This window comes from Embiotoca jacksoni, unplaced genomic scaffold, assembly GCF_022577435.1.
Source record: "Embiotoca jacksoni isolate LCO1_2020_lvr unplaced genomic scaffold, fEmbJac1.0.p SCAF_63, whole genome shotgun sequence".
Classification (NCBI taxonomy): domain Eukaryota; kingdom Metazoa; phylum Chordata; class Actinopteri; family Embiotocidae; genus Embiotoca; species Embiotoca jacksoni.
In genome coordinates, this window is record NW_027185418.1 from 1201455 (window position 1) to 1313434 (window position 111980).

Below are 111980 nucleotides of genomic sequence, written 5' to 3' on the forward strand. Positions count from 1 at the left end.
GAGTTGAAAACTTTTAGCGCATACAGTTTTTTTTTTTTTGGAGATCAAATGTCTAGAAATCCAAAACGAACACGATTAGAATCCCTCTTTTTTTTTCTGAGCTAAAAAATAAGAAATATCTTTTAACGCGTGTCGATCGAGCAGTCGAAAGTTGACCGATACATCCCGGGTCATTTGCATATTACAAACCAAAAGCTTACGCGCGTTGAATAATAATCAGTTGCGCAATAATAGTCAGTAGAAACGCATGTAATCTCATTGTGTCAGTCTTTTTTTCATCCCTGCAACGTCGTCGCGACGCACGTGAAGTTATAAAATATCAGCCTGGCGATATTTAGATTTTGTCGAACGGTCGCTGCGACGTAAATGATCGATAATGTCTTTCATTTTTGAGTGCGTGATTGATTCATTTTGGGTTTTTTTTTTTTGTAACGGAGGAATGTCGGTCCTTAAATCCGTCGTTCATGAAACCGCTTGAATACGTTGTTTTTAAGTAGCCGACGCGTTCGAGCAAATGGCTTTTTGGATTTATTGGGGGTGAAAAAAAAAATGCTTAAAAAGTGTTACAGCTGTCCCTGGTTTCCCTCCCCTCTCCCCCTCCCCCTCCCCCTCCCCGCGCAGTCGGCCTGCACCTCCTGTGCGCCACCTAGCTGCCCGCCGGGCTGTTGGTATGATTCACAGCGTATTAATTTCACTGTGACCGGTGGCACCATATGGCCCCGCGTAGCCCGGTGATTGAGTCATCCGGCCGGCTCAATGAAGCTGTTGTGACAGGTCCGTTCGTGGGCGATCTGTTTGTTTACCTCCGCTGAGCTCGCTCTCTCGCTCTCATCTTTCTCTCGCTCTCCCCCCCCCCCCCCCCCCGATTGCCGATCGGCGGCTCGTTTAACGGGACCTAAAAAAAAGAAGAAAAAAAAAAGAAACGTCCAAGATTAAAAGAAGAGGTATTAACAGGCTCACTGCAGCGTCACTTTTGATCGCCTCTCCCACTGGGTTCGCAATTATGATTTATGACTTTTTAATGTGGTCATAAGTCGAGGCAATCATAGGAATAAATGGCAAGAAAAATTGAGGGTTTCTAATTGGAAGCTCTATTCAAAGCATTATTTCCAGAAAAGATCGGAGTATCTCTCGGTTGGAAGAAAAAAAAAAAAAAAAAAAAAAAAAAATGGAAGCAGAGGGCCCCTATAAAAAAAAAACCACAAATGCGGTGATCCGTTTGGCGATGAGATAATAAGCCTCGACACACCCGCTGGAACGTCTTACCTGTAAGATAACGACGGGCGAGAAAGAACTGAACGTGACCTCCGATAATGAAGAAAACTGATGGCCAGAAACTGTGTACATACGGATCCATAATGAGGCTTGATTATAATTTGACCGTATCCTCCGCCATAATAAGTTCCTGTCAAATTAAAGCTTTAATCGTGACAGGAGGCAAATTACTTGTCTGGTCCGCATCGTTGCGGTGCGTTCGGGGAAAATTAGCTTGGATTTCGAGCAGATTTGACAGATTTTTTTTTTTTTTTGCTAGTCTCTGCTCACGTTATCTGTCTGTAACATCCCCTAATATATTCCCTGTAATCGTGCGCGCCCGGTCAAGAAAAAAAAACAAAAAACCTTTCTGGCTCTTTTAACGCACCTTTAATAATGTTCACCCGGGCCTCGCGGAGTTCACGCGGGAGGTTTTGTTTACAGCCTCCGTCCCGCCGAAAAGAAATCCTTTTTGGAGATATCGGCGTCAAAACCTCTGTGATTTTCTCGGGTGGACGTGGAGTCGCGTTTGTGAACCCGCCCGGCCCGGGTAGGACCGAGCGAGGGGCCATATTACGCGCGCATTCACTCCGTGGTTACTTTTTTTAGGATTAACTGGCCCGGCTGGTAGAAGGACTCCTTATGGGTATTTTATTTTATTTATTTTTTTTCAATAATCGTTAACTTACTTTTTTTTTTTTTTTCTGGCAAATTAATGAAATCAGGATATACATTGTAGTTCTCACTGCAGCGTCAAAAACAATTGTACCCTGATGAATGCGATTCGTATGGCCAACGTCATTCGGAGATGAATTCCTACGCGGGAGCAATCTGTAACGAAAGACTCTTCGTCACGTCGAGTCCGGGTCACTTCATTTAAAGCTAATTAATTCGAATGCCGACCTAATTATCCAACCGATCTCCCTCGCACTCGCCCACCAATCATCATCATCATCATCATCCTCATCATCGTCGTGCCCGATATGTCGCAAACTGTCATCGAGCTCGATTTAGACGCCGCCGTTTTCCATTCTCATTCCTCAAACTGAGCTTTCATTCGCTTGTTTTATTTGTATTTTTCTTCTACCCCCGAAACACCTGCATTTCTCCTCTTCCACGGTCCGTCCTCCGGCGTCCCCCCCCCCCCCCTCTCACTGCCCCTCTCTCCGCAGACTAATCAGTTTCACAGAAACCGTCATTAAGGGCGGAGAGAAGGGTCCGACGCCACAGATGGCGGCAGCCTCTCGGAAACGAGCTCCGATTACGAGAGGTGGCGGGTTTCGCTCCTCTTATCACCGCTGCCTTTCACGCCATTAGGCGGACGCAGTACCGGGGTCGCAACACCTAAAGGGCATTTCCATGGTAGATTTACCTCGGCTGGGGTAACCTTGTGTTTTTGCGGTGCGCCTCTTGCACTGAATGTCCCCTTCGGCTTCATTTTTTTTTTTTTGGACGGATTTTGACAACCTCATTTGAGTCAGCGTTGGCAAAGGAGATATTGGATAGACCTGTTATTTTTGGCTCGTTCATCATACCAGGTGCACTCGCCCCTGATCCTCGCGCTGGAAAGCAAAGTCTGTGAAAATGACATCAGGTTCCCGCTGCTGTGTTCCCATCAATATTTAAACCCTCTAACTCATTTCTGAGTTGATTTCTCACTGACTGGGGAGCGCTTGGCCTCTGCCAGTCTCGGGGGGTGTTGGGGGGGAAAGTCCAGGTCCTAGAAAGAAAGGTTGTATTGATCTATTAATGGTGGAGGGAAAGGAAGCCAAGAGCTTAGTTCAAACACTTCTGCCATGCTGTTCCCCACATAGTGAAGCCCCTGTAAACACAACCTGTCTGTCCCAGCTGCTGCTTGACCTATATTAGCTCTTGAAAATGTTTTTTTTTTTTTCTTCTTCTTCTTCTGGCTCAGTCAGATAGGCTCTAACTGAAGTCTCCTTTTCTCAATCTTTTTTTTTTTTCTTTCTGTTTTCAAGGTGTGAGGCGACCTCCAGAGTTGGACAAAACCAATCACAGCGTCCATTACACTCTTCTGATCGCTTGTGTTTTGGTGGCCTTCGTCCTCGGCGCCTTCCTCTCTGGGTTCCTGGTCTCGTGCTACTGTAACCACACGGGACACAAGACCAAGAAGCTGTCGAAAGATCCCGAAGCCCCCATCCCGCACGCCCTGTCGCTCCGCAGCCTGGCCAAGCTCAACGGCCTCCTGGACAGCCAGAGTAAGGACGACAAGCTGGAGGTGTCCTCTCCAAAGATCTACAACTCTTTCTTCGCCAACAGCAAGGAGCATCACGTGCCGAGGAGGAACGGCCATCACGGCATGACAATGGGAGACCTGGTCCACCCGCACCACCTCCACCTCCACCACTCCTCGGAGCTGTCTGGTCTGCCTACGCCAGACTCGACCCCAGAGCTGCCCATTAAGAGCATGAAAGCCTTCAAGAACCAGTGGGAGAAGAACCAGAACTGCAACAATGCCAAGGAACCAAAGTCCCATAACATTGGCTCCCGGCCCAGTTCGGCCCTGCTTCACCAGCAGGTCTTCCCCTACTCCCACGGCCTGTCTAATGGGCAGCCAGTAGTCGGCCACCTCCATCTGGAGGAACGCAAAATCCACAATGTTGAACGTGTGCTCTCCCAACAGCCTTACCCCGGTTACTCCCAGAAGGTGATGGAGGTTACCTCGCTGGATGAGCTCCTGAAGCACATCCACGAGGCGAGCAGCAGCAAGAACTCCCAGCTAATGAGTCCGTCGGGTCTGATGGCCAGCGGAGGTGGCGGCCAGCTGGCCTTCGCCAACCGCATCCAGCCTCACATCCCCGAGACGGAATCGGCACCCTACTACAGCTCGTCCACTTTACCTCGGGACAGCCTCACCCGCCGCATGGATGTTCCTCCGGACATCCCCGCGCACCACCAGTCCACCCTGGAGAGGAGACACTCCTCCCAGAGGCACTCGCTGATCGCTGCAGCCGCCAAAATGCCCAACGGAGGCGGCGGAGCGGGCGGGGGAGGAGGAGGAATGATCCCTCGCCAGCACAGCTTCAGCCAACGAAACGGCGGGCCCCACCAGCCGCCTCCCCTTTTGGCCCGGATGAACTCGACGGGCAGCGCCTGCGAGGTTCACTACCCCCCTCATCCCCAACGGGTACCTGGCACGCCAACACAGCTACAGCGCAGAGCAGCAGGATCTCCCGCACAGGGGCGCCATCGTCCGCCGGGCCTCCTCCCTCAAACCCGACGTCCCGCCCAAGCCCCTGTTCATACCTGCCACGTCCCCCGTCAGCGAACAGGGAAAGTTCAACTACTGAGGAGGTGCGCTCCTGGACTAGAGAGGGGAGTCTCCCTCGGTGTGTCATCTTCAAGGAACTTCCTGTTGAAGAAATGCAGTGGGTTTCGAGGTTGCGGACCTTCTCCAGAAAAAAACACAACCAATTGCGTGGCAGCCAGTGTCACTGTGGACAAAAGCCTCAAACCAAACTTGTTTTCTCCGCTTCTTTTTTGTCCAAACGAATATCTTTGTACCATATTGGTATTGCTCAGCTACTCGCTTATTATAGAACCGCTGACTCGGGTGACGTGACGCCACCTCCTTATACTAGGCTGCCAATGTCCTCAATGTGGATTTACAATGCAACTCAGTTTTTGGACACGTCGGTGTCGGGGGGGGGAGGGGAGGGGGACTTGAGACATCAGTCATCTTGAAGACTTAATAACCGGAGACTCCTGCGATGCTTAGATTCATGCTTTTGCTTAACCTTTTTCTGACGTAGTGTTGGTATCCAGTCCCCGCCCGCCCCACCCCTCGAATGTGTTTATATTATGCATGTGTGTGTATATATATGTGTGTTTATATCCACACCGTATATGTATACATATACATATGCAGTATGTGTAACCTGTGGTGAAAAGTCAGCAGAATTCCCCCCGAAAGTAGTTATGTCTTTGCCTTACTATACTCTTTCATCTTTGGGCATATCAAACGATCCCCCCTCTACTTCCTGAGAAATATCTTAGGGACATCAAAATCACGCACTTCATCAACACGATTTTGTCAGTTGGTTTAAGAACACCGAACCAAATTTGTTTGTGACGACAAGATAAAGGAAATATTTCAACAAAGCAGCTATACTCGCCTTTTTCTTTTCTTTTCTTTTCTTTTCTTTTTTCTTTTTTTTTTTTTTTCTCGTCTCAGCCGATGTCAGGTCAGAAACGACTAATTCGGGTCCATTTGAGTTCCTCGCGAATGTTTCTATAAGATTGGTGCTCCACATACCCGGTGGGTCTAACATCCTCCGAAATGGAAATAAAACAATGTGGTGTTCTCCGGAACATTTTTTTGGACCCCAAAGAGGACGAGACAAACCATGCCGAGCCATTCTGGCGTCATGAGAATGAACATAAAACATAGGACGGACTGCAGTTATTATAATTATTAACTTTGTGGCTATTGGTTGTAAATAAAGGAATAATAACTAGCCAAATTTTAACTGTATGTGTAAATGTGTGCCTTATTTAATAATAGTGTGTGACATGGGGGTAGGGGTTAATGCAAGGGGCTCAGATGGCTACTATGCTACAGTATATTGTAGGTGTCTCATTTTCTATGGTCGTCAGTATGTGTCATACGGTATCTAATGTATAATTGAAGAGTTTCATTCCAGAATGAGATATTTGTCAGTTAAAAAAAAAAAAAAAAAAAAAAAATGGTCTGATTATCTAATAACTGCAAGTATGATTGTAACACTCACTAATGAAGCATATGTTATGTTACATTTTGAGTATACGGAGTTCTTTTCTCTTTTTTGGGGGTTATTTTGAGTAATATTAAACCGCATAAATATATATATATTTTTAAAGATCGATACAGTATTTTGGAATGAAACCCTTCATTTCTGTGTTTTTGTTTTTTTGTTTTTTTTCCTTTCTTTTCATCCCAAAAGTGTGAGCCTGCAGATTTTTATTTTTTTTTGTTGTTTCAGAGTAGCGCTGGGCGAAGCGAGTACACAGTTTGAGACTGCAGACATTTCAGGTTCGACTGTCTCTGTATTATGTCACTTTCTACTGGGTGTCACTTTTCCCTGTCGGTGCCATTGATATTTTTTTCTTGTAGCGTTATCATCGTTTTGATTTTGTTTTTTTGTTTTTTTGTTTGAAAGGAGCAGTTTCACAGTTCCTCTTAAGTTATCAGACCGGTGGCCGTTGTAGAAGTCGCATTTCACCGAGGCATATAGCAAATACGAGCCATTTTCGTTCAAATTATGAATATCAGGATTAATTTTTTTTTTTTTTTTTTTTTTTTCAGTGCTACTCCAGAAACAATTGTGTTACACAATACTGTTTCTGTTTTAAATAAACATGGGAAAAAAAAATAGATGCATGAAATTGGGCTTCTACAATGGTTACTGTGGTAGATTTTTTTTTTTGACCTCCCCCGGGCGTCAACTTCAAAACACGGAGAAGAAACGTGGACGCGTGCAATGAACTCCGATCCGACAGGCTTTGATTGTCTCCTGGATCGATGCTTCGGGAAGCGATCGTGAAACCGGTTCGCCGGTGGCCGTGCTGCCGAACATCTCCCCGAGGATTTCCCTCAGGAGGTGGCGAACGCCGGTCAGAAACATCGCCCCTTCAAAATCTCCCCGCTGTTGCACTTTTTTTTCCAGAAGAGTCACTGTGGCCGCGGTTGACCGGTAGCGTGATCAATTCTGTGAAAACAGCCGTACACAATATTTACTGCGCCCGAAAGTGGTGTTTATTGATTTAAATTTCCCAGAGCTCATTTGACCACCGTGTAAAGTTGACCATTTCAACTCCAGTAAGTGAAGGGGAAAAAATGGCCGGCCACGTTTGTTGCGAAGGGCGGGGGGGGGGAAGTTGATCTGGATATTAACGGGCAGCAGAGCATTAAATAGCCTCCCGGACAACAAACACAAAACATCCACCTTGATTTAATGTTGAGGCGGTAACGTTGAATAAGAGGAATTGTGGCAGCTACAGAGTTCGAGTGGAAGTGTTTCCTTTTGCTTTTGCTTTGCTTTTTCTTTTTTTTTTAATCTGCCGGTCACAGATTGTACGGGAGAGGGGACGGTCTCGCCTCTTAAAAGCTCTTATCAGTATTTGATTTGGTGTAAATACATTCTATGGGGGCGGGGTCTCACTGATTCAGTATTATGTTGGTTTTTTTTGTTTCTCTTGTTTGATTTCCAGGCTACGCCTCTTGACTTACTATGAATTTGGTCTCACAGAATACCATTGTATGTCTCTTATACTAGGAATAAAAATGAAAATATGATGCAAGTGTCTCGCTGGTGAATGCGTGTCGAAATAATCCACGATGGGGTGAACACAAACACAGTGATTGTTTTAATTGAAGTTGCAGTTTAATGAGATAGTCCCATACTACCTTTTTTTTTTATTTTTTTTATGTAGATCGTTAAAACTATTGTCAGTTGTCGATTTAACCTCGAGAGCGGGTGAAGGTGGATTAAAACAGTTCTGAGACTGCAGCCGCGACGTGCACGGAGCAGCGGGAAGCAATAACCCGCGCGAGTGACTGTTCCAAGTTTCGTCACTCGATCAACATCAGCAGCTGAGTTACACACGTTTTTTTTTGTAGTTCCTGTTCGTGTTGCGTTGTATCGCATTTCCTCCACGAAGGACTGCAGGACATCTTCAGTATTCGGCCAAAACGCGAGCGATTTATGTTTTTTCGGTGTTGTTGTTTTTTTGTTTTTTTTTAGGATTTTTTTCAAAGGGATCTTTGCACTGCAGCGTTTTAGGGAAATACCGCTGCTTCCTTGTCTCACCGGGGGCTTGCATAAAAAGATTGAGTATCTATTTAATTTGTGTATTTCGTAACGATGAAGTCTTAAGAAGTGATCACATCGCGACCGCACTCTCCAGTAAGTGCCAATAAACTCATTGTTGTAATACGCAGGGGGGCATCGACGAGCCCGTTGCAGCTTGGGCACAGCAGCAGGAGGGAAGACGCACTTCAAACGCGCTCGGATAAACCGCAAAAAGGTGAGTTTTGTACTTTATGAAATTGTTTCTCGTCTGAAAGCTTTGAGTGAGATCAGCAAACTGCATTTTGGCGAGTTCCTGTGACAAAAGATCGGGACGAAAAACCACCACGGGAGACTGCCAGAGTAAATATCCAGGACTGGCTCCCATGCAGTGTGCGAGTCAATCCCGTTCTTACTCCAATGAAGAGGGCAAACTATCGACTGTATATAAATAACGGACGTAGACTCCCGTGACGTCGCCCGTAGATTTCCAGAAGAGATGATGGCCCGCCTCGACTCCCTGTAATTGTTTTTCGAAAGTCCGAACCGTCCAAAAACTGTTTTCACGCTTCAAAATAACCGAAACATAGTTCAATTTGATCCGGGCCGAAACCGCCTCTTTTGTTTGACTGAATTTTAAGTCCTCTAAGGTACCAAAGAAAAATCCAAAACTTCAACATATAAGAAAGTTCAGTGTAGGGTTTGGAACTTGTCTGTCTTAACTAGTCTTATCAGGAAAGTTACAAGGAAATAATTAGGCAATCCCATTAATTAACCCTTTGCTGGATTGTTGTATTTCTAGGACTATACTGCAGAGGTGTTTCTTTTTTATTTTGTCCACCCTCCTTTTACAACCCGCAGCGCCTTGTGTGGGACAGACTCACAATCCAGTATTTACCTTACGCGTTATGTTCCTCCAGCACTGCTCAGTTCATGGTTATAATAATGCCCTTGGGATCATTAGGTTTGGAACATTTGGCAGCATAAATAGTTCGTATTAATGAACAGATCAGAATTTCTTCAAATTACTGTAACTGTGTGCTTTAAAATCGCTTTTTCATGATACCGTATAACGAATGCATGAGAACGAGCGTTTAAATACCTCATTTGGTTAACTGATTTTGTGCATCGTGAAGTGCTGCTTCAGTCTCACCCTTTTTTTTTTTTTTTTTCAAATCACTTAGTAAATGTGTTAATGCACAGAAGGAGCTCGCTCAATTTACGCTGGGAGGATCGTGTAGTTTTACTTCGATACGTGCTGCGTTCTTTGAGGTTCTGCTCTCGTTCCTCCGGCAGCGTGTCGTCCAAAACAGGGAACTCGATAATAAATAACCTCGCGGGTCTTCACCGTTTTTGAACAAAACACGGGGCTCCGCGTTAAAACCGCGCGGACCCAAAACCAGCCCGGTCGTTAGCGGGTCCATTTTTCCCAACGTGTCGCGCGACGCCGGGGGAGCGAATGGCGTCGCTCTCACCAAGTCTGAACAAACAGAGCTCTGGAGTGTTTACAGGAGTGAATCTGAATCTAACGGCTGACTCACATCGACTAACAGCGTCCCCGCCGCCTATTACGCAAGATAATAAACAATCATGGTGTGGTAAGCACCCCTGTGGTGAGTAAACAGCCGGGAGGTTCAGGGTCGTGTCGAGAGACATTTCTGCTCAGTTTATCATGTCGATGAAAAGCACTGCGCATGTGACATTTTATTTAATATTTTTTTTTTGGTTCATTATAAGCATGAAAACACTTTAAACAGGCACTTACTTCCAAATTCTGTTTAACCCATACAGTGTATAAAAAAAAACCAAAAAACGTATGACTTGGTAACATAATACTTGTGTTTTGCTGTCATTGGGATGAACAAACCCGAATTTGAATATACTCATTTCAAGGAAACATTGAAAGAAAACATTTTTATTTTATTTATTTATTTTTAATCATGCTTGCGTTTTGTTTGCAGCTGAACTCTGCACAGTTTCCTGCACTGCGACGGCTGCAGGGTTTTGTGCAGGATGATTACAAATGTAAAGGACTTCCTGCAGCAACAAAGGAGCCATTACGGCAGCTTTAGTGCCTTTTCAAGGAAGCCTGCGAGCCCAACTTTACAGTAATGTCCCTCAGTTTGATGTGCCGCCCTTCTATGTAAATGCATTACAGCCGAGGTCTTCTTGGATAAACCGATTTTGGCATTCAAGCAAAAGGATGTCTCCCTCATAACATATACAGTGAAAGGACTCTTGATGGGTGGTGAGGTTGACCTTTTAGCCGAAGCAGTTCTCCTAATGAGGTGGTATCGATTAGTTTATGCAATTATCCCTCCCCCGCAGTCTATTAGATAATCATGTCTGTGTTTGTGAGTTCTCCCCCGGCTGCGCGTCACGGTGAGAAGAGGTGACTGAGCGATGTAGGTGTTTGTGGCAGTTGGATATTGAACCCGGGCCGGATAATGGACGGCGATTAGCCTCGGCATAATTATTAGATTCCAGCAAAATGCCCGTCGATGGCCCGCAGTCGCGGAGAGGTCGGGCTTTTTCCTCGAGATTCTTAACACGCTTTCCACTCGGATGGCTGCCGATGATGAATGGGAGCTGATGAAAATGAGCCTCCGCCGAAGCCCCTAATTTGACCCTTGTCAATAACCACGATGACGACACAAAAAAATGTAGTTTCACTACATAATTACCAGCTGGAAATGTGCGTTGAGGCGCGATGATGCTTTTTCGAGCTGCCGTACGGTTAGAGGGAGGGGGGAGGGGGACGGGGGGGGCAGGGGGGGGTCATTCCCACTTTTTTTTTTTTTTTTTTTTTTTTTTTTTTTTTTTTTTTTTCAAAAACGTGAAGTATAATCTTATAATCAAACCGAGTTATACAGCATGATGGGCGGACAAAAAGTTTCGAAACTGCTCCTGCACATGAAGCGTCACAGGAGAACTCGGTGTTGACAGTCTGACCCTTGGGGGGGGGGGGGGGGGGGGGGAATGTGAAAAGGTCGGGCTGACGCACTTTTTCCGGTTGCAACGACGCTCCATCCCTCCCGAGATGCCAACGCCGCTCGAAAAAACAACAGGAGCCGTCACTGGATGTTTTGATTCGACTCGTATATATACGGCGTTTTGATGAGCCCTCACTGAAACTACTACGACTGCATAAATACCCAACAGGATTTTTTTTTTTTTTTTTTTTTTTTTTTTTTTGCAGTGTAGCGATGGACTCTTGATGAAAAGGAAAAACATTTGTGTATTTGTCTTCAATAATTTTTTTACGGGAACTAAGTTTGTTTGGCCATCGGGACGAGTTGTCATCTTTCATTTCGTTCAGATTGTTTCTTTTCTCGGGAGCTTCCCACATCGTTGGCTGAAGCCTAAAAACGGGCCTCTTTGTAGCCTCCAGCCACGTCCAGATTTCTTCATTTCTCTCAAGATTGTACAACTTTTAAGTAAGTCTGACATTTTTTATTTTCTTTGTTTCTATGTTTTGTTTTGTGTAGTGGAAATGAATATGGCCTAATTCCCCCCCAAGACGCTCTCCTGCAAAATATTTTGATCTCTAATCCAATTATTGGCTTTGACCTTGTCTGCGCTTTAGATGTCAAAAATATGAAAAATAAAAAAAAACCCAGAGAAAAGAAAACACAGTGGTGTGATTGACAGAGAAAAAAACATTTTCCAATTACAGTACACGGTCCCCTACCTCCCTTAATCTGTCTAACCGGTGACTCCATGGATTTTTAAATGGGTTTTTGTGTTGTCAGCCATTTCAGCGTCACCTCTCGCACCTTCCCCGCAACTCTCTGGCCCTCCAAAAAAAAAAAAAAAAAGAAAGAAAATACAGTGGGATCATGGTATTCACCAATAATGACTTTCTATTCCCCACGTCTGCGGCCCCGGCAGCGGAGCGTTGACAGCTGGCATCACAATTCATTATGTCTGTGCAGGGAAAAAAAGGCTTCGAAGAGGGCCAGGGAGAAGCTCTCACCATATTTCACTCTCGAGACCTGTCAGTGAAATAATCACCGACACTGACAAGTTGCCGGTGAGGTTTTCTTTTCTTTTTTTTTCTTCCTTTCCTGTTCTGTGAAACAGGCAGATGTTTGAAAAACACTGATCCTGGTTTCAGGACACGTGTAACTGCTCCTTGTCCCCGACTCCAAGTCGCACGCTCCTGACCTGCCTCAGCGTTTCGTGGATTTTTTTTTTTCCAAGGCCCCTCTTTATGTTCTCCCATTCATCACTGTCACCGGCTTCCCAAGTAAAAAAAAAAAAAAAAAATCCTCCAGTCCCCTTCGCCACGCGGCAAAATGTGGCGAGCTGTGCTGAAGCGTGTTCCTTTTAGTGTACCGCGTAATGTAAATTGTTTTTACTTCATTATCCATTTTTGGCTCTCAGTGGAATTTTTTTTTTTTTTTAATCTTTTTAACTAAGAAATGAGAGATAGTTTGTATAGTTTTCTGGTTTGCATTAAACAATAGAAACCCTTGATTTAATGACATTACAACTTCCCTGAGTTGAGCAGTTAATGCTGCTTATGCTCCACGATTCCACTGTGTGAATATATGGGTCTGTATACACTCCGTAGAGAATCGTTTGCTGTCCAGTGAAGAGAGGGGGGGGGGGGGGGGGGGAACGAAGGTCCCTGATTGGTCCCCGCCTTCAGAGTGGCTGCAGAAAACACTAAAACAAGCTGAGTTCGCAGCTAATAGCAAGGTGTCGCCAGACCCGAATTCGTTTTGTAAATATGTGGGTCTGGGTACGCTCGTTTGCAGTCGTTTCATCCTGCTGGGCGTAGAGTTCATTTTCAAACGATTGGAGCAGGTTTAACCAATCGGTTTGTGCCGAGATTGCTGTAACTACAACTTTAAAAAAAAAAGAAAAGGCTTGACTTCAATGTCATCGTACTGGCGCACCGACACTGGTCCCCGATTGGCCCGCCCGAGCAAACCTTAACGCGACCAGGATTTCCAGACTATAACCACAGCGAAGAAAACTGAAGCTGTGAGCAGAAGTCTGGCGGATCCAGTCTGGGAACTTCGGTCAAGCTTCAGTCGTATTCTGTCCTGAAGCGAAGCGCTGGAAACGTTTAAAATCAGACCTGTTGGTATCTGTAGACTAGAAGTCAGATGAACTCCAGATTCCTCCTCTGGGCTTCATCAATGTCTGAACAAAATTTCAGCGTAAACCATCTACAACTTTAACAAAGTCACTCTGGATCAAACCGTAAAACTGAGATGCATCTCTGAGCTTTGCCATTTTCATCCAACGTGTCATCTTGGATCAGAGGATCATTTCTGCATTTTACATTTTTTTTTTCCCCTTTTTAAGTGAGGGACTGCAGTGTTTGGTGGGCTGCACATCGTGGATCACACGCGGAGGCTTGCATTTCTGCTCCGCTCGCCCTCAAGACTCGATTGAAAGGATCTGAGAAAACGGCTCATCAAAGCGGGCATTAAAATGAGCTTGTTTAACACCCCGGCATGACTTTCATCTCATTTTGTGACAGAAACATTCTGCTGAATTTGGCAGTCCAGGAAGTTTCCGGTTAAAAGTCGGCAGCTGGATCTATTCCCTGTCGGGATGGATTGTGAGAGCAGGGTGACGGAGCCAGGCAGAACTTTTCTGAAGTCCTCTTTTCTAATTAACTTTTTCAGGCTTTGAAGGCACCGCGTGTTCCAATGCGTGTGTCCGCATTGGAAGAGGAGAAGGGAGGGGTATTAAAAAAAAAAAAATGTCTGCAGCCGGGACGGATGACATCGGGGTGTCTTTTTTTCCAAGGTTGGATGTCCTGAGGTCATTATGGATTTTTATCAGCGATGAAATGACAGTTTTTCCACTTCATACTTTTGCCTGACTACCCGGCGTCCTCCCACAGGTCCGAAGACATGCATGCTCGGTTGATTGGTGATTCGAGGGGTAGTTGCTTGAACGTGAGTGTGAATAGTTGTCTGCCTTTCTGTGCCGGCTCTGTGACGGACTGGTGACCTTTTACCCACCTTCAGACCCCCCACCCCACCCCCACCCCCCCACCCCCGGTGACCCGGTTCAGGATAAAAACAGCTATAGATAATGCATTGGAGGACATTTCTATCGGACAAATATATGTCCTAGATCATTTACAAATAAAGATTTCACATATAGCTTATAAAAAATAAGATGCATAATACGCAGCCATGTGTCAAATAGCTCAAATTAGCTCCGTTTTAATGAAACCCGAATTTTACTAACAGTCATGATCTAATAATACGTAACAGTATCAACCGATAGCTGCCACGTATGTTGAAGAAGAGCATGCAGACGATTTGGATGAAGATTAACATGAACGTTGCTTCAGTTTTGAGTAAGCAAAATATTAAGATAGGAATGTCTTGGAATTCGCACTGAACACGGAAGACCTGCAGGAGTTTGAAGAAAAATGAGCAGAAAGAAGGAAGAACTGTCGAAGGGCCAGTTTATCTGCAAATAACAAGAAACACCGACATGTTTTTCTTATTTTTAGCCTATTTGTCAATCCAGACAGCCGTGAGTTTTTCCTCAGATATCTTCCTCTCAATATGATGATGAAGATGGATGGAGAATTTTTATTTTGTGATGTTTACAAAAAGAAAATCTTCTCGGAGTCCATCGGAGAAAAAAAAAAAACTCTTACCCCCAGGCAGTAAAAGCGCATGCAGTGTTTAACAGTTATCCTTCAAAGTGCTCCTGTTTAAAATGCAGCCCCTGAACTCTCTTACTGCAGACTGTCCAGTATTTACATCATGGTCTGCGCTGTCATGACACTGAAATCCGTCCAGTCGGGCCGGTTTCCAGGGTTTGAAGTGAAAAGCGTCCATTCAGCAGATTCACTTCTTTCAATTAGAGAAGCTGCTGCTGTCGGGGTCGAGGCGTGACGCCTTTTCTCCTTTCAAATTCAGCCAAGATATACTTTTTCAAATCAAACTGAACTGAATTTTACTTGAACTTAAGAAAAAGAAAAAAAAAAAAAAAAGTACATTTGAAAACAAAGTCTTTTAACTTTACTTAAACACCACAGACCGTTTTAAAGGTCCAAGCAAAGTCATGTTGTCAGAAAAAGTCCTGCTCAAACAGGAAAGATGTACCATATGGCGGTTATGTAACTTTTCCCAAAGTAAAGACACTTTGTCAAACTATTCAATTTGGCAAACTACATATCTGAAGGAAGATTTTCTACGTTGATTTCCATGATATATGCTAATACGTATTAAAGTAAACCACAAGAAGCCTGCAGATTAAGTTGTTATATCTCTCTGCAGTTGCTGTTTTGGGCCTATTTATGCCTGATTGGACATAATACTATAGCAATGTCCCACGTAATTTATGAGCACAAATGAATTAAAAACATATAGGACAGTGAGTACACAATTTTATATCACATTTTTTTCTTTTTAGTTTTGTTATTCTCAGTAAACCCACCAAAAATGAACTCTAGAGCTTTTTAAATTTACTTATAAACTTCTACTTTCACGTATCTGCATTAGCTACCAGTAACTTGTTTCACATTTTGTCTTTAAAGGGCAAAATCAAAGATTCTGCCATCTTGCTTCCAGTTCTTCTGTAAATCCACACGGACTTGGCAAAAGTTGAGTCTAATAATGATTATCTAGGTAAAAGTGATAACATACCCGTATATATAGATGAGCTTTGATGACACACTCCTGACTGAGCGCTCCTCCGGAAAACCGGAGCTGCGCGAGAGATTTCTGATGTTTTATTTCACTGAAGTGAACGTGTAACCGGTTGCCGTTCACCCTTTGGGGTCAGGATCATCATCCCGAATAAATCACACTGACTGGAAAGAAAGAAAGAAAGACAGAAAGAAAGACAGAAAGACAGAAAGAAAGAAAGAAAGAAAGAAAGAAAGAAAGAAAGAAAGAAAGAAAGAAAGAAAGAAAGAAAGAAAGAAAGAAAGAAAGAACCACAGCCCACCTTAACCGCCGAAGGATTGTTCATTCTCCCAGGTTCACTTTCATCTATAAAACTACATGATTTCTTGTCGGAACAGTAAAATATCCTTATCGTCTTCACATTCACATCTAATAGCTATAAAAAAAATAATAAAAAATAAAAGCTACAATGGGGTTCCGTGTTTCTTGGCGAAGCGCGGCAAGAATTTATGACGAGATCTCCTTCAATCGGCGAATAATCGGCATTTGCGTTTAACTCCGGCCGGCGAGACGCCGAAGGCGCATTTCCAGATTGTGAAGGTTCAAAGTGTCGTGTAGCATGTGAACGTTTTTTAAAAATGATTTGTAGAGAAGTCCTCTCGGATGTTGCCCGGATCGGGGGCCATTACCGGGGCTGCTATCTGATCTCTGTGTAACTCTGTGCAAAATGTACAGAGTAAAGGATATAATTAAGTGGTGTTCGAACCATGAGGGATTGTAACAAGATGTGAACAACACCAAATTGCCATCCATTATCTGCTGATTTAAAAGGGGCTCATTAAAGCTCGTACAAGTACAGAGACAGTAAAATTGAAGGGCCGCGATTAAATTATTTGATCCCTTTGGAATTGTCCTCGTCCGACTCTGTAACTGCGGGATTCTCCGAACCTTGAAGCGTGTTTTGGAGGTTTTGTTGTAACGTTTGCGCCGAAAGACGGACCCGGGCCGGTTAAACATATACTGAAAGAAGTCGTCGCTTTTACAAGCGAAGACGAGAGTCAGCGACTCGCTCTCCTGCGGAAAAAAGAAAAAAGGAAAGCCATAACTCTCACTTCGCTGCAGCCGCTCTGTTTGCTCTAACCGTGAGCCTTCTGTTGGCAGCTCGCCCGGACGGTTCGGGGAGGGCTGGTAGGCCGCGAAAACCGCCGCACATTTGGAGGCTTTTAAACGCCCCGTAAACACCCGTCGCCAGAGAAACGCAAGCGCACACCGTGACGGGACGTCCGTCCGCCCCCTCCTATCATCCCCTCGTCCCCGCCCCCCTCCCTATTATCCCCCCATCGTCCCCCTCCCCACACACCGAGCCGTTTCCCCGAAAATGGCTTCACAGAAAACTATTACATTTCTCAATCTGATATGCCTTTGCTGCCTTTTCTTTTCTTTTTTTTTTTTTTGGTTGTTTTTTTTCTTTCTTTTTTTTTTATAAGCATTTCTATGAAAGAGCCTTTTATGCTGAGGCGTATGAGAGGAGAAATTACAGTTGTTATTCAATGTCTGGGCTGCCAGGAACATCACAGGGCTCAGTGCTTCATATGAAATCCTTCCGAGAACAGGCCTTTGCCGTAGTGGATAAACGGCGGGCGAGAAAAAAATGAAAAAAAAAAATACAAATAAAACCCCCGCTGCTACTGTGGGCAGGAGAGAGTTAGAAACAGCTGATTCCTGCTTGTTAGTTTACACATTTGTCACTTTGTTTTACTGAATCGCTGCCGAGTCTGAACTGACCTACATCTCCGTCCAGCGGCCGAGGGAGTTCACGAACGCTCGGCTGACCGGCTCTCGTTCAGCGCATTTAACAGAGCCGAGCTCCCAAAACTTTTTCAGATCATCCGCCGCCGCGTACCGAACCAGATTTCTCCAGCTCTGCTTCTCACTGCAGAAAATTGACAGATTTAATCGTGCAAAAAAAAAAACTCAGAAAAGATAAATAACAACGACATTAGGCTTCTCTTTTCTCATCTGCCGCTAGAGGCGGCGCCACCCACCGACGCCGCTGCCGGCTCCCCGGCATCGAAAGGTTCGTTCGGCCTTTACGTTCCAGCGAAGTCACTTGACTTTTGATCGTTTTATTGGACCTCGTGGTCGTTTCAAAAAAGAAACCCTTACCCGCCCCGGGTGTGTTGGCATGTCGTTCTAGATCTGCGGTTCGAGGTTCAAACCCTTGCTGCGAGGACATTTAGGCCGGTCCCGACTTCGAAGGGCGGTTTTAGGGTTAAGACTGGGTTTTAGTGTTTCAGGTTAGAGTTAGGTTCAGGTTTGGGTAAAGGTTGGAGCTAAGCACTTAGTCGTGATGGTTTAAAGAAATGCCTCGTTCCAAAAATGTCCGCAAAAGGACAGAAAGACCGACGTGTGTGAGCCTGGTCTCACTTAAAGTCACAAAGGAAAGGCAATTACAGCATTTTTATGTTCTGCAACACGATGTACTTCTGAGTTAAAGGAAAGGCAGGATAGAATCCAATCCTGTAATCTATTTGATTGGATTCGCTGAATCGTGGGCGCGTCTTGCGTGTCGAACATGGAGGACTGTTGGCCTCCGTCTGCGTCTGAGTCATCCGCCTTTGTTCCATCAGGATGTGGAGGACGAGCGAGGAATTGATGAATTACACCTCAAACATTAGAAGTGTAAAACAAGGTTACTGCCAAAAGCCAACCTACAGTCAAATGTAATTTTATCTAAAAGGATGACGTACGTTTTATTTCCCCACATCACATTTAATTGGATACAAATGGTTGCGGTTGAGGGAATATCATGCTTTTGATTAAATATAAATAAACAAGACTTGTGTTTCGTGTCACTGTGGACTTTTTCTGTTTAAGACCAGACCACAATGTTTCCCCGACCTCAGCCAAGCGCTGCGACTCGCTAATCATAACCATCAAAAAAAAAAAAAAAGCTGCCGCAGTCGCTACGAGTGGATATTGGATGCAAAAAAAAAAAAATACAGTATTTGTGAGCATACAATTAGGCATCAATGTATTGGCAACTTTCTAAATATGTTAATTAGCAATGTTAACAGAAACAAATCATCCGATTACGATTCCTTCATAATGTATTTTCTGCTTCAATGCAGGAGACATTTTTGCCGGCGTTACAAAGAGATAAAGATTTGAGCCGTTTTCCTGGCGCTGTAGGGAAATACATCGATATACGCTGTTTTTGTACCTCGATAATGACAATTACACCTGACATCACAAGTACCGCGTAGCCATAAATAAACAATCAAAGACATCTGATTTAAAAAAAAAAAAACTATCAAAGTGTAAAACTGCGATTTGAAGTTATTGTGAACATGAAACATGGTTAATATAACAGCATTACGAATCCACACGTGTTAATGTCCCATAATAATGTGTATTATTTACATTGCGAGCATAATTCCAGGTAACAAATACAAACGCGGGTCACACGTGAGCGTAAATGAGACGCTACGGACTTTTAAATTGCAGGTGAAGTCCCTGATTTGACGCCGAAACCAAAGTTAAGTGTTACCAACAGCGGCCGTTTAACTTCAAACCGTGTTGGATGTGCTGCAGAGTGTGTGTGTCGTTGTTTGGTTTTTTTTTCCCCCCGGGCTACGCGGTAGCTCTGTATTTTGCGCTGCCGCCCTCTGCCGCTTACAAGAGCCGAGGACAGTTGGCAGTTATGCGGTATGGTTGGCACGCCTGGCACGCCTGGCAGCGCCGCTTCCCTGTGCGTGTGCGTGTGTGTGTGTGTGTGTGTGTGTGTGTGTTTTACCGGTTCAATCCGGAGCGATCGGGGCGAAGCCGAGGTCACGACTCAGCGGTTTCTGACACTTTCGCCCCGGAGACAAGGACCCACCTGTGCTCGTCCGTTTTTTCCGCGACGACTCCGATTTCACGCGCGGGCTCGTCTGCGTTCAAGCTTCCTCCTTAAGCCCGCCGTTCACCCCCCCTCCCCCCGCCCTCCTCCTCCTCCTCCCCTCCCTCCCCGTGCACCTGTCCTCGCCGGGACATCTCGCCCCCGTTTCACCTCACCACCACTGCCCGCCCCCACCCCCCTCCCCTCCTCTTTGCAGGGCCTCCTGGACTCCATCACTGTCCGTCCGTCCGTCCCCCTCGGAGCCAGCTGGAAATCCCCCCACAGAGCAACCGGTTCTGGCCGCTCCCTTCCAGTCCGCAGCGATAACCATCGTCCAACAGCTCCGTCTGCACAAATCTGTCCTGCCAGACCAACTGTGTCCATATTAACACAGGAAAATAAAAATTTAAAAAAAAACTGTCTGAGGTCACCGGTGTCCAAAACTGGTACAGGGATTATTAACGTAACTACGGTACTCGCAAACGCACTTCTTTTAAAAAAAAACAAAAAACAATGTTGTGTGTGAAATATAAATCTTTTCTCTTGAAATCTTTTGGGAAAAAAAAAAAAAACACAAAATAAACCCGCACAAAATCTTATCAAACAACTGCTTGCTATTGCGGTCCAGGGAAGCCCTTGAAGTTGTATTTTTGGACAGTATCCTCAGGCAAACAGAGGGCTTCCTCTCTCTTTCTCTCTCTCTGCTGAGCCACAATCGATAGCCAGACACCGATGCTGCTGTCTCAGCTTTCCACGATGGGAATAGCAGCTCAGGGTGTTGCGCTGTCTTGTGAAACTTTTTTTACTTTTTTTTTTTTAACGCGGTGATGCTCGCGCGCGATCGGATATGACGCTAAAGAGTCGTCGGGCAGAGCGTGACGAAAGAAAAGAAAGAAATCAAAGCGGTAGGCAGAGATGTCCGCTCATCGCCTCATGGGCCGTTGCCCATCCCCCAAAAAACCAAAAACAACAACAACAACAAAAACGACTATCATACTGCATTTAACATACTTGAAACGCTTTAAATCTTTTTTTTTTTCTGGCCTACTAACCGGTGTGGTAGTAATGGCTACCGGAACGTGGGGTACATTTTCGGACGGTTTCGAGCGCATCGTCCCGGTACTTGCGCTGCACTCGCAAGTGCGCCATTTGAAACGCATCGAGAGTCTCAGGATCCAAGACGTGCAAAACGATTAAATCAGTGCTGCATGGTTTAGACGCCAACTAAAACATAGGAAACAGCGCAGTAAATGTAGCCTTTGATGAATTAGGCAATCTAAAATGTTTGATTAATGGCGCTTTAAATAGAACCTCGTTATTGTTTCAGCTGTTGACCAGACTTGACTAGTTGTTGTTGGGTTTTTTTTTTTTCAGCCGGTCAGCCATTTTGTCGGCGCTCCTATTTGGGGCAGATGTTGGGCCGACGGGTCACGCTGAAAACATGTGATAAATGATGTTTCGTGACTCCACAGTTACTGTATATATATATATATATATATATATATATTCTCATTGGACATGGAAATACTCTGTTTGAACTGAACTGAGTTTATTCCTCTCAATCTACCGTTTGTACTCGGTTGACACCAAAAGAACAGAAAAATGTCAAAAAAAAAATGAACAAACCGGTATCTGCGTGCCAGCAGGATAACTGCAGCGTTGCTCGTTCCAGGAGGTAAAGAGTGAGAAGATAAACCCGAACAAATGCAGACAACGACCCAAAGACTCAAGGGTTTATGGGTACGAGGAGACAGATGTCAGCGTCTGATATCCAGACGTTCCTCACGCTTGGAAAGCTGAGCAGAGCAAAAAAAAAAAAACGGAGCCAAGCTGAGGTGAAATTTCTTCTTCGGGGGCCAACAAAAAAAAAAAGAAGAGGCACATTTCTCAACAAGGAGAGTAAAAAAAAAAAAAAAAAGGGAAAGAGTGCAGATAAGTCGGTCACGCTCGGCTAAAGTCACGGACACTGGAATTAGATTCTGCTTGACCTGCACTTAACAAAAGGCAAATCCTTTCTCGATAAGAATTCCAGCCGAGTACAGAAACGGCCGCGCAATTCATCCGGCGCCGACCTTGAATGCGTTTTTAACTCGCTCGTTAACGACCGATTGCGCGTCGTCGGATTTTTCATCTATTTGGCGTTCCGGGGGACCGAGGTGTCCTGAGGTGTCCCGAGACGTCCCGAGAACGAGTTTCGTCGTGGAAAAATGTCAGACTGGGAAAGAAAATGACGCCGAGCCCGAAGTGCTTTTGTCCGAAACGGAGTACATTCTAAAGGAATCAAATACCGATGCATTATTGTATTTCCAGACCGGTTTCTTTCCCCCGCAGAGTCTTTATTACTCACTGATCATTTACCGGATCGTATACGTGTCACAGTTCCCCTTATGAAATATTAAAGTCACAACCCTGAATTACATCTGAGCTTCTTTTCCTTTTTCTTTTTTTTTTTTTCCTATTACGATCCCACTCTTGACTATACGGAGGTTATAGCTGCTCCTATAAACTCATCATTTTCACTCTCCGTTCCTTCTCTAATCACCGAGTGAAGATTAGAGGACGGTTTCTGTTGCCTTGGAAAATTGTCTCTCTCGGTATTCGGCCTCTCCCGAGTGGTGGGAGAAGAGCTGATTACTCTGCGGGTCATAAGTTAATTGTTTATGTGACTCGCTTGCCGGCGAGAAATATGTCATCTGCATCCCTGAGAGAGGAGTAAAAAAAAAAAAAAAAACGTGACACTGCATTAACTTTAGAGAGAGAGAACATGCCAGCGAAGAGTGGGGGGGGGAGAAAGAAAAAAAAGATTATTAGATCTTGATAACAAACTCAGCCTTTGGTGCTTGTTTCCAAAGTGTCAAGAGATTAAGCCAAGAGATCACAGTAATCACGAGCAGTAGGGAGCAGCCTCTTTTCATCTTTTTGCAAATGCGTTGCCACGTGACGCAAATGACAAACTAAAACCTTTCACAAGATGGCAAATTTCATCTGTGCGGGCCGGTCACGCACTTATGATCTGAGAAAGGACCGCCGAAAGCTCTGAGCCGGGCGAGAAAAACGATCTGATGTATAATTTTACTTGCGATTTGAACTTCTTTTTCTTTTTTTTTTTTTTTTTTTTTGTAAAAAATAATCTAAAATAAGATGTCAAATGTGCTCGAGAATTGAATTGCAAACCCACATTAAAATAAAATAAAAAAATTAATAAAAACCTTTGTAGATATCTAAAGGATTCATTTGAAATTGAAAATGGAACACGTGAGGTTGCGACGTTGGAAGTCGTGGGCGCACTGCGTGCTCGGCGCTCAAGTGATTATGTCGCGAAAACACTGTTGTCGCTAGGCAACGTCGCTGTGGACGGCGTCTAGAAGCCACCGAGGCTGACGATTTTAGCGGGCTGACGGGGCGGGTGACGTAATGCAGGGAACGCAAAAGGCAAAAAAAAATGAGGCGGTTGGAAATAGATCAACGTCTTCCCCAGACGCAGACTATCATCTAAGTTCAGAAGGAAAACATCCAACGAACCTCCGACATTTTTCCGCGAACGTCAGCAAACACGTCGCAACTCGTAAACCCCCGGGGGTTTATCGAAAATTGGACTTTCGACGTCGTGAACACCGAAAGAGGGCGCCGTTCATCCGGACTCCTCTCGCGTACCGCGGTAAACGCGACCCCTCCGTAGAATAAATCAAATGGACTTTCCACTGGCCGAACGGCGTCAGATATAAAAGTCGTCCGGAGACAGGAGGGTGATTTAAAAAGAGAAACGAAGCTGGCCGACTCACAAACTTTCCCCCAGATGATTGTGCATCATTAAATCTGGAAGACAGGTGCAGATGTTGAACCCTTTACAGTCGGGGCGTCCTCGGCTCTTTGTAGCTTCCAGCAGCTTGTCCGGCGAAGCCTTCAAAGCTGCGTCTCGTTAAACTTCAGGGAATACCGTATGGCTCCTTTTTTTTTTTTTTTTTTTTTGCTAACTTCACCGCTCGAAGCCGCCCACCGGCTCGTGCTGACGGCAGCAGCTCGGAGGCCGACCCCGCCCGTGGCTCGCGCTGATACTCAATTAGTCCTGGAACAGCGGCGCTCGAACTAATGATTCACGGCAAAGCCCCACTCGCTCTCCATCGTCTTCCCCCCTTTTTTTTTTTTTTTCCCTCCCCTCCTTCTCCGCGCCGTGAGACGTTTCTCTCCCCCCCACCCCCACCCTCCTCTCTCCCGTCAAACTCATTTTTTTTCTTTTAAATTGCATGTCTCAAAATGGCGGCGTCCGAGGATCATTACTGTCGGCGTGAGATGGAGGAGATGACAGTTTTGAGGAATGTAGATTTCTCTGTGCAGGCGGTAACATGTTTAGTCTTTGTCACCCTAAATGAGTTTTAGGGTCGTGTGTGTGTGTGTGTGTGTGTGAGGAGAAAATAGAAACCATGAACGCAACCACAGGATTGATCTTCAAGGCTCCTCTCATCGATTTCTGTCTTCGCCACCCATTTGTTTTCTTGTTCGATGAATCAACAGACATGCTTCGTATGAGTCATGCTGCCATCACATGGAGGAGAGATGCTGTTTACGATTTGGTTTTGAACATTCCTCTTACAATGTGTTCCAACACGAGCGCCCATGTTGTTCTCTTTGTCCTTTTATTTGTTCTGTGTCGTTGGCAGTTTAACAAAAAAATTTTTTTTTTTTTTTTAAAAATGAGGTTTTCATGGTTACAGAAACGGTTCGTGTGGAAGATCTCGACAGGAAAAGTGAGTCACAACTCACAGTCTCGATACACCCACAGCGACCTCCTTTTCTCCTTCACCGATCAGTACTCTCATATTAAGACTCAATCAAATGTGTCATAAATCCATGGACAATTATCACTAAAAGATCATTTTTCAGCCTCTTAACTCACCATTTTGAAGCGCGTTTACAGAACGCTTCTATATCATAGCTTTTAACGACACTGGTAACACACTTGTTACCTGGCCAACGACAAACGACAAAGAAGAACATTAACCAGATAAAGAGTCGGGTTTTTCTCTCAGGAATTGGATGAGACCAAGCCAGAGTTCAAAATGAGATCTTATATTGAACTTTTAAGAAAGAAACATGATACATAAACCGTAGTATGATAAACTTACACCTACAAGGTCATCTACTGGTCCCGAATAGGTCGTTTTCATGAAGCAGCAGGATATTAGAGTAGCTTAATGCAGTAACTGATTGTACAGTGAAATGGAATAGATTCAAACAAACAACAACAACAACAACAGAGAGAGATTTAGATGTGAACCCTGTTTGACCCTCCTCTCAAGCAGCACCAGTCTATCAGAGGAAAGTCAGCATTGGAAATAGGATCATAGCTCGGCACATTACAGCGCTGTTATGGAGTAGGATTATTATTCAAGATCCAACTAATGTGTGATAAACAAGTGGAATCACCCATTCGTTTTTTTGAACTGCTGTTTTGAAGCCTCCAGTCTTGCATTTTGTTTGTTGGAGCCAGAAGTGACCATATTTGGACGAGCTGGGTAAGAGAACCTAACAAAAAACGATGCCCCGCCCACCTATACCAGCAACCTGACTGCACCTCATGTCAATCAAACCAGCCACGCCCCCCCCAAACATAACTCTCTTCGAGACCTAAAATCTAAGCAACGACAGGATCATTTTCTGAAGGACCACCAGAACACTGATCAGAAGGATTGCCTGTCGCTAATGACGCCACAATGACTCGAAGAAAACATTTACCGACTTAGTATTTCATGAGAGAAGTTGCCCTTTTTAAAAAAAATTGGAGTCTATTGGAGCCAGCCCTTTGTGGCCCTCAGCGGTATTGCACTTTAAGGCACTTCCACACTGGTGTAAATTTTCAGACCTTGAGATTACGTCATTTGAGTTCATTGTAATCTAAACCTTTACATGAATTTAAAGTCAAATGATCACGAAGGCTTCAAGTTAAAAGTCAGACATGTTTATGCTACTTTGCTGCACTAATACACCAATTCAACCTCATTCAAAATTAGTATTATACTGAAGTGATAGTTTTTCAAGACTATTTTAGGCAGATAAAATGTCTTCTTTTTGCGACTGTACACCCACTTACTGATGACAGGAACAATCCGCCTGTGTTTTTGTGTGCCTGTTGTCAGAGGAATCCTTTAAATGGCTCTCACTTTTCACATTGTGACGACGCACTCCCTGAACAGAGTGACATGAAATCAATTCGGATGATTTTAACGTCACAGCAGAGAAAGAGTTTAAGCTCTTAGCCTGATTGACAGGACGGTGAAATGCAATTCTGAGTCAACTGTGCCTTGCTGTTACTCAAACTTTCTGCAAATCTATCGCCAACAAAAGGCTTTCTCCGATTCCGACAAAACCGCTGAAACCAAATCAAGGTGTGCCATCCAGCGGACAGTAAACGCAGACGAGAAATATTTCATATTTATCCGTGAGATAGTGAGCGAATCAACCTTTTTTCCCATCCAATTGCACAAGTCCGGGTTTCTAATCAACTTGCCTCATTAATTTAAAAGATGCGACAATAGAAAGCCTTGTTGTGGCAAACCAGAAGGTTAGTTAATACAGCTAATTAGCCTCCAAGTGGCCATGGACCGATCGCTGTCTTTGAAAGGGCTTCTGATCCCGACCGTTTGCACAGTGAACAACAAATGAAGGCAAAAGCATTGAGCCATTTTATGAGCTCAACAGCAGGGAGCAGGGAAATAGAGAGAACAACAACAAAAAAAGGCTGTACACTGATTTGTACTCACGAGGGCAGAAGTCAGAAATTATGTAATATCCTAAAAACACAAGGGCTGTGTATGTTTGTGTACTTATATGGCTATCTTTGTGAGGACCCAGTTTTAGACCTCGGGAGTGAGGAGATTTTGGTCGGACATACCTCTAAATTGCAGTTTGAAGGTTCAGACCATAAACTGTATTTAAAAGTGCTCGTAGCTTCCGGCTCTGAAAAATTAGGCCAATGCGAAAAGCACCTTAAGCTGCGATACCACCGGTTTGCCACTAGAGGTCGACTCCACGAAGCCTCCGGCTCCACAGGCTCCCATTCAACTAGTCTCATAAAATTCTCAGTCAATAAAATTTCCCTAGGAGTTATTTCGGTGTTGTTAGCTATAGTCGCTTCTTTTTATTCGTTTCCTGGCGGTCTATCTGAAAATAATCCCGTCATTAATTAAAACGTGTTTTTTTTTGGGTGGTGTCTGTTTGATTGACAGGCCTCTGGTCCAGTCAGTCAGGCTAACTGACTGTAGCATCGGCGGGTCTCCAATCCAACCGAGTCAGATCCCCAAGCCGCAGACTTGGCTTTGGTGCTCAGGTTATAATCAGGCTGCCACTGAGGGTTTTGGTTTAGTATTTAGTTGGGTAAGGTCGTAGTAAGTGGTGAGAGAGTGTCCTCACAAAACGTACAGGCGCGTGTGTAGACTGTGAACTGGACGGCTTCAGACACAGTGCACGGTTGATTGTCAGTCGTGTCCTGTGGGTGAGGTGGCCACATTTCTTCCAGACAGTCACTTTAGTAAATTAAACACTTGTCCAAGGCAGCCAAAACTCAGCCGAGTGTACCATCAGGTCCTTCAGACTCCCATCCAAACAATATTGAACCGCAGCCATTAATTCTTCAAACTTCGTCTCAGTTGAAAGATGCAGGTCGGAGGGTGGTTTCTCCTGCAGCGGATCCGTAGCTGCACACTGCCACCCTGTGGACGCAGACTGGTAGTGCAGGGAGTCTGCGTGCGTGCTGTACATCCGGGTTTTTAGCCGTTCCTGTGACTCCGTGCTTCAAATCGGCATTCTTACTCACTTTTGATTCAGTAGTTGATCCGGTTTGGCACATTTAGTAAAGCTGTTCTTCAACATGACTACCCCGAATGCAGTTAAGTAATACTGTGAGTAGTGAGGATTGCATAGATGGTTTTAACACGCCTACAGAACGTGCATAGTAACAAAGAGAGTTAGGATGTACGACGGCTCTACAATAGTTCCTTTCATACAATTTTAAATCCACTTAAAAAATAGGTTTTACACAGTAATGTGATTTGAAGGCGTATTTTTATCTAATTGTCTTTTTATCACTCTTGTTTACTTTGAATAATGTCCGTGTCATTTAGGTAAAAATATGTTTGTAAATAGGCCTTTTTACATACAAATTTATCTTTTCAATTCAATTCCATTATCGGGTTATACAATGACATTTGGTGCTTCCCCCACAGTGGTATATACTACATAATAATGCTTTAAAAAGACATTGTCGCAAAGATAACTCGCACACACACACACACACACACACACACACACACACACACATATATCATAACAACTTATGTACATTCAGATCATTATAAAATCAAGATCAAATATAAAAATGTGAATTGTAATAAAAGTTTAAAATACTTATTCTTAGTTTTTCGATTGCACATAAGTAAAAACTGTTCAAAAGCCTGGAGGTGCAGGTCTTGATAGACCTGTAGCGCCCTCCATCGGGTTCTGTAAATGTCCTCAAGTGCTGGTATAATAACTGTTTTTAAATGTGCAAACAAATAAAATCTAAAAGATAAACACATCAGTAGCACATGCGACTGTAACTGTGGAACGTGGACATGAAACTTTTAGGGTTTGATTTAAGAGGAAATCTCTGAAAAGTTGTTTCAGAAAAAACATTTGCACTAACACCGGTATAAAACAGAGGTTACCCACTTTTACGACAGTAATTTCATTTGCTTCCAGTAATTATTGCAATTTTAATGCAATAATTTGCCCAAGTTTTGTAATAGTAAAAAAAAAAAAAGTTATAAAAAAAAAAATTAAAAAAAAAAAAAAGAAACTCTTCGTGCTGAGCAGAGAGAAAAGACTTCCCATTGAGAACGGGTCCGTTCACTCAGCATGGCGGTCAGTATGGCTGCAGCTTAGTGAGGATAGCGAACCCCTCCTTGCTCTCCTCCCATCCCCCACCCCCCCCCCCCCCAAAAAAAAGTGAGGATATCCTCGTGTAAGATCAGAAAAGTGAAACACACACTGTAGTCATTAAGCCTGCAGGTTCCCTAAAATACTCAATAAAGCCTGAGACGCTCCTGGAGATTATTCAAGGGCTCCAAATTGGATTAGCAGAGATACTTCCTCTCGCAATTAGTCTGAGGGAATAGATGAGCCGAAAGGAAGCACAAAGCTATTAATTAATGCTGTCGGGTGGGCGGGGGGGTGACACCGAGCTCGTACAGCAGCGATGAGGATGAGTCGCCGAGAGAGACGAGGTGTCGAAGCGGTAACCCGTCAGAGTGAGAAGCCCCCCCCCCCCCCCCAAAAAAAAGGGGGGTGGGACGGCGGGAGGGGGGGGGGGGGGTCAATAACAACCCGTGTCGTGCTTTTGGCGCCGCTGACGGCTGACGCGGGGCACGAGTTCGCTGGCGGGCGGAACTTTGCAGCATTAAGAAAGTTCGTACGGTTGACGTGTTTCTCCCTTCAACACTCGCCTCATTAGGACATTTTATTTGGGAGGGAACTCTGCAGGTCCAGAGCGGGCAACATGAAAGGCGCCCGTCGCGAGGGGGAAGCCAAAAGACCACGGGCTCCGAGAGATCGTCTCATCGAGTCCACGCGCCAGACTCCCCGAGTCGTTCCCCGGAGTCGACTCGGGCGCTCCGGCTGAACGCGAACTTGTCTGCAAGCGCTCAGCGTAACTTTTTAAATGCAAACGAAGGGTTGCATAAGTCGGTGGCATGAACCTATAAGTGATGTGGTCAAATGACTTTTCCCGTCTGGGGGGGGAAACCACAACAAAAAAAACTCCGTCAGCGGGGAATTACTTCTGCAGAAACTCGACATGTGAAAAGTTTTGTCTCGGCCTTCAAGTCATTCATTATCATCATTCAGCATTTACAGTCCCACGACTACTTTCACATTTTGTTTTGTTTAGCTTCTCGGCTTTTAGGAGAAAACCCTCGGCAGCACTCTGGTTTTTTTTTTTTTTTTCATGTTTTGCTTTGTAATACAAAGTGACAACTTTATGAAAGCACTCCCGACATGAAAAAGGCACCTGTCGGGGGAATAAAAGAGATTTTTCGAGAGTATAATTTATTTTTTTTGGTTCATTTTGAGTACATTCAAGCTTCGTTTTAATTGGCTCGCATTTAAAGTGGCAAACAAACCTCTCGCTTTAAATTATCTGTCAGTCATGTTTTTTTTTTTTCCTGAAGTAACCACTATTAGTCAGATTTGTCTCGGGCCGCTGGCGAAAGTCCCCCACTGATCCTGAAAGGTCTTTTATTTCGGTTTTTATTTTTTTTTTGTTTTTTTTTTGCCCTCTCCGAGGTTAAACGTACTCGCTTTGACTTGACAGGAGATCGGACTCAGTTTGACGTGCGCGGCACGACGAGTGATGGCGGACCGTTTTTGTAAAACATACCTTTTCTCTGGAGTGAAAATGTTAAATCGTCGGGGGGGGGGGGGGTTTCGGCCGGGATTTTGACCCGCGACACGCTTTTTCTACAAACTGAGGTGAATCTTCAGGACGGAGTAATTTACACAAGGAACTTTAAAAGTGGTGTTGAATATCTAACCAACGTTGGAGATTTTTTTTTTTTTTTTTTTGGTCACTGTTTTTGGGGTCACAATTGGCAGCAGGCTGAGGAAGTTAGGCCAGATCGGTCTTGAGAAAACTTTATTACATAAAACTACTTTTACATAAACGCAAACTAAAATGAACGTTCATGTCGCTTAACGAAAGGAATGCCCCCCCCCCCCCTCTACAGAGTCATCCCATCACTCAACTCCTCTGCTCCCCCCCCCCCCTCCCGGTTGGTTTGCTCCGTCCTCATTAGTCAGCCGCGCAGCTTCCCCGGTCGGTCATTCTCATTCCTGCCGTCAACGAGCAAGATCTGTTTTTCTCTGCAGCGACATCTCTTTAAAATGCTCAAATCCTTGTCTGTCCACCAGTCTCCTGCGGTCCGTCCTCCGCATCCAGTCCCTCAATCTATTAGTTTCCCCGTAGTACATTCGTGGTCCCATGTTTCCCAGCAGTCCAGCCCCCCTACAGGGAGTCTGTCCCTGTTGCTATCTCGCTGTCGGAGTCTCTTTTTTTTTTTTCTTCTTCTCTGTGTCTGTTTGTCTGAGCGCAAGCATGAATTTTTATACCCTTTGATCCGTGTCCTTCTGAGCCGAAAAAAATCGAAACCTGTTGGACGCGAACCCGTCTCCCCGTTTGTAAAACCCGTCTCCCTCTCTGAGCCCCGGCCCTGTCACGAAGCTTTGGACTCGCCCCTCCGTCCGAGCCCCTCGGGGCCCGATTTGCTTCTGTGTCTGAGACCAAAACATGAACCCATCTTTGTGACCGAGCCCGGAGCTGTCTCTCTGAAACCAGCTACCGCATCTGTCTGAGCCGGAGCGTCAACCTGTCCCTCCAACACGAACCCGTCTCTCCAGTTCAGGCCGAGCCCAAACGTGCCCCCTCTCTGATTCTGTGGCTCGACCCGAGTCTATTTCATCATCACAAGTCGTTTTTCTATCTCTTTTTTTTTTTTTTTTTTTTTTTACTGTGTCTGCCACTGACTGAATATAAAAGTGGACGTAGCTTCCGGGTCGAAAGAAATGAGGCTAATGTGGAAGTTCTTTGAGCTGCAATACCACTTAGCGCCACTGGAGGTCGGCTGCAAAAAGTCTCCGGCTCCATAAACTCCCATTCAACCGGTCTCATGAAATACAAAGTCAGCAGATTTTTTTTTTTTCCACGGGTTATTTCGGTTTTGCTGGCTAAAGTCAAACCCTCTTGTTTTTGTTCTGATTCTTCTTTCGTATTCATTTTTTTTTTCCTGCTAAAAGTGATCGGCCAGCAAAAACTATAAATCCGAACTTTGACCAAATTAGCAGCTGGGTCGCAAATCTGGTTTTCGGAGCGGAATAACTCAAAGTCTGCTCTCCGCCGACGCCACGCGGCGGTAGTCGAGAGTTCATCGGGTCGACTTGCAAGTGAGGTTGCGATAAAGCAGCAGAGGTGATGCGTGAAAAGTGGTTTCTTTTATTTTTTTTATTTTTAGAGCGTTAACTTTTGGTCACAAACAAATAGACAAAAAAAAAACGTAAAAATCTGGGAAAGTATTTCTATTCTACTCGGGCGGAGGCAGTCGGACACGTCATCAGGCGTGTTTTGGGTCGACACCGCAGGGGGGCGTCCCGGCCGGGGCGGGGGGCGGGAGGGTCGATCGGTGCTTGTATACTTAAAGGATTTCTCTCTCTTGATTCGTAGCCATTTTTTTTTTTTTTTTGACACAGACCAGGTGAGGATTTAGGAAATAAAAGGATAACGGAGCCGACGAGAGGCATCGAGCGACGATGAGCGAGTTTGGGCTCGGAGGCTGCCGAGCCGCCGGCATCACATCACGCGGCGTGTTTTGGCTGCGAGTTTTGGCAGCGCTGCTCGGTGTTGGTTTTTGGGGTTGTTGTTTTGTTTTTTTTTCCCTTCCAGAGTTGCTAAAATGACATTGCGTGTACGTCGAGGTTACGGCGATGTTATCTGCTTGCCGATAGCGGCGCTGACCTCGCACTTAAACCCGGGAGGTGTTCAGATAGTGTCTGCTGCCAACACCACGGGGCTATAGATCCCTTTTTTTTTCTTTTTTTTTTTTTTACTCCGACAGTTTCAGCAGCATCAGTCTGTTAAAAACCTGAAGTTGAAACAGATTTTCAGGTTAAAACAGGTCACGGAGACGGCAGGTTTCATATTCGTTCTTTTGAAGTATCAATTCGGGCTGCAACTGACATTTATTCTCACTATTAAATAATCTGTTGATTATTGTCTCCGTTAATCAACTATTTATTTTAATATAAAATGATATGAAATGTCAGAAAGTTGCAGTTGCTCAAAGCCAAAGATTACATATTTTAAATGATTCAATTTTGTTCAACCAACACTTTAATATCCAAGGAAATGGATCAAATCGTCACATTTTGTTGCTGCTGCAATGAAATGTTTGGAATTGTAGTCTTAAAAGTGATTCATAAATTGACGGAAAATAGAGTGGCGATTATTGTTTTTATAATCTATCCATTTCATTTTCAATCATCTGGGCTTTTAAAGGAGAATTTTACTGCCACATAACGCTCTAACTATTCGATTTCTTTTCACCTCAAAGGGAATAGTATTAGTAGCGAATACCCGAATTGATTTTTCTTTTTTCTTTTGAATATTTATGGATTTAATGCATGCACATAGTTACTTTTGAAGATATGTAAATAAGTTGTCAGCAGTCAGCAGCTCTGATTCAAAACATTTTGGTTCCCGACAAAAACTCCATTTGATCAGAGTGATCAGACTTAAATCTGTTTGTCTTGCAAAGCGCGGTATTTGGGAGCGGTCAGCTGAGGGGGTTCAAACAAGTTAACGTTCGCCGGCTTCAGTTGGTTTTATTAGCAGATCGGTACCATCTCTATTTCCCTTCGTTTTTTTTTTCTGTTTAGCTGCGCAAACAAAAGGAAGCTCGGCCCGAGGGAGTGTAGAAGTTATGGAGGTCCGGTGTGGAGCTCGCCCAGCTGACACAAGATGAGCTGAACTTTGCCTCATAAATAACGATGAAAAAAAGAATTCCAATGAAGAGTAGAAAAGTCGAATGACTTATGACATATTTGTCTTGCAACAACAACAACAACAGAGGCAAAAAAAAAAAAAGCCTCACAGACTGAACTAAAAAAGAAAATTCGTAAGCTCACAGGATGGTAATTCATATTCAGATTTTTGCAGCAGGTTTGTCATTTTTCTAAACTAGCGGGTCTCAGCTACCTTTGTATTCCCTCTGGTCTCAGCGCCTCTCGTAATTTTCGAATTCATTATTTTGTCATTGAGCACCGGCAGGTTGAAATTACCTGGGAAAAAAAAAACTGAGTTATTAATTTTCCGTTCTTTTAAGTCACAAAGAAAAACAAGTTGTTTTGCTTTTTCAGCCTTCTTTCGGTTTATTAATGGTAAACGTCTCATCACTTCGGTCCTGAATTACAACTATCAAAATGAACTGTCTGTTCAACTTTTCATCCGACATTCGTGGTTCCCGGATGATGAACCCTAACAGCTTTGGCGATTCCTTGAGTTTTACTCTCCAGACACTGTATGTGTCTGTCCTTTATGGTTTTTGATTTTACTGCTTCAACATCTAACAGAGGAATTTGCATGAAGTTCACAGGTAGTCGTGTTCCCATCAGGATGAACTCTCATAACTTTTCATCAGGTTCAAATTTGAATTTGTCCAACAATTAATAACCTTCTCATCAGCATCACTTTGCATTTAGTGGTAATTAAAATGTAATATCGAGCTGTTGGCGTTGTCATATCTTTTAGCATGTTGATGTTAACATTTAGCTCGAAGCACGGCCGTATATTAAGTGCAGCCTCACAGAGCCTGTGAGTTTTAAGTTTTGTCGACAATCTTTGACCCAGTCTAGAAAATAATATTTATATACGAGCAATTTACAACTCAAAGCACATTTCAAGAACAACTTAATGCACGAGTTACAGGTTTTATTGACATTACGAGGGGACGTTTTTTTTATTGGGCTAAGAATGATTAATGGTTTTTGGAGGAAAGATTGTGGTTTTATTATTGGAAAAGGCAGCAGTGACTTTAAGCATATGACACCAAAAGACTTAAATAGCATTGCCAATTAATATATTTCACGCTTCATTGCTGACTGGGTGTGAATGTCATTTTAGACGAGGTTGCTTTCACTTCAGTAGTTTACATAATAATTGAGACTTTAAGTGAAATGACACCTTGCCGAAATCATAAATGAAATAAATTACCCAGCATTCATCAGATCAGTGGAAAACCGTGCGAAGGACGTGATCGCATGCGGAGCAAACTGTTGCTCGGCTCGCTTGTCGGTCAGATGTGGTGCAGCGGGGGAGAGACGCCGGTGCGTTCACCGTCTCTGTATCTTCGCGCTGTAACACGCCTGTAATGGTGAAAATTGTGGCAAAAGCAGGCTCTCGTTTTTTTTTGTTTTTTTTTCTGTGATCATTGTCTTCTGAAGCGTGAGCTGAGGACCGGGAGACTGACACAGCAGCGGCGGGAACCAATCAGCTACCTCCGCTGCTCCGGCTGGCCAATTGGCAAATCCCATGCACCTTTGGCTTTCATAACCACGGTGTGTGTACGGTGTATTATTCATGTGTGTTTTCTTTTTTTGTTGGGTTTTTTTTACACTTTATGTGTGGGGAAAAAAACATGTTGAAATTCATGCGTTTGGGAAACAAATATATCCAACTTTGCTTTCAGTGTAGTCTCTCTGTTTACAGATAAAACTGATAATCAGGCCACGAGTTAAGTTACGTACTTGTCTGAAAGGCACGTTTTAACCGAGTACAGCAGGATTTCTTAAACTCCTCTGACCTCATTTATAACGTCTAAAATTCCCATTAATGTAGCTATTAACGAGACGTCAAGTCATACACGCTCCAAAGAGCCAAACTAATTGCTTGAAAATTAATAGATAGATCGAGTTACTGTAATTTATATGTCTATTTTAAATTTTATTTGGCATGCAATTTATGCAAGCCAAGTATCAGAATATCACAGCGAGACGTGTGCTATTTTTAGACTCTCATCTATAAGATCATAGACGATCAGCGGCTCTTTGGAGCTGCACTCTTCACTCTACAGTCACAGTGGAACAAAAGAGCTCTATTTTAATACTTTAAAACCCCCCCCTTTGTTATTATTCAGATGAAATCGACATGAAATTAAGGCAATGTAAGGGTTAAAACAAAGAGTCTGCTCCAGTCTGAATAATTACGGATTTAACCGTTGACATTTTCGGGAAAATGCCAAAAATGTAGAGATAAGAAGTTCGATACTAATCTCACCTGTACGCTAAATATGAAGGAGCACGGTTGGCTTAGCTTCGTGCAACAAAAGGAAAAAGACTAGTTTGTCCAAAAAAAGGTGACGAAATCCACCAACACCTATAAAGTCTGTTTCCCTGGCAACCTCCCAATAACCCCCCCATTTTAAACCACTTAGGGTTTTTTTGCACTGATTAAAAAATGTATTATGTTTGAATTACTGGAGCTTTAGAGTTGCCAGTAAGCAGATTTTCTTCCTTTAAGTAGAGCCAGGCTAGCTGCTTTCCCAGTTTTTTTGTGCTAAGCTAAGCTCAGCATCTCTTGGCTGTATAACTTCATGTGATAAGAGTATATATATATATATATATATATATATATATATATATATATATATCCCCAAAATACCTCATGGTTTAATTCCCGGCTGAGCTCAAGGGACCCGTGTTAATAAGTTTACATAAAGGATCCGGAGCGTATAAAAGATTACTGAGGGATTTAAAGCTTTATTTAAGGAAAGCTAAATCCTTAAATGGACTTCCTCCTTCCTCTGCAGCTGCTTCGGTTAGTATTCAGGTAGAAGATGAAAAAAAAAAAATCCCATTACTGATAAGAATTCAGGTAATCTGGAGTTGCAGTGGAGTGTCACCACCTGCAGTTCTCATTCACCTCCACCAGGGGGAGACGCAGCCCAGCAGTTGGACTCTTCGCACTTGACTTGGGGGACATTATGTAACCCCCTCCTCCCCAGATCTCCCCAAAGTGCTCTTGCACAGTCACTCTCTGACCCTTTCATCGGACCGTCACGTCCTCGCACATCTCGGAGGGGATTTTGTTTTGGTCTGTCAGGGTGAGATGGGGAAGAAAATGCACGTGTTCTTCTGCTTCACATGTCCATCACACCTGCACATATGAAACCTGAGCCACTGCAGAAAAGACATGTTTTATTTCATTTCATTTGCTTGTATTTTAGCATAACGTGCCTTGATTGAATTAAAAATACAACTGGGCATTAAATATAAAATACAGCCCACTTTATTCTCTTTTAATACCCTCCTCCTGTGATTTAAAGTCATAGTAAGACTATCACTTCATTTTCATTTACCTCTTTAAAAATGATGCATTGCTTCTTTTTACGTGTCATGATGACCTACGTGAAGCTGTGGGGGGGTTGGGTTTTTTTTTTTTTTTTGGGGGGGGGCACACCTTTTACCTCATCCGCTTTGCAAATCGTACACCCACATACAACCCTACCTGGAGGATTACTATGGCAACAGGTTGCCAGTAGCGACGGGGTACCACTACAAGACCCTGTGCGTGTGCGTGCGTGTGCGCGTGCGTGCGTGCGTGCGTGTGTGTGTGTGGTTTTTTTTCTTCTTCTTCTCGTCCTGACGCGCTGCTCGTCCCCGCAGACACACACAACACACACACACACACACACACACACACACACACACACACACACACACAACGGAGGAGCATCAGAGGGTGAGGTCTGCCCGGCTCAGTCAGCACAAGACAGAAACAAGAAAAGAGACTCTCGCCACTGCGAGGCTGTTTTCTGTCACGAAGTGAGGAGCCCCGCGGGTTCTGCACGGACGCCGTCTGCTCGTTTTGGGTTGTGGGTTTTTTGTTGTTGTTGTTGTTGTTGTTGTTGTTGTTGGGGTTTGGTTTTTTTTTTTCGGTGACCGGGAGCCAGAGAATCGTCGGATCCGCCGGGATGGAGACCTGCCGCTGACGGAGATTCCCGAGCTCCCACTCCCCCCCCCCACCACCACCACCACCCCCCCCCCACCCCCCTGATAACAACAGGTTAGTGCTTTACAGACTCGGGTCACTTTCACCTGCAGCCGCACGTGCTCACCTTTTATGATTTGATGATTTATTTTTGTTTAAGGGTGTTGAAAGGTGCGAGTCAGACGCACCGGAGGCGACCGAAGATGTGTATTTTTTTTTTATTTATTTTTTTTTTTTCCATTTTTGACGCGTTTTCTTTAGTTTTCTAGACGCATCCACGTGCGCGGAGTCCCGCTGTGGCTCGTGAAGGATACCGGTTCGGTCTAATGAAACAGCACGAGCGGTTTAACATTGATTTTTAGTTCATTTAAATGGCGGCTCATCTTTTTTTCATTTTTTTTTTTTTTTTACGTTGAATTGCTCCACAGCATTCCTGCGTTGAAGCTGCGGGTGTGTCTACCTTTTGATCACAAAGTGCATCAGTAGGAGGACTCAGCCTCTTTGCATTTATGAATTCGTGCATGTTTTTCCACATCTGTGAAGGAATCACATCCTTAGCCTTCCTTAGTTTGTAATTATTCAATACTACCTCTTTTGCTTGCATTTTCTGACATAAAAATGAGTATCTCATGTAGAAGTCTAGTTGCAATATAAAAAAAAAAAAAAATAGAAGCATCTGGCTTTTAATAGATTTATGTATTTACTACATATATTCGTGCAGTTTCAGTTGGATGGTGTGCGCGTGATGGCTTATAAGAATTCAAAGGCTTGTTTGTCACAAATACAAACGATAATTGTAATTAAATGCACCGTGACCGCCGAAAGGCAGAATCTGAACTGGAAAAATAAACGTGTATAAATATTTCCTTTTTAAAGATGAAATATATGGAAAAACGTACATTTTGACCTATTTAACTTATTATCTGTTTAGTTAGGTGCGGTTTTCTGTATAGATATATCTATATATTTTGTTCCATTCTGTCATTTCTGGCTGTAATTGAATCATAAAGGTGATTTTTTGTATTTATTTTTTTTTATTTATGAAGTGATTGACAGCATGTTGAAATATAAAGTCTAATGATTCCTCTCAATCATTTAATTTCACCTCCTCCAATGCCTTTTGAATTCCCCATTAGTCATAATCACTGCTCGCGCACGCACACGCACACACGCACACACACACAGAGCGAACACCCGCAGGTTACGTCAACATTTCAACATAACCGGCTTCATTTTCTAAATTTGGCTCGATATCCTTGTCAATTTTTACTGTCGCCGTCTGACACGGTTTCATGTGCTCTCCTCTCCGCAGCAGCCGTCACCGATGGAGTACAGTCGAACCAAAATAACTTATCAATAACTAAAATCACATGTATTTATTTATTTTTTTATCTCAGTCATCTGGGGGGGGGGGGGGCTATTTCGGGGGCTGCAGAAGTAATTATTTCTCCAGAAATGTAACCGCTAATGAAGCGAGATAACGCGACCTTTTTCTTCTTTTAAAAACGTCTCCTTTTGAAATTTCAAAGCTCTTCCCCGAAGTTGTCAGCGGCAGCTTAAATGTTTCGCGCGTCTCCGCGTGAAATGCTGTCAAGAAAAGCTCTCGGTACTTAAAGCCTCAGAGCTGCCGGCGATGTAAATGTTGTGAGTCTTTTTGAAGTCCGTTACGCAACCCTCGCGACAAACAGCCGGAGAGGTTTCTGGCCCGAAGTGCTCATGCTCTGTAACCTCGCTTGTCATTGGAGGTTACGAGACGATGCGATTGCGACTTGACGGTAAACAGTGACGGAAAACCGGCGGACGAAGAGAAAACGGCCCTGTTCTTTATTGTTTGTTTTTTTTTTTTTCCACAGCGAGGGCAATGAATCACGGCTGTGAAATATCATTTTTGGAGTTTTAAGTGTGATGGATTACAGGCGGCCGATCAAGCCAGGCGGGGCTGGAGGCTGCTCCCTTTCTGTCTCTCTCCTGAGAGTTGCCGGCTGATTTTTTTTTTTTGGGGGGGGGGGGTTCTTTTGCTCTTTTTTTTCTTTTCTCTTCTTTCAGTCAGAAAAGAGACAGCTCCTCTTGGCCGTCCTGTCACTTCGAGTCGTCTCATAACGCATTCAGCGCCCCTCCCGAGTGATTGTCGGTCTCTGTGACGGCTCCTCGCGCTTACCGGAGCGTAACCGAAAAGGATGCAAAAAAAAACAAACCCAAAAAGAGATTGGAGTTTTGGGTTAGGCGAACATTTCTCCGAGGAAATTGATAATCCATTATTAATGGAATCTGCCCCCCCCCCTTTTTTTTTTTGCTGCCTTTTGACTCACCTGCAAAACTACTGCAAGCAGGTGGAGTCCGTCAAAAGTCAGCCAATCAGAGTAGAAGTATTGGCAAAATGACCTTTTGTCTAATCTTAACGTGCATTGCATCTCGACGAAGATTCACCGTCTGTTAAAGTCCTGGTCCGGCTAAGTGTTATCTGAAGTCCACCAGACTCCCCGGAGGTTCTTGGTGACGTTCCACCGTCTCATCCGAAAAGGCTTCTTCAGTTGGAACGGCCTGCTGGGAGTCCCAGGCTCGTCCCTCGTCCCAGGCTTTTTACTCTTGCTGGGTTTGTTATTACCTTCTTCAATTTTGAGCTGAAGAAGCCTTTTTTGGATGGAAAGTGAAAATCTTCCTCAAGAACCTCAAGCAAGTCCAGTTAACCTTTGGACGACACCTACATTTTTTTTTTTTTTTTTAAAGTGCATCCTACTTGGACCTCTGCTTTCTGGTTTAACGTCAGTTTGCTTTAACGTGTCCATTGCACATTGTTTTTGTTTTTTTTCAGTGAATCGGACAACTGCACGGGGAGTCCAGATGTGTTCATCACTATTTTAATTCGGGATAATTCGATTTACTGTGTATCCTGCGGGTCAAGACCCTTCTCACATGTTAAATCCGTCAAATTAGAAAGGTAGCAAAGCAGAAAAAGCAACCCGCCATCACGCTAAAGTGCGTAATGCACCCGGAAGTCCGCAACAAGAACCGGAGCCTTGACTATGGGTTAGTAAGAGATCATGGTTTGGGCTTAAAGGAAGTAACTTTAAGTCCATTACTCACATAATGGAAAAAAACAACAAAAAAAAACAACAACATTACGTTTTGTCCACATTGACTTTTGCTTTTTTACAAAATCGCACACCGACCTCCCGGTTTAAATTCTTGCGTTGGTTTCACCAAACCACCCGAAACGTCCTGCTTCTTTTACCCGCGTCAGGCTGGTCAAACATATGTGAAACATTTCACGCCTGGACGAGCCAAAACAAGACACAATATCCTCTAGTGGACAGACGGGTGTATTACAAGCTTTTCCGTGACACCGGGCTGAAAAAAAAAAATGCGATCGTCTTCATTTTTTAAGATTTTCCTCTAATCTTTGTTTTTATTCGAGTGTTTCTGACCTTTTTTTTTTTTTTTCACAGAAGACATACAATTTGTGACTTTGGGCTACGAGTAGATGTAATTTCATTTTAAAGCCAAACAATTTTACACGTACCAGTTAACGTGATTGCCGTTCTGTAGATTGTAGTAATTGAGCACGTGAATAAACCTGCAGTTATTCTAAGTGTAAAAAGAAAAAGAAAAAAAAAATCCCATTTACGTTGAGCAGGAGAAACAACCTCAGACGTCTGAGCAATCTCATGACCGAGGTTTAAATGAATGATTTTTTTCCGGCGGCGCTCCTGCGGTGGAAAGGAAAAGACACATTCGGAGAGCGGTTTGCAGCAATAACTCACAGCGAGAGTTGCTCAGCAGGAGAAACAACATGAAACGATGAGCAGTCCTGCTGGCTGTTATAGAATTGATTAATCCACCTGCAGCTCAATTTATAGAACGGACGACACAACTGGCTTCTCCTCCCAATTCCTCGTATCACGCCTCTTTTTGTCAGAACAAATGATCCACACAGCTGCGAGTCTAATTTGGTGGGGGGGGGGAAAAGTCCTGCTTGTGTTGTTTTAATGCTTACTCAATATGCCGAATGAAACTAACCTCACCACCTGTAGGGTTGAATGCTGGGGGAGGTATTCACGCCCAAATCTCCAGGCTCCTCAGCTTGTTGTATAATTGTGGGAGTGACATGGTAAAACCAAAAGAGTGTTACAACTTATATTCAATATTCTCTATTCGCACAAGTCCACTTTAGTTCCCTCGTCTACTGTGATCCAATCCTAATTTAATGTACTTAATGTAACCCAAAAGACCCCTTCAGAAATGTTATACTTACGTTAACTGCTTAATTTATATCTACATGGAATGGGTTATGAACTGAGGAGATTTTTATATTTTATACAAGAGTCAGGTGTGGGCTCAGGTTTGCTGTTTTGGATTTAAGGATGAGGCCTAATGTCTGTTTTTACTGTCAACAAATGACATGAAAAGACAAAATAAACAGCCAACAATTTGTTAGTCCATCTCTAAATACTTTTCTGTACTTAGTCCCAGACCTTTTTGTTATGACTGAAGATCTTGCACTGAGGCTCACAATATACACTTATTACAAAAAACAACAACACAAGTTTCCCATGTTTCCAACACGTGATCACACGTATGACTCATGTCTACCAGTTGTTGCAACATATGATAACATGGGTAAAATATGTGGAAAGATTTTCACATGGGCAGAATATCGTTTCACACGTGTAAACTCACATGTAAGCCGATGTCGCGCAAAGCGTGAAATAGACACGCCCGACCACTACAGCAAACCGTGAAATAGCCACATCTAGGCCTGAAACTTGCACGTTTTCCTGCTGTGGACGAAAATACAAACCCACTGCATGCTTTGAGCCCGTGTGATTTACAGAAAAATGAATCTTTTGGCAAAAACACGTGGTCGAGGTTCACGTTTACAAAACGTGTAACTTTCACGCCTACACAGCCCAAAGCTTGGCTCACGTTTTGCTGTAGTGGACGAGCGTAACTATTTCACGCTTTGCCATGATACTGGGTTCTCACAGGTGTATGTGATTGCGTGTTTTTTCCGAGTTTTGTACAAAGCTCAGCAGTTTCCACAAAGTGCCGGGTACTGTCATTTTTAGGAAACTTTACAGAAGGAAATAGTGCATGAGGTCTGTTTTCAGCTCCAGCTTAATGGGATGGAATAATTACAGTAGGGGGTATGTGGGAATAAGCTATTAAGATATAATTGACATGCAGACTATTCTTGTTAATAGAAGAAATTCTTTCTTGGTTTCTGTATTTTAGTAGGCATGACCAACATGAACATGAATGTAAAATATCACCAACCATGTCCTTTAAGCACTAATTAACCTAGGAGCTTAGAAACATGCACCACGTTAGAACAACTTTAATTTTCCGTGTGACAGAGCCTTGATTGGATAATGAAGCCCGACCTCAAAACATTAAACGTCAGCGAAATGTATTCCTTAACAGAACTTCTTTTAAATTTGCCAAAACCAGTTGACACACTTTCTCAGGCCCCTACTGTTCTGGGGCCCTGCAGCAGCTGTGCACTTTATCTGGTTTGGTAATGGGTCCGTCATCGGCTGCTGCAAAGCCATCTGCATTCATGCTTCATTCCTGTAACCTTGTCTGAGGAGAAATTCATTTTTCCTCACGCATGACAATGTTTTTTAAATAAATGTTTCCAGTGAATTTAAATTGCCGTTGCAGATTGGTCGCATATGAATGTAATCCAATCGAATGCAGGAAAATTTCAGGATAATAGGCTGCGGTCTAATGAAGCCGGTGACATATTTGCCTCCGGAGCAGTATCGCCTCCAATAAATGTTGTATGACTAAAATTCAAAGTGCCAATTCAAACCCCACTGCTGCTGAAATTCCAGGCCGAAGGAGTCCCCCGAGCCTTCTTAACTCACGGAGCAAGCTTTTTGCCCGGAGCTCCAGAAATAAACTCGTCTCGGGAGCCGCTTTGTTGTGGTCTGAGAAACATGCGATCTGATCATTTAAATGAATTCAATTGAATTCTATATTATTTATATTTTAGCCGAATCAAATTTCAAGTAACTTTTCACAGTGTAGTCCTTACAACATCAGACCGAGGAACCCGACAATTCAGCGATTTCCACGTAAGCTGGGAGGGGAAAAAAACAACAACTCCCCTTTGACAGCAGGAACCAGAGCTGGAGGGGAAAAAAAAACTTTCTTTTAACAGGAAGAAACCTCCGACAGGACCAGGCTCCGAGGTGGGCGGCCATCCGCCTCGACCGGTCGGGGGTGAGGGGAGAGCAGAGCGAGAAAAGAACAGCATAGAGATTCAAGACTGTAAACTGTTGGTGGGGCCAGTAATCACAGTTCCGGGGATGTCCGTAAAAGAAAGCACAGGGGAGAACCGTACGGAGAGCCAGCAAACAATATGCAAAAAAAACTAGGGGAAAGAGACAAATTATCTTATCGGTTTTGTTGTTGCACCTGTCAAACCACGGGGGACATGATTTATAATCCATCCATTTGTTGTTGTTTTTGCGCACAGGTCTTATCCACTGAGCCCATCTTCCCTTCGGAAATCTTGAAGCAACGGACAAAGAGCTGGAGCCGAGACGATCAAGCATGGATGTGCCCAGGATGGCCGAGGGCCTCTTCAGCAGCACGCTGTCCTCGTCGGGCGGCGGCCATCACGTGCCTTCCTACCTGACGCTGGAGCAGAAGGCCGCCTTCGTCTTCGTGCTGCTGCTCTTCATCTTCCTGGCCCTGCTCATCGTGCGCTGCTTCCGCATCCTGCTGGACCCGTACCGCAGCATGCCCTCGTCCAATTGGACAGACCACACCGAGAAAGACACGTTCGATTACCGCATCGTCTGAAGGGGGCGGCGCGTAACTCGAAAAGAAGCTAAACGGGCCGATTCGATGCCGCCGGAGGCCCCCCGGCCCTAAGGAAGAAGAAGAAGAAGAAAAAGAAAAAAAAATGACTGCTGATTCACCGGGAAAAAGACACTTTTCGGAAAATCTCCTCAAAAGCTCGGACTGAAAAGAAATCTGACAGCGAACTGTCGCCAAAAACTAATTCAGAGTTTAAACAGCTTCTCCCTGCCAAATCTGAAAATTCTCCACTGTAAAGAAGACAACCCAGAACTTACAAGCTTAACATGGCCCGACGAGTCCAAGTGAGGCGCCCGAGCCGGTTAACGGCTCGCCCGAAACTCAACTTTCCCTTCGCCCATCAGTTCGCTCATGGACTACCTCGCACTTCCTCCATCTCACGTGTGGAAGTTATCTTCTCACATCTCACACAGGGTTGAACATCCGTTCGAGATCCAAGCCAGTTTGGATAAAACCAGTGTTTACATCTTATCATGTTTACGTCCGTCCTTCGATTTTTATTGATAACGTAGACAATCAGTGTTCAAAATAGTGAAGGAAAAAAAAAAAAAAAAAACTATTTGCGAAGTGACTAGTCGAGGTAGTTTGGTAGTTTTTTTTTGGTTGTTTTTTTAGAGTATTTTTACCTTAACTGGTGGACGGACGCGAGAGGTCCAAAAGACTTTGCGACGGGATTCAGGCGAAGAGGAATTCGATGCCTTATGTCTTCGTGAAATGTTCTGCAATTTGGTCCTTTATCTTCTAGACAGGAAGGAGAGGCCGCGAAAGTTGACCCGGTGTCGAGGTCGTAAAAGCAGGTTTAAATAATCACAAAGAAGGAAACGCAAAGAAAGCTCCCTTTAACGTTTAGTAACAGTTTGGACGGACGGATGCCAGAAGTGAGTAACTAGCTGTTCTGTATAGTGCAATTAAAAAAAAGACAAAAAAAACAAAAAAAAACTACAACAATTAGTCCTTTCAGTCACGGAGGGACCTTCGGTGTCCACGTCTTTAGATGTCAACAACCAAAAGAGGTATTGAAGAAAAAAAAAGAAGTTTACTGTGCTGTACCGTGTGCCTAATTTGAGGGGGACAAAAAAAAACAAAAAAACATTGAGATTGATGTTTTAGGAAAAAGAAAGAAAATGGGTTCATACCTTTTAGTTGTTGTTTTTTTTGTGTAATTTTTAATTTTTTTTTGTGTATTGCCCATTTAAAGAAATGTAAACAGCATTTTACTGCCTGCAGTTGGTATATTAACAGTTGGTATGCCAGATCTGCAGCGTGTTGACGAGGACGGCGACGATGCATTTTCACCATCAAACCCTTTACTGAACTGATGTTGTGGCTCTTTCGTTGGGCAACTTTTCAACTGTGCGCCTTATAGTGTAGATTGTTTACAGTATCAGTAGGTGGCAGAGACGCTGGAAAAAAAAAAAAAAAAAAAAACGCCGACGCGGCGGTGTCTTCGCACTTCACAGAGATGTCATACAACCCCCGAAAAAAAACAACAACAAAAAAAACAAACGTTCCCCTGATCTCGTTCCTGATCTCGTGAACTGTGACCCTTTCTGACTTATATGTGACGTTCTTGTGATCTGCTGTGGCCTTTTCCTACCTAACGCGGATATTGCGATGTTGTGCTTGCGGTGGTGAGTTTTTTTGTTTTTTTTTCTATTTGCTTTTTTCTACTCACCCCCCCCCCCCCCTCTCTCCCCTCCTCCCCCACTCATCTCCCCGCATGTATTTTTTTGCAGTCTCCCTTTCCGTGCATGATAAATGGTGAAGTGCTTTAATCCTGATGTTGTAGCTGTGGGTCAGTTGCTCAAGCAGCTATTTCCTGTCTGTACTGGAAGCCTTTTTGTTTTTTGACCTGTTTTCCGCCTCGAGAAGCCTTTTTTTTTTTTTTTTTTTTTGTAATAAAAATGATCAGTGTACAACTGCTTACATATATTTTTTTTAATGTGTTTTATTTCATCAGGTTCATTCACCGGGCGGTAAAAAAAAAAAAAAAAAGTCTCAGGTGTTAAAAGGACAAATGAAAGAAAATGGGGGAGGAAACCCTTCTCCCACCCTCCACCCCCAATCCTTTCCCTCCTTTTCAAAGGCGGTCCCCCGTACCTGCCGGAGGCCAAACACGTTCTTCTCCACATTTTATCAGCGACTGGCAGTGGTAGCCGGCAGGTGTCTCGATTGGTTTTCTGTGAACCCAGACACTCCGTCTGGCTACAGACACACACACACACACACACACACACACACACGTGCAGGCGGTAGGCTCCAGGCCCGGGCTGCTCTTTGAGCCGAGACCCTCCAGGACGCCACGCGGAATAACAATCTTCCTCTCTGACACCAACACAGAATATGTTGATATGCAATCATCTGCTTGCACACCAAAAAAAACAAAAAACAACCTGCTTCATTTCCTCACGCCGAGGCGAGACGCAGACGGATTTTGCATCTGTTGTGTTGCTTAATAATTCTGCTGATATCTCGCATCTGCAGGGTTTTTTTTTTTTTATTTATTTATTTCTTTTAGGGGGAAGGGCAAGGGGAGCTGAAGCGGATCCGAATTTTAAATGAGGGCCTGATCCCGCAGAGGAGAGATGTGCAGTCGGTGCTTTTTTGGATTATTATGTAAGAGACAACCTACGTCCTCCACTGAAGTCTTGTTCACATTTGGTTCATTTTTAAAAGTCAAAATAGAGATACGGGCGGCTGGCGATACGAATCCGGAGCTGAACGCGCATCGTCAGGAAAGCAGCTCGTTGCACAAGAAGCTCGACAAGCGGTGAAGATTGCCGGCGTGTCGGAAACACGTCGAAGAGTTTATGAATCCGTCGTTTGAAACCGACACCTGACTTTGAAATTGAACTCGCTGAAGGCAGCGGTCCTCATAAAACGCTTGGCTTTTCCAAACATAGTTTTCGCCTTTGATGGGTTATAATTTCGATCGTTTATGTGCGACAGCCGAAATAGAAACAAATCATTCTGGAATGAAAAGCCTTAATTTTCCGTCTCTGAAAATTTCATTAGCTCGCGCCAAACAAAGATTATAATCCATTCCAAACACACCCTTTACGCAGCAAGTGGGAGCAGCGGCAGGGAACATGAGCTATTATGGATCAATATCGCAGTCATGCTTTATGCAACATGACTCATATTAAAGAAAAGCCACTGATAATAGAATTATTTTCATTCTCCGCTCTGCACGCTCTGATGCCGAATTTATTCCCTCTCCCCAACGCCCCATTTCACTATTCAGCCTCCGGTTAATTTAATGCTCTCTGAACAGGTTCGACGGGATTGTTCCCCCGTGAATGTGAGTGGTTTTGTGCGAGAGGACATGAAGGCAAGAGAGTATTGATATCTGCGTATTGATATAATTGATTCTGCGGCGATTCCTTTTATTTTCGAGAGCCGGTGATTTCTACAATAGTCGGTCGTTTATGTCGCAGACGAATATTGCGAGGGGTTCAAAGAACATTGGCATCAAAAGAAAAGAGGATCCCGGCAGCCTTTTTCAAAAATGAGTTGGGTCTGAGCCTTTCAGACTCGTATTGGTTAACTTTGCATCTTTTGTGTTGTGCAGACAGTCCCCCCCCCCCCCCCCCCTACCCCCTCCACCCCCCAACCCCCTGTGTTTTCTGTGCAAAGCAGTTTGATATAGCTCTTCCAGACTATTTCTCACAGTTTCAGCATTCACTGTGTGTTTTACTCTTAAGGTTTGCTCAGCCACTCTGAACGACGAACCAATCGGTGACCAGTGCAACGATAGTGAAGTCGTTGCAACAATAGCGGCAGTTTCTCGATTTCCTGTCGATTGGTGAAAGGCTGCTCCAATGGTTTAAAAATTAACGCCCAGTAGGATGCGATGACCGGAAGAAATCCTCACTGGAGCGTGGAACGGACCCATACTGTATATTTACACAGTGGATTTGGGGTCCAGGTTAATAGAGACAATACGTCCTACATTTACATTTACTCTGACCTCTAGTGGCCAGGAGTAATTATGACGGGAGCATAAGGAGTGGACGAGTTCGGGGGTTGGCTGGATGGGTCAAAGATGAGATTTTTTTTTTTACCCACGAGACCCCGCAGTTCATGTCATTCGTGTAAACAAACGTCGGGGCTAACCTATTTCAGTTCACTTATTTAATTTATATCACGTAGGTAACATAATTTACCTACAAAACAAACAACCGACCTTTTCCTCAACCTAGCCGGGTAGTTTCGGTGCGCAAAGTTAACCACATGCATGAAGTTAACGTACGTGTATCAACTTCGTGCGGACAGTACAGGAAAAGTCAGGGGACCTCTGAAGGCAGTGGGGTTTATCGTCTGGGCGACATGGATGAATGAACAAAATCTGAGTTTTGATTTTTTTTTTTCAAGTGGCGGGCCGACAGATTTAAATCAACAATGGAAATTCCCATAATTAAAATAACAACTTGCTTATAAATCCCTGTGCAATTAAATGCGATACGCCCATTGGGCTGCATAACGGGGTTCTTTTTAAGCCCCAGGAGAACGTGGGTATAGAGGGAGGATGGATGGATGGATGGATGGAAGATTGAACAGATGGATGGATTTTTTTTTTTTAACAATGATGCAAACAAAACAAAAAAAGCTGAAATCCTGACAGAGCTGCGTTTTAAGAGCTGATTCTACAGATGAGTCGCTGAGCTCCTCGGGCAGGTTGTTTGGAGCCTCGGGGCTCTGACAGAACAAATGCTGTCACTACTGGTCTCTGCGGTGCAGCCTGAGGGGCCCCTGCCAGGTGATTTCAGGTCCGTGTGAGCACTTCAGAGCTCCGTAACGTACAGTGCATCCGGAAAGTATTCACAGCGCTTCACTTTTTTCACATTTTATTATGTTACAGCCTTATTCCAAAATGGATTAAATTATTTTTTTTTCCTCAAAATTCTACACGCATAATGACAAAGTGAAAATAGTTTGTTTAAAATTTTTGCAAATCTATTAAAAATAAAGAACGAAAATATAACACGTACATAAGTATTCACAGCCTTTGCTCAATACTTTGTTGAAGCACCTTTGGCAGAAATTACAGCCTCAAGTCTTTTTGAGTATGATGCTATAAGCTTGGCACCTATTCTTGGGCAGTTTCTCCCATTCTTCTTTGTAGGACCTCTCAAGCTCCATCAGGTTGGATGGGGAGCGTCGGTGCTCAGCCATTTTCAGATCTCTCCAGAGATGTTCAATCGGGTTCAAGTCTGGGCTCTGCCTGGGCCTCTCAAGGACATTCACAGAGTTGTTCCGAAGCCACTCCTTTGTTATCTTGGCTGTGTGCTTCGGGTCGTTGTCCTGTTGGAAGATGAACCTTCGCCCCAGTCTGAGGTCCAGAGCGCTCTGGAGAAGGTTTTCATCAAGGATGTCTCTGTACATTGCTGCATTCATCTTTCCCTCCATCCTGACTAGTCTCCCAGTTCCTGCCGCTGAAAAATATCCCCACAGCATGATGCTGCCACCACCATGCTTCACCGTAGAGATGGTATTGGCCAGGTGATGACCGGTGCCTGGTCTCCTCCAAACATGACGCTTGGCATTCAGGCCAAAGAGTTCAATCTTTGTTTCATCAGACCAGAGAATTTAGTTTCTCATGGTCTGACAGTCCTTCAGGTGCCTTTTGGTAAACTCCAGGTGGGCTGTCATGTGCCTTTTACTGAGGAGTGTCTTCCGTCTGGCCACTCTACCATACAGGCCTGCTTGGTGGAGTGCTGCAGAGGTGGTTGTCCTTCTGGAAGGTTCTCCTCTCTTCACAGAGCAATGTTGGATCTCTGTCAGAGTGACCATCTGGTTCTTGGTCACCTCCCTGACTAAGGCCCTTCTCCCCCGATCGCTCAGTTTGGCCGGGCGGCCAACTCTAGGAAGAGTCCTGGTGGTTCCAAACTTCTTCCATTTAGGGATGATGGAGGCCACTGTGCTCATTGGGACCTTCAATGCTGAAGACATTTTTCTGTACCCTTCCCCAGATCTGTGCCTCGATACAATCCTGTCTCAGAGGTCTACAGACAATTCTTTGGACTTCATGTCTTGGTTTGTGCTCTGACATGCACTGTCAACTGTGGGACCTTATATAGACGGTGTGTGTCTTTCCAAATCATGTCCAATCAACTGAATTTACCACAGGTGGACTCCAATCAAGTTGTGGAAACATCTCAAGGATGATCAGTGGAAACAGGATGCACCTGAGCTCAATTTTGAGTGTAATGGCAAAGGCTGTGAATACTTATGTACATGTGATTTTTTTTCGTTTTTGATTTTTAATAGATTTTCAAAAAAATGTATTTCACGTTGTCATTATAGGGTATTGTGTGTAGAATTTTGAGGGAAAAAATGAATTTAAACCATTTTGGAATAAGGCTGTAATATAACAAAATGTGGAAAAAGTGAAGCGCTGTGAATACCTTCCGGATGCACTGTATAGCGAAGGAACCGAGCTCCACCGAGAGCTTCCGAGGCCCACTTTTGTAAGATCAGTTTGGAAAGCACTTGGCAGCCCGTGTTAGGAGGATACCAGCGGTTGGTTGGTTGGGGGGGGGGTGGTGTGATCCCGCCTCCTATACGTCTTGTTAAATGTCTGAGTCGGTCTGTCAGATTCATGTTAGCCGCAATCTGCCTTAGTCCTCAAAGCACATCAGAGGAAGACAGCTGTTCGGGAAACACACAGCTCTCCCACTCACTGAGCCAGTCTGTGCCCGCGGTTTCGAGGGGTTTATTTAACAGAGTGCCGAGTCCAAGGGTGTCTTGATCCGCCGTGTCTGACTGTTGGCTACTGGGAGCTGCCCAGTATAATAATGACGGTCATTACTGGTGACCGCTGGAGGGCTTCGCTAAGGCAGCTGGGGAGATAAATGCCTTCACTGGCTGCAGTACAGAACAATTTACATGAACTAATAAATGTGAGTATATGACATGAAAAATAACATTTTTTAATTATTATTGCGAATGTAAAAGTTTTATTTAACATTTTTTTGCATTTCCTTCTTCGCTCTCTGTGGTACTGTACTACGAAGCTGCACTGACACAGATTTCTTTTGAAAATGAAATATTGTTTTTTTTTTCTTTTCCAACTGTATTAGTGTTGCACTTTCAGCTGGGTGACTCACAGGACACATTACCGACGAAAGCATTACTAACAGAGCAGCAGAAGCCGAACTAGTCCAACTTCCAAGGCGCTTTTACACGATGCAGTTTCGGGCCGCTGCAGAAATCTGCAGTCGGGAGAGAAATGTGGAAAAATTCATCAATAAAAGCTGCGAGTGTTAAAACTTTCAGTGTCAAATGGGATCTGCTTCTACAATGTATTGTATACTATCGAACCCTGAATAGGACATGAAGCAATGCAGAATATACTGCTGAACCTCCAAACTTACTGTGCAGAATTAACATTTTATTTCATTTTCCTATGTAAGCCACCACCGAGTTGCCACTCTCTTCCCTCCTCTTTTGAGGATTTTCAAAAAAAAATAAGAGCCATATGGACAGAACTTGTTTCTTGTTTTGGTACATTTACAGAACACAGCAAAAATGGATAATGGGAGTTGATACTTGTAAGTCTCTGCATGAGTTGTTGTTGCTGTTGCTGTTGTTTTTTTACAGTACTATGATCTATCAGCCTCAAAATAACTCAAAATCTAACAGACTGCAACCGAGACTTTTCTAGACTCGACATTTGACATGTTGATGGACAGCATAGACACCTTTATTCCTTAATATGTCAAGATCTGAAAACTCTAGATTCCTCATTTTCCATAACTCACCTTTATCTTTCTGTAGACTGTAAAGAAGACTTCCTCTCGTAGTCCAGGCTGAGATCATCCTGATATCATCAGTATAACACTGTCGTGGGTTATTTTTCTCAGACCTGACAAATCTCCCCATGACTGGTAGACTAATCTTAAATTTTGATATTGAAAATCAGTGTGGTGCCCCTTTAAGAAACTGTCCATAGCTTCAGAAAACACGTACAACCTCTGTGAGTTTGTTTCCTTGTCTCTCTGTGAAAACATTTTAAAGTTTAATCAGGTCTCCCTTAAGTGCAAATGTGTCAACAAATGTCACTGAAATATTCAATAACGAGCAGGGCGGGCAGTCCAACTACCGGGAGGAAAAACTAATTGTTAATATGGATTATTGCACTTTATTTTTTTTGGAGCAGGGAAAGATTTGCTTTCGGCCATTTAATCAAATTGTCTTTGGCTCAAACATCCAGACCTTTGTCCTTGTTTTTGTCTTTGGGCCATCTTCCACAAATACAGCCATAATACATTGAAATTTCTATGCACTTATTCGTTAAGTACTTTTGAATGAGTATCTGGTGACAACGTTAACGTAAACACAACCGTTAATAAAAATAAAAAAAGAAGAACTTTACGCATTATTGCTGAATAGATGGTAGGGGGATGCTCTGAAACAAAAGTTTGATTCCCAGAAAAGATAAAGGTGCATCCATGAACCGCTGCGCGTTCTCCCGAAGTGTCCTTGAGCCCAAAGCCGAGCTGCTATCTGCTCACGACGGGTCACCCTGGATAAGAGTGGATGAAGTGCTCTTACAGTAATTGATTCCTGATTGTCTTCGTCCGTACAGTGCACCTCTACGGAGGAACATTCGCCGTCGGACACATCACAGTCTGGGGGCCCTCGTCACAAATTATGTAAACAAAACAAAAATACTCGAGGAGAACTTAAGTTTCAAAACAAAATAACATGCATTAATAAAGATGAATTTCACTTTAAGCTGATTGGGTTTTCACCATAGACTGTATATAATAGTGGACGTCGCTTTTGGTTCTGAAAAATGGAGCCGATGCGGAAGTGCCTTAAACTGCAATACCGCCGAGTGCCACTAGAGGCTGGCTCCATAAAGCCTCCATAGACTCCCATCCAACAAACTCAAATTTCTCCACGAGTTATCTCGGTTTTGTTAGCTGAGGTCGGTCCTTCTCAGTTTGCTGGCGGTCCATCTGAAAATAATAAAATAATCCCGTCATTAATTAGAAAATAAGCTTCAAAAAGCTGTGTTTTTGGGGGGGGGGGGGGGCGGATTCGTGTCGGCTTGATTGACAAGCCTGTGGTGCAGTCAGGTTACGGCTATCGGTGGGCGGGATGTAGTATCACCGGGTTTTTCCAATCAGATCGAGTTTTTTCACTTCAAAAATGGATGACTAATTGTAAATAATGTACATCTCGAGACATTTTTAGCCTATTTTAGCTCATTGTTTTGGTCATGCGGTACATTTACTGTCTAGTTCAGGGTTTAAGTCACACCTGTTGTTAACAAAAAAAAGAAAATGAGAAAAAATGTATTCGCTGCAGTGAGTGGATTCACTTGCCGAGGACATTTGCATGGAGCTTTCGCACAGAATCCAACTTTGAAGGGAAGAAAATATTTTTCAACAACCCTCCCACACTTTACCCAAGGGAAGGAAAAGTTTAAGAGTGCAAGAACAGAGACAATATTGTCATAGCTGCGATTAAAAAAAAAAAGGAAGCAGATAACATACTCGAGTCGTGGCAGAGAAGGAGGGACCAACTCCTCAACCCTGAGATGGAATCTGTTCTTGTTTTTAAGTTTTATTTGTCAAGTCTCTCCACTCTCTGCCGAGTAAATTGCGATGTCATCTCAAAGGCTGTCAGAACTCGTGCTGGGGGAGCATTACTGAAAATTTCTCATGCGACTTCAAGTGCCTCCGTTTTTGCTTTGATTCTCCACAGTGTCGGGGGTTCGGTCTGCAGAATCATCGCACGTTCTAAACGGGGGTAATTGTTTGACGTGTGCGTCGTTTTTGTAATATTTTCGTTTTATATCATTTTTTTTTTCATATATTTGAAGTTACGACATCATCAGTTTATGCTGTTTTTTTATATTTTTTTTTTTTTTTTTCTCTCTCTCTCTTAAGTTCGGTCCTGATCAGTATTCAAGAGCACCGACGCTTTCCGGATGTGTTGCCCACTCACTCTGCTGTCCCTGGAGGGTACTGATGAACTGTTGGCCCGTGGCTGCAGATATCAGGATGCTGCGCTGGTCCATCGCTATGGCGACGACCCTTTTTTTTTACCTTCCTCCTGAAGGATACAGAAGTGTCCTCTGACTCGCCTGAAGAAAAACAGTAAAGGACTATTCCAATAATATGCTACTGTATAAAAATGGGAAAAATAGTTACACAACCACAAAGAAGTTAAAGATGGTTTCTCAACGTGATTTCTCAACAAGCAGAACTACTGAGAAGCCGCTCTGTTATTCGAACAGGTGCATGAGAAAAGCCGGCTCATTGGATGCGTTTCCTTCCCTGTTTCTTCTGCCAACAGATTCCGGGTATTATTTCGTTATCATGACAGTTCTTCGTTTTCTTTGTTCGACAACTTTTTCATCTGTTTTGTGTTTCAGAGCACTCTGTCCGTTCCAGCTGTTCCTCGTTTCTCGTCAGATATGACTACGTCCCTCGAGACAACACGGCAAGTCTCCTGAGGTTTAAAAAAAAATTAAAATATAAATTCTCACGTGCGCAAATTAGAACTTCGCTTCCCTCCCATCTGCTCGTTCTGCCTGCGATCCTGTGACACACAACCAGGGAGGCCACGCTGAATTCTCCCTGCAGTTAACGATGAAGTACAAACAGATCCGGGTAAGTGAGCACATTTCAAATAAAATGGTAATATGAAGTCGGGCAAACTTTGCATGGACTCCGGTGAATAAATTGCACTGCACCATCCTGGGTACAAAATCTTCCTTTAATTGCCTGTATTTATCATCATTTGCTGGAAGTTGTCAGGTTTGGGGCCCACGTCCAAATCAAGGTTCAAGGACATCGTTATTATCTCCGAGGCACAACTCGAGAAACCAAGAACAATCGTCCAGTATGAGTACCTTTAATTGGCGTCACTGTTTGTTAAAAAAAAAAAGTAGATGACACTGGCACCCAGGACGTGAATGAAATCATTTCGTCGATAATGTGGTGTTATTTTTTTCCAAAATGGCCCACATGGGAAACCTTTACAGAAAAAAACATCAATTTTACATGTGCAAACATGACACACGTGATGCTGCACGTGGGGGGAAAAAGTAGACTTAACGTTAACTCCTTTATCCAAGACCAGCTCTAATATCCCGTTTGGACACGTCGGCAGGATTTCAGAGTCACAATCAGACTATGAAACTGTCATTTGAAAATCATCGCACACATCCGAGAAGAGATGAAGAGAGAAACGCGTACATCCCTTTGTTTACATCGTTCTGTTGGGCAAAAACATAATAAAGACCAAGGACTCGAAGATGATGAGAGAAAAGAAGACATTTATACGGCGGTGCTCGACGTAACCCTCCGCACCCAATTTGCATATGCATAAAGGGGCGGGGCCAGTCTAACGTGGCTTAGCAACAGGCCGTACGGCCCTGTATGTGTGCCTATGGTACGGCCTACCACTTTAATGTGGCAAATGCCTCGAGCGAGACGGTTTGCATCAGTGGCCCAACGGAGCAGCGTGCCTCCAGGGATCGGTACGTACCACCTGGTATACCACCAGAAATCGGTACATGGCGCCTCAGAGAAGGCGGGGCTTACCAACAAGTCAAAGTGCCGTGCCACTAAGGAAACGTCGCCTGCCGCTTACCACTAAGTGACGTACCGGCTACTGACTGTGTGAGTACTTCACAGACAGGATTCAAAGATTTTTGTCAAAAAACAAAACAACAAAAAAAAACACCTTTATTTCCGATATGACTGTTTTTGTCTCCCCCCCGGAGCACAGCGGTAAGTTAACTTCAGACAATGAACACATATCAGCGTGGTGGTGCACTTTTCAGTGATTCATCCTTTCTCTAAACTCTGACCCGAGCGGAGTTGTTTTTTTTTTTTTAACTCTCGGGCCGAAGTGGGCGTCGGTGCCCCTCGTCTTCGCACGGGTCACCGCGGCTTGCTTTCTGCCCGAGGCCCTACCATCTGCACCCCGGCTACGTAGCTGAAGAGTCCCGCTGAAGGGGAGAGAAGTTACCTAACGCTAACGAGAACCTCCTACGTACCACCTGAGGGGCCGCCACGCTCTCGTGTTACGTAAAGGGCCCGCGGTAGGAAGGCCACGCGGGCCTTTTATTTATTTATTTTTCTCTCCCAACACCGCGTCCGCTAATTTTCCAACAATAATCCTGCTGTTATTTCCGCTATCAGAGGCTAATCTGATCTCGTGTGAAATGGTGTCTGAACGCGGGGTGTTTGTGGTAAGAAAAAAAGGGTTCGCAACATGGCTGTCTGAACAGGGAGAGTCTGGCACGGCCACTTGCAACCATAGCAACAGAGTCCGACTGGAGCTCCGCTATATAGTCGCACTTAGAAAACATCAAACGTATTTTCTTTTTTCTTTTTTTTTTTAAATCACCGAGAGGGCGTGCAAACATTTTGGCAGCTGCACTCTTAAAAAAAAAAAAAAAAGGTTCTCCTTTTGACTTTTTCTCCTCCTCATCTTGCCTTTTTTTTTTTTTTTTTTTATGTCAACCTCCTCGGCTTCTCCTCCTCCTCTTGCTCTTGCCGTCCGAACAATCTCTGTCCATCTCCCTCGCGAGCCCCCTCATTTATCCAGCTATGTCTCCTTGTCTTCCTCGCCTTCATCTATCTGTCCATCTCTCTTCTCCTTTTCATTTCTTTACCCGCCTTCCTTGGCCTGAAATGTGCTTGGTCATTTGCTGTCATTTTCAAATGTCTCCGCCGTTTCTGTTATCTTGTTTTTCTAACCTTGCACCTCATTGTTATGTGCTGGAGATGCCGGGAGAAGCTCAGATGACCTGGCTTGACTTGGCTCTCTTTTTCTTTTTTTTTCCTGCCTTGCCTCACCCTTTATCTCCCTCTTTTTATTAAGCTTTCGCCCCTCTTCTTCCTCCTCCTCCTCCTTCCTCCTCCTCCTCCTCCTCCTTCTTCTTTCTGGCTCGTCTTTGCATCCTTCATCTCGTCTTTCTGACTCCTCACATCTCACTCGCCGTCTTTGCCCCCCTCCCCCCCTCCCTCCCTCCCTCGTGTTTTTTTACTCCCCTCCAACTCTGTCTGAATTTTCAAACCCTGCCTCTCCCACACTGATGTCTCCGTCTCTCCCCCGTCCGTCCACCTGTAGCAGCATCATCAGGCTGCTGAGTGTGTCCGTCTCGCGCCCTGCCCTCTGGTCTCAGCGGGGAACCCGGGCCACCTCCCTGTGCCCCCCCCCCCACACACACACACACACACCCCCTCCCTCCCCGCCCCCTCCCAATGCTGAGCTGCCCAGCGCAGCGCCGTCATCTTCGGCGATGTCTCTCAGGTCGTTGATGTCGGCTCTCGGTTCTGTGCAAGAGGAACATCGCCCCTCGGTGGCGAGACGAGGAAAGGGACGGAAAAGAAAGTGATGAGATCAGATGTCTGTAACACCGGTGGCACGTGTGAGAAAAGGTGGTGTGTACACAATGTGACAATGTAAAAAAAAAAAAAAAAAAAAAAAAAAACCCAGTCCAAAAGGGTTCCTGATAGATTTGAGCCTCAACTTAAACATCAGAAATGCATAATTTTTCTGTCTGTATATCAGAACTTTAAAAAAAAAATTGTTAAATGGCCTTTCGGTTCATGCAGAAAGATTAGAACCAAGGTCATCTGTAACCCCTTTACGCTTTCTTATGTAACACATCTTATTTCGGAAATGTTTGGCCACGAACGACCCAATCTTGCATCAAACACCGACACTTACATCGAACCTTTCTTACTTCCAATTTAGTTCGTTCTGAATGCCACGATGACATTTTTAAACATTGGTGTGTTGTCTTTGCCTTTTTTTTTTTTTTTTCTTCTCTTAACATGACTGTGTCTCTGCGTCTATGAAGCCGGATTCACAAAGAAGTGATTTTCCCCAGTTTGTTTTGGAAGAGCATTTTGCCTGCACAGAGTCTCGACCTTCACCTGATCTCGCCTCCCTCTGGGAGGAATTTCAAACTGACTGCCAGACATGTGAGGTCGCATCCTGCAATGTGAGCAAATCTCTGCAGCCAGATTCTAAAATTTGGGGGAATGAAACATTTGGGTGTCCGTGTACTCATAAGATTCCTCACTAGGTTCGACGCCTGTAATAATTACAGTACTGCAGTATCAGTATTAGAATGTGCGGCTGTGAAATCACATGGGATCAAATGATCGCAGCGATCTTCGGTGCAATTATGTCGCGTGTTTCATGAGAAACGGGAACGTCTGTCGGTCCGTCCAGCCGTCCGCCCATCCGTCTGTCCATCCATCCATCCATCCGTCCGTCCGTCCACCCGTCCGCCCATCCGTCTGTCCATCCATCCATCCATCCGTCCGTCCGTCCACCCGTCCGCCCATCCGGCCGTCCATCCGTCCGTCCACCCGTCCGCCCAGCCAGCTGTCCATCCATCCGTCTATCCGAGCGCAGCATCAGCAATCTAAACATGTAGTCCAGACCTGCCTCTCCTCAGCAATAATTTACCACTTCCTCCCGCAGGATCCCACAGCTCTCCTAAATCAGAGGATTAATAGACCCCCCCCCCCCCTCCCCCCTCCCATGAGTCGGCCCGAGACGCAGCTGCAGCACTACGCTCCTATAGGAGGACTGGGGGCCTCTAAGGAAGAACAGAACAGAACTGGATGTCAGGCAGAGGCGGAGATGTACGCATAATATTATCATCATAATGTATTTAATTACCACTCAGAATAATTCATTTTCACGGCGCGAGAAATTGGACAGTAATATGATGTGATGTACACGAAGATGATGTCTTTCCTCACTTTCACTTACAGGTGGAGTAAACCTCTGAGGCGGCTTTGTGAAGAAGGTTCATGCCCTTAATGGTTCCGGCGTTCCTGCTGACACCAGCACCTTTTCAGTGGAGTGGTGATGCAGCGGTGAGAAATTCAGCCGGAGGGAAAAAAAAAAAAACAGGAGGGGGTAAAGAAGCGGCTGAAGGTGACAACTTCATTTTTATTATTTTGTCCATGAAATGTTTACTTAACAGGAAGCTCTGTTTCCTCTGCAGTGCAAGCGGTGCCATCGATCTACGTTCGCAGTTAACAATTTTATCGTCCTGTTTGTTCACACTGTAAATGTAGCACTTTGGTTTTATGTAGAAAGAAAACACCTATTGCACATCCTGGAACGGATATCCCTCCACATTTAAAAGTTATTTTTGGGGACAGTTTTTGTCCACGTCTGATTTAAGGTTCAAGGACAAAGTTTGTTACGCTGCTCTGATCGTAAAACCGCTCGTGGAAAATGTGTGCTTCGTGATATTCAATTCAGAGGAACCCGACAATTCAACAATTCCCGCGTAAGCTATGAGGGAAAAAAAAAAAAAAACTCAAGACAGAAAGGGAAGGAAGGGGAGGAAGAAACCTCGGACAGAACCGGGCTCAGAGGTTGGGCGGCCGTCTGCCTCGACCGGTTGGTGGTGAGGGGAGAGCAGAGCGAGAAAAAGAACAGCATAGAGATCCAAGACATTCAACTGTTGATATCTGACAACTGACTCGACACCATCACAGCTGCAGAGCTTACATTTGCTGCTGGAGGGAAACTCCACGGCGGTCAAAAATAAATCTCAGCTATCATCAGATCACAGCAGTAATTCTCTCCCTTCACTCCTTTCTTTGACTTTTGGGCTGCAGCTGTGTTGGTCGCGAATCCCGAGGAGGACTCGATCACAGCTGAAGTGCATTTAAAGAGCAATGCGGTTATGAAGTAATTAAGGCTCACGCGAGTAATTAAGGCCTCTTGAGGGGCAGATTAGTACAGAATGCTTCGAATTGCTGCAGCAGAGGAGGAAGATCGTTGGCTCGTCGTCGGCCCTCGCCGAGGCGGCCGAGCTCGCTTAAAATGCTGCGAATTGGTGACTGCGAAACACCCACGTCCTTCAAACTCCACAACTCATGTTGGTAACGTGGTCTTCCTGCTAAAAATCCATAAATTCAACACGAGCCGGCATCACTCAAGTTACGTCATTTGAGTAATTATGTTGACAAAGCTCCTCTCGAAACCCAGTTTTCACAGGACCTTTACAAGTGAAGTCAGCGAGCCCTTTATTGATTTTATCCACACACTGAATCTGACAACTTTAAAATATAGAGGGTTTCTCCGAGTCATTTTTACAACGCTCACTCTCCTCCGTCTGTTTTTTTATTTTTTATTTTATGAATTTACACCCCCAAGCCTCTCGAGAACTTCAGTTTGTGCCATCGTTCCCGTCATCTCAGGACATAACACCTGTCACCCTCCGCATGCTGCGCTCGCATCGTGTCAGATTTACCATAAACACAAACTGCAGACTCGGTGGGGGGGAAAAAAAACAAAAAAAAAACTTGTCACATTAATTTTTCCGTGTAATTATACAAGGCAGAGATGGTTGTGAAGAGTTTGGCTTGGAAGTTTCCAGCTCTTGAGTCACGCTCGGGCTGCAGATGTGACAGCTAATCAACCGACGTCGAAACGCCGAAGGTAATAAAAATCTAAATTACGATTCATTTTATTCAGACGTTCGGATTTACTGCAGGAGAGAAGTGACGAATCGGCTTCATTTTAATTGGTTCTGGAATTCGTAGATGATCTGGGATTAGTTCAAAAAAAAAAAAAAAAGTCACATTTCTCCTCTTGTTTTTAAATGCAGGCGCATCACGTGAACATCCGAATCCACGTGCCCTTTAAAACTGCAACTACTTAGTGTACTTCCACCCGACATTGAATTCATTTGAACACTCTTATCTGTTGTTTCGTGGTGGATGCAGGTCGCATTAGGGAGCATTAAAGGGGAGAGGATATGGAATAAAAGTGCATTAGTGTTGTAGAGAGTGCTTCTGAGCAGTAAATTATAAATGAATGTTATATATAGATATGATAATAAGAGTCACCAGAAGTGGATTTCTTTTAATGTATGCTTTTACATAATTTTTTTTTTTTTAAATCCAAATGATTTAAAAGAAAAGGTTTTTTGCATTATTTTGATATCTAATTAGACACTTTTATTTCATCAGCTTTTAGAACAAATTAAATAAATTTAAAAAAAATACACATTCCAATTAAAAAGAAGATAGACAGTGAATGTTTTGTATTTGTAGAGAAAAAAAAGCTCATAAATGTACTGTACATTATAAAAACAAAGAGTCAAGCATCTATTGCTGTCCCTTTTTCTATCTATACTGAGGGCATGTGTAAAATAATATGCCTGAAAATAATAACTCAATTAATCAATTAGTCCGTAGACAGAAAAATGTGATTCATGATAAATTCACTGTGTTATTTTCAGCGATTATTTATGAGACTTTGCTGCTGTTTGTATTAGTCAACGGGATTTTTGATGCGGAGACAAAATGTGACATTTGATCCCATTTATGAGGGGAATTATTATATTTTTTTTTTTACTATTTTCTGACATTTTATTGGCTGAACAATGAATTGATTAACTAAGAAAGGGATCTGCAAACTAAAAAAAAAAAAAAAAAAAAAAAAAAAAATCACTCCAGCCCTATAGACTATAGTTTAAGAGGTTTCAGAAACATGTGGCAAAATTGTTATATTGTATACTTAATTTTCACTGCAAACATGTTTATTAATAAATCAGGTTGTTGCTCACGTTATTATTATTTTTTAAAACTTTTTCTCATTCCTCCAGCTCAGTATGAGGCTTCGACGCTGCTGCATGGTGACAAAACTCCCGCACGTCGATGAGAGATGGCAATCGCTGTTTAGTGGCCACAGATGACACTCGTCTCATTACAGATTAGTTTGAAGATTATTCCATAATCTTCTCACCCGGTCTGAAATCCTCTTCACGCTCAGTCTGTGCTGCCGCTGCAGGATGCACCAGTGACATCTGCAGACAGGGAAAGTTACACAATTGTTTTAACGCTGTTTTGTCGTGCGTTAATCTAAGTTTGTCCTTCATCGGGATCTTCTAGTATCTTCCTTTCCAAGTCATTCTCAAACTCTTGCGCTTCGGTCGATTAGTCGAGTTGATCCGCCGCCGTTTTGATAATCGATACGCTGTTTAATCCATTCATCAAGCAAAACCTAACAAACATTCTCTTGTTCTATAGCTTCTGAAAGGTGTTGTTTCACTTGTTTTATTCATAAATGTGTCGTAAACCGAAGATTTTTGCAGAGTTGTTGGTTTGACATAATAATTTGAAGGCATGTGGTTGGCATTTCTTATATTATCTGACATTTTATGAAGGAATAAAGGAAAAAAAACGTGATTGGTTAATCGAGAAAATAATGAACAAGATACATTAATGATGTAAGTAATGTACTTGTTCGCTTCATTACTGATTTGCACTGATTTATTACTTCATGACTGAATAACACAAATTTGGGCTGTTAATAGATTATTATAGTTTTTTCTTTTTATAATTTCCTTTTGCTTACTTCTTGTCGATGTTGGTTGGCTTAGCGTGGAAGAAAATATGACAGAAAGCTCCAGAGCAAAGCATTGGCATTAAATTATAGTGTTTTTTTTTTTTTTTTTTTAAGGTTTTGGTGTCTGTTATAAAATATGGATTCATTTTGTTTAATTAAAATAAGTAAATTACTCTCCAACTGTGTTTTGCAGATATCTCACTTCCATAATGCGTAACTGCAATCAAACAGCAGAGAGGGGGGAGGGAGGGGGGGGGAGGGGGAGAGAGAGAAAAGCTGGAGCTGCGTGATCGACTACATTTCCCAGCAGCACTAGCGCGGGCGCGTATTTGACGTTCGGCGTCACGTGCTTCCGGTTTGAAGTGTAAATGGATCCATGACACGGTTGTTTAAAGGAACGTTATCTCCGGGAAAACCGTCAACGGCCGCGAAACCACCGACGGGGGCGATTTTTTTGTTGTTGTTGTTGTTTTGTTTTGGGGGACATCGTACCGGCTGACGGTCCGGCGTAAAAGAGTCGGCCGCGATGGAGGCGGTCCCCCGGATGCCGATGATCTGGCTGGATCTGAAGGAGGCAGGGGAGTTCCAGTTCAGCCCGGCCGTGAGGCAGGTGAGCTGGGTCGGGGTGGAGGAGGAGGAGGAAGGGGGGGAGACACGGAGCAACAGGGCTGAGGTCGGAAGTCAACCGAACAGGGATTACGGACGACTGGGTAACCCGGTCAAGAAGCGAACGTCGGCCGCGGTTCGCACTGACAGTTCGTGAGAGAGTCTTCCAGAAGCGGGTAGCTTGTGGCCGGCTAGCTGCGGTCCGAGGTCCCCCCCCCCCCCCTCCACCCCTGACCACCGCCTTTTGTTTGCTAACGTTCAGCTAACCGCTCGATGGCTAATAATAATAATAATAATAATAAAGCTCGAAGTTAAAGTTCATAGTTAGCTTTCAGCTAAACGGCTAAAACACGAAACTAAACTAAACTCACGGCGGTTAAATAATTAAAAAAAAAAAAAAAAAAAAGCAAATACATATTTGTAAAAAAAAAAAAAAAAAAAAAAAAAAGACGTGGCATGGCTCCTCCCGGTCCAGTCAGACATGGAAATAATAAACTGAACTCTGTCACATGCACCTGAGCATGAAAACTACCAGCTGGGGGGAAATCTAATTAAAAATACAGACGTATTTTCTACATTTTATTGTCACAGTCAGAAGAAAAAGTATTAAAAAAAAATCAGTCACTCAGTTCGTCACCTGAATCAGAAGAAAGCTGGTTTCTGGTTATGAAATAATGTTGTGACGATTATATGAATAAAAACTGAATTAAATTTGAATATCACGAAGCACAGATCGAGTAGTTTTACAATCAGAGCGGCATAACAAAAAAAAAGAAGTGTTTGTTTAAATGTGCAGTTTAAACAAACAAACAAAATAAATGACAGAAATGTGAAATGCAAACGATGAATATATATATATATATATATATATATATATATATATATATAAAAATATTCATAGAAGGATGACAACACAAAATACAAGAGGAAAAAATTGGATTTTGGATGTAAAACTGTGTTTTTCAAAACTGAGCGGGACGCCACAGGTCGGCCTGTTGAATTTCAAAACACTAATTTGCGTAGTCACACGTCTTGTCAGCTGTGGAAGGACAGTCACGACAAACACACCCTGCTTCCAGCTCACGTGTCTCGATATTTACAGGAAAGATAATGCGGGTCATTCGAGGGCTTCTTGTAATTATAAAAAAATAAAATTCCCAGGTGTTCTTCTTTATCTGGTGACCCAGATACTCCAACTTATTCCTGTCACATAAAAAAAAAAAGAGCCGACCTTTGCCCTCGTGACTAATTTGTTAGGACAAGTTGTTGTCAGAGAATATTTTATGAACAGTTTTATTGGCAAATGTTGTTTAAATGCTTAACTTTGAATAAAGTTTGCAGGTATTTTATTCATTTTAAATGCCAGATCAAATATATGACGCGAGAGAGGATTCGCGTCACAACCAGTGTTTTCTTCCCTGAACAAAAATTGTCACGTCATCCGGCTCGTGGAAGTCAAAGCGGGACAATGTCCCTGCTTGTTGCTGCGTCGCCGTGCGTCTCTCCGGTGACCTCGTGACCTTTCTTGCTCCCGTGATTTCATTATAAACGGGAACGGAGGCGCTGGTGAAGAAGAGAAGGAGTTTTGTCCTTGCCTGTCTTACCTCTTGACCCGACATCCAGTGGCTCGCGGAGACGGTGAAAGTCTTGGCAAAGCGTGATGGGAGATCTTAAGAGGCTTTCAAAAAGGGAGTCCAAACTCTCGTCTTACGCCGAAGACAGAAGATTAGCCTAATGACTAATCGGCTACGGTTTAGTGATTGTCTAAAAGTTTTTTTCTGTTGTTTTTTTTCTTCCCTCCCGAAGCATTTATCCCGAATATCAGATAATTGATTCGGTTTTTAAAATAGATCGTTTTAGTCTCAGTTTTTCCAGCACATTCACCCGCCTGTGTTTTCCTCTCCTCTAGTTCATCTTGAAGAACTATGGAGAGAATCCGGACAACTACAACGAACAGATGAAGAAGCTGGAGACGCTGCGGCAGGTGAGCGCCGCGTGAAGCATCGGCGGACATGTTTTTCTCTCAGATCTCTGTGTGTGTGTGTGTGTGTGTGTGTGTGTGTGTGTGTGTGTGTGTGTGTGTGTGTGCGTGTGTGTGTGTCGTGGTCAAACTTGCCATCAACCGATCGATCCCTCTTTTCGATGACATTAACTACTTTTAATACCACGAGCAAGGAATTGTGTGTTTCCCAGCTCCGGGCTGATATTATTGCCACGTACGGTCGCTAAAAATCCCCAAAATATAGCAGGAAATGTAAATTAAAGTCACATTTAGGAGAGCGGGAACGTGACAATTTACACGAGCTCGGCACCAAGTGATTATTTACGAGGCAACTTCATTCGAAGCAATAGATTTGATCATTCAATAGCGGTTTCTGTGTCCCGTTTTCAGGAATAGTGCCAAAATGCCGAAACACTCTCGTCAGTCCAGCCTCCCGATCATCAAAGCATTGACTGCTCTTCTTCTTCTGCCGTACAACAAATTGCAAATGTTTTAGCCGCATCCCGACGTGACGGTCCGTTTACTTACCCTCTCCACGGCATCCAAACGTGAACTCCGCGAACTCGCTCCCGCCGAGATGGCTGTCTTTGTAAAAAAAAAATGTCAGTGCCCTTTGTAAATTGTAACTCCGGAGACGCACAACATTCGACGTCGTCGTTCGGAGCTGTGGTGTGACTTGACTGGTTGATGCGTTTTCTGGCGGTCTAAAAAAAAACAACAAAAAAAACAACAACGTCTGAAGGCAAAAGTCACCTTTTTTTTTTCCGCTGCTTGATATTCACACGGTGTGAAAAGTACTCAAAAACAACAGTTGGAAAAACAAAACAAAACAAAAACAAAACGTATCGACTTGGAAATTCCTCGCGGGACGACGACGCCCTCCAGTATGTAAAGACCTTAAAACCTGATTGATATTTTGCCGCGTTTTGCTTGTCAGGTTTCACAGTCAGTTATTAAATCAAGTCGTCCTAAAAAAATGAGCTGTTCGGAAACGGCGTCGAGAAAATGATGAATTCCAAACATGCATCGGTCAAACTGGTTGCGATGTGACACGCGCGCACACGCACACGCACAGAGGTCATGGTGTTTTTGCTGAGGTTGCGATTTTGTATAGCTGTAGGGCTGAAGAACAGCTGATTTGAACACGGCCTTTTGTGTCCGTTTTAACAGAGCGCAGTGAACGTGACGAGGGACTTCGAGGGATGCAGCACTCTGAGGAAGTACTTCGGTCAGCTGCATTACCTCCAGAGCCGAGTCCCCATGGGAACAGGACAGGAGGCTGCGGTCCCCATCTCGTGGTAGGAACACACACATGCACGCACACACACACACACACACACACACACACACACACACAATCACGCCCATCCTGCTGCAGTCTGTTCTACTGAGCTATAGAGGCATATTTCAATTTTCAAATTATTGAATGAATTATTTTCAGATAACACTGTCGGCTCACTGCTCTGAATCTTAATGTTTATGTGCGTATGATTTGTAAGGTAGCTTTTGGCACTATGTACATTTAATTTAATAAAATTTGGACTAGTCTTCGAGGAAATTGTGATGTTGCAAAAAAAATGCAAATTCACTATTGCTACTTTGGAAACATTCCCGCAATAAAACTACTCAATCGAAGCTGTGCTGAAGGCATCGGGTCAAAAAGTAAACGTTTTCAAACAAAACTTGCCTTATCAAGAAAAATTATGGAATAAAAAAAAAGAACATTTACTTCATTTTATTTTTTAAATGTGAGAAATAAAATACATCCTGCTATATCTGAGATGTGCAGTGTGCTTATTACAAAAGGAAGTGATTACATATGGGTCTTTCTTCATTAGGTCATAGTTTATGAAAGTAAAATCAAATTATTGACTTGCAATATTTTCCAATTCGCCACAAAAAAAAAAACCCACTTAAAATGTTTTATTTAAAAACAATTTTATTGCTTTTTTCAACGTTTTTTTAATTTTTAATTTTTTTTTTTTTTTAGAAGAGCTGCAGCAAAATCAGACATTTTTTTTATCGCAACAATCAAAAAAGAAAAAATGTGAAATCTTGGACGGACTGATATTATTAATAAATCCTATTGACTTAATGGCGTTTTAATTTTATTCTTTCTAATATTTTTTTTTTTATATGTTGTTCAGGACTGAAATTTTCTCTGGAAAAACAGTCACCCACGATGACATCAGCTACGAGCAAGCGTGCATCCTCTACAATCTCGGTGAGTAAAGTCACACACAGCAATTTGTAGTTTAGTTTTTAAACCAGACCAGATAAAAGGATGTTAAAGCTGCTGTACTTGCTAATGTGAATATAAAGGTTCAATCATAGAAGTTCTGGTTATAATGAGGAGTTGTAATTTTTTTTGTGTTAACTAGTTAAAATAAAAAAAGTTGTACCTTTCTAAAATAACATTTCAAATCATGAACGCAGTTTTTTCTTTGGTCAAAAGTCCTACAAGTAGTTTTTTTATGTACTAAATAATATTCATGCTGATATTTTTTCAGAGCTATTTGTCTCCATTTTTGAAGAAAACTCTTCAGTATTTGCATTTGATTTTAGGTTTAAGAAATAAATGCAGGCTCACTGATTTATCATCTACTTCTAAACTGTATTCTGCAACAGTCACATCATAACTTAAAGGCGCAATCAAAGCAAACGATAACCCTCTTAATCTACGTGCAATATGAACATGTCAGTATTAATGCTGTGTTAAGCTTCAAAAACACCAAAAAATGTGAATCTGTCCTTCAAGTGTACCCAAATGCGTCCCCTATTTTCCTCCAACTGTGCTTTATTAAGCAACACAAATGCAGCGAGATAAACATTTAAAGGAAATTGAACACTCACTTCCTGTTTAGAAAAACCGTAAACAGAAAAACCTGCAAAGCCTTAAAAAAACAAAACAAGCTAAATGTGGATTATCTGCAGGGGCGCTGCACTCCATGTTGGGAGCCATGGACAACAGGGTGTCTGAGGAGGTGAGACGCACACGCACACGCACACACACACACACACACACACACACACGCGCACGCACACACTGACTCTCTGTGCCGTGTGTCCAGGGCATGAAGGTGTCCTGCACCCACTTCCAGTGCTCCGCCGGGGCGTTCTCCTACCTGAGAGACCATTTCAGCCACAACTTCAGCGTGGACATGAGCCACCAGATTCTCAACCTCAACATCAACCTTATGCTGGTGGGTTTACGCACACACACACACTCTCACACACACACACACACACACACAAAGAATCACGTCTCATCCATATGTCTCTGTCTCCCAGGGCCAGGCTCAGGAGTGTCTCCTGGAGAAGTCCATGCTGGACAACAGGAAGAGTTTCCTGGTCGCTCGCATCAGCGCTCAGGTTGATTTTTATTTATTTATTTATTTTTTTAATTATAATTTTTAATAATAGAAAATATCGAAGGCTGATAAGTGGTTGCGGGTTTTGCCGCAGGTGGTGGATTACTACAAAGAGGCCTGCAGGGCTCTGGAGAACTCCGAGACGGCCTCCATGCTGGGGAAGATCCAGAAGGACTGGAAGAAGCTGGTTCAGATGAAGATCTACTACTTTGCTGCAATCGCACATGTGAGTGTCTGATATGAGAGCGAGTGTGTGGTTGTGATGTTGTGTTCGTGGTAATTCAGTGCGTCTATGAACTTGTTTGTGTTGTTGGCATCGGATTTGTCAGATGCGTTCACAATCACCTTGTTTTTTTTTTTTTTTTTTTTTCATCTCAACAGCTTCATATGGGAAAACAGGCAGAGGAGCAGCAGAAGTACGGAGAGCGGGTAGATTACTTCCGTCTATTTTCTATCCTCTGACATGAAACTGCGTTTTGGGTTTGTGCAAATCATCCTTTGCTGCATTGATGCAGACAGGAATAATAAAAAAATAAATAAAAAGCCCCTTGGTGAGTTTGTGAGGAATGAATGCAGCTATTCTGTTAATAACAAATAACAGTAATTTGCCAAAAATTAAAAATCCCAGCCGTTCACTTATCCATAAAATAAATCAAGCCTTAATTTTCTGTAGCCGTCGCTGGGAATCTGTCCTTCTGGGTAAATATTAAAACACTCGCGCTAAGTTACGTTTCCGTCTTCTTTGTCCTTCAGGCTGTATCGCTTTCAACAAGATTTTCCAGTTGACCATTTTATAGCAATAGTTCCTCCTTTTTTTTCCCTTTTTTTTTTTTAAAGAGGCTTGTTTGTTTTCGCATGTTTGCAGGAAATTAATTTCATGTTGGCCACAATATTAACAAACAAAAAAAACTCTGACACTCGAAAACGACTTAACGGAGCAAGTTTTACTAGTTTACTGCTGCGTTTGCAGTTTTCCTGAAGTGAAGCTAAAATGTCATAAATTGTGATTAAAATTGTGATGAAACTTAAAAATTAAAAGTCAGCTTTCAAAAAAATCCAGACTGTTAAAAGTTAAAATGTTGATATTTAACTAAGCTAAGTCGGAATTTACTTTTCCATCGGCTGAGTGACTTGAATTCTCCGTTTCCTACAGCTGGCGTACCTGCAGAGCTCCTTGGACAAACTCAGCGAAGCCATCAAGCTCGCCAAGGTAAAATATGTTTATTTAAAATTTTTTTATTTTTTATTATTACCTCCCAGCGGCGTATAATGAAGTCATTGTCTCGGTGTTTCTGTTGTGTCGTCTCGGTACAACCAGGGTCAACCTGACAGCGTGCAAGAGGCCCTGAGATTCACCATGGATGTCATCGGTGGAAAGTGAGTCTCGTGTATCAGTTAATGGTATTTTCATGTTGTTCCTTACTTTTGATAAAAAACCCAACAGAAATACATGGTGGTCATGTTTTCTTTGTTGTTGTTTTTTTTTACTTCAGGTTTAGTTCAGCCAAAAAGGACAACGACTTCATCTACCACGAGACGGTTCCTTCTCTGGAGACTCTGGCTTCAGTCAAAGGTAACAGGAAGCCTCGATGTTGCCACCGCGTACATGTACAGCCAGTTCTTATTAAAGATTCATCTTAATGCATGTACGTACTGTACAGCTTTATATATAGCATCTATATATATATAATATATGATATAAACATGACTCAGCAGGTTTCTCAAAAGAAAACTCCTGGACTTTTATATCGGTTTAGTGACTAAAGTGATTTTTTTTTTTGATTTTTTTTGATTTTTTTTTTTTTATAGTTTTGTTCATCAGGTATTATTTGCCTCCAACTGCAGCCGTATTCATGTATCTGAAACCAGAATGAATTCACGGTTAAAGCTCCGATGAAAGATACACACTTTGGTGGCAGGGTTTAAAATTTGTAGTTAATTACCTCTGGATTTTGTCCTTTTTAAGTTCATTAATGTGATGTTTTTGAAATCAAAGGGCCAAAATTAATTTTCTGTCTTTGAACAGTGGACAAGTAGAGGATTCTTTTAAAAAAAATCTTTTATTATATTAATGAATCTGCCAGTTATTTTCTTTATTTATTACATTATTGATTTGATTTCCAGCTGTTTCTTTTCCGTGCGGTCGATCAACAGGATCTCCTTTTTTTTTTTTTTTTTTTTATCCTGTTCTGTGTCGTGACATTTATAAAAATCAAGTTTATGTGTCGATGTGCCGGTGAAACGTCTTCGTTTCCCCCTTCCAGGTGCTCCGCTGGTGAAAGCTCTGCCGGTCAATCCCACCGATCCCAGCGTCACCGGACCGGACCTGTTTGCCAAACTGGTGCCCATGGCTGCCCACGAGGCCTCTTCTCTGTACAGGTAGGGCGTCGCCAGCGGATGTCAAGTTCAGAAGGTGGACGAACATGTGCAGTCAGATTTACAGAAAGTTTCAAGTCACGTCCGTGGTCACGTCTCCGTCTCTTTCCAGTGAGGAGAAGGCCAAGCTGCTGAGGGACATCATGGCGAAGATTGAAAGCAAGAATGAAACACTAGAGTGAGTATGTGCGCGAGTGAAGAGTTTCTCTGAAAAAGCTAAAAATATTCCTTGTTGTTTTGTTATCATCAAATTAGGGTCTCTGTTTTTTGCCAATAGCTCTCGTTGTTCGCTAAGCAGGCAGTTTGAACTCATGTCATTTCTCTCCCTTAATTGAGTCGTTAAGTCGCTTTAAGGTGCAAATTGTGGACCTCTTATTTTTATAAAACACAAACCTAACATGAGATTATATCCTTCTTTTCATCATGGATATTTTCAGAAGTTTGGCATTCAAGTTGTGACTGAACTCTTGTGAATTCCTTGTCGGTTTCTTTAATCGAGAACCGACAATATCTTTTGACATTTTGCCCCAACAAAAACGTAAAAGTAACACCGAAGAATTAATCGCGACGCGCCGACAGGAATAGATTTTTGTTTTCAAGCTGGCGCTACCGGTGTTACGTGACTGCCCTCCTCTTCCTCCTCCTCCTCTTCCTCCTCCTCCTGCAGGCAGTTCATGGACTCTCTGGGCTTGGAGCCGGAGTCCGTCGACAACCTGGAGCTGTACAGCCACATCCCTCTGGTGCTGATGGAGAAGTGTGCCGCTCTCAGCGTCCGGCCCGACACCGTCAAGAGCCTCATCCAGTCCATGCAGGGTCGGTGGCGACGGCCTCCCAACACAATCACGCAAGCAAACACAGCGGCGCTATTATTTACAGTGATTTACTGCGAGAGTGCAGAGGAGTGATAGGGGGGGGGGGGGGGCAAATAATAGCTGCAGTGGGTGTCCCTAAAGTCACTTCTTGATTTTGACAACAAACAAAAAAAAATCATTTATGATAGTGATTATGATTTTCCTCTATTTAAAGAAATTTAATAATGAAAAGGCAACCTGTGAAAAACGCAGTTTTGAAAATTAGTGCTTTTAACATTGCATTTAATATTATGATTTAATAAAGGTACTTTTTCATTCGAATAATGTTTCGATTTTTATGAATTTTTATTATTTGGGGGACACAATTTGTTCGACGTGTTCTTTCATGAAAAATCGAAATTACAGATAAAATTGCACTTCAAACGAAACCGAGTTTTAACATCGTTTATGAGTACGAAGGGCCTTTTTCTTGAAGACTTGTATATGTTTGGAAAATCAAATTTTTTTTTTACCTGAACTCAGAACTTTTACTGTACTTTTCTGTGCTACGCTTTGCTGCGTGCTTCCGACTGAATAATTCCTCTCACGTTCGTGCCTGCGCAGTGCTCTCGGGCGTCTTCACCGACGTGGAGTCTTCACTGAAGGAGATCAGGGACGTCTTGGAGGAAGACGAGGCAGGCGAGCGAGCCCTCCAGGAGGTCGGCGGCCCCGCCGCGGGCGAGGTGCACCCGGCTGCTCAGGGCCAGGCTCTGGCGGAGATCCGCAGGGACCTGGAGAAGTACATGGAGGCCCACGAGAAGGCCAGTTTCACCAACACGGAGCTCCACCGGGCCATGAACCTGCACATCAGCAACCTGCGTCTGCTGGGGGGGCCCCTGGAAAGTCTGAGGGATGCCCTGCCGCGGCCCGAGCTCAGCGAAGGTGAGGGTCCGATTCCTAGTGCGGTTTCGTGTGTAGTTTAGCAGTGTGTGAAATATGAGTCTTCAGACGTGACGAAATTCTAAAAAAAAGAAACTTTTTTTGCAGCACCGTGATTTTTTTTTTTTTTTTTTTTTTTTTGCAAATAAATTTCCATTGCTTAATCAGATGGTTTTCTAGATTAGCTAAGTACTTGTTTTGCCTGTATACAATGTCCAAAAAAAATAGTCTTTAATTTCCCGTAGCTCAAGGTGATGTCATGAAATGGCTTGTTTTGTCAGACCAAAACCTAAAAGATATTCAATGAGGAATCACACGAGAGAAAAACAGAAGTATCATGCGTTTTTAGCTCGAAACGGTTGACTATCTAAATAGTTCTGGTTATACAATCTGAAATAGTTCTTTCTAATTCAAGTGCAGGAAAACAGGGTTTCAAATATTAAACTATACAAACTGCATTGTGTCGTGAAATGGACAACACGGCATGTAGCTAATAATACGAATGTCTCTAAATATAATTTTCACGTAGTAAGCGTGAATGTCACCAAATGTGTTTGCAGAGGAAGTGGCAGGGCTGCAGTGCATGAAGCGGATCCTGGGAAAAGTGCAAGAGATGAGGGAACAGAGAAGCTCATTGGAGAAACAGCTCCGAGACCTCATCCAGCAGGACGACATCACCTCCACCCTCGTCACCTCCGAGAGAGCCGACATAAAGGTCATTTGGCTGCACGCGTTTCTTTAAGTACAAATAAACACGCACGTAGTGAGTTGAAAAGGTCTGAGGGGAAACGAAAACGATTTGAGGAAGACTTAAAATTGCGAAAAGAATTTGCTAAATGTCACGTGTGCTCTTGAGAGCTTTAACTTCGTCTTTGTCCTTCCAGCATATATTTGAGGAGCAGCTGAAGAAGTACGAGCAGGTGAAAGTGTACATCGAGCAGAACCTGGCAGCACAGGAAAACATCTTGAAGGCCCTGACGGAGGCCAACGTTCAGTACGCCTCCGTCCGTAAGGGCCTGAGCCAAACCGAGCAGCAGTGGAACAGCACCGTCCAGGGACTGGTGGGCTCCTACGAAGCCTACGAGGACCTGATGAAGAAGTCACAGGAGGGAAAAGAGTTCTACGACGACCTGGAGGCCAAAGCGTCGCGTCTGCTGGAGAGATCGAAGTCCCTGTGTCAGAGCAGGTCGGACGACAGGAAGCCCGTCCTGGAGAAGTAAGGAAGATGTTTTCTGCGACCTCGCTCTATTAATTATGAATACTTTTTTTTTTTTTTTTTCGTATTTCTGCTTTTCATGCCGGCTCTGTGCTTTGTTCCCTCCCCAGAGAGACTCAGAAGAAGCCCCCAGCGCGGCCTACAGCAGCGAAGCCCCCCTTTAAACCGAAGGCTTCGGATGTGGACTCGGCCTGTTCCAGCCTTGAGGACTCCGAGTTGGCCCAGCTCAGTGCTGCTATCTTGGCCTTGGGGGGTGACCTTCCCGAAGACCTCCGCAGCCTCCCCCCTGACCTTCCTTCCCTCCCTAACGCCGCGGCTCACCTGCCTCGTCCTGAAGCCTTCATGCCGCCTGGTGCTAACCTGGGCGGTAGCATCTCTCTGCCTTGGCCTGGTGCTCCAGCGGCCGGTCTTCCTCGCTTCCCGGCCAACCTGCCCCCTCCAGAGCTCCTGGCACGGATTGCTCAGTTTCCTACTTCAGGGGGTCTGGCAGCACATGGACCCTTGCCACGTGGGCCCCTCCCTCAGATGACTCATCACAGGCCTCCCCAAATGCCAAGCCAAGCAGTAGTGCCCGGTTACCGGCCACCCCCTTCGCAAGTTCCCCAACCCGGCCCTGTTGCCCCCATCGCGGTCCGACCCTCGACCACCACTGTGGATAGCATCCAGGCCCCTATCCCCAGCTACAACCCCACACCACACCACCCTGTCCCATCTCTAGCCTCAACTGGCTACATCATACCCCCACAGATGGGGGCATACCCCCAGTTTATGCCCCAACCAGGCGTTCCCATTCAAGGCCCAGGCCAGACACCTGGACCCCAATCCCAGCAGCAGAAGCATCCGCAGCAGTACCCTCAGCCACTCCCTCAGGGGTACCAGCCTGGTCCGAGGGCTGTTCCTGGTCCACACCCTCAGGCCTTCCCACATGGATATATGCCCCCTCAGCCGGGTGTTCCTCCCCAGTACCAGCAGGCATTCCCAGGTCAGCTGCAGCCACATCAACAAAATGGCTTCCAGCCTCAGATACCCCAAGGCTACCAGACTCCACAGGGCTACGTACACCAGCAGCACCCTCAGATGATGCCGGGCTCGATGCCAAGGCCACCTCAGGTTCAGATGCCACCTCACGCCGCACGCCAACCAACTCCCCCAACTTCTCAACCAGCACCGCCAGGTTCCCAACCCTACCTGCCCCATCCCAACCAGCAGATGCCCCCGAGGCTCCCTCACCAACACATGTTGCCACAACAGCAGCAAATCCCAATGCCCCCCATCGCGCAGCAGATACCGCCACACCCACAGATGCAGATACCAGGTGGTCCCAGAGCACAGATGCCCCCGACGGGTCAGACGATGCCTCCGGTCTCACAGAACTACATGCCCCCTACGAGCCAGCCCATTCACCCGGCCCTGCACCCTCAGATGCCTCCTGCCTCGCAGCCTCACATGGTCCCCGGTCCTCAGGTGCACATGCCAAGGGGCCCGATGCCCCAAATGCCCCCCAGTGCACTACCCCCGCAGCATCACCCCCATCCCGGACAGCCTCCTATACCAAATATGCCCCAGCAGTCCATGCGGATGCCAAGCCAACCCCAGTCTCAGCCCCCTCATTCCGGGGGAGTATGCTACCCCGGTGGCGCTCCGATGATGCCTCAGCAACCCCTGGCGCCGCAGCCCGCAACTCCCCAACAACCTCAGGCTCCTCTTCCCATGGCCCATCCACAGCCTTCGACGATGTACCCCTCAGCTCCAGGACCTAACGCACCTCCAAGTGCCCCACAGCAGCCCACTGCCGTAGGCCCACACGGTCCACACGCCCCCCCTGCGCAGCACATGATTCAGCCCTCTCCGGGAGGCCCGACGGTGGTGCAGCCATCCAACACTATCCCCCCCTCCCCTTCGCCTTCCCCCTCGCCGTCTCCCTCTCCGGGTCCCACCTCCCTGGGTCTGAACCCCCAGCAGAGACCAACGCCAGCCCCGACTCCCGGAGGCACAGCCCCACCCGCTCTTCCCTCCCCCTCCGCCGCGTCTCCCTCCACGTCGCTGTTTCAACGGCAGAACTCGAGCACCGACGACCTCCTCTCCTCGAGCCCCGAGAGCCAGCCCGGAGGCCCCAAGGCCCCCGCCAATGTCCTCCAGCCCACCAAAGCCGACCCGCAGGACGGGGAGCGTCGAAAGAAGAGCTCCCAGGGAGTTCTGCTGATCCAGGGGGACCCGTACCAGGCGCCGGAGCGCGTCGCCCGTCTCCACGGCGAACTGGAGCGTTTCAGAGCCCAGGTGGACTCCCTGGAGCACCCGTCGGAGACGGAGGGGGGTCTGTCCGTGCTGGACGCTCGCTGGAAGGAGCTCCAGGACCAGCAGGAGAAGGACGCCCGCCAGCTGTCCATCGCCATCGCCCGCTGCTACACCATGAAGAACCGTCACCAGGACGTGATGCCCTACGACCTCAACCGCGTGGTGCTGCAGTCGGGGAAGGACGACTACATCAACGCCAGCTACGTGGAGGACTTGTCGCCGTACTGCCCGCGCCTCATCGCCACGCAGGCTCCGCTCACCGGCACGGCGGCGGACTTCTGGCTGATGGTGTACGAGCAGAAGGTGTCCCTGATAGCCATGCTGGTTTCGGAGCAGGAGCTGGAAAAGGTACTTTTCAACAGCGATTTAACGTGGCAGCGGTTAAAACGACACGCGCTGCGCAGCAGGGACGGGCATTTCAAGCAAAAGCGCTATTCGAAAACGCGTACATAATTATTCGACCGTCAGTGATCAAAAGCTTTTAGGCCAATTCCCGCCACCGTCTGATTTTATTTTGTTCTTCGAAGGAGAGGGAACAATTTCCTGTATTTTGTCTCATCTTGCGTGGGGACGCACATCATCAAGTTTAGTCTAATTTCTATCCCAAAGTGTAATTTTCTTTTTTTTTTAATCTATTGTTACGTTGTTACACAACGTTGTTTTCCCCCCCCCCCCCTCCCCCCCCCTCCCCAAAATCTCTCCAGGGCAAAGTGCTGCGCTACTTCCCGACGGAGCGCGGCCAGCAGCTCTCTCAGGGACCGATCACGCTCAGCCTGACCACGCAGAAGACGACGCCGACGCACGTGGAGCGCATGATCAGCCTGCAGTACCGCGACCAGAGCCTGAAACGCACCGTCGTCCATCTCCAGTTCACCTCCTGGCCGGAGCTGTGAGTCGTCGCCGTTTCGCGTTTAAAAAGATGCCCGAGCTCAGTTTCTGGAGACGAAAAAAAAAAAAAACACTTTGCCTGGAGGGGATTTAATCGTTTTGATTAAGGAAGTCGGTCATTTCTGTCTCATTAGGGGTCTCCCCGACAGCATAGGCAACCTGCTGCGATTCATCCAGGAGGTCCACGGACACTACCTCCACCAGAGGCCCTTACACACACCTGTGGTGGTGCACTGCAGGTGAGTGCGTTCCCGCAACCGTCCTTTTCGACGCTTTCATCGTTCATTATTATCATTTATTATTTAGGAAGTCGGCGCGCGTGTCACTCCTGCCGAAGGAATTACGCATTTTAGTGGATTCGCAAGTGGGCGTGGCCAAATGCCTCGTCGAGTCGGGTCAGAAAAGCCTTCAGACGTCGACACGCTGAGAAGCCCGCGCTTTCTTTTTATTTATTTTTTTTTTTTGTAAAAGGACGTCGCCGAGGCGATGAGCCAAAATGTTTTGTTTCGCCTTGTCACGGGAAGTCGATGTCCTAAGGTCCGGGGGGGCGGGGGGTGTGGGGGTCCCAAACCTCACCAAAACTTTGCACGTGCTTCCCCGTCTCAGCTCGGGCGTCGGACGCACCGGCGCCCTCTGCCTGCTGTACGCCGCCCTGCAGGAGCTGGAGGCGGGAAACGGGATCCCGGACCTTCCGCTGCTGGTGAAGAAGATGAGACAACAGAGGAAGAACATGCTACAGGAGAAGGTCAGACACGCCCGCGAAGAAATCTGAAGCCGAGGCTTTTTGAATTCAGCGTGGTTCGCTGATCAAGAATGCACCTTTTAAATCCTGGCTTTTTAGATATAACAAGCTCTATTTTAATATTCTGTTGTGTGTGTGTGTGTGTGTGTGTGTGTGTGTGTGTGTGTGTGTCTCCAGCTCCACCTGAAGTTCTGCTATGAGGCCGTGTTGAAGCACGCTGAGCAGGTTCTTCTGCGTCACGGCATCACGACCGCCACCTGCAGCAAGAACACCAGCTCTGCAGCCACCAAGGTTTGAATCGCTTCTGGTATAAAAAAAAGAAAAAAAAAAGCTCGTGAAGAATAGTTGGAGTGACTTTTTGGGCTTCGCCAGCTTCTATTATTATTATTATTATTATGCAGTTAGAAGAGTGGAAAATTGTAGTTTGAGAATTTATCTGACCCCGTGTTTACGGGATATTTAAAATACTTCTTATTTATTAACGGTTAAATATGCGAAAGAAACTGTGAATTATTCGATTGCAAAATTTGGCGCGAGGAAATGTTTTTCTTTTTCTTTTGAAAAGCGGCTCGAGCGTAAAACTTACTGGAATAATTTTATATTATATTAGCTCTACGTTGGACCCTTTTATCTTGATGGATACTTGGATCTTGGAAAATATGTGACTAATAACATTATTATTGTTACTATTATTTTTAAAAGCTCAAAAGCAGCCCTTTTTTCTTTTTTTTTTTTTTTCTAAAGTGAAACAATTTTAGATAATTCACATTGGGGTTTTATCTTCCACTAAAAGAATAGTTCTTATAAAAACTGATTTAAAAAAAATAAATAAATAATGACACACGGGCGCACTGCTGCTGCATTCTGGGAAGTATATATTTTTTAATACTTTAGAAAATGTATCTGTAAAAAAATCTTACGTCAAGTTAACAAAAACTGCGGAACATATCACAGTCATCATTTTTTTTTAATGCTTTTTAATCTTACTTACAAAAAACGGACTCTTTCCCTGGAAGCTTTCTGTTGCGTCACTTTCGTCTGACTTTTTTTAATTTTTAATTTTGTACGTTTTGCTCACATTTTGCACGCCCGATTGTACCGAAGGAATTCTACGAGTTGTGCTCAGAAGAGGTACCTCGTTTTCTTCTCGGTAGAACGGCCGCAGCCGTAGAGTAACGGCACCTTCATTTCCCTACCAGCTCTTTTTTTTTTTTTTTTTTAATTTATAATTTTTTTTATTATTAGAACTTTTCTCCCTTTTTAAATTTTTTTTTTTTTTTTTTTTTTATGAACCGTCTCTCCGCAGCCTTACGCGAGACAGGAGTCCCAGCAGGACATCGTCCTCGGCGGTGACATGCCCATCAGCTCCATCCAAGCCACCATCGCCAAGCTCAGCATCCGGCCGCCCAGCGCCACGGACCCGGCCATGGAGGCCGGCGCCCCCTGCGGCCCGGAGGAGCAGCTCGGCTTCCCGCCTCCGCTCGACTCGCTGGGCGACATTCAGCCGCTCCGGGACCCCCCGCCCCCCGCCTCCTTCAGCCCCCCCCTCGCCTCCCCCGCCCGCTCTCCTCCGCCGCCGCCGCCCAACGGCCTGGACGCCGCCTCCCCCTCGACCCCGCCGGCGCCCGACCACGGGCCGCCCCCCGAGGACCCGCCCGGCGTCAGCCCGCCCCCCGCCTCCTCCGCCTCGTCCCTGGAGCTCCTGGCCTCGCTGACGCCCGAGGCCTTCAACATGGACGGAGCCGGGCGCGGGAAGCAGCGGGTGACCAGGCAGAGCTTCCTGCAGCCGGCCGAGGGTCAGGGTCTCCACGGGACGCGGGCGGGGGACGAAGGCGGGGACGACCCGCTCAGTAGCCTGGACCCCCTGTGGAGCCTCAACAAGCCCTGAGAAAAGACTCATCGCGGATCGCTGCCTTTTTCTCTCTCACTTTACCGCCGGGCGTCAGCAGCTCTTTTTCTAATCCTGCTTTTGAAGAAGACGAAGACGAAGAAGAAGAAGAGAAAAAAAAAAAAAAAAAAAACCTGCACTGAATCCTGGGAGCGTTGGAGCCGTTTTTCTTTTAGCGGTGTTGACTACCAAGACGTGCCTGGTGGCAGACGATCGGGGGGGGGGGGTTCAGGTCAGAAGTTAAGGGTGATTATCCCCCCCCCCTCCCCCCCAACATCAACCTTATGCTGGTGGGTTTACACACACACACACACACACTTCTGTCACCGGTGGCTCCTGGGACCAGCTCACTATGCACTTGTCTGTAACTCTTCACTCGCTCTGTCGCCGTTTCCTGCTTCTCTCTGTGTATCCGTGTCGGACGGAAGCACTTTCTGCACCTCCGGCGCCGGATCTGGGCCCTCACTTCCACCAAGAAAAAAAACAACAACAAAAAAAAACATCCCAGCATGCACTCCAACCTTCACACGTGGGGCGCGAAGGCGTCAGCCGCTCCCTCCTGCGCTGGTCCGTTGGTCCGTTGAATGACTGGAAGAAGTGGTGGAGCTTTTTTTTTTTTTTTTTTTTAAAGAACAGTAAACCCCCTTCATCCTCCTCCACCCCTCTCCATCCCCCCACCCACCCACCCACCCACCTCAATCAGTGCATAGAGCTCAGTCGTGATGGTAAACACAGAGCAGAATACACAAATCAGCACGTTTTGACAAGTTGATTCTTTTCCTTTGTAACACTGTAAATATATTAAAGGTCCCATATTGTAACGTTTCTGGTGCTCTGGTGTGTTTATAGTCCTGACATCCTCGTGAAGATGTTTTTTTTGTGGTCTCTTTTTTTTTCTCTTTTTTTTTTAGTTAATATCGTGTTATTTCCGACGCATTTATACCTTACTGAGAAAATCGAAGGCAAAGTTCACTTTTTTCGCATTTTGACATCGAAATTTCCTAATTTAAAATATTAAAAAAATAATCCGTAACAGCTGGCGAAAAACTTCGACTGGATTCCCGTTCAGGAGAATCTCGACTACGACCCCGACTAATATCAAAGGTTTGACTTATTTTTTTTTCCATATTTTAGACGACATTAAAGGAGTTTGACTTTTTTGGGCTACATCTGACGACGTGCTATAAGTATAACTTCAGTTCAGGTTACGGCAGGCAGCACAATGGTGCAGTTGTCAGCGTTGTCGTCTCACAGTTTAAAAGTCCGGGGGTTCGATACCCGCCCGGGACCCTCTATGTGGAATTTGCATGTTCCTGCATAAGTAATAACCTACTAAAACGTGTCATCCAAAATATGGAAGACATAATGTAAATGAATGAATCGCCACGCACGTAGTTGTAATTGTTTCTTTATCACTTTTTGGACGACATGGTGTAATATGACTTTTTTTTATGATATTTTGGTACGACTTTCTTTGTGACACGCTATGTCGCAGTCGCAGTTGAAAGGTCCCGGGTCGCATGAGCAGCATGAGGTTGGATGAATAAATCATAATAAAGTTGGGCTGTTTCCCCAAATAAAATTGCCCTATTGGAAAAACAAAAACACAAAAAAAAATCACAGCTCATTCAATATTTTACAAATATCAAATAAATCCAGCGGACAGACAGCTGCTGTGGTATCAAAGCCTCTTTATTTGAAAATTAGTACAAAGTTTTGCGCATTTTTTTTTTTTTTTTGTGTTACAAAATAGTAAAATAAGTTACCGCCGTTACAACAGCCTGCGTAGATTGTGGCCAGCCAATGACGGGAGAAGGATTGAAGGGGGGAGGCGGATGGGGGAGAGGGGGAGGGCGAAGCAGACCTGGGGATTTATAGACGACATTTTCTCCCGCGCACTTGTGATGAACCGAAACGTTCATAAAAAGCTGAAGACCTCGCCTGAAGTTGCCGCGCCGACGACTCGCCCATCCTCCGGATTTAAAGGAACAGTTCCACATCTCGGTAAAAAAAAAAACATTTATTCGTCGCCGGGGACCGATATCACGGAAACATGCGCGTATTCTGCGACCATTTCAAAGTGCGACCATAGGCGGCGCTGTTGCACGGACGATACATTTGAACAGGTATTTCAACTTTAAATCGGCAGTTTTCGGCATTTCAGCTTCATTCTCGAAACGTGTTTTGGATTTTGTTCTCCATAAATTGGACCCCGTTCTCAAAATAAACTGTATTTGATGAGCTTCGGAGGTACAGATTAGTCTTCGAGCTAACCTAACTCGGCTAAATGTAACCATTGACTTTCAATTCAACCCTCCGCGTCGAAAAGTAAATAAGAGCGTTTTTTTTTTTCCCCAAAAAAAATTTCAAACTTGAAATTTAATTCACATTGCTAGAAAATCAGAAGTAGAAAAAAAAAGTCTAAAAAAAACCAAACATTTCACATTTCTAAAAAAAAACAAAAAAACGTTCTCCGCTACGAAACAGAAAAGCTCGTTAATGAACACGTTTCCGAGGCGATGGCGTGACGCGATCGCAGGTGTCACGAACTCCAATGCTAAAAAAAAAAAGTTTTCGTCCCCTTGAAAGTAAACCAAAACCAAGTGCTGCAGTTCCTGGACATGTGCGCGTTTTCAGCCAGTGTTGACAACTCGGTTGGCAAAGTCCGGTGACTTCCTCTTCCTCTTCCTTTTAAGCCGATGTTCGCAAAAGTGCCTTTCGTGTGAGCGAGTGCCTCAAGAGTGCGTTGAATTAGTGTTTCTAGTTGCTGGATTTCTTCGTCGCACCTGCCGAGGCCACGTTCAGCAGATGCAGATACAGTAGATGCGCTTGATGATTGACGGGTGGGAGGGGTGGGCAACAACAACAACAACAACAACAACAACAATACATTCTGGATGTTGTTGGTTTCCGTCAGGGGGAAAAAAGAAGTCTTCGAACCTGAAAGATTACATTCTTTCAACAGTCATCCAGAGTAAAACAACCCCCCCCCAAAAAAAAAAAGGGGGGGGGGTGACGTTCAGGCACTGATTGGAATAGGATGGGGTCACATGTCAAAAAACTGCAATAAAACAGGATGCAATTCTTCAATGTTGGCTTGTTGACTTTGAGAATCTTTTTTTTATTTTTATTTATTTTTTTAATTTTAAGCCTCGTCTGCAGAATCCGTTATAAAATTCACAACTTTTTAAGAAGGGACCGATTTGGAGGAAACGCATTCCTTCGAGAGGACGGTGCTTTCGGTACAGCTGGAGTCGACCGGTGCGATTAAAACACAAGTAAAAAAAAAAAAAAAAAAAAAAAAAACTAGCGGACGAGCCTGCAGAGTTTTTTTTTTTCAGAATTTAAATTCAAAATGTGAAAAATTCAAACGTGGTCTGACAGCGGTCCGTTGAAATGAGATAATCTCTACATTTTATATATATATATATATATATATATTTCAACAGACTGCTGTCAGACCATTTTGGAATTTTTCACATTTATATTTGTATTATACATTAAACCAATATTTTCAATATTTTTCTGTCTATTTGGGGCCCTTTTTTTTCACATTTTAACTGACTGGTTGCAGAAAGAGGTGGAAAGACTACGTAGGAAAATGTCTAATGTTAGAATAAATTAAAAAAAAAAAACACGTGGACTGAAAATAGTTGAAAAAAAAAAAACACAACAAAAACAAAAAAATATCCAAAGGGCATAATTGATGAAAAAAAAACAAAAAACGTTAGCCATGATACCGGCCAATCACAGCCTGCGCAGGGTCGATCCTCATCCTTAAAATTCAAGCAGTTTGAACCCCCCCCTAAAAAAAAAATCCATGATGTAGCACGCAGCCCCCCGTTACAGCATCAGTAACCCCGAGAATCAGAGCCCCCCCCCCCCCCCCTCCCGAAACTCCACATCAGCAAACAGCTCAAATAATCGTTTCATAACCGGGAGCCCGACGCTGCCAGAACAAAAATAAACACCTCCTTGCATTTTAAGTCACCGTTCCCACATTGTTTATATTGTTGTTTACGAGCTGGGGTTAGCCACTCATAAACAAACCGTTATTCAAAAATGTATCGCTAATAAATAATAGATTTATACATATAAAAACAGCCCCCTCTGGAGGCTTACTTTGTACAGTAATTGTCAGTTCTCCCTCGCAAAGCGCGCACACACACACGCACACCTACACACACACACACACACACACACACACACACTCATCCCAACAGGCCGCAGACCTGTGGAGCTCAGGCTGCACTTCGCCAATCGAGCGAACAGCACAGCAGGAATATATAAAAAAAAAAAAAAAATTTATAAAAAGAAGACGAGGTTTTATCTTCCTCTCGGGGCGGGCGGGGTCACAGTGAAGCCCCACCCGTGTCAGCAGCATAGAGGGCAGAGCCACAAAACAAACGCACGCGTACGCACGCACACACACACACACACACACACACACACACACACACACACACAAACTGAGATTCTCTTTAAGCGAGAAGTTTCCAGTTTTGTTTTTTTCTTTTAAACGAACCTCAATGACCTTCGTTAACGTCGCCTCGACGGCTCTGATAAAAATGCAGCAGGTTGAACAATCGGCTCCTCGTTTGTTTTTTTTTACACCCAGACTCAGAACATCTGACTGCTATAAAAAAAAAATAAAAAAAATAAAAAAAAATAAAATAAAAAAAAAAAACTCGTACGTGTTCATCCGAAATGTCCGGAAACACATTTCCGGTCGGCCAATCGGCTGCTAGGAAACCCCCCCCCCCCAAAAAAAAATTCAGTCCAGTTTCTCCAGCACCGAGGGCACGTAGACGAGGCTGAGCTCGCTGCCGAAGTCGCAGACGATGGCGGCGTTGTCGAGCACCAGCAGCTGCCGGACGCCCTGGCCGTCGCTGCTCTGGCCGAGGTAGACCGTCTGCAGCAGGTCGCCGAAGTTCAGGTCCCAGAAGGAGACGCAGCCCTGACCCCCCGTCACCAGCAGGGACTCGGAGATCACGCCCAGACTCGCCCCGCAGCCCGCCTCCTGAGGGGGGGGGGGGGGGGGGGGGGGGGGGAAATGGATCAGAAGCAGACACTATTTAAATGTTTGTTTTGTTCATAAACGTGGATCTATAGAACAACCGTCACTCGAAGCAGAAAATGTTTCGCATTATTGATCGATAATATACTTTTAAGGATCGTCACGAAAGTGGAGAATAGTTTGATCTTCCATAATGCGGCGTGAAGGTGATAAGGTTTGTTATTCTGTTGATGTAAGATATTAATACGGGATAGGGAAAAAAATGGATCCGCACTGGGCAGATATAAACTGAAATAACCGAAATATGCAATAAATGTTATAGAACAGGTACCAATTATATATTATGTATAATATAAAAAAATGTTTTTAACTAAATTATAGCAGAAGAAGATGACATCATTGAAAGAGCGTCGGTCAAACCTCCAAAATAATGTGGAAATATTTATGGAAATGTGACATTTCCGCTAAATAAAATATGAATAAAAATACTGAAAAACAGGCGGTGAGAAGAAGAGACAGGTTTTTTTCTTAATGGGTTACAAAAAAAAAAAAGACAAAAGTTTGTCAATCGCTGATTTAAAGAATCAAAGATATGAAGGAGCCAGAGATAAAAAAAAAATAAAATAAAAATAAAAACGTTCATTACCTGCTGTATGGAGTAGAGCTTGATCCCGGTGCTGCGGTCCCAGATGCAGATGAGGTCATCCAGTCCCGAGCTGATGACGCAAGAGGTGGTGCAGACCAGCGATGTGACGTCGCCACGGTGACCGTAAACATGGCTGACGCGGCTCCCGGTCAGGACGTCCCACAGGCAGATGGCGCCGTCCTGCCCGCCGCTGGCCAGAACCATCGTCTGCAGGGGGGCGACGGAGAGGCTCAACCGAAAAACTAAAAACCGTTTTCTAGTTTATTGCTCCTTTTTTTTTTTTTTTTTTAATAAAAAAAATGTGTACGATATCGGACCATTTTCACGTCAACATATCAGCCGATTGTCAGCGTTCGGCAAATAAGATCGGAACAAAAACTATAACCACAAACTCTTTGTTTTAACTTTTGAAAGGCTAAAACTTTTTGTTATTTGTTACAGATTGCTATTGGAATATAAAATTCAATTCAACTGTATTTATATCGGGCCAAATCAAAACGCAGGTTATTTCATGGCGTCCTTTTCGGCATTATGGGAAGGAATATTCCTGACCTGGTCTATGTAGATGGCTGTGATCCCTCCGGAGTGACCCTGCAGGGTGAAGAGGCAGCACGAGTCCTCCAGACGATAAACCTGACCAACAAACACAAACAGGATTCATAAGCAACACCGATAAAGACAGTTTATATCGTTCGCCTGCGTTCACGACCGCTTCGATATGTTTTTCTGTAGCATTTTATGAGAAATCGGGAGCTTTTTGACTCATTTTATGTCCTTTTGGACGAGGAAACCTACGTTTGTGGGCGCAGTGACGAAGTGCGTTCACCGACGACGGTTTTTCGAAAGCGTTTTTGAGCCCGCGCGGTGATTTCCGCGACAGCATTGAGTTAAATATGGGTTTGTGTGATTTGATTTTACACCGTGTCCCAACTTTTTGGGAAACTGGGTTGTAAAACAAACAAAAACAGGCTAAAATAGGATAATGTATGTATGAAATAAATAAATAAATTAAAAAAAAAAGTTTCATTTTAGTGTAAGACACAAAATGCAAATATTTTGTTCTACTTCGAAATTTGGTGATAACGATCTGATGATTATTCTTTTTCTGTCGTATTTTATGAGAAATCAGAGCACCGACTTTTGATAGCTTCAAGCAAGGCAACCAACGTTTGTGGACGCAGTGACGAACTGTGTTCACAGATGGTTTTCTAAAGTGTTTTTGAGCCCATGCAGTGATTTCTGCGACAGAATTGGGTTAAATAATAATATGTGATTTGCAAATCATTGCATTTTACACAGTGCCAACTTTTTTGGAAAATAGGACAATACATGTATGAAATAAAAAAAAATTAAATAAAACCGGTGTAAGACATAAAAAAAAAATTAAAAAAAAAAATACTGAAATATTTTTGTTGTACTTCTAAATTTGGTGAATGACGATCTGGTGCTTCATCCTCCTTACAAATTGTGTTAAAACAATAAGAGTCCGGACACTTAAAAGCGGGTCGGTCTGTTACCCGGACTGTGTGGTCCTGGCTTCCGGTGACGACCCGTCCGGCGGCGGCTCGTAGAACCGTGATGGGCTTCTGGTGAGCGCACTGCACCGAGCGCGTGAGCTGGCAGCTGATCACGTCCTCGCTGCTGTAACAGGGCGACGGAGGCATGCTGCCTCTGCCGGGGGGCCCTGCAGAGGAATTATGATCAAGTTTATCATAATTCTTCGTGTTTTTTTGTTTTTTTTTATTAAAGCGACCGCCTGCTTTTACCGATCAAATCAGAAATATTCTCTATTGACGGCCATTTTGAGCCTCACCTCTGTACTGCAGCAGACCCAGAGGTTTGTTTATCTCGACGGTGAAGAAGTCCAAGGACCCGTTCAGCCGAGCCGCCACGATTCTGAGGAGGATGAGAAACAGAAAAACCCCGATAAAATGAATATAAGCTTTTTAAAGTCACAATTTAGCTTCATATTCGCCGCGTTTTTATTTTCTATCTGGTCTACATTTGATGCGGGGGGAAAAAATAAATTGTTGGAATTGCTTTTATTATTTTAGTAATCGAAGAGTGTAAACTCCATCTTTTGTTGTGAGGATGGAGAACCAACAGAAACTCAATCATTTCAACGCAATAACGCGTTTTAAATAAATTAAAAAAAAAATAAAAATAAAAAAAAAATATATATGTATGAAAATCAAATTAATGCTCCGAAACTTGAGAAATTCAAACATTAGTCAGATCCTAGAAGTTCGGTTCAGTCTCAGTCGGTGTGTGTGTGTTTTCTGTGTGTGTGTGTGTGTGTGTGTGTGTGTGTGTGTGTGTGTGTGTGTGTGTGTGTTTAACCTGTTGTTGAGGAAGGCCAGGGCTGTGATCCCAGAGACGCTGTCTTCGTTACTGCAGCGTAAGGACCCCTCCACTGCATCCCACAGCTGAAACCAAGCGAGAGTGTGACGTGGACGTTCATTTCGCGTGAATAGTACGCGTTTGCAATTTATTATTCATTTGGAGTCGATGTTTTATGCAGATTGGGCCCAAAAAGTCGAAGTTCATCTTTCGAAGAGAAAACTCATTTTCCGACCCCACGACAGCCTCTGAACTGTTGCTCCCTTCAGTTTCCGCCGAATCTATTTTTCATGTCCTTGAGCTTCTAAAGTGTCTCTCGAAACATAAAACATCTTTAAATGGCTGTTTTGTGAACACAAAAATCACGATCTCCAGATTCCACATCAAATAATATGACAGCATAAATAAGACGCCTTTGATTTAATTTAGATGCTGTTTACTTTAAGGCAAGTTCAACCTGTTTAAGGTCTCAAACACAGATTCATCATTTTCTAACTATCAAATGTTTCCCACATAAAACAAGTTGACGTTTCCATTTCACACACCTCCAGTTTGCCGCTGCTCCTCCCGGCGGCGATCAGATTCCCTCGGAGCTCCATGGCCCAGACGGAGCTCTCCCAGTCCGCCGTGGGGTGCGTCCCGGCGGCGGAGGCCCTCTCCTGGTTCGACGGGGCGGCCGCGTCCCCGAAGCTCAGTCTCCTCTGGAGCTGAGCGCCGGAGGGCGGCGAGGAGGAGGCGGAGGAAGGGGAGGGGTAGGCGGACGGCGAGGGGGGTTCGTGCTCCATGTAGGCGCGCTCCACCAGGCCTCCGAAGTTGAAGCCTCCCCTGGGGGGCGGCGCGGCGAGGTGGGACGGGGGCTGGGCGCCCGACGGCGCCGCGGTGAAGTTGGTGTCGATGAGCGGGGTGAGGTCGGGCTGGTCGGTGAAGAGGGTCGGGCGGGCGGGCGCGGTGCGCCGCCTCAGCGGGTAGCCCTCGTCCTCCGAGAGGCCGTCGCCGCCGACGGAGGGGTCGCGACCTTCCGAGCCCAAACAGTCCGACTCGGTGGTGGCGACGCCGTCCCAGCCGTCCCGCTGCTCCCAGAAGCCACTGCTGCTGCTCCGCCTCAGCCTGAGGAAGAAAATGTGCATTATTCATTGTGCTCTCTTCATGCATGTGTACACCACTACTGCCCTTAACTTTAATATTTACAATAGTCTTTTGTTGTATTGACTGTAGTTTGTAAAGTGTGTTGAGATCACGTTCCACAACGATTTTACACCGTGAATAACTCAAAATGAGCATTCTTAATATATTTCGTTTTGAAAACACCAATGAAAGAATAAAATCGGGGAAACGACAGCTTGTTGTCAACAACAGTGCAGAAGAGGTTTCAATTTAAAAAAAATATATATAAAATTTAAGGTCACCATTGCCTGGTGCTGTAAAACCGTATGTTCAGTCCACTTAATAATGAACATGCAAAATCAACCATAGAAATTCACTCTGAATATCACAGTGATCCCACTTCACGACGAGTTTAAATTTGTAAAAAATTTGTAAAAATGTACAAATTCTGGACAATTTCGGAGGACAACACGTCTGCCAGAGCGATCCAAACTTTTTAAAAGAATAAATATTATAAAAGTGTCACCCGTGTTTGGGGATGACGGTCAAGCAGTCCCCAGTCTGAGCGTCCCAAACCCGGATCTGTCCGGCCAGGCAGCAGCTCGCCAGCAGCATCCCGTCACTGGCCAAACACTCGATGTCCTGCGGGAGAGACGGACGCAGCATCGACACGCTTCGCTTTGAAACTGAACTCGACAAATAAACCAGCTTTAATGTCACAACTTGAAATTGTCAATCTTTGTTTACGTGACCGTTTTTGGTTTTTTTTGGCGTTTAAACCTCACATTTCTACAAGCGGGTGTCAGTTTATTCTGGTTTCACGCCTCGTTTTTGGAATCAGGAGCCACGAATATTTTGTCATTTTCGTTCCTAACTCTGACAAACTAATCTGACTCCTGCCGGTGAAATACTCTCACTTTTATCAGAGTAATTAGAAACACTTTCATGATTACAGAGTGTCACTGGATTATTTAAAAAAGGTTCCTCTGTGGAGTTTTCTCTTGTAAATACTCTTCAATACCAAAACAGCGTGTTCATTCTTTTCCCGCCTTTTGTTTCTGAGGATTACAAAAGCTTCTTCGTCTCCATGTGATTCTGCGTCGGTTCTCACCATGCTGTGGCCTCTCAGCAGCAGCGGCGAGATCTCGCTGATCGGCGGCGAATAACCGTAGTCGTCGCAGGGCAGGTCGCCCCGACGCCGGCGCCCGTGAGCGACGCCGTTCTGCCCGTAGTTGCGTGGACACAGGACCCGGTAGAGACAGAAGAGCAGAAGGACCAGCAGGACGCCCGCGGCCAGACCCAGAGCTGCAACCCTGGAAGGAAGAGGGACGAATAAGGAACGTTTTTTTTTTTTTTTTACTCTAATTCTACTATTTCGCTTGTAAACCAAAGCTTCTCCACGACTAACATTTGTACCGCTCTACACGTGCAATATGTACAACTACATTTATATATTTGTTCATTACATTGTTCCAACTAGGACCAATAGTATATTGGGTTAGGGTGTCATTGAAGATAACTACTCATTCCTCGGGTAGGAGTTTTCTCCCTTCGATTTTAGGCTCATAGTTACATCAACAGTTTTAAAAGGGAATTTTTTTTTTTTTTTTAAATAATCCTCTTTATTATTTGTTATTACTTTATAAAAGAGGAAAAGAAGCTTGCAGAGCAACATCGAACATTCGAACAAATCTAAACGCGTATTCAGGAGGAAGTCGGGTTAATTTACTGCATTTACTGCGTCATTTATAAGACAGAGCTGATTATTGGTTTATGGAGACAGAATGAAGTGGATTATAAAGACAGCGTAGTGTGTAAAAGCAGATAAACGTTCAGATAAATGTGGAAGAAGTGAGCGTAATAGAGCATGAATGGGGATTCTTGTTGCATGTGAAGGTTCTTTCTCGAGATTCTTTATCACGTCGACCTTCTGTCTGACTCTGAGTCATTTTAACTCAGCTGTAACTTCCCCGACTGTCAAGGTCGCGACCCTGAGCCCGGAACAGCTGATAGCCTTCATGTCTGCCGTCCAAAGATGAAGTGAAGAACCTCCACTTAGCAGCCAGGGTGACTTCCTTACACAACACCACACGGCAAAGTGAAAACTTAATGGCGGACTGAGGGCCGGGTGGGTGAGAGAAGTAGCAGCTGATAAAACCTGGAGAGGAGACTGGACCAGTTTCAGTTATTTCATGGTTAAAAAAAAAAAAAAAAAAAAAAAATGAACAGAGGATGATCTTCCTGTAACGTTCACCATAACATGACCCCAGATGAAGCTTTGGATTTCCAAGACAACGCTGAAAACATTTCTAATGCGAATTTGGTCACTTTGCCAAGAATCGACTCTCCTTTTGGCACCCAAAATAAATGCTGCTGTTGTAAGGTTATTTTTTTATAAAATAAAAATTAAGGCATTTACATCAATTACAATTTAAGACATAAGAATAAAACTTCCTTGTCATCATATATATATATATATATAAAAAATTAAAAAAATAAAATGATGCAGCTTTGACTGGGGACACACAGCGTCGTCACGGCAACACAAACACACCCTTCCCGCACACGTTTTTTCCGATCCAGAACAGTCCGAAATAATAACTGCTGGAAAGACGTACAAAGCTTTGACCGAAACATCGTCTGAGACCAACAGAAGCGAAATTACGCCGCAGGATTAAAACTTCTCACGGAGAAGGATTAACATTAACCGTCCCACACCTGAATGGCTCCTCTCGCGGGGAACGAGCTGTCAAATGCTGGAAGCAACCAGTCGGCCCGGTTGGTCCGGTCAGGCTGAAAGGAAATATTGCTTAAGGCAGAAACCAGTCTCCTTTGTCTTTTGTTCTCTCCCTTTATGACTCCGTTCACACCTACCGTTAACATGCGTCTCCAGTGACGGCTTGGGATCGCAATTCACTCTCTACATGTGCAACATTTACATTTGCAAGGATCAAAACTTTTTTTTTTTTTTTTTAGCCAGCAGGAGGCAGCAACGCGCTTCGCCGTGCTTCCCGAGGCTGCCGGAAACTAGAGAAGAAGAAGAAATCCAAAGAACTTTACTTTCGTCGTCTTGTTGTTTTTCCCCTTTGACATGATGCTGTTAACACAAAAAATGTGTATAGAGGATGTCGGTTTATTTGATAAAAAAAAAAGAAGTCACCTCAGCGTAGTGCAGCATTCTCGGCAAGGTCACCAAATTAGCATTAGAAATGTTTTCAGTTTTGTCTTGAAAATCCAAAGCTTCATCTTGCGAACGTTACAGGAAGATCATCCTCTTTTTTTTTTTTTTTTCCCCGAAGATCCGATCTCGATGTGTCTTCAACGCGTCATCGGAATCAGCCGAGATGCCCGGTGTGAGTGGGACCCGAGTCTCCATCTCTGCCTGTGATAAGATAACACTTGACACAGTGAACTACAAGTCAAGCCAAAGATGAGGCTTCTCTTTTACTCCCTTCATTTAGACGTTAAAAAAAAAAACCCAACCTAACCCTGCAGTACACGGAGTAAATCCAAAGTCTTGAAACATTAAAACAACCTGCAGCGCAACTGGAGTTTCGACTGCAGAGGACTTAAAGGCTTCAATGTCCACTGAGCAATCAGTTCAATGACACACAGCTGGAGAGAGCCAACCGTCAAGGTCAAGGTCATCTGGCTGCTGGAGCTCCTGTGTACGAGTGTTTTTTTTGTTTTTTTTTAACCAGGAGCATATTTCATAATCATTTTCATGTTGTGAAACAATAAAACACAAATATCGGTACTTCACAACTATATAAATAACATTAACTTAACAGATCTTGCTCCCTAAAAAATAACGGCATTTATGACGCATTTACAAATGCAGCTTGACAGGGATCAGATTTCTCCCTTACTTATTGTTTTTAATTTAGGGAGACATATTTTAAGTGCTTTAGCAATATGCCTCTAGTATGATCATTTTGTTGTTGTTTTTTTGGGGAAGAATTATTAGGTGAGTCACCAAGATGCCCTGAATTTGATGCCCAAACCAAGTCCATGTTTTCTTTTGATGAGATATGCGTTTGAAACGATTCTTTTTACAAAATAATGTTAATTTGTCTGGGAGGCTCATGCCCCCCCCCCCGAAAACGGTTCAAAGAGTCTTTTCTTCTTTGAACCTCAAAGTTAGCACAACCTATGGGATTGTGGATTTCAAAAAACCTTGGACATTTGCAGGACTTGATCCCGTAAAAGGTGTAAAAAGAAAACACCGGGAGGGTTCGTTTTACGTCCGTGCGTTTCTCTGCGCTTACTTGTAGAGGGTGAGGTCCATCTGCAGGTCTGCAGAAACCTTGGGGATGGGTGGCGGAGGGTGTCTCGTGTCCTGAGGGTGACGCGTCTCGATGGCGTCCTGCGGGCTCAGGTGAATGGTGACGGGAATGACGGGTAAGATGCTGATGTACCTGGAAACGGACAGAGAGAGAGGACGTGAAAAAAAACAACCTGATGAGACGATCCATTTCGGGAAAACAACGGAGGCCAACGCACGTTTCTTTGCATCGGGACAAAAAAACGCGCCGGGAGTTGTGGGTCTGATGTTTGTCCACTTGTTCTTCCCTTCACCTTTATATTTAAAGCCAGTCAGAGAGCTGCTATTTGACAGTGATTGAGAAACTTATTGATAAAGATTTTATCGAGGAAAAAAAAATGCATATGTTTCTGCCAGGACAATATAATATGAATAAATAATAAAGTGTACCATCTGTACAGGTAGTGTAGTTTTTCCATTTCATGGAAAACGATCACAGGAGTGACTTTAATCTCTGCATGCTATCATAGCTGGTTTAGGTGGTTTTATTCTTACCTTTTAGAAAGAACCTAGAGGTAATTACTCATCTTCCACGACACACATTACCTGTGGTGTACCACAAGGTTCAATTTTAGGTCCAATTTTATTTTCTATCTACATGCTTCCACTCGGCCAAATCCTCCAACGACACGATGTATCTTTTCATTGCTATGCAGATGACACACAGATATACCTTCCGCTGAGACCTGGTGACCCAAAGAGCCTGGCTGCTGTCTTAAGATTGTCTCTCTGACATTAACTGTTGGATGGTTCAAAACTTTCTTCAGCTCAACAACTCAAAATCAGAAGTCATATTGTTCAATTCCCCAAACAATAACACCGGTCTCATTGAGAGTCAACTTGGTCCCCTGTCTGCTTATTTAAAACGTAATGTTTAACTCAGTTAAGTTTTGAAACACAGATCAAAAAAAAATTGTCCAGTCCTGCTTCTTTCAATTAAGAACAATCTCCAAAATCAAACCCATACCGTCACACTCTGACCTGGAAAAAGTAATTCATGCACTCATTTTCTCGACTCGATTACTGCAACTCCCTCCTTTCTGGCATAAACCAAAAATCTATCTCCCGCCTCCAACTAGTCCAGAATGCAGCAGCCAGGCTTCTGGCCTCTCTCCACCCGCCTCGGTCTGGCCCCGAGCTACATTATTGAAATGTTAGCCCTATTTGAGCCAACTCGCAGCCTCAGATCCTCCGGTGGGGCCCTTCTGGCCGTTCCAAAGTCGACACTTAAAATCAAAGGGTGACCATGCTTTTGCCATTAGGGCCCCTCGACCTTGGAATGACCTACCTGAGGAGATAAGGCTTGCAGAATCATTGACTTCTTTTAAATCACTTCTTAAAACCCATTTTTATAGAATTGCTTTGAAGTAATGTTTGACTCTCAGTTAAGTTTTGAAACACAGATCCTGCTTCTTTTATGCAGTTCTTTTGTTCCCTTGTTTTTGTTTGTTTATTTTATTCATTTATTTGTTTTCTGTTCCATTTGCTTGTTTTGGTTATTTGTTTGGTTTTGTTGTATTCAATACCTTTATGGTTTGGTCTTTTTTGCCTCCTGTTTTCTTAAATGTTTACCGGTATTGACGATATGTCAAGTGCTTTGCTTCTCTGTCGAGCACTTTGTAAACTCTGTTTTTAAAGGTGCCGTATAAATAAAGTTATTATTATTATTATCTTTTTGGGCTGAAAAAATAAATCTTAAAAAGGCAAGAACTTAAAAATGGGTGAATTTTACTGCTTCAGTTTCTCCAGTTTAAAGAAATGTATTTATCATTTTCACATTTCCCTCGCTGTTGACATCATAAAACCCACAATTTTTTTGAATTTGAAAGTGACCTCATGGAAATCGATCACTCATTATTTGTCAACCTGATTGACTCCGTTCACTCAATACTAACCCTAACCCTAACCCTAACCCTGGAGGTAAATCTAAATCTAACCTGGCTTTAAGTATCTTCCTTTTCAGTCCACAACAGAGTAAAATTCAGAAACGCTGTGACTGATGAACACTGAATAAAATCCTCCGCCTCCTCTCACCTCTTTGCTAAAGTGATGTTGTAGTAGCTGAAGAGCGACGGCCAGTGCCTGAAGGACAATCTCCTCCACCCCTCCTCGTCCTCCGCCCCCCAGGTGATCTGAGGCACGGCAGGGGGCGGGGCATGGCGGAAAAGCACCCCCCTCGCCGGGCCGTGGTGGCCCTGCGATTGGTTCTCGGGTAAGGGAGTCGGAGCCGGTGCCGGGTGGATGCTCAGGGTGCTGGTCGGATCCCCCCCGCGAAAAACCGGCGCCACGCCGAGGTGAGGGGGCAGACCGCTTCCCCCGGGGTCTCCCATGGGGCTTTGCTCAGACACCTGCGCCGCCAGGTAGGTGCGGATCCCGGCCGGGTCTGTATAGACGAGGATGCCGATCCAGATCACCGTGCCAACCTGGAGAAATATTTAAAATGTTCGTAATGATCAGCACTGCAAGAATGTCAGCTTACATTTAATTAATATTCACTTAAACTTGAAGAAGTCAATTATCCACCCATTTGCTGTTTAAAAAAAAAAAAAAATCTAAGTCTGTATATTTGTTAACATTCATATATTATAATACATTATGGGTATCTTTTAATGGCCCCGCATACTCACTTTTTGTTGTTTAGTTATGCATAAATAAATTTTTACCAATTGATGCAACAAATTAGTCTTTAGATGCACTAATAGTGTTGGCTCAGTTAGCTTGTTGTGGACATAGCATTAAGCTTCCAGCCACTAGTTGATGTTTTTTAACGATGTTAATTCTATACATTTTACATGAGAAACAGCCAAATTTCACACAGATTCACGGTCAGTTTTGCTTCTGTCTTCTCACCATGATGATGCGCTGAGCCAGCCGTGTGCGGGCCAGGAAGTAGACCACGCGCAGCCTCTTGGGGAGCCTCAGGTTCCTGAAGGCCGGCGTCTGCAGGGTGATCGTGTGCGGGGAGGGTCGGGGCGGAGGGGGGGCCTCCCGTGTACGCAGGGGGCCCGGCTTGGGCGGCGGCAAACCCGCTTCGGCCGGCAGGCGGCGGTTCAGGTCGGCCAGCTGGTAGGGGGAAATTACGCGGTTTAAAAGATTTTGCTTACTGTGACGAGTTATCGGAGAACCGGGGTTACCTCTGTAACCTAAAGTTCTCTTTCAAACATTCGCAAGGTATCCCATCAGAACATAACGAGTGAGGTATCACTCATGTTATCAGAGAACCGGGGTTATCTCTGTAACCTAAAGTTGTTTTGTTTTTTTGTCATTTGACTTGAATCCTGTAAATAACTGGGCTGCGTTAAACTGCAATGAACATTTTGTAGGCTAAACAATTATCAACAATCCCCATCAATCATATTGTACATATACCACATATACTTTGGAGGGATTAAAGGTTTCTGGGTACTCTAGTTGTTTTCTGTATGCAAGTGTAGAAGCTTGTGGTGCTAATGCTTATCAGCTTAGCACTGAGCTGAACACTACTGAAAGGTTTGGGTACTTACGTGACAGCAAAAAGAACAAACAGTAAGAGGGTTTTCAATAATGTGGGGAAACAGTCATCTGAAAACTATGTGGTGAATGTATGTGGGCCTGTGACCTCCACCTGACCTCCTCTGTGTCCTATATTTGCTCATGAGTAGGAGGTTTTGTGTGTGCGAGTCCTAGTTGGTGCAGCGCGTGTTATTTTTTTTTGATTTTCAGATCCAACAAGCGATTCTGAACAAAATGTAACGCTCAAATAAGTCACACATCGAGTCAGTCGTCATTCTGGTTGGTTATAACAGAAATTGTACAACAACAGGAGATGAATATACACAAAGGTTTTCAAAGGTTGACTTCTATTTAACTTTGAGGCTGATATCTTGAGTGGCTAATATATGTTACTTAAATAGAATCATTAGTGAAGTGAATTCTCAAAATGTGATAACAACGATTACTTTGATGATGAATACAAACTCGGTTTTGAATGCGTGCGCGTGTGTGTGTGTGTGTGCGTGTGCGTGTGTGTGTGTGTGTGTGTGTGTGTGTGTGTGTGTGTGTGTGTGCGTGTGTCTCTCACCTCCATGCGGCGGATGTCAATAGACAGAACTGTAGTGAAGAAGAACATCTGCAGGAAGAAGTCAGACACCAGCCCCACCACGGCAAAAAGACAGAACTCCTACAAAGTAGAGTAACAAGCGTTACACCACAGCACACGCTAACCACATGTTAGTATTCCCACTTAGCTTAATGTACCATTACGCTTTGCTCACTTGGACAAAACAGGAAGTTGTTGCATAAGAGACAGCAGCGTTTCCCCTGCTGGTCTGGTTTTCAGGTTCGTCCACCGATAGCTTAACTTTAAGCTTTTATTGCGCTTTTTTTTTTTTTTTGAAGTTTTTTTTCCAGTCACGTAATGAGTGCAGGTGTCATCGACTCTAGCTACGTTCACCTGTGGCCAACTTGTTTCTCAGACAAATTAGCGCGACTTTCAGTGACAGGAAAATGCATGAGCAACTCCGAAATGAAACGGGTGCACAGGAACTAAGTAAATAAATAGTAGTTACTAGACATAACTACAGTTCTATGAGTACGTTCGTATATTGTTTCTTTCAGGAGGAAGAGGGGGGTGAAATGTGGGGGGCACTTCACAGAGTGTATCTTCACGAGACATATCGAGAAACTATTTTCTATTATTAGCACCTGGTTACCTGTATAGCTGGCACCAGAGTGAAATATCCAATGAGGATGATGCACAGTTCAGTGGCCATGTTCTTCATGATAGACCAGCTCTCATTACTAAGGCCTGCAGAGATAAAGAGCAGCATTAATATACATTAAAAAAAAAAAAACCAAAAAAAAAACAGAATATGTCTAATAATCAGTTTACGACACACACAGCAACACACCCTGAGCGATGCGTAGTTTGACCTCGAGGTCGACGGGAGTGGAAACCACAGACTTGGTGAGGACCAAGACGTTCTCCAGGCCGATCACCACCACCAGGTAAGGGAAGATCTCGCTGCAGAGAGAAAACAGCAAAAACTAAATGAGTTTTTGGGTGTTTTTTTTTTTTGTCCATATGTGATCATCTGCAGTTACATTTCAATCACATTCCCCTGCTTTTAAAGTGGTGTTTCGTTTTACACTTTCTGTTTTATACCAAAGACACAACAGAGGAACCCCTTCGGAAAAGAATTACCCAAAAACAAATAAATTAAGTGATGTGAAAAAGAGTGATGAACATGTGGACATCAGTATGAACTTGGGCTGCACGATTCTGGATAAAACTAAAATTATGATCTTCTCTTATAAATCTGCCGTGTCTCTCACTCTTCTTCATTAGGTATATTTTCCTTATTGCCAGCTGCTGCTGCTGCATCGAATGATGTGATGCCACTTCCTTATTCGTTGCTTTGATGCTGCTGATGTACCAAATGAAAAGGCGGCAGAATTGTTTGTCATTTAGAAATGAGATTGCGTGGGAGCTGTGACCCTATGATTCATATTGCAGCCCCAATATAAAGAAGTCGACAGCGACGCCTGGATCTCAAAACTAAATGTGAAACGAGCCAAAAGCGACTTTCAAAAAGAAGATCATTTTCCAATCAGCGCTGCTGCCAGAAAAAAGAAGAAAAAAAAAAAAAAAAGAAACCAATGATCAACTAAGTTCAAACTTATTTGTCAATATTTGGCAGATGTCTGCTGGGATTTTCCTCCCCTGGCGAAGTGTAGAGAGAGATTAGATTGAGGGTATAGATAAACTGGAGCAAAGCATGGAACTGGGTCACAGAGGAGTCAACTGCGCGTTACATCAGATGCACTCAGGAACAGTGTACGCACACACACTAATACGCACACACACACAACACTATCTCCGCGGCCCCGTGTGTGAAGCTGATTGTGACTCGGCAAAACGTTATGTTGACCTTGTGTGTGTGTGGGGTTTTTTTTTTTGTTTTTTTTCGCGCACACGGTACAAAGCACGGCCAACAGCGGACCTGCATGGGTCCTACTCGGTGGTTGGACGACGGCGTGTTCACTGTCACGCCATGACGTCGGCTTTCTAATCGTCCTCGAACGATTGGATGACCGTTGAATGTCGCTGTAGCTCCGCCCCCTCAGGTGATCCAACCCACTTCCACGCTTCCATACCCAGTCCTTTTTTTTTTTTTTTTTTTTTTTTAAATCCACACTAACACACTGACTTTTTGTTGCCCTCCCGCCCCCTTCCGCCCCAATGTAAACATTAACACAAATCCATCATTAGAGAGGAAGTGGAAAATCAATAATCTGGTGTGTGTGTGTGTGTGAGGCCTGTCCTTGCCTTTCTGTGAATATGATAAGCGATAATGAAACTGCAACAGCCTGCTGGGGCAGTAAAAATGAACAGGATATATTTGCATGTCGGGCATAAAGAGCACACAACAGCTGCAGACATCGTTCCAAGGAAGCTACATTCAATCATTTTACCGTGATCTCTCAAACTACTTGGATACGAATTGTTTTCAGGCAGATTTTCCACCATGTGTCTTGATATAATTGACCCTACTTAAAAAAAAAAACTGCAACACAAGCTGTGAGATGGGTCAGGCCGCACTTTGGCAAAGTTGCTAAATAAATTCCGATTGCTGACAACATTTGACCCCATCTAGCATGTTCACAATCTTTTAGTCAAATATATAACACTAAACACAAAGTATTTTAATGGTATCTGATCATAAAAGTATAATTTTGACCTCATGCTGGAACTAAATGAAAAGTTAGCCAAAGTGGTTCGGATTCATCCTCTGGGCAGCGTGAATATTTGAAAAACACCGATTTTGTTTGCAGTACATTCAATAGCTGTTTAAAAATGTCACGATAAAACAAATCAGGAGATCACAGTCAAACGACTATCCTCTAAAAGCCCACAAATGTCGGCACAAAACTTCAAACCATCCGGCGGTTGCCGAGATATTTCAGTCGGGTGCAAACAGGCTAATAAAGAAAGAACGGCTAATAAAAAACTAAAAACAAAATGACCCAAATGCTTGAACAGCTTCCTTCCGTCTAAAAGTTGATAATATAATCAACAGGAAACCTCAGCATCAAGTATCAAGTTCAAATGACTTCCTGGTTTTGAATTCGTTTTCACATCAACTTGCCTTAAGGCAACATTTTTTTTTAATTTTTTTTGTATTCTTTGTGGCAAAAACATGTCGGATAATATCTCACCATTTCTATTTTGTTCCTTGCAAACCAACAAATAAGAGTTGAGACCAATCATCGATAGTTATGTTCATACACTGAGGCATGTAGAAAAAGTGGGCCTCCCTACCCTCCGTTGAGCGTGGGCGTCAGTCCAAACAGCGTACACAGTCCCACGGACATGAGCAGGGAGCTGAGGACCGTTACCACGGCAGCCAGAGCCAGACCCCACTTCGACTTCACCATGTCGATCTTACCTGCGAGGAAGCAGAAAGGAAAGGCGTTGAAGAAACGGACACCGTGGCAACCCACGGTACAATAGTCAACTACTCAATACCTCGGCAGCGGAGGGGAGAAGTTCTCTTAACAAACACTTCAAATGATTTTGGAAAGTTGGAGGGAAACGAGGAAGACTTCAATTACATTAGGTGTTTATTAAACTAAAACTGATCCAGTGTTAATAATGTTTCAAAACCTGAATAGTCCAATCATCTATTTTTCAAACTTAAAGAGATTTGCATTCAAAAGCCAAATTTGAATATTTGAATCACGAAAATTGCTGCATGATGATTAACATACAAAAAAAAACTTGATAGTTTATAGCTATACCAGCAAAAAAATGAATAAATGAATAAAAACAAAACAAAAACTGACATTAGCTTAAAAATATTGCTCCCTTTATATTTTTTTGGGTGGGGAAGTTGTGAGGGGGGGGGGGGGGGGGGGGGTCAAAAAACATACTTTTCTCATCTTGCCTGAGAAGTTTCAACTTGAAAAATAAACTAATCAAAACTGCCCTTACTAGGCGTTTTGAGGTTTCTCAAGCAAATTCCCTTTAAAAAGTCGTATTTACCGAGGTGCCAAACGTGAATCAGCTAATCAGCTTGAGTGTGAAAGTTCATTCTGAGTACTTTGACTGTGTGTGTGTGTGTGTGTGTGTGTGTGTGTGTGTGTGTGTGTGTGTGTGTGTGTGCGTGATGTCCTCTGAACTAATGTTTGCGCTTGGCAAGTCGCTGTGGGGGTTAGCTCGGTACATTCTTACAGCGGCGTGCAATGTTCCCGTGTGAGGATAATCCCCGCGGCAGACGGGAACAACCTTGGCACTCAAAACACACGTGCGCACAACACACAAGGCGCAAACCAAGACCAGAGCGACAAACCTTTGGGGCGTTTTCAAGAGTTACCAGGGCTGAGGCGTTGGGAAGAAAAAGGTGGTGGGGGGGGGGGGGGGGGAAACAACAACAACAACAAACAAAACAAAGAAGGCGAGATAAATAAAAGCGGTGGACTCACGGGTGGAGAAGTAGATGTAGGCGAAAAGGATGATGTAGGTGGTGACGAGGGGGATGAGCTCGGCGATGCCGATCTCCTCTTTGAAGTGGACGTGAACCATGTGGTCGTCTCTCAGGCTGCAGTTGGCTGACGGGTGGAGCTGCTTGAGGCGGGCCCGCAGGCTGCCCAGGAACCTGGACAGACACACACACACACACACACACACACACACACACACACACACACAAAGGAAACGTACCGATTATAACAAGACCTCCGACATCCGTTTTTGAGAAAAAAGGAGGCATTTATACACTCGTCCTGTCAATCGTACGAGAAGAGCGCAATCATCGTTAAAGCCACTTCTCTTGTGTGATTGCAACATGTAACACCGTTTGTAACACTTATTTGCGTAGTTTGTCACAGACTCGCAGTCTCCTGGCGTCAGGCTCTCGAAAACACTCGGTTAACATCTTTCAGACTGTCGTTTTGACATCGTAACCTCGGGAAAAAAAAAAAGAAAAAGTGACGTGCCGTTTGACAGCTCTCGGGTCGTAAAGATGTCGGGAGACGGCGCGACGAATTTGTTTTCAGTCATCAGCGAATTCGCTGGCGGCAACAACATGTCACACAAACCTCCGGAAACTCTTGTTTTTTGTTTGTTTTTGTTTTCGCCAATTCATCAAAAAAAAAAAAAAAATGCAACTCTGCCATCACTCATGGTTACAGATGCTAGAAACGATATCCAGCTACGACAAAAAGACTGAATGGCCGTCAGTTAAAATGAAAAGTTCAGAGAGCCGTTGCCGTGGAGATGTCGCACCATCTCGTCTTGTTACTTTCGGTGTAAAGACTTGCAAGGCTGCCGACCGACAAATTGCGAGTAGTTACAAATTTTCAAAATCCTCTCGTCCCAACTGGCCCTAAGACAGTTGGTCTTTACACGGTGGAAAAAGTAAAAAAAAAAAAAAAAAAAAAGTAAAATAGGAGGAGATGAAAGGTCTGAAATTCAAGTAAAACAAATCCCCCCCCCCCCCCCCCCCTCTTGTAAATGTAACTCAACCTTGCATCGTAGCTGGAAAGCACGAAAGTGATTGTGTACGTCACCACCCTCTTCCTGTTGTAGTGACTGACCCCGGTGTACTTCCCCAGGACGCCGAACAGCAGGTCTAAAAGAAGAACACACACACACAATTAATAAGTTAAAAGTAGAATTTGCCAACGAGGTTTATTTTCTCCCTTAAAAGAGGTGTTTTTTTTTCTCCTCCTAGCTTCTGTGGGAATTGTTGAATTGTTGGGTTTCCTCTGTATAATGCTGTTCTAAGAAATAAATTCTGGACTTTAATGTGTGAAGTGCCATGAAAATAACCCGTGTTGTGATTTGGGGCGGCGTAAATCAAATTGAATTGAAGTACAGCGAAATAACTAAAGGCTACGCACATAACCGATGTTCCCCGAGGGAGGGACCGAGGACGTGTTGTACGCCGTGGACTGGCCGAAAGGGGACTTTATTGTTTTTTTTCAAATTTTTTTTAGTGCAACTCTAAACGTGGAAATCTCCGTTGGGGGATATCTAATCCCAAAACGTGTGTGTGACAAAAGGGGGTTAAAGCGCCTAAAGTTAACTATTGCATTTGTTCACACCTGGATAACCTAAAAAAAAAAAACCACCCATCACGTCCATGTGTATTTCCTCCTAACCTTGATATCATCTCTGCGGACTTATAAGCAGCTGGGATTCATTTCACAGCTGTCCGAAAAGCAGCATTTCATTTTTTTTTGTTATCTGGCAGCCAAAAGCTGCCCCTGACTCTGGCTCCACGAGCAGCTTCCCAGCTCTTAAATCACTTTGAGCTGCACGGCGAGGACAAGAAATGCTGAGTTGGCTTCTTTTTTCTTTTCGGGCGGCCGGGGACGGGGAGGGCGGACATGGTTCACTGTGTCAGTGGGTAAAGTTGGAAGAGAATTCATTAAGTTCCCATGGAATGAGACTGCTTGTGCTCGATCATTATGAAAAGCCTCTTAGGTGGCTGATACGACTAATCCCTCCCCCCCCCCCCCTACCCCACCTCCCCCCAACAATGCTGACTGATGGGAGGCTACTTCCAACAAGGCGGTCAGACGGACTTATTAAGAGTTTATTCTGCAGCTTTATGAAGCAATTTTACCAAACATATGGAACTGAATATAAGGCACCATTTTAACCCCTGAAAATACATTAGATGAGGAAACCACCGCTTTTCAACACTGGGAATCTCTTACCAAAACTAAATTCCTAGAACTCGGGAGTGTTTAGAATTTGTAGGAATGAAAAAAAACAAAAAACGGTGTTGGGAGTAAAAGATCCGATAACAATCCCAATCGTAATCGCTCCCTTATTGTATCGGTGCCTCTCACGCCTGAAAAGTTCAAGAACAAGTGAATGTCTTTTTTGGAAAATGCCGAGTTTGCAATTTTTGTTTTGTTTTGAGTCTCAAAACCCTTAAAAACAGTCTTGACAACAATGAATTTATTGTCCAATAAAAAAAAAATTAAAAAAAAAAACGTCAGTGGATGACAGATAACCAGAAATATGTCGCTCGAGTTCAAGTTGGTTCATAATTATTATTTTTTTTTGGACGGATTGAGGTGAGATATTCATGAATGCTCTACTCCGATCAATCCGTCACGGGCCTCAACGTTTGACAGTTCACAAAGAGACGTGAACTCAACCTTAAAACCTCCGAACAACAGGAGGCTAAAAAAAATCTGGCGTCTCCTTCAAAATCCCCAAAACTTTTTCATAATTTCTAATAAAATAACTTGAAGCCAAATACAAAAATGGAGATCATGTTTTTTTTTTTTAAATTTAGATATCACACTGTCTTCTTATGCACCGTCTCCGATCATGTCGAGTCCCGCTCGCTCATCCCTAACCTCGCAGGGTCGCCGAGGTGTGAAGGCCTTTCGGTTCGTGCTTCTGGATGGTCTTGAGGAGGTCGGGGTCCGAGTCGAACAGCTCCCGCTGGTTCTGCCAGTAGTTGCCGGGGGAGACGAGCAGGCAGCCGTGCTCCGGCAGCACCGACTGCATCCGCCGTAACCCCGGAAACAGGTCCGTCACCTGGAGACAAAGCGTCTCCAGACTGCGAATGCCGGAGCTGACGAGACGAGGAGAAGGCAGAGGAGAGGAGGAGAGGAGGAGAGGAGGTGAGAGAAAAGCTCACAGATACCAAACAATCCTAATTCCTACAATTCTCTTTTAACTGTTTCAATTACATTTTTTTGCATCGTGGGTCATTTTACTCGAGTCTTCTTTTACGCTGACGGGATCTGAACGCAGAACTTTTCATTTGCAATGTTGTATTTCTCCACTGCGGCATTTGTTCGATTGAATACTGCGTTTACCTGTCGGAGTGGACGTGGTTGCGGATCTCCTCCAGCAGGGTGAAGACTCGACTCAGCGGCGACCGAAACACGTCCACCGGCACCAGGCTGCTGTCCCACGGAGACACCGCCCCCTTCACCAACACCTGCTGGATGTAGGCGACCGGAGAACCCCGGTACTACAGCGAGCACGCACACACACACACGCGCACAAGCACACATTTAGAGACACACAGGAAGTGCTTCAGTCAGGTAACCGGGGTTACCTCTGTAACCTAAAGTCTTTACGCCAGAACTCAAGACAGTGAAAGTCTTTTTTTTTGTATTTTTTTGTGAATTAAAACAACTGCTGACAAAAAAAGTAAGCCACTTCTTTGTATTCAGATTCTGCTTTATTATTCATGAGCCTCCATCTTTGCTGTAAAACTCATACGTGTGTGTGTGTGTGTGTGTGTGTGTGTGTGTGTGTCGGAGGAAAACGTAAAAACAATTTATCTCAGTATTTGTTTTTATCAATTCAAAGGGTGCACATTTAGGCTTAAGATCAGAGATAGTCTCAGGTTTGGATGAGCAGGTAGATTTCAGTGTTAAAGAATGAATGTAGCGGGAGGAATAAATATGTAAAAAAAATAAAAAATAATAATTCTCTCCTACCCAGTCAGGCCGTTCACCGAGGTCTCCCTGAGGCTCATGGGAAGGGACGCTGTAGTCTCGCACCCCTGTGGTGAACTCCACGGGACCCGTCCCGGGCAGGGGGAGCCTCAGTAACGGATAGCTGTGAGAGACAAGGAAAGAGATACGATTCATGAGGGAAAGAGATAGTTCGAAGTTTTTTATCTCTAAAACAAAATCAATTCTCTTTTCTTTTTTTTTTTTTTTTACACGTCTGTTTCTGCATGTACTGAAAGTGGGATTGGGAGTGAATTGAAAGAAGCTGAGAAGTTTTTGCTGAGTCGCTGGTATCAATAATCAACATTATTCACCTCGTGTGGTAATTTCGCGTCCCGCTTTGGACACATACTCTCTTCTTCTACAAAACGGTCAGTTGGACAGAAACTCTCTGGTCTCTTCTCTGTTTTTCCTGTCCCTCACCTCCCTCCCTCCCCCCCTGCTTCCCTCCCCCACTCGGCCTCCTCCGCTCTCCTAGGTCACTGTACCTCCACAAAGGCCTCTTTTGTGCCGAGCCGGCCCCCCTCCTGACAGGCAGATGGAGGGACAGACATCCCATTCTCACAAGGCCACTTTCTCACAGCCCTCCTTGCTCCTGCCTTTAAACATCCCCGTCGTCCAGCTCTATTCTTTCATCCCCCCCCCCCCCCCCCCCCCCGGCACCCCTGCTGTAAGGTGCCGCGAGGACAAGCGCGCAGCAGGTGCATGTGGTGCGCTTTCAGACCGCTGGGATTGTCTTATGAGGCCTTCACAGACGAAGCCCAGCCAACTCTCTGACCTACAGTCCGCCGCCTCCGCCTCCTCGTCCTCCTCCTCCTCCTCCTCCGACCGGCGATTCGGCAAGAAGCAGAAACGTGCGTGTGTTCGGTGAAATGTTTTGTGTCGAGCTGAGCCCGTTTAACTTGTCTCCTCGGTGCACTCGGTTTCTCTACGATTCAGTCCGTCGGCGCCGGGTGACAAAGATTGCTTTTCTCTCTTGATTTAAAACGGAGGCCGAAACCAAAAGAGCAGACACGAAGAGGTACGGAGTCGTCCGTCCGTCCGGGGTCACGGCGGTTACAGCAGGATTTGTAAGAGCCGGGTTTCTTTCTTTCTTTTTGCCAGAACAATGCCAGTTTGGTCGGCATGTTGTTCAACCACACCGGCGGAAGTATTTACCGCACAGCAGCTGTAAAAAGGGACACACCCAAAAGCAGGGGTGACAAACTGACCGTCAGCAGGCGACATCTTTCAAAGAGGAGGTAACGGCACATTCGTAGGGTTGCGCACAGGAAATGTGACATAAACGGATCTGTAACACTGAAAGTGAAGTTAACCTTCACGCACACAGTTTCACCGGTGCGAATATCGATCTGGCCACCCTCCATAAGGGGAATCATTCGCATGTCGTTTCATCCCGCTGGGCGTATACCTCGGGTTCATTTCAACCAATCAGCATGCACCTACCCAATGTGTTCACCAAACCATTTTTTTTTTTTTACATTTTTTCGAACTGAATCTGAATGCGGCGCAACGGAAACGGAAACGTTGGCCGGGGGGAGGAGGGAGGGGAGGGGAGGGGGATGTTCCTACCAGCAGGTGAGGATGCTGGCGGAGGTGAAGAGGATGATGGGTACTGGGTAGGAGGCGCACAGCAGCCCGTGGCGGTAGAAGGCCGCCGAGATCTTCTCTCTCAGCCGCTCGCGCAGCGTCATCTTGGCGGACGTGGTCAACTTCCGGCCATTGGGAAGCGCTGGGCGGCCGAGGACGGGGCGCCGCGGTGCATCCAGGGATCTGAGGGGAAGCGAGTGTGCCGACACATTAACGAATTATTATTTAAAAAAAAAATTAAAAAAAACCACTCAGTTTCATGTTGTAGAATATGTGTATAAAAGGAGTATTTAAAATTTCACCCCGCATATTAAGATAAAGATTCACAGACACCTGATATGAATAACTTTTAACCCCCGGGAGGGGAATATGGTACAATAAATTAATTCATCTTTTAATTATTCAAAACTTCAAACACTTACAGCTTCACACACACACACACACTGAAACTTCTTGTGTTGTACCTATTTTTTTTTTTTTTTTTTTTTTTTTTGGGCCCACTGGGCAGATTTGTTGAGGAGATTTTAAAGAGTATTTCATTACCGCTGATTATAATCTCATAATTAACAGAATTATTTGCACTCCCAACTTTTCTGATAATAAATCACTTCATTTCTCTGCTGCAAAAATGCCCCAAGAAAACAGCTTTATAGTCACATACTTGGACTGTGATGAATATTAATAAGCATTTTGTAAGTGATCATTAAAAAAAAAAAAAAAAAGAATAAAGATTAACTGAAAAACAAAAATCATTGTTGGTTTCGAGTTCTCAGGCAGCTTCATTCACCTTTTGGGTTACAGGTTGCAACCAATAAATCACTTTGAAGTTGATCAAACATTTTTTTTGAGTAATTAATTAACCCTTTAGAATATACATGTCAGAAAGTAGTGAAAAAATAATGATTATTTTTTATTGTTTTGTCCACCAAGAGTTCAGAAAACTTGATGGTATCAACCACAGAGAAACAGGAATTCTTCACATTTAAGAAGCTGCTACCAGTGAATATTTGGTACTTTTTCTTACGACTTAAAACAAATACATTATATGACGCAGTATACCGAAGAAAAGCATCAAAATAGCTGCCAATTCTTTTCTTTTTTTCTGTCGATCCGACTATTCGTTTCAGATCCGGGGGAAATGCTGACTACTACTTACAGAGGAACTGCTGACGTCCCATTACTGTCTATCAATATGTATATTTCCACGCGGAGTGAAAAGTTTGTGTTACGATCAAAGCAACCGCTTTTCTGCTTGCGCGTCCTCGACAAAGTTACGCGATCCCCGTTGTCCACGTTTCAAAAAAAGTAGGAGTTTAAGAAGTACAAGCGAGACGCAAATCGTAGCCCGAAGATACATTTTTACAGACGTTATCTGGTATCTTATCAGGGCGAATCCTGTAGCACATCTCCAAGGACTAACACACACACACACACACACACACACACACACACACACACACACAGAGGTGGCCTCTGTCCCAAACACCTAATTAGTTACATGCGTCTTGCGCTGGCACACATGACTGCTGACTAAAGGCACGGTGTGGTTTTTTTTTCCTCCTTCAGACCAGGTCACATGCTGGCTGGTGTCAAACACACAGCTCATTCAAGCCCCCCCCCCCCCCCCCCCCACCTCCGCCCAAAAAAGGTGCGGACACACATCCCCTGTTAACGAGGACCTGCAGTTGAATAGTTAGGTTTTAAAAAAAAAAACCACCATTCAATCAGCCAGATGTGCAGCTCCAGCAGACGTGATGCGTACGATATGATTTTAGTGACGCTACAGCCAGAGGCGACGAACAATTATTTTCCTCATCTAGTGATCCGTTTATCATTTGCTCAGTAATTTGCTTGCCAAGTAGTCCAAAAAAAAAAAAAAAAAAAGTCAGCAAACAATACAAATTGCTTGTTTTTTTTGTTTTGTTTTTTTATCCAAAAGATAATCCGTTTACTCTCACGTGGAGGAAACCATCGGATTTGAGAAGCTGGAATCAGACGAAGTCTCACATTTGATTGGAGGATTAACCGATTAGGTAAATAGTCACTAACGACTGTTTTTTGGGAATAAAACTCTCAAGACAAAGATCGACTTATTGTTTTGAGGTCTAACCATCGATCGAACCATTTTCGCCGCTTTCGATTTGATGACAAATACATAAAAAGACTTTTACCAGAATAACTATTTTTCCTCAAATAAATCGGGACGCTAGAATAAAAAAAAATTAAAAAAAAATGACAACGCAGCGTGTTCACGCTGAAAGTCTCCGAAACGAAGCGCGCTTAAAATTCAACGTTAACTTTTGATTTTCTTTCACTGCGGACGAGCCGCTTAACGCGGAAGAAATGTGTTGATTCTTTCCTTTTAGGGAAGTTCAGCCTCACTTGAAACAACAACAACAAAAAAAAAAAAAACAACAAAAAAAAATCTGCTCCTTCAATTCTCCCGTGGACGCCTTTGCCCAAATCTCAGCTCCTCGTCTGCGTGTTTGCTCAGCGGACGGCTTCAGCTCTGCCTATCGGTGTTTAAACACGGCTCTATTACAATATTTAACTTGCTTTCCTGGCGCGCAGACGCAGACGCACAGTTTCTCCCAGGATGTCGAAAGCGGGCGGCCTGCAAGTCGTTAACGTTACCGCGACGAGACGAGGTGTTATTTTAAGCCGTATCCGTCGCGGGAGCCCGGCGCTGCTCCGAGGCCCGTATCTGCCGACGGGAGACCGGTTTATCTCTCCGACTCGCGCCCGCCTGCGTCCCCTGAAAGCAGCGGCGCCGGCGTTGTTTTAGCCTAATCTGTGTCTAGCGGTTAACAACCACCCCCCCCCCCCCCCCCCCCCCCCACACACACACACACACACACACTCTCCCCAACGGAAACATTCCCCGGGAGGAGTTTCGGGCCCTCGAGAGTCTCTTGATCTGCTGTTATAAATACTCTTTACAGTAAACACGGCGACGGCTTCTGGGGGAAAAAAAACAAAAAAAACTCTCGACCCCTTTTTTTTTTTTTTGTGCGTCCGGAGTCGAGCCGTCGGGGGCCGGGTCACGGTCCCGCTCGCCGTCCCGCCGGGGGAAGACTTTGAACGAGCGCCTCCGTCTCTTCAGCTGTCCCGGCCGTCCCGCTCGCCTGCCGGGTTTACGCGGGGCGTCGCCGTGAGGCCCGATTTGGCTCAGCAGCATCCTCGTCAGTGAACTAATCCGGGATTGAGCTGATCGGAAAACTCAACGAGCAGGGCTCAGACCCCCCTCCTCCCGCCCTCCCTCCCCTCCCCACCGCCTCCCTCACCCTCATCCCTTCCAGCCGACGGTGTAACATGCCAGTACATAAGGAAAGCCATAGACACTGACGTCTGTCCGTGTATTGCAAGTTTAAAAAAAAAAAAAAAAAAAAAAAAAAAAAACTTAACGAGGAAAAACGTCACCAAACCGCGGTTGAAAAGTGAAACGCCGGGCCGACTGCTGGTGAGGAAAAGTATCTCCGGCTCTCCGTCAAGACTTTCTGGCAGGTGACCAGTGATTGTTTGGGAATTCTGTCCTGCGCGGCCAGACTGGCGCCCGGTTTGGGGACATATATACTGGCGACTCCTCCGGCTGGAGGGAAATAAATTTTTTTTTTTTTTTTTTAAAGTTTCTGCTGGAAAAAAAACCCAAAAAAACATCTCCATGACGACCTGACGGAAAAAAAATACAACCCAGGACTTCTTGTGTGCGTGTGTGTGGACATATAATCTAAACAAAGAGGACTCTATACGACTCCCACGTGAGACGCCGGTCCCATTTCCAAAAAACAAAAACAACGAAGTTACAGGAGATGGCAAGAGAGCGCTTCAACGCTGCGAGCGCAAAATTCAGTGAAGGGAGATCACTGTAGCTTCAATTAGATCTCAGGCAGATTAAGTCGAGATTCATAAAAAGACACCGTGCCCGCAAACCCGGCTGTCAGCAAAACGGAGCGCTACGTTTTTAACCCGACGCCGAAAATGTCACAAAAAAAGGGGACAAAATAAAACAACAACTACAGCTTACCTCTTTTCAACACTTCCTAAAATGCCCAACTTAAAGGCATCCCCGGGGTTTGTGGATTTCAGCGGCATAATCAGCAACTTTTTTTGGGTGTCATGCCGTGAAGTTAGAAATAAAACAACAAAAAAAAAGGTTTTCGCGTGAATTAATCCGAGGCCCCCCCCAAAAAAGCCACGCCGGTATCCACAAACATCTCCGGAGAGCTTTTTTTTTTTTTCCTTTTACGCAGCGTCCGGTGTCCGTAGCATAATTGCATTCAAATTCAGGGACGTGGTTGCATAACGCCGAAGCATGCCCCTCTGATCAGCGGAGACCTATTTAGTCCCGCCGCAAACGCGGAGACCAGCTTCGATGTGGATGAGCAGATCTACCGCAACGCAGCCTTTTACAGCCACAGCTGATGATAAAAAAAAAAAAAGAGGGTAAACTTCCTGTTAATCAGTAACCAACACTTAATAATGACCGGTGTGTGTGTGTGTGTGTGTGTGTGTGTAGCAGGGAGTCTGTTGCCATCTGATTATAATTGTGGATCATTATGCAGATATTATTTTCTTTCTTTTTTTAAACAGAAAACAAAAACAACAAAAAAAATCCAAACAAACATCTTTTTTTTTTTTTCCCCAGCACGTGCTTTTACAACCCAGACTGTGTTTAAACTAGGCTAGAAAAAAAAAATAATAATTATAATTGTGAAATAGGTTTCACAAGACAAGTGAAGCGCATGGCAGAGATTTGGTGGGGGGATGATGCAACCGTGTGTCGCAACATCAACCGCTGTAACGGTGTGTTTACAGGTTAAAGGTCAATCAGAACGGCTGCAGCTTCGAGACCGAGAAACCGGATCGCGTCACTCCGGTTCCTGGAGGTTTTTACACCGAAAGAAGAATCCGCTTTCAAATCCTGCTGCTGGTCTGTGAAGCGCTGAATGGTTTAAAAGGGGCCAAAACACATTTCTGATCTGCTGCTACACTTTATGAACCATCCAGGACCCCCCCCCCCCCCCCCCCGCCCCCCCCACTCACTCCCACCCTTCAGGCCGTCTCCTTTCTGCCGAG

At 44.3% G+C, this 111980-nt stretch overlaps 4 protein-coding genes across 5 annotated transcripts in view; 3 read left to right on the plus strand and 1 right to left on the minus strand.

Moving 5' to 3' along the window:
* The window catches only part of sema6cb (semaphorin 6Cb), a 33342-nt gene extending 28684 nt beyond the window's left edge, over positions 1 to 4658 (plus strand). Inside the window, 2 exon segments of the mRNA XM_069174949.1 lie at positions 3191 to 4384; positions 4386 to 4658. Of these exon segments, the coding sequence (XP_069031050.1) occupies positions 3191 to 4384; positions 4386 to 4565 (1374 nt within the window). The 3' untranslated portion in view covers positions 4566 to 4658.
* Positions 4659 to 36773: 32115 nt separating this feature from the next.
* LOC138213758 (cortexin-3) lies at positions 36774 to 45824 on the plus strand. The gene is made up of 2 exons (XM_069175011.1): positions 36774 to 37176; positions 43583 to 45824. Exon 2 carries the CDS (start codon positions 43660 to 43662, stop codon positions 43909 to 43911), a length of 252 nt encoding a protein of 83 aa, XP_069031112.1. The 5' UTR covers positions 36774 to 37176; positions 43583 to 43659; the 3' UTR covers positions 43912 to 45824.
* Positions 45825 to 62656: 16832 nt separating this feature from the next.
* ptpn23a (protein tyrosine phosphatase, non-receptor type 23, a) lies at positions 62657 to 80234 on the plus strand. Of its 2 annotated transcripts, none has more exons than XM_069174931.1 (24): positions 62657 to 62905; positions 64811 to 64885; positions 66074 to 66201; positions 67051 to 67127; positions 67838 to 67887; positions 67975 to 68106; positions 68195 to 68275; positions 68369 to 68500; positions 68656 to 68703; positions 69428 to 69484; positions 69593 to 69651; positions 69768 to 69847; positions 70539 to 70653; positions 70763 to 70828; positions 71318 to 71463; positions 72066 to 72383; positions 72941 to 73095; positions 73265 to 73596; positions 73707 to 76239; positions 76596 to 76780; positions 76914 to 77018; positions 77386 to 77524; positions 77699 to 77812; positions 78828 to 80234. In XM_069174931.1, exons 1-24 carry the CDS (start codon positions 62822 to 62824, stop codon positions 79407 to 79409), a joined length of 5793 nt encoding a protein of 1930 aa, XP_069031032.1. In that variant the 5' UTR covers positions 62657 to 62821; the 3' UTR covers positions 79410 to 80234. The 2 variants fall into 2 exon arrangements, with proteins under 2 accessions (XP_069031032.1, XP_069031033.1); XM_069174932.1 differs by having other exon boundaries at positions 62818 to 62901.
* Positions 80235 to 83306: 3072 nt separating this feature from the next.
* Positions 83307 to 111242, minus strand: scap (SREBF chaperone). Its single transcript, XM_069174993.1, has 23 exons — positions 110929 to 111242; positions 106887 to 107087; positions 105300 to 105420; positions 104667 to 104824; positions 104199 to 104419; positions 102346 to 102451; positions 101304 to 101476; positions 100141 to 100267; positions 97730 to 97842; positions 97532 to 97626; positions 96901 to 96999; positions 95691 to 95903; positions 94875 to 95263; positions 92785 to 92934; positions 89628 to 89829; positions 89043 to 89158; positions 87958 to 88519; positions 87413 to 87498; positions 86886 to 86968; positions 86590 to 86756; positions 85625 to 85705; positions 85073 to 85279; positions 83307 to 84429 (listed from the first exon to the last, which is right to left on the minus strand). The coding sequence occupies exons 1-23, from the start codon at positions 110994 to 110996 to the stop codon at positions 84184 to 84186; spliced, it is 3984 nt and encodes a 1327-aa protein (XP_069031094.1). The 5' UTR covers positions 110997 to 111242; the 3' UTR covers positions 83307 to 84183.
* Positions 111243 to 111980: the final 738 nt, after the last annotated feature.

Coding starts and splice junctions, on each gene's coding strand:
- LOC138213758 (XM_069175011.1), top strand. CDS start 43,660: ATGGATGTGCCCAGGATGGCCGAGGGCCTCTTCAGCAGCACGCTGTCC.
- ptpn23a (XM_069174931.1), top strand. CDS start 62,822: ATGGAGGCGGTCCCCCGGATGCCGATGATCTGGCTGGATCTGAAGGAG. Junction 69,652..69,767: donor ATGGATGTCATCGGTGGAAA/GTGAGTCTCGTG, acceptor TTTTTACTTCAG/GTTTAGTTCAGCCAAAAAGG. Junction 77,813..78,827: donor CCAGCTCTGCAGCCACCAAG/GTTTGAATCGCT, acceptor GTCTCTCCGCAG/CCTTACGCGAGACAGGAGTC.
- scap (XM_069174993.1), bottom strand. CDS start 110,996: ATGCCGCTGAAATCCACAAACCCCGGGGATGCCTTTAAGTTGGGCATT. Junction 88,520..89,042: donor ACCGTCATCCCCAAACACGG/GTGACACTTTTA, acceptor TTTCTTCCTCAG/GCTGAGGCGGAGCAGCAGCA. Junction 85,706..86,589: donor GCCAGGACCACACAGTCCGG/GTAACAGACCGA, acceptor TTTGTTGGTCAG/GTTTATCGTCTGGAGGACTC.